Source organism: Acomys minous, assembly GCF_964271855.1.
Source record: "Acomys minous genome assembly, chromosome: 3".
NCBI classification, from domain to species: Eukaryota; Metazoa; Chordata; class Mammalia; order Rodentia; family Muridae; genus Acomys; species Acomys minous.
The window spans coordinates 121,769,441-121,913,619 of NC_140485.1; the positions used below are offsets into that span (position 1 = coordinate 121,769,441).

At 38.6% G+C, this 144,179-nt stretch overlaps 1 long non-coding RNA gene across 1 annotated transcript; it reads left to right on the forward strand.

Annotated features, from left to right (window-relative positions):
* Positions 1-9,845: 9,845 nt before the first annotated feature.
* LOC311595241 lies at positions 9,846-106,517 on the forward strand. Its single transcript, XR_014778372.1, has 4 exons — positions 9,846-9,945; positions 12,407-12,706; positions 20,698-20,859; positions 103,693-106,517. It is a non-coding gene; the product is annotated as an uncharacterized lncRNA (long non-coding RNA).
* Positions 106,518-144,179: the final 37,662 nt, after the last annotated feature.

The window sequence follows — 144,179 nt, forward strand, 5'->3', positions numbered from 1 at the left end:
TCCTTCTTCCTTCACCTCTCTCTCTTTCTCTCTCTCAGAGATAGGGTCCTATGTACTCTAGGTTGGTCTTGAACTCACCTGTAACTGAGGGTGACCTTGAATTTGACTTTCCTGATTTTTCTGCCTTTACTTCTGAATTTTGGGATAATAGGCATGCATTATCAGGCCTGGTTTATGCCGTACTGTGGACTAAGTCCAGGGCTTGTGCGTGCTGGGCAAACGTTCCACTGACTGAACTACATCTTATCCTGTAACTCATCCATCTTCCCTTCTCTGTTGTCCTTGCTTTATTACCTCCCTCCCTCTCTTCCCCTCCCTCCAACTTTTTCTTTAAAGAACTGAAAAGAAGATTAGATAAAATTTACCAAAAACTCTGAAAAAGAAAAAAAAAACACACGCTGATTCATAAAAGGGATTTAAATAAAAGGTTGATAATTTTTTAAAAAACTCATACTTGCCGAAAACTAAGTTTGAGGCTTCCTGGAACTCCACTTGGAAGTAGCAGGTCCTAGAACAATTACATCCCACAGTGTTTCAGTGGCTGGACCACCTTACTCCCAGGAGAACTAGTTTAATTCCCAGCCCAAAGTCCAGGTAGAAATATATCTACTGTGCATATTCAAGTTACAGTTGTGCATGAGCTTAAACAAAGACAACATGTGGGACAGGATGTTTACATTAGACCTGCTGCTCAGTATGGATGATCTTCCTGTTAGCACCTGCTAACAGAATGTCACCTTATCATTTAAGTTAGGAAATAGCACAGACTGAGCTGTCAGTTCACTTAGGCTACTTTGTGCCGTGACAAGAAGCACCAGAAAACACAATAACTTAAAACTATAATGTTTACCTTCTATTCACGCTAAAGGCTCATCATGAGTCAATAAAAGGTTCTGCTCTCCAGGCACTGGGGAACCTGGGTGAACAGAAGCCTTCATGTTGAGGATCACAGGGACTCGGGAAGAGAGCATAGCCGACATGTACTAGCGTGTAGAACCGTTGTGTCACACACTGGTCACATCTGCCAAGATTTCGTGCTGAAACAATCCAGTCACCAGGCCAGGATAGTCTTCCGTGGAGTGAGAATGTGCATTCCTCCCATAGGGAAGCACACAGACTATCAAAAGCCATCACACAGCGTACTACAACCACACACCCTTAGCAAAAAACCCTTAAAGGAGGATTTTCTTAGCTGACATCTCTCAAGGTATTGGATGACAGAAACCTTTAAGCCGCATTAGTTAGAACTGACTCCACGAAGTTCAAAGGTTCTCTGCTGGTGATGAAACTTAGCATTATCTGCTTTCAAGGGCAGAAAGGGCAACTGGTGGAAGGGTGAGACTCATCCACGAAAGAACAGCAGCATGCTGAGGTCCTAGGCTGGAATATGCACCATCCCTAAAACTTTTTTTTGTTGTTGAGAACTTATATAGTAATCTTTCCCCCCTTGTACTCACAAACTTATACTTGTATAATAGTGTTCTATTTTGTGGTTCATCTTGCTAATTCTTGGGTGATTCTTCCCCTCAAAAATGTTCCATGACCTTCCTCAAATTTTTGAAGCCTTGACTAGGTCATTTTTATAATACCCACATTTCTGCTACCCAGTGAAATTATTTTCATGTAGTAATTGGTGATCAACAGGCTTTAAGTCTTTTGTTTTAAGAAAATACAAAGAGAATGAGGTTCATCCTGATGATTAGTGAGGCTATCATATTTATGTGTGACTAATATTTAGTGCACATTTATGTGTGAACTAAAATTGTCACTTATCAAATAAAAATAGTGTAGCCATATTTTGTATTTAAACAAAAATTGAAAATTCCTCATGGCCCTGGAGTTTGTTTCTTGGGTTTAATCACAGCTGTGTCTGCTTCAGGTAGGGACAAAAGAGTCCCTGTTTGCTCTTAAAAGATTAAAGCTGAATCTGGGGTACCTACAAGAAGAACATTATCACAGGCAGATCTGGGCCCAGGGGTTCTGCTCAAAACATGGCACCAACAAAGGACAATACGTGCAGTGAGCATCAAACCCCTACCCAGATCTAGCCAAGGAACAGGACATTCTCCACAGTTAAGTGGAGAGTAGGGACTGACTTTCATGCGAACTCTGGTGGCCCATGTTTGACCGTGTCCCCTTAATGAGGAGGCCTGGTGGCACTCAGAGGAAGGATAGCAGACTACCAAGAAGAGACTTGATACCCTGGGATCATATGACTCAGTCGCAGTCATGGGGGGGGGGGAGGGAGGGAGAAATGGGAGGATACATGGATGGGATAACAGTTGAGATGAAATATGAATGAATTAATAAAAAATTATAATGGAAAAAACCAAAAAGAACAAAAAAGCTGAATTTGGGGGAGTTGAGGCCAACTATGAAACTGGGGGTTCCCTGAATAAATTTACTCAACAGTCTTTGCTATGGGATAATGGTCAGTAAAGGAATCCTGAAAAAACCCAATAAATGCACTAGTTCAAGACACCCATGATGGAAATGCTGCACTAATGACAACAAGTTTTTAAAAGGAAGAACAACCAATGGTTTTGAAGAGTTACGTTGATTTTTATTTTGTTTTGGTTTTTGTTTTTTAGTTAGTTAGTTTTAAAAATAAATTTATTCTTCAGAATTGCAGACAGGAGGCAGTGATCAGACTCTGAACCTCTGGCTGCTGTAGCTTTATATCTTTTACCCAGAGCTGACCAATGCTCTCAGACTTAGATAGACACTTGGGATTATGCAGTATTTACACAGTTGAGTGCACAGTGGTCCCCCTCCATGAAGTTTCTCATAACAAGCCTTCTCCCTCCTTTCAGCCTCCTCCTCTACTCATTAGCTAGGTTAGTAAAGATGTTTTTCTCATATGAGCCTTCTTCCCTTTTGAAAATTGTGTGTGTGTGTGTGTGTGTGTGTGTGTGTGTGTGTGTGTGTTCATATTTAATTCTGTGAAATGTCAATATAAAGAGCACAGGCTTTGGGGACAATACTTTACTAGTTTGTGTTTCCTCTCTGTGGCTTATATTACTGTTTCCTTATGCAAACTATTGAACCTGGCTGTGCTTGTCATCTATGGAGTCAATGTTCCTAACAGGTATTACTGCATTTGGGTTTGTTGAAGGCATCACAATATTCTGAGATACTGCCTCTCCCCTTGTAAAATTTTAATTGCTCTTCCATATTAAATTTCCCATATGCAACACTTAGATGGATTTGTTTAAAATCATTCCTCCTGGAACTGGAGCAACTGAGTTGTATCTGTTGTTCTCAATTGGTATCCAAGGTCACATGGGATGGGCTCAGTCTCCAAGTGTTCCTAACCATTACCTCAGCTCTGAGTATGAGTACTGTCATGAAAAGAAAATGTAGAGGTTCTTATTTTCCTTCAGTTCCTCTTCTTCAGCTGTCCAGACTTCTCTAGCCGAGAACAAACACAGTGACAAAAACAAGCCGGCAGCAGCAGCACCGGTGGCACAGGAATCTGGGTGAGGTGTCCGTTTCACCTCCAGTCCTGTCTTAGCATTATGAGCAGCTCAGAGGTCAGGAATGCTGTTGTCATCATGGCTAGAGCTGTGTCCTGGAGAAATAGCAAGTTAAGGGGAAGATGACTCAGAGCTGCCTAAACCTCATACTCTTTAGATATTTTAAGCAACAGAAAGTCGTAAGCAGCTGTTAGATATCTTTGCCTCTTTGTTCAGGCAGAGCTTACTTAGCCTGCTCCCTTCGGAAAGAAAACACTCATAATTTCCAGGCCATGCTAAACTCCTTTCTTAGAATTGTTAACTGCACACATAAGCTGGCCCATGAAATTTAGTTCTATGTAGGTTCATCTCCTTTCCTAATTATTTACTGTTTTCTCAATGGATGTTAAATTAATTATGGGATGGGAATGTGTCTTGTATTTCTCATATTTTCTCCCAACTCAGAGTGTAGTCTTGGACACATGATAGTTGGTACATACAAGCCCTAATTTCATTTGCATAGGACTTTAGAACAAGCAAATTACTTCTATGCCCGTTTTTTTTTTTTTTTCATTTGAATCTCATTACAGCCCCATAAAGGGAGTTATTTTATCTTTACTTTATAGGCCAAGAAACCAAGGAGCAGAGAGATTAAGTATACTGGCAATTAGCAGAACCTGGGTTTATTTACATACATATATATTCTGAAAGCTTAATGGAAAGGCTTTAAAAACATATATTCAATTTCTTTCCAGTCACTGGATTGCTGTCCTCTATCTCTTTCCTCTGGATCTGAAAGTATATAGAAAACAATTGTGGAACTGGCAAAAGTGTAGATCTACAATGTAATTACTTTTTACTTGAATACAGAAGAGCTCATGTGCATATATAAAGAGAAATGGCACAGAAATCTCCCTAATTAATAAGAAATCATATGTTTGTATGTTATTCAATGTGCTGGCAGCAGGTTTTTCAGAGAATTCTGGATACTGCAAAAAAAAAAAAAAAATAGTTGTTTACCAGAGAAAGAAGAGCATGCAAGAGACCGATTAAGTGGAACATAAGGTATATGTCATTTAAATTGATAAGAGTTACTGGATTCCACCAATTATGGAACAACCACAGTTTTTTTTTTTAACATGATAGGAGAGTAGTTTTAAATATAAGTGAGCATTTGAGGGGGTTCCAGCCACTGTGGTATTTACTCAAGACAACCCAGCTTTTAAACTAAAATATTTGAGAGCTGCCACCTTCTTCTTGTGGGTCTCAAGCTGCCAAATGAAATGCAGGTCCGAGACCCTGAAACTTGCCTTAATTATTTGTTAGGATCCACGGGCTCCTGCTGTAGACTGCTGGTCAGTATCTGGGCTTCCTCTGCCAGTTATTGCTAGGCTAGCACAAAAACAAACAACCTATTTATATCACCAGAGTAAGAACTTAATCAAATTAAATATTAAGACCTATTAACATGGGGAAAAAAAAAGAAGTTTCAGTTCAAATGAATGCAAGCACGACGGTTGCATTTTTATGTGAGAGATTGTAAACATGATGCGCAAACATTTTATAGTGCAATTAGGATCTTTGGTAATTTCACTTGTGAAAAATTAACTCTACATTGATAGTTGAGGAAGTTAGCTTAATGGATCTACAAAGCAGAGGAAGAGCAGTTCAGGCAGGGGTGGGGAGGAGAGGGCCCAGGAAATCATTGTTGTTGATGTGGAGAAATCTCTATTTCTATCTCCCAATTTAATCCCTCTGTCCCACTTAACATGCATTAACCTGGAATAGTTCACTGCACTTCACTGTTAAAAATAATGCACGGCCATTTAGATTGATGAGTACTGCTGCCTCCGAGGTTCTGTAAATAATGATAACATTACTGTCTGTTGCATTATATAAGACCACCTAAATTATAAGTAGAAGGTGTATCATGTCATGGTCAAGTCTAATATATATAATTTACAGGCTTAATTCTCACTGTCATAACTGTCTGTTGAAGAGGGCAAAAATAATGACCCTTAGCTGGAAAAATATATGAAGCCCAAGTTTTTTTTTCTTATAAATTTGGAATTTAAAAAATTGTGAATATAAAGAAATAATTTCTAGTAAGAGTTCCCCTCCCATACAAGATTACATTAAGCACCTTAAATTATATATTTTTTTAAATTTATGATGAACATTGTGGCAGTAGTGCTGACATGGGTAAGTAGGGTAGACTTCTCTTTTACTTTCTCAGTTAAACACTGTGTCACTGATGAAAGTGCCACAGTCCACTGACCTCCTCATATGTTTAGGAAATATCCTGAAGAATTGAGGATATTCTATCTTTTATTCTATTCTCAAAATCTAATGCTTTGATATTTTTATGTTGTTATTCTTTGAATCCTATTTAGGTAAATGTACTCTTTTTTTGTAGCTGTGCCTATCCATCTTTAAATATTTTTATATTTTTCTATCATCTAAGACAACTTTTTCCATCTCTTATCTCATTTGCCTTTATTATTATTATTATTTTTCTGACTTTTTTTTTTTTAGCATAACAACTTTCGGCTGCCATGGTAATTTTACCATCTGTTAGGATTTTGTACAAACCTTCAATCAGCATCATAGATGGGTACAGGAAACTGAGCTCTTTTCAGTTCACAATTCACTGTATGTCCAGAAAATACACACACACACACACACACACACACACACACACACACACACACAATTTTTCTTTGAAAATTTCATGTATGTGTACAACATGTCTTGATCATACCTACTCCTCCTTCATCTCTATATTCTCACTAGGACCCTTGCCCATCACGTCTCTCTCTTAATGCTATACCCTCCTTTTACAATTATTTACTTTTAACTCACTGAATGCAATTAGTGCTGGCCACGCACAAAGGAGTAGGTCATCCATTGGGACACGGGGGATCAACAAGTGGCCCCAAGCCAAAGAGAAGTACCTCCCCCTTTCCTTCCTTCGTTACCATCAACTGCCAATAGCTCCTAAGGTAGGAGTGCAGCTTTGAGAGTCCTTCCTCACTCCATTCTGGAATTGTTAACAGGCTTGACCTTATATAGGTGTTTTAATCCATGTATTTGCAACTATTCTCCTTTTGTGCATAAATATGAATCCGTTAGTGTATTAGGCTGAGCTGTATGAAACAGAAACTGATTTAGGTCACAAAGTTGAATGTTAGCAATTTCATCTGATCAAACTACTACAACTTTCCAATTCTCATTTGTTGTTAATTACATTTATATAACTGTGAATTGCCCAGGGTTTTATGTGTGCATAGATGTCCTTTCTTGATTAAATTAGGCATTTTGACTATATTAAGAACCAAGCCCATATGAACAAAAGATTTCTTTGTGCTTTATTCCCTCTTCCACTGACCTTCACTGACAAGAGACACAATGATCTTGCTTCTGGACTCAAGTTTGGTTTGGGTATTCATAAGTTTTCGTAGTATTTTTTCAGTGTGTTTAAACTAATGTTTAACAGTGGATTGATCTTATTCCTTTGGTTTTAATCACCTTCCTATATTTTTGCCTAGTTTCTTTGCTCTGTTGTTTCTTAGATATTTCTCAGTAGCATACTTCAGATCTCCTATTACATTTTATATTAACTATTATAATTTTAACATCCAACACTTTTGCCATGCGCTTATAGAAGCCTCTTGGTTCTGTTTCCTATTGTTCAGGAATCCTGGCCATTGTCTTTTATTATTCCTTTCTCTTCCTTTGCTTAACCTGGCCCTATTTTGTGGATGCTCTGCTTAATCACTTAACTGTTTCTAAAATCCTTCTTTTATTTGGCTAAATATATTTTAAAACATTTTAAGTTTACTATTTATACTACTTTGCTTCCAGAATCAGATCTGTAGGCTTCATAACTATTTAACTACTAATAGCCAATGTTTTGTTTTGTATTGTATTTCTCCTGTCTTTTCCTTTGACGATAATAACAAAACATGTCCACAAGTTTCAATACTTTCAAGTATATATAACATGAAATATTTAAAGATACTTCTTTCGATCTGGTCCTGATATTGTTGCTTTGTGATTACTTCAGAAGGTGAGTGCAATACTTATTCTTTGCGGCTAAAGGAAGCCATCCCTTGGTATACTGCATGCTAGGTTTGGGGGTGGGGGAGTGCTGTAGTCTGTGCTTGAAAAAAAAAAAGTGTCCTTGCTTGTCAAGTAAAAATATTTCTAGTTAAGTGTAAACCAAGTTCCATGATTCTCAAATCATTTTTACTTTTGGTTTTTCTTTATAATTATTTTTTTCCATCTTCAGGTTTCCCCTATCAATAATAAAATCTAAAAAGACTTTATTTCTTTTTTTTTGGCATTTGCAGAATTGGCCCAAAGAGCCAACAGTTGACTCATACAGTTCTTCATTCTGCATGCTTGTCTGACCCTTCTTTCTTTTTATGAATATAAGAATGTTTATATTTTTCCATTTGGCTTCTTCTTCAAGAGGCAAAGGCACACTACAGAACCCCACATTAAAGACTTCTATTTAACCCATAGAAAGCACAAGGGCTGCAGAAGCGAATTAACTTTCTAAATTTCCAAGCCAGTTAATGTAGTTTCTTTTATTAATGTGCTCCATCAACACTTCTTTCCATTTAACACTGGGGATAAAACTGTCTTCACAGACCGTATGATAATATATGGTAATATTTGTGAAAGTGCCTTTTCAACAATGAAGTGGTTTATAAATGTCCTCCTTATTAGAGTTCATTACAATTTTCACAATAGCAGAATTCCTCTGAATGCCTGATGCATCAATTAACTATTACTGCTATTAACACGTATCAGACACTGTTAGCATTTTCTACTTCAGAAAGGATTAAATATCCTAGCTCTCTCAGAAGAGGAGGCGTATATGTAAATGAGAAATCTCTGAGAGTGAGATCAGTATAGAAGGAAGCTACAGTTAGAGGCTTTGTTGAGGAGGAAGGATCCACTTTGCAAGGTCAAGAAAGGATGTGTATGACAGACCACAGGTGTGACATTTCAGTAACATAGGGCATCCTCTGTAACTACCTCTTCCTTGTTCTCTGGGGACCAGCACAGATCCTCTGGTTGTGAAAGATGCTCTAGTGCTTGGCTTTTTGGAAAGCCTGTGAATCACTAACACCTGTCTTGTAGACAATTGTAATCCATTAAATTTTATATACGTGAATATTTCTGTGCATATAGTGTGGTGACATAGTCTATTGAGAGACCATTAAAACATACCAGCACAGACTGCATATGCTTGTTTGATCTTGGATATTTATGCTTCTTCTCACTGTTGTTTGGTTTAGGGCTTCTTTACATCCATGACTGTACTTTATCTAGGTACTGTTGCTTTTTCTTTAACTAGGAAGATGTAGATTTCAAGAATCTACTTAAGAAAGAAGTGAGGAGGTGTACAGAGAGAGATCAGGGGCCAAGTATGTCCTCCAGACTCTTGACCTTTCATCTTCCAGAAAAAAAAATCTATTCTTTCTAAGCCCCTTCACATCCTTCTTTCCTCTCTTGGTGTCTTTCTTTATCACTTTGTGCTTTTTATGTTTCCTCTCTTCTCCATTCTTTCTCTCCTTCCTTTAATACAGAACAAGATTGAGTATTTTTGTTTCTCTTTGGCTGACTTTTCTACATCTACCCTGTGGCCATTGAGAAGGACTCATTGGGAAGTCAGGAGCAATGCCGGACACATCCCATGCTAGGAGAGTTAAGGCTCCAAGTTCTTGCCTCAGAATTTATTGTTTGTCAGTAGCCTATAACTAATTTATTCAATAGAAAGAAACAATAAGGTCATTTTCAACCCTCAATTTATTTTTCTCAATTCACTGAACTAAAATTCATAAGCACTACATTCTTGAAAAGCCAAAGACTTTTCACAGTGCTTCCTAATTGTGTTTGTTGTATTGTCATTACATGAACTAAGGATAGATCTGATTTTATTTTATTTTTCCATGTGTTTCTATGGCTATATACAATGGTAGTGGTGACTTGGTTATTGTTCTAAGTTTATATGGCATTTAGTATTGTATTTTTGCTTTGTTTTGTATTGTTCCAAGTTTGTATTGCAGTTATTTATTTTTAATTTTATCCAGTCTCTTTTTCTTGATTTAATCATATTGCATTATTACATCAAAAGAGTAGAAAATTTTATCCTTCAGCAAAATGTGAAAATATAATATGCTACAATTAAAAATAGTGAATAAATGTATTTGATTAGTTTTAATTTGTTTACTTTAATAATTTAAAAGCTATTACTCTCTTTTATTTTTAATTTCAGAAATTCCATCTCTTTCTCCTTCTTCCTGTATTAGATATTTGTTCACCCAGATTTGAATGGTAGAACTGGAACACCAATGATTACTCTTTCGTGAAAGTAAAGTGCTAAATCAGTTGCCTTACATTCTGAAGGATCAGTAAGATAATTTCAGACTGTGAAGTTAGTCTGCTAAGAGAATTGCAAAGGCATGCATCAGAGCAGGTTGGTAGCATTAAATTTTTTTGGTAATTATAAGCTGAATATTTCTGGTTGCTTGGGCATCAAAATATAAACCATGGAATTAAAAATAACATGAATTTCAACCTAAAATGCAAAAAAAATATGTTGTACTTGGTTAAGTACTTTTTGGTTAATAATAAAGGTGCTGATTTTCTCAAGCCCATTTTTCTTCTGAATAAATAATAAATGTCTTAGTCCAGGCCCCAGAGGAAAGCAGGATATGGCTTGTGATGGGGTAACTCAGGAAGCATAATGAGACTACAAAATAGTTTTCCTAATATTGCCCTTGAAGTAATCCTCTCAATTACTTAAAATGCTCTTCTAGCTCTTATATCTCAAAGGCACCACTAATTTTCAGCAACACCACCCTGGGGACCAGATCTTCCATCGTCAGACACAGTGACAATAAGATGAGTTTTATTTAGATCAGAAAGAGGTGAGATGGAAAGTGACAATGCACTTACTGCCTTTCCTTGTCTTTAAATATGGTGGAGCATGACTTTCCAGTAAGTAGATGCATGCTTTGTGCTTGAGAAAACGAAATACTCTCAACCATCCCCTGAGTTCCATTTCAGATATTTAATCAAGTCCTTGCAGAGATCATTAGTAGAATATTTTGATTCAGTCATCTCTGCATTTTACAGAGCGTATTCTGATGAATAACACGGTCAGCGTGTATGATCATTACAGTCAGGTCATAAAGCACAAAGGGAAAACAACATGTAACTTAGACATGCCAAGAAGGATTCATTTTGCAGGTGACAAAATTGAGTCCTCCACATGATAAATCACTTGTTGAAAGTCCCTTTAAGTGAGTGATAAAACATGAGTTGAGAGGGATTGACTTCAGTAAATATTCTTAGACTATTGCAGTCATGCTTTTTCTGTAAGGATCTTTCTAGAATGGAAGACCATGCTATTATTGTATGTCCAATAAAAGTCTGGCATCAAGAAATTTTTATGGACCTTTATATTGAAAGTCCATGTATCATTTCATGGCCCTTCTCATGTGACATAGTAAAACTCCATTTGATTCTCAGATAGAGTTCGAGTTATGAAAAAAAAAAAGAATACTAAGGATCAGAAAGGCATTCAGGAAGCAAAAGTGTGGCATCTTTTGGAGCCTGAGACCCATTCGGAGAGGGTAAACAGTCAGGGAGGGGCAGCCACGGGCCCTGACTCAGCTTGTCAAGCTGAGACAGAACGGAGAACATCTTCAGAGTGAAGGGAAGGATTTCGAAGTGCCATTCCATGGGTAAATGTGCAGATCAATGTGCATTTTGAGGCAAAGAGTCACCAGATGGGAACAATATTTAGGAGGATTAGTCTGAAAGTGGGTTGTGTAACAAGGATTGCATGGCAGGGGACAAAGCTATAGAACAGAGAAAGGAGGTGTCATAAAGGCAAGATGGAAGGGCTTCTGGAGTGTGATTGATGGCAAGAGGTCCCCTGGGTGTGACAATTGATCTTATGAAAATTCCTTCCCCTTGGCTTTTCTGTAAATCTTACCAACTTCATGGTAGACCCATGAGGAGAGCTAAGATGAGATGCCTGAGAAGGAGATTTTGGGAGTCAAGTAGAGAACTCTCTTTTTTTTTTCCTGTACATGTATCAGCATCAACCACTGGGTAAATAAAAGACTTAACATTTGACTTTTGTTTATCCTGAGACCTATGTGTATTTTTCATGCAGCTATAGCGTACCGTGTGCATCAAAATAATGCGGCCCATCTTGCCGCAGAAACAATGTTATAAATTTTGGAGTTTGAAAGTAACAGTGACGGTAACATTAGCAGCAGCCACAATCCTACTAACCACCCGCAGCTGGACCTTTCTGTGGCCCACCCGTGCCTGGAATTCCACTTTTCCCACTCTGATTCCATTCCAGACTTGAGCCTGGGGAGGGTCAGCGCTGGGTGGCTGGGAGTGTGCCGCCTGCCTGCCTACAACGCTGTGTGCTTGCTCTGCACTGCCCTAGGATCAAAGCATTCCTTCTCCATCCTCCTTTACCTCTTAGCCCTACTGCTTGGCTGCTTTCTCCTGCAGGGGGTCAGATGGGCCACAGTTGTACTCTCAGTGCCCAGCCCTTCTATACAAAGTTTTCTTTGTTAATTAGCAGAAGTAAATGCAAATCTGCAAGATGGACAATGAGCTTCTTTGAGAAGAACCTGCGGTGGGAGACTGATACAATGACTCTGAATTTCCAGATGAGGAGGATCAAAATAGCTTGTTTTTGTTGTCTAGAGATTAGCATTTAAGACTCTCTCTCTCTCTCTCTCCCCCTCCCTCCCCCATCTCTGTCTCTCTGTCTCTGTCCCTCTTTATGTCTCTCTCCCTCTCTCCTTTCTCTCCCTCCCCCTTCATTTCTTCTTTTCTTCCCTTCCTCTGTCCCTCCCTCTTTTCTCTTTTCTTCTTTCCCTCACTTCCTCTTGCTGTGTGTTCAGATTCTCCTGGAAGCCAATGTCACCATGCAATGGAGTTCTGCAGAGCCGTTTCCACATTCAGATCTGAATGATTCCCTATGTTTTGGCATTGACACACAAGGTTTGGTTGGTGTCAAAAGAGCAGGGCATATAATCTGTGAGCTTTTGCCTGGAAAAGGAGCTTTAACATCTAACCTTCAAGGTTACTGCCACAGTCTCTGCAAGGCCCTGGCTCGGAACATTCCTGGTGTTCGGAACATTCCTGGTGCTCCCAGTGAAGCTGGAGGGAACTACGAGCCCTCCCCTCCGTCATGTTTCTCGGTAAGATATTAATAACGCCTCAGTGGCATTCATTTACTCTCCTAAGTTCCCTCGTTGTAGCCTCTTGCACCAATCAAGCAAACAGTTGGTAGGCTCACACTCAAGGGAGATGTGCATTCAGAAGTGGTCTTTTGAAAACCTAAGCAGTCTTTGGATATGTTACACTTAAGAACCTTTTTGTGTGACTTAATAGACAGTTCCTGAATATTAAAGTGCTGGTGGTGGGAGACAGAAGACCAGAGATCTGCATTGTTTCCCTTAATTTTTCCTTCTTTTGTTATCACAGTGGTATCCAGAAGACTGTGGCTTTATTTGACCTCTTCCCCATGGGAGTAGTAACTATAATGGGTTTAATTAACTATGTGGTATTGACGTAATTAGTTATCATGGTGATTATACTTCTTTAATAAAAGCACTTCATTTGGGATGCATCAGGGTTCGGCAGCGGCCAAACCCTTCACCTATATTTCATAACTGTCTAGACACTGGAACCATGCGCATATTTTACTAGCAGCCCTTGAGAGAGGTTATCTTGCATGGCTTAAGGTAATTGGGAAGTAATGATTTTGCCCCCTGCTTTCAGACTGGCTTGCGGCAAAGAGCAGAGAGGCTGTGGGGGAGGGGCCACCCCTCATTTTGTGTAAACTCAAAGGTGGGGGGGGTGCGCTGTGTTTTGGAAACCAAAGCTCTCAGGAACTGTTTCTTTTTAAGCTGGCCATCAGAGAGACAGTAACACCAGAGGGAATTTGTGTGTGTGTTGGGAGGGGAGAGATTGTTTAATCTATGGGGTGGATTGCATAAATCTATTTAAATAAATGTACACGCTGTATAGAGATATATACTTGTATTAAAAGGAATCCTGGCTATCCAGTCTAAGAACAAACACAGCCCATTTTGGTCTGAACAGTAGATTGCTGCTTAAATTTGGTCAGCAGGTGACTGGCAGTGTCCCTTTCACACGGCTCAGTGGACAATGAAGTCAGATGCTATGAAAAAAAAAATAGGGCAGCTATAAAAGAAGACACAGAGAATTCAAATGATTACCATATGAAAATGTCAATAATAATATCATGAGACCCCCCAAAGAGGAAGAGAACAAAAGCCAAAAAGATTATCGAGCTGTGCAGAGAAGGGACTGCAGGGAACATGGTGCCTGAAGCCCCTTCCCTACTTTTTTTTTTTTTTTTTTGATTTTACTGTTCAAACTTGGGTAATGGACTGGGGGGGAGGGGGAAGGGCTGGTGAAGGGTGGGGAGCAGGGGAGCGGGGTAGAAACTGAGCCGAAATAGACATCGATGCCGCTGAGAAGTAATAGGTGTGCAGACAGTCTCTTGCAGGGAGAAGCGCTATTTCTTTTTCTGTCTCCCCTCTCTGACTCTCCTTCTTTATTCAAACTGTGCTTTCTCCTGTCACCTCCCCCTGCCGCGCTGAGCAGCGTCCCTTCTGCGCCTCTCCCTGCCTGGAGATACATACTGAAATCACTGCAGGCATTTGACTGTTTCATGTAGCCCCGGAAGTTTTACTGTGGGTCATCTCAGAGCCCAAACTCAAATAAACACATCTGAAATAGAACCCAACGAATGTGGGGGGAAAAAAGCATTTCTGCAGAGATACCTGCCAGCAAGACTTGTTTCTTTGCCACAAGGGGTGCTGGACAAAAGCCTCTATCCCTCATTAAATCAATAAAACCAAGTGTCCTTTATTTTAATCTTCTGCGCTATAATCCAGTATCGAGGAGAGGGGCCCAGGCTGTTTTTTAATCTCATTGTTTCAGAACAGATCATTTGGATGGAACTGACAAAGGGCTCATTCCTTACCTTTGTGGAAATGTCAGTAAAAAAAAGGCAGGTGCTAGGCATTTGGACTCTTGCTCTGTAGAAGAAGAAAAAGAAAGAGAGAGAGAGAAAAAAATAAAAAGAAGTGGGAGCCGGGAGCACTGGGGTGGGGGAGGGGTTTGTGACAGGCTAACTACATGTGCTGGAGCTTTTAAGACATTTTGTTTAGCTTGGTACTGTGTGGCAGTGCGGAGAGGTGGGATCTATTGTGTGCCAGCTGCATGAATCACCGGATTGAAGGCTAACAGCCTCAGATCTTCTTTTATACAGTATGAGGGGAGATTAAAGCCGGGAGCTCATATGTCACAAAATAGAGGCACAATGCAGTTCTGGCTTGCTCAGTGCACTCAGCCAGCATTTGATCCAAATTTAGCCAAAGGGAAGGAAATGTGTGTTGCTATCAGCTGGGGACGTGACAAATGTTGGGATGTAATACCCAAATTTTCTTTTCTTTTTCCAAAATGTCATCTCTCCTTTCTCAGCCTCATTGTGACGGAGCCCATGTATCACCGACCAACTGGAAACAAACACCCAGACCCTGGCTAAATTATTCTACACCTGCCTCTTCCTCCTCTGTGTAATTGATCCACAGCAGAGGGGAGTTTTGTGGTTGAGTCTTAACAACCTCGTTTGTTTAACAAGTATTTGCTGAGTGCTATAGGACTTAGGGGACTTATGCAGCTAACGGGACATGCAAGGGGCCCAACTCCTCTCTTCAAGCTAGAATTTTATTAAGGAGGTGAAGACAGATAGACACACCCCTACATACATACTGTTGGGAGCCAAAGCAGTGAAAGCAGTGGTGCAATTTGTAAGACAACAAAACGTGAAGCCAAAAAAGTGCTCAGAGAGTCAGGGAAAAACCAACCCAGATATGTTCTTTATTTCAAGATAAACAGGGAGTGCTCACTTGTAAGTGCTTTTAGGCGTGATGCACATTGTGTACTACACTACAGGGCACATGCACAACTTTAGTGTCATCCCTATGCTATAGTTAAAGAGCTCAAAACCCAGAGATAGATGTAACTTTCCCACAGTCACACAGCTAATGAGGCAAAGCAGGAAGTTAAACTTGTAGCTACATCTGTAATTAAGCCGGCAAAGAGATCGACGGAGCCAGCAGCCTGGACCTCTCTTATCCCTTCTTGCTCCATGAATATTTCTGTCCCCAAAGAAGCTTCCTGGCCCTCATCTGTTTCTAATCCCACAGGATGAATAGACCTCTTTTTCTTCTGATTCTTTCCCTCAAACACACTTTATGTTCAAATCAGAAATATCACTATTTCTAGAAGACTTCTCTTGGCAGCTTGTATAAGGCTGAATAAGTCATAAGCTACGGACATGAGTAATTCTCTGTTGTTTGAGGCCCAGTCTACCTCCCAGTGTCTTTCTTGCTAGTACTCTGACCTCCAACCATCAATCATTTTTCTTTTGCCATCACCTCAAGGATGCACGAGTTCCGCAGCTGGACAATCCTCACTGGACTCTGGTGCAGACTTCTCTCCTTCTACTAGACCCCTGTGTCTGCTACACCCTTTTTCAAGGGCACACTTGGCAACCTTCTGCCTACAGTTCTCAATGTCAGATTTCAATGGTAGATTATTCTTTAGAAGATGAACTCCTTTCTTTTCTTTTCTTTCTTTTTTTTTTTGATAGACACTTTTTTATTTTTGGATTTTTTTTCAAAATAGTTTTTTAAAATTAATTTATTCTTGTTACATCTCAATGGTTATCCCATCCTTTGTATCCTCCCATTCTTCCCTCCCTCCCATTTTCCCCTTACTCCCCTCCCCTATGACTGTGCCTGAGGGGGACTTCCTCCCCCTTTATATGCTCATAGGGTATCAGTGGGGTATGACTTTCACACGTACTCTGGTGCCTCACCTTTGACCATGTCCCCTGGAGGGGGAGACCTGGTGGCACTCAGAGGAAGGATAGCAGGCTACCAAGAAGAGACTTGATGAACTGATTTTGAGTAGATAAAACTGAAATAAAACCGATGCTATTTAAATGACTTGTGTATACACACAGTCCTACAGGCACATAGATACACACACACACACACACACACACACACACACACACACACACACACAGAGAGAGAGAGAGAGAGAGAGAGAGAGAGAGAGAGAGAGAGAGAGAGATTGTTGTTTTTGGTCTTTTGAGACAGGGTTCTCTGTGTTAGCCTTGGCTCTTGGCTGTTCTGGACTCACTTTGTAGACCAGGCTGGCCTCGAACTCACAGTGATCCTCCTGCCTCTGCTGGGATTAAAGGCATGCACCACCACGTCCAGCTGGGAGAGAGATATTTTTGAGACACGGTTTCATTTACAGTCCATGATGGTCTTTGTTTTGTCATCTTCCCTCATCTGCCTTTTCAGCATATTTCATGGATTTCAGATGTGTACCATTACACCCAACTCTCAACTTGGATAATTTTTTGAGAACTGTTATTTCAAGTTTTTATCTACTTCCTAATTGTGTTGTCTCAATATTGAATTATCTGAATTGTTTGTATGTACTTGATGTAAGTCATGTATAAGGTATATGTGTACAGGTTTTGAAAATATTTTCACCCAATCTATAACAATTTTTTGGTAGTATACTTGAAGAAATCTATGTTTTTAATATTAAAATTATTCCTATTGCAAGATAGTAAAAATCCTTCCCAGATATAATGTAATTTAAGCTCTTAAATTTGGGCTTATTATCTTTGTGCATAGACTTTTGTGTATGACATATGTTAGGATTAAAAAATAAGATGGCACCCAACAGATATGAATATGGAGAGATTTATTTGGGGAGAAGGGAAATGAAGAGGCATTGGGACCTGAGTGGGCCATGAGGATAGGGAGAAACAGAGACAGAGGGTCAGAGAGCAACAGAAAAGGGGGCTGCCCTTAGAGAACGTACAAGAATAAGAAAGACTTAGTGGTGGGCAGGTGATTGTGTCAGAGGTTGCTAAGAAACCTAGAGGCAGGCCGCTTATATGCCAACATTCCTTCCTTTTCCTATAATAAAAAAAAAAATGAGGACGTTGGACTGCTTTTCATGCAAGGTGTTAAATATGAAATATGTGCCACATAACACATATGGTATAGGGTTTATTGTAGAAGCATGGGGAGAGAAAAAAGTAGGGGAGGGAGGGACACTCCAAGGGAACAAACATAGATGGGGGTGGGGAGGGGAGGGGAGAGAGAGAGAGAGGGAGAAAGAGAGAGAGAGAGAGAGAGAGAGAGAGAGAGAGAGAGAGAGAGAGAGAGAGAGAGAGAGAGAATACCTGTATTCTATGGTAAAGGAGAAGGAAAAGTCCCTGCCCTGGAAAGTTCAGGGTAGAGGACAGGGTATGCCAACCATGTCCTGCAGCAGTTAGGGACTGAGGAGTGCTGGGAGAACCTGGAAGTGTTTGTCCTGGGTCAGAAACACACCATCCCAGCCTTTTGTTGATAATAAATGGATAAGGGTTGAAGAAATCAATCATCTTTAGCTGCTTCCTGCTGACACTGGGGCGGTGACTGGGGGGTCAAAAGGCTGAAATGTTGGCTACGTCCAGGAAGAGCAGGTTGTTGTATTTGCTGTCCAGGCTTTTATATTTACTGTCTAGGAGGGGCATTGTAGGTACAGCTGGCATGATCTTTAAGGTTGGACTGGAGCACCTGTAGGTAGATACTTTGATGCTGTCTTGAATGCAAGAAATCTGGCAGGACGCTAGAACATATATATGAGCAGAAGACAAAGATAGTAGGCTAGCGAGAGCATTCCCTTTTGGTGTACATTTGAAACCTTTGGGAGAGTGAGCAGAGTTGGAAGTTTTGGAGCAAAGAAGAGAAATGCGTGAACACGGGAAATTTCCTTCCACTTACTCAGTTGGTGGAAGTAATGCCAGCTGCATGGGTCGATAACTGAGTGTGTGTCCATGTGTCTGTGAGGTATATCTAACTGTTATAATGCCATCTGTTACTGACAGTCTCTTTTTTCCCTATACTGATTTACCTTAGCACTTTTGGGAAAAGCCATTTGACCATATAAATATGGGCCTATTTCTAGACTATCCAGCCTCTCTAACTCATGTGTCTAATACCACAGTGTTCTCTCTTGGCTCTTGCAGCTTTATAATAAAATTTGAAATCAGTAGGTATGAGCTTTTCAAATTTTTCTTTCTACTTAGTATTAGATTTGACTCACCAATCTGTAAAAAAAAAATAGATTACATCGATTCTATAAAGTTAATTTGGAAACCCTGACATCTTAATCTTGGGCTCTGCATGATTTTTGTAAAGTTTTTCTCTCAACAATTTATAAGGCCCAGTATAGAGGTTTTACATGTATTTTTTCTAAGTTTATATTGACACAGTTGGAATGTTGCATGTTGTAGGCCCTTCTGGAATCTTCTGGAGCACATTCTGCATTCCTCCTTGCTGATATTTCTGAGCAGCAAATGCCAGGCTTGCTTAGCCTATTAGACCTACTTGAACTGCAGATTGCAGTGAGGAAGCAATTGTAGGGAGTGCTTCATGTTTTTCCTTTCTTTCAGGGGTTATAGTCTTTAAATACATGCTGTTGTCTTTGTTTTAAGTTAGGACAAATCTGGACTCTGTTAAAGCATCCTGGTCAGAAACAGAATTCTCAGCTGTCATTTATGAAGTCACCTTCCAAAAATGGCCCTAAAACATGTTGCATTGTTCAATCTCCCATTAATTTATTCTTTTCCTGTCAAAGTTGTCATTTTCAATACTTGTTCTTATTTCCAATATTACCCTCTTTCCCTCCTCTTGTGGTCAACCAAAAGCATCACAACATTTTACCAGCTCCTTAAATTTGAAGTTACTCCTGAACTTTTTTGTTTTTTCACTCTTCATGCCTGCTCCCTTAAGTCCTGTGTTAAAAAAAATTACTCTTGTCTTGCTTTCCCTTGTAACCAGTGTGCTCACAATTGTTCTTCTCTCATATGTTTGTTACACAAGTGTTCCTATTGTGAGCCTCCACTCTAGTTTGCCCTTGACCCCATCCAACTCATCTTGCATCAAATGTCATTTACTGCCTGCATAAGTTGACAAAAGAAAGAGCAAAGTATTTAGGTTGGATGGTGTGACATAGTCAAACTTTAGCCAACTTTTCATAGCCTGTTTTCTAAGATTTTCTTCACAGTATCTTTCTGTTTTGACTTTTATCCTCACATTCACCAGTCTTTCTTAGTACTTACTTCCTATTACTGTACATTCTGGCCTCCTTCCCATTTAGTAATAGAAAGATGCTAACATTAACCTTTCTGGAAAACTGGGACTGATTATTAACGTCTAAAATCAGCATTTAATCAGACAATGTCTTCAGTTGTGAGCCTTTGATTTCAGCTGGTCTTTCAGCTGTTGTGACTCATTTTACCGAAGCAATCATATCCAAATACAACATGCAGAGCAGGCAGGAAGCCAAGCTCTAACTTTCAGCATCCAACCATGAGACCATGAGTTAATCTCTCTCTCTCTCTCTCTCTCTCTCTCTCTCTCTCTCTCTCTCTCTCTCTCTCTCTCTTCTCTCTCCCTACCCCATCTGATGGCTTTTTCATTCTTATCCTTTACATTAGTTCCTTCATTTATGGCTGCAGATATATCAGACTGAGAATGAGAGGGCAGAAAGGAGAAAGGAGGAATGAATGCTCAATACCTTGTAATAAAAAAAAATAATGGTATTAAAATGTATGTAACTTTTTAGTTTTGGCTAGAAACATATACTGCCAAGGAGTCTGCTGATACTACTTTTGTTGTAAGAGTTATAAATATACTGACTGAAATCAAAATGTGCTCATGGTCTTGTTTGTGTTCAACTCTTGGCTCTGAGCTTGCAAGATGTGTGATTTAGGCACTTTGTTCATTGGCTTCTTTAAGTATCGTATGGGGATAACATTAATCCCCACTTATCAAGGATGCTGCATGCTTTAAATGAGATAATCCTGATGTCAAGTGGGCTGACAGAAGAAAAATATTATGTCTTGATGATACTTACAACCTGCTCTTATTTGGCAAAAGGGGAAAAAATGAATGAGACAGAAATCTTGTGCTATTGATTAAGATTATCATTCAACTCAGGCCGCCATTTGAGTAAGTGTCACCTAGCTGGGTATGGTGGTACAGACCTATTATTTTGGTCCTTGTGTGCTTAGGTCAAGACAATCACCGAGAAGTCAAGGCCAACCTGAGTTCCATAATAAGTTCTTCTTCAGCCTGGGCCTCAAGACATTACCCCATATCAAAAAGCAAAAAGCAAGAAAGAAACAAAAGCAAGCAACTCTAGAAAAGTTTTGACCCTTGGAAACCCCAACTGGGTAAGTTGCCAAGAATCCAATCTAAGAATTAGTTCACATAACTTAGTTTTGAATCGCTTTGTTCCTGTGTTTCTCATTTCCTACACTCCCCTCTGCCTCCCCTCCCCCCTCCTCCCTCCCCCCTTGGTTTCTATTAAGTTGATCTTATGACTTGGCCAATCGCACAGGCTCTGGCATATTTCACACACCAAATCTGATTCTCACATACATGTGTGTGCATGCAGGCAGACAGACAGAGGGATATAGAGAGAAACCAAGAGAGAACAGAAGGAATTGGTATTGTATTAAATAATATACACAACTTATTTCTTTAAAAGACAAAAAGAAAAAGTCAATCTATTCACACAGCTGATGTGTAAGGCTTGGCTTAATTTTCCTCCATTTGTTTTTCATTGCATCCAGACAAACTTGTTTATGTGGCCATGGCTATTGTATACTTGCAGTGGCTGTGGCATTTCACACTGGCTTTGTCTCACACACCTCATCCACACCTATGGTAGAAATTAGTATTCAGTTAAGTCTGCACCCACTGATCCATTAGCAGCACCTTGGCCACATAATCATAATTCTAAGTAGAAGTTTAGGTAGAGGCTGTTTCAATCAAAAATTCAAAAAATTTAGAGAAGCTTAATACTTACCGGAAAAGACATCTAGGTCAGATTTCATCACCTCTAATTTTCATGTTCCTATTTTTGTTCTCACCTTGCCTTGTTCCATCAAGCCATCACCAAGCAGTGCTGATTAAGTATTCTCCCTGCCTACAGCTGTGTTAGGATTTGATGACATAAATTAATTGGTTATGGTTCCAGTCATTTGAAAAATTTCTGAGAGATATTATGTCTGAGCCTTTTTCTATTTTAATGTTAAGCCATGTTAAATGTTAAAGCGTGCGGTGAAATCCTATTTAATTGTAAACATTTTATTTAGTTCATTTACAGATAAAACATGGGGGATAGTTTGATGATTCTACAACCCCGTGATTAGTCAGTGACATAAAACGTGACCACAGAATGCTCCTCACAGACATGTGGTATAATGTGCAAATTTTAATTTGAAGATGTATTGGAAGTACAAATTTTTGAAGAATGAAGTGCCCAAATGGTTACTGATTCTATTTAAAAAAAAAAAAAACAAGTGAAGTTGAAGTCGAAGGCATATAAAATATTATTTTTTATTTTTGGTGTTTTTCTTTTAAATTTACTCCCTAAATTATGTGTATGTGTCTCTGTGTGCATATGTGCATGTGGATGCAGAGCTCACAGAGATCTGTGGCATTAGATCTGGGAACTAGAGTTTCAGGCAGTTGTAATCTGTGCAATGTACTTCTGTTGTGCACTGAGCACGCACAGATGTGCGCTGAGCCATCTCCCCAGAACTCTATTCTCATGTTTATAAATAAGAAAGAATGGGTGGTATTTTAAGTAGTGTACTTGGAATCAAGACAACAAAAAGTATCTGACGGCCATTATTTTGTATTAACCACTATATTTCAAGTGCATTATTTCACTTATGAAAATTCATGCACTAGCTGTATCAATTTTTTTTTTTAAAAAAATAGGAGATGAAAACTTACAAAAAATGTGAAGCAGATGCAGAGAAAGGATTTAAAACATCTTCTTTACTGGACCTGAGATAGAAGAGTCTGTTGTCTATATAGTGTCACCCAGTTCCCAACGGAACAGCAAAAGATAAGGTCAAGAACAGATGTTGCTCTCTGTGTTAGGGGTAGATAATTCACTGCCGTGAGGTACTTTATAGTGTATATGGAATAGCCACATTTTTATTTCATTCAAAGTCTGATTATTTCTGTGGGTCAATGTCATCATTATCATTCTGATTTTACAATTAAGCTGAGAATGGTGGACGCAAGCAATCATCGAAGTTTGAGAGCCAGCAGCGTGGGCACATTAAAACCCAGGCTTGTGATTCAATGTCCTCTTACTATGTCCTCTGCATTTTATTACTTGTAGTAAAAAAAAAAATTAGCTTTAAAGTCAATGATTTTAAAGGGTATAAATGGAGATTATTGTTATTAATTTCCCCCTTGTAAAGAAAGAAACCGAGAGAGAATCATTGTAGGGTTTGAGACATGTGACACGTGTTATGGTTTACCTCTTAAAACCATAGACTCCTGTGTGAAAACATGGTGCCCAGGCGAGAGGGCTGTTTGGAGATTTTGGAATCTGAAGAGGTGGAAAGAAATCAGGTTTCTGGTGTTGTGCCCTTGAAGTTGATCTTGGGACTTCTACACCTTCCCTGCTGCTCTCTCATTTGCTTCCTGACTATGCTGGAGTGGACAGCTTCTGCCACATGCTCCCTGTCATGCTACAGGCCCAAAGGCAACTGTGTCAAATAGAAGCCTCTAAAACCATGCACCAAAATAAGTTTTATTCCATCCAAGGTGATTTCTACAGGTATTTTGCTATAGGTCAGGAAGCCAAGTAAAATAGTACCAAAGTTCCATGACAAGATCGTCTCTCAATTAGGAAGGGAAGGCATTTAGAGATATTGCCTCATATATAGAGGGCATCATCACATGTTTCTAGGCCCAGCCTGGATGTTCTGTGGAAATCTGAAATCAGGAGAGACAGAGATGAACACTACAGAGAAACTTTAACCTATATTCTATTGAAGAGTTAGGAGGAAAAAAAAAATGGAACTGAAAGAAAGATGGAACCTGTCAGATTTCTCAGGCATGGTATTAAACTGTGAGAATTTCATCCCGGAAGTGAGAGGCAGCTTTCCCTCCTGACATCATTGGTGAGGAATGGGCGGTGTCTTTTCTCTCCAAGATTACCTTTCCCATTTGCAGCGAGTTGTAACTTCCAGCACACTTTGAGTAGGCAGTATCACCATGCAAATCCATGACGGCAGTGACTTCCCCCCACAGGAATCTATGCTTTATTCATCACTATTAAATGGTTATTTTTTTAAAAAAGCAGCATATATGATTAACATAGGGGGAGCCAGAGAAGCTAAAGAGCTACACCATTTTGTTTGAAGGCTAGACTTAATTTTGGTGCTGGGAAACCGTCATCCACGTAGTCATTCAACAAACAGTAAATTTCTACAGAGAGTGAGAGATGCTATCCTAGTGTCAGCCTGTATTATCCACCAATGATATTGAGGCGGGGGGGGGGGGTCACAAATGCTGTCTTCTCTTTTTTCACTGGAGTTTAAAGTGTTGTCTTTGTGGCATGGGAAGCATTTTGATCAAATGCAGTTTACTTGGTTATTTGGGAAGAGGAACAGAGAGCAAAATGAGACCAAAGAGAAGAAATTACTTTAGGGTAGAATTTTTGTTTGGTTTTCTTAACTGTGTTTCTGGGCAAGGCAGAGGAGTAAGGCAATAAATAGGGGTGAACTAGTCTACAAACGTCAGAGGGGCGGGTGTGTAAAACTAGTGTAGATACTGACAATTCAAGGTTGGAGAAAAAAGAGGAAGAGGAGGAGGAGAAAAAGAAGAGAAACACAGATACAAGGGTGGCTGGCTCAGTGGGTAAGAGAGTTTGTTGTGTGTGAGGACCAGCGTTTAAAGCCCCAGGATGCATGGAAAAAGCTAGGTGCATCAATATGTGAATGGGATCTCAGAACTAGTGTGTAGGACAGAGACAATTAGAGTTCTGGGCCTCATTGGCTGCCAATCTAGTTACATGTTCAGGGAGAGACCCTGTTTCCTGTCTCTAGGGAGTATGGTGGACAGTAATAAGGCAGAATTCTCAGCCTCTTTCCTCAGGCACTATGAATGTTTCTTTCTCTCTCTCTCTCTCTCTCTCTCTCTCTCTCTCTCTCTCTCTCTCTCTCTCTCTCTCTCTCTCCCTCTCTCTCTCTCCAACATACATTGCAGTAAAGAAAAAGACTGTGAACATTTTTTTAAAGACAGGATTTCTCTGTGTAACCTTGCTGTCCTGGAACTCACTCTGCAAACCAGGCTGGTTCCAAACTCACAAATGCTGTGACTAAGGCATGCACCACTACTACCAGGCTTAGTGATATCTTTTGTTTTCCAACAACTACAGTGGTGTACAGTAATATTTATGGTGAGGTAAAAAGACACGGGGAGACTGTAAGATACCTAATATTAAATAACAGACCGAAAATCAACTGGTTATCTTCTTTTATAGTTCTTTGTTTCCAAATATTTCATGAAAGGTGGGCCTATCAGGCAATACAGAATGGTATATTGGGAGCCAGTGAGGGACAAAGTCAAGCAATGTAGGAGAATGCCCTTTCCATGGAGGGTGGGGATTCCTTCAGGGTGACTCATGTTCTTGAGATGCTAAGTTATGTTTATCCCAGGCTTGCTTAAATGACAACATATCTTCTCCTATCAAGATTGATTCATCATGAGAATGTCACTCCAGGAAGACATTTCCTCTGCTTTTATGTTGTGGCTAAGGGGAGACATAGATGCCTTCCACTCGGAGACTGAAATGTGCAGAAGTGGATGAAGAATATTGTATAATAAATAAGAGCTCAGAGCAATAGTCTCCAAAGAATTACTTGGGATTCCCGAGGGTCCTTGCTATGGGCTGAGTATTATGTCCTCTTCTAAATTCTTGCCAGAATGAGTTTGGTTGCCATAATGAAGTACAAGTGGGTCTTTAGAGAGCTTGTTGGGCTGTGAAAGCGCTGCCTTTATTAACGCCATCGTACAGGGGTCAGCTTTTATTATCAGAGTGAGTTTATATAAAAAGGAAAGTTTGCCTTCTTTCTATCTTTTCTGTGTCTTGCCTTCGTCCTTGATATACATTCCTCACTGTGATTTTGCTTTCTTTTATTCTAATGTGAGTATTGGACGTTTGTTTACTTGCCTTGGAACAATATCTATTCAAATCTTTTGTTCATTCCAAAAATGTGTTGCTTTTTACTGTAGGATGTACAAGTTCTGTATATGTCTTAAGAAAACATTTAGTTATCATATATATGCTTTAAAGTTGTTTCTCACATCCTGTGTACAGTCTTTTGGCTTCCTTTGAAGCATAAAAGTTTTTAATTTTTATGAAGTCCAATTTATCAAAGTTTCCTTTTCCTGCTCATGCTTTTGATGTCTTATCAAAGAAATTGTATAATCTAAATCACAAAGATTTATGACATTGTCTGTTTTTAACAGTTGTATACTTTTAACTACGTGCTTTAGTTATGCACATTTAAATCTTTGATTTGTTCTGAGGTCATATTTGTATATGGGTATTCAGGAGACCACATACATGGATATCTGTTATTCTTGGGCATGATTTGTTGAAAGGTTAGCTTTTCTTACTTGGAATTATTTCAGCACCCTTGTTCGAGATTAGTTGACCATTAGCATAGAACTTTTTATTTTTTTCTGAGTTTCAGTTCTCTTCTGTTGTATGTCTGTCATACTGTCTTGATTAATGTTATATATTGTGGTAAGTCTTGGACTGAGGAAGTGTGGATCTTGTGATTTTCAGTTTTATTTACCACTGCTGGCTTGGCTAGTTTAGATTTCTTGCATTTCTATGTAAATCTGGGATCAGCTTATTCATGTGTACAAAAAAAAAAGATGATTGAATTTTGATAGTGATTGAATTAAATCCATGTTTTGGCATTGTTGCCAACTCATTAACCATGTGGTTTTGTCCTTTTTATTATTAATATGGCTTATTAAGTAGCTGCATGCTTTGATTATTTTTAATGTTGAAACAGCCTAGTATTCTTGGGATAAATTTCATATGGACATGGGATACAATTCTGACATATGTTTTTGAATGTACTTTGCTGGAATTTTGTTGACTATGGCATTAGCAGGGGTGTGTGCAAATTGGCGTGCTGCTCATAGATCACAGCCTTGCAGAATTTATACAAATTACTAACACAATTATATCTTAAGAACTTATTCAACAAATACGTGTCTACATTTGAATAAAAATTTGCATATTTAGTACAGCAGTTTATAAAAACAAAATAGGAACTTTAATATTTGCTTATGAGACTGAGCAAACTAGAAATCACATGAATGCCACATAATTGTGAATAGAAAAGTAAAAAGAAAGGAAACAATGATGGCAGGAAAGAGGAAAGAGAGGAAGATTATATGGCAGTGTGGGAAGATTGTCAAGAAATATTTAAAATGTAGACTATTGAATGTAGCCTGTATTCACATTGTCATAAAAAGAAAAGGTAATACACATCCATTGCTTGTATATCTAGAAATATATTAAAATCATTTGTACTTGAGAAAGTTTTGAAATCAGTGTTTAAGGTATACATTTTTTGCTGTCTAAAGTAAAAGATATTTATATATTATATATCTTAAAAATAAGTATGAAATTATAAATAGCTGCAGCTATGACTAATATGAAAAATAAAATCACTACAAAGGGAAGCATTTTTGGAAGCAGATAAAAGAATAAGCAGTGACTAGACTGGCCTTGAACTCACAGTGATCCATCTGCTAGTCCAGGACAGGCAAACCTACACAGAGAAACTCTGTCTCAAAGAGAGAGAGAGAGAGAGAGAGAGAGAGAGAGAGAGAGAGAGAGAGAGAGAGAGAGAGAGAGAGAGAAGAAGAAGAAGAAGAAGAAGAAGAAGAAGAAGAAGAAGAAGAAGAAGAAGAAGAAGAAGAAAAAGAATAAGCAGTGAACAAAATAATATTTGTATAAGCTTAAAGAATAGTAAGAACTCGGAAGACCCGTAAGACATCAGCAGCTATAAGACTGATGTGATAGCCAAAGTTTTCACTGATACCTACAAAGGAAATATTCTGGTAATAAAGGAAGATCATCTAATAGTTGACCAAGAGTAAGTCATGTCCCAGGAGGAGTTAACTCTGATGGATTAGCTTGTAAGTAGTTTCTGAGAAACGTTATTGAATATAAACATATCAGAACACTTTTCTGCTCCTCTAGGCAGAGAAAAAAAATACAAAGAACTTTATATTCTAGAAGAAAAAAATAATAAGTTTGGCTTCAGACTTCTCTAGAACTATGTCCAATGCTAGCAACTGTGAAGCAATTTCTACAATGTTCTCACAGAAAAGAACATCATCATATTTCATGTCCAGCTATACCACTGTGCAGTAATAAAAACCAAGGAAAATATTTTTAAACATATAAAAAAATCAAGAAATATTGTTTCCATAACATTCTTATCAAAACTACCAGTGAAAAGACTTCCACCAACTAAAATAGGAATTTATAAGTTGAGACAAATAGATGTGTACTGAGAAGAGAATTAATTTAAATGTTAAGGTAATCTGGCCGTGATGCTTACAGAGTTAAATATGAAAATTACATATCCTGAAATTGTATAAATGCTATAATAGGTTGGATGAGAAAACATAGGGAGTAGCATATGGGATAAGACTGTCTTAGAAGAGGCCATATTTTATAATCATTTTAAAAGTGAACTACATAAATATGGAAAACTGATAGAGGAAGACAAGCCAGAGACAGAACATTTGCATGTTAGGAAAGGGATCTGCTGTCGCTCTTTGGTGCAGTTGTTTTTGTTTTGTTTTTGTTTTTCACATGTGAATCCATAATAGCTTCTGCTCTGTCTCTCCTGCAAAAATCATGTTCACTGTCACTTCCTCCCCCAGAGGAAGCAGAGTGCCGTCTCATCCAAGAAGTTCAGAGCAAGTGTGTTACATTTGAGAAAATTCTTACCTGAAAACAGTAGAAAGCAGAATCCGCTGCAGCTAATTAGAGCAGCTATGTTATGTATAGAATCATTGGCAATCATGGAGTAGCGTGATACAAGGCACGATTCCAGAACAACTCTTTAAACTGCACCCCAATAAGGGCCTAGTACGGAAGTCACTGTCCTCACCACCCGGCTGCTGTGTGAGCCATTCATTTCCGATGCGAGGATATACTTCCGGGTTAGTTTGTGGCTATTGGTTTCTTCAGGATGTTGGTGATTAAGCACCAAAACTCTTGTCAATTCCAGGTGAGATGTTTGTTTTCACATTAGGCACACCAGACGTCCGCTGGAAGCCCAGAAATAAACCAGGTTATGGGTCAGCTGTGTCCCTGACCTCAGGACTTGCTTCTTTTCGTACCCCCGGCAATGATGGCACATAATTTGAGATTAGTATCTCGGAAATCTCACTAATTTCTCACTCTAGTCTGATTCATACTTTAATAATCTTTCCAGCACACATCCTCACCACTCGTATCCCTTCACTACTTTTATATAATGCACAGCCAAGATAGAGGGAGCAGAAGAGCCTTCTGAAAATTTTGGAGATAGTAGATAAGATAATTATAACATGGGAGAAAGGATAGTTTTACTCTCTTAAACCTTTGGATGTAGAGGATTAAAAAAAAAAAACTAAAGCTAATGGTGAGTAAGACTACTTACTGAACCAGAATTTTTTTTTTTTCAAAATGAGATGAGAAGCATTTCTCACATCATAGGGATGTATCTCTGGCCTTGTCCCTCCTCAGTGGCCCCTGCATGGAATTGCTGGTACACATATTTCCCCAGAGATCGCTTACACTCTCCTCAGGTGGTCTTCATTTTCTCACCCACAGGCACAGAACTTTTCTAACTCGGTCATCTTGGTGTTTTGTACCCTACTTTCAGGTCATATTTTTAGATAAGTGTTTTTTTTTTCTTTCTACATAAGAAAGCAGGTTCATTGACTTATTTCTGATAAATTAAAACAAACTCCTGTCACTATGCAAATTATGTCACCTTCTACATAGAAGAGAAAATTTTCACCTCCAGAATATTGTGGAAATGTGACCATTTTTAAATGCCAGATACAGAAATAATGGAGATTATAATAGTGAAGATGGTGAGGAAAAGCTCATACAAAGAAAAGGTAAAATTAATGTTTGCTATTAGTTAAAAGAATGAAACCATGTTGACCTGCATATCTGGCGTTGCCTTTATACTCACTGACAATTACTAATAGGCTTTGGTGTATATTTTATTCCTTGATATCCAAAAATCAAAATGAAATTTCTTCTTTTTGATCTTACTCTTACATAGGCCACCTTTCTTCTTTGATCTTCCTTTGCAACAGCTTCAAATAAAGTCCCTGCTACCATCTGAACACTGAAGAAGTCTCTAGAAGAAAACAGTGCTACTTAGGTACCCACATTTTGCAAGTTCCCCAAGGAGAGCATTAACCGTGGGACCTCTCTCCTGCAGACAGTGAAATGGGGATGTTTTTCCTAAGTAGATATAGTGTCCGTAATGACAAAATTTCAGCCCACCTTCATCAGGGAGCCATTGAGGGGGCAGTTAGCTTCCTTCCCTCTCTCGCCCCTTTAAACTCTGCCTTAGAAGATTTAAAAACATCTGTCAAGTCTCAGTGGATTACGGAGATCAAGTTCATTCTTTGATTCATTATTTATGTGTTTATTCACTAATGTGAGTAAAACTTAGGATTCTTCTGGAGAGTTCAAATCTGCCCACTTTTGGAAACTTGGGGCAAGAGTTGGCTCAACACATTTGAGATTGATTCACTATAGCATAAGATATCCCATCAGAGACACTACAAAGATCATTTTCTAACATGGCTACCTCTTCAGCCAAGCTAGATGCAGTATGGGACAGGAAACCCTTTCTACTACACAGTAAGCAATGTGACACAAAGGCTATTTATAGACTCATATAAGCTGTACCTCATACAGTTTGGAGGATTGTATGCAGTGTACTGTTCTGCTACGGTCCACCCATAAATCTTACACATTCCATGTAGCACTGTTTTTGAGTATGAATGTAGTGAGATTTAGCCCATGTCATAGCTAATCTTAATTGTCAACTTGTCTGAATTGAGAGATACCTAGAGACCTTGTAAAGCACATTTCTATGTGTCTTGGAGGATGTTTCTAGAGCCTATTGGTATGTGAATCAGTAAACTAAGAGAAGACATCCTGTGGTCATGGGCTGCCCCACCCAAAAGCTTGGGATCCAGGAGGGAATAAAAAGGCAGAAAAGAGGACTAGTGAGATGGCTCAGTGGGCAGGAGGACCCAAGTTCAAATCTCACACACCCATGTGAAAAGCTGGGCACTGCCATAAATGCCTGTAACACAAGTTCTGTAGATGGCTGAGATCATGGGGCTTTCTGACTACAAGCTTAACTCTAGGGTGACTGGAAGACACTGTCTTAAGGGGAGTAAAGTCATAGAGTGATAAAGCAAGATCCTCAGTATCTTACTTTGTCTTTGTTTGTGAAAGAACAAAGCTTGGAATGCACATAATAAACAGTAAAGTCAGTGTTTTTTTTCCCCCCGCTGCCAATGCTCATGGACAGCAGATGCCAGATTTTTCAGCTGTCAAACTTAGAATTTCACCAACAACTCTTTATCAGGCTTTATTTTCACACCTTCAGCCTCACGTAGACACTGTATCATCAACTCCACTTGTTCATTGACTTTAAGCTTAGATTGAACATCTACTGGACTCCCAACCTCTCCAGGCTACATACAATCATGTAAATCAATCTAATAAGTCTCATATGATTGCATGTATTCTATTAGTCTTATTCATCTTCAGAAGCTCTTACTCATATATTCTATAATTTTTATTCATATAGACTACCTACTATATTCTAGGCCATTACCAAGCCCCTTGAGATACCCCAGTGAGCAACAAGAATTATGTCCTTGGTAAGAATCTGTTCCAATGATGGTGGTGAAGAATCACATATGGAGATATATTATATGCTATGTTAAGAGGTTACAGAAGGCATGCCATGAGAAGAAAACAGTGGAAGAAGGCAATGTGGATTGGGTTTTGACATCATTAGGAAATAATGATGGACACTGTAGCTTTGTGTGGATAAATTGTAATCAACATATAAATTCCTTAGGATGAAATCAATGCTTTCTCTGACCATGGAACCCTGTAGCACTGAATACACTGCCTAACACTTAGAAGATAACCGAAAACTATTTGTTGACTTAACTCACCAGATGTAATCTGGACAGCTGCTAGTGATGTTTCAGGCCTTACATATAAGCAATAGATCCCCAGTGCTTTTCTTATACCAACACATTCTTTTTATTCTACTTAAAGGCACTTGGCACATACTTATTAAAAAAAAAGCTCATTATAAAATAATGCTCCGTGCTATTGCCTTCAATTTAACTAATGTCTCCATTGAAGATTAGGTCATACTGCTATTTCTAGTGTCTCACAAATTCTGTGTCCAAAATCTGTACTACTCACCGTGCAGTACAGATACAGATGACTGCCACATGCCCAGATATGAAGGACTGAACAAACCATAGGTCTGTAATTCTAAGTGGATATAGTTCTCACAGACAAAAGACTTTCTTTAAAGAAGCAAGGTGATAATCTTCATGTATGTATGTATGTATGTATCTATCTATCTCTCTCTATTATTTCTAATTTCCATATTAAAAATACAGAATGCTCCAACATCCAAAATATTTTGAGCACCACCATAATATCACAAATGGAAAATTCCATGCCTTACTTCTTATGGTCAGTCACTGTTAAAACACAAGCATACTAAAGTTTTTGTAAAATTTTCCTTTAGAGAACTATGTGTACATGATGTACATGAAACATAAGTGAACTTTGTAGTTACATATGAGTACCAACTCTGAGCTATACTGTTATGTATATGCAAATATTCTTGAGCTGAAAAAAAATCCAAAGTATTTTTGGTGATAATCACTTTGGGTAAGAGATATGCAAACTGTAGCGACTCTAAAGACTAAAATCTTTTTAAATTCTGGTTATAAAGACAGAGCTACTAATGGTGCTCTCCATCTTTGACTTTATCTAACCTGATACATTTTCTTTTATGGAGATAGAAATAGGCAAGTGATGAACTTGTAGTTGAAGCCTCTTCTAATTAGGGCAGAAGTTACATTGCTATAACAGAATGATTTAAAACTCTTCGATTCAAAGAAGGGAGAGAGATCCATCCAGGAAGCAGAATGGGAGAAGAGACTAGAATTTTGAAATATTGTGAGGTGGACATCACTGGCCATAATGGTCTGTTCATGGGGAATTTCCTTCTAGTGGTCATATCCGAGGCACAAGAGACCGAGAGACTGAGAGCACCAGTGCAGCCCTGAGCTGATTTTACAGAAGCAGAGAATATATTGTAGTGGGCAATTTGCATTTTCCTGTGTAATCTCTCAATCAATACAGTATAAGAAGGGGTGTTTCGGTGTTTGCTTGTAACATATTCGTGCACTTGGAGAGGTCATTAAAGGATTTAGCCAAGATAAAACTCCATCTCTCATCCTTATTCCCAGTGTCCCCTGAAAGCTCACATAAAGCAAATTAATAATTCCTATGCTTCAGTCGTAAAAATAAGCTGGCTTGGTAAATTCTACTCATTCTCATATTATTTCATATTAAGAACAAGAGAAAGCACTATTCATGGCATTATAGACTCAGGAAAAAAAATCTTCATGTACCAAAAGTGCCTTCTGATTTGAATCTCCCAGTGTCTTTGTAGCAGCTTTTCAGTTCCATGTAAGCCAGTGCTTCTGTGTTGAACAGGTAGCTATTACCATCTGCTTTATCTATGTGTAGTGCTGTATGTGTTGATATTTGCAAGATCCTTTAGGAATGCAAGAAAATCTCAAACAATATTGCTGCAAATCAAATGGCTTACTTCAGCGACTCACTCTGCTGGCAGATAAATTACTTTTTGGTTATAAAAGCAATCCAACTGTCTTTTTACTCTCTAAAGCTGATCTCAACAAGGAAAGTATGTCTTTCATTGGTCCCCAGTGGGGAGTACTTCAGATGACCTGGTTCAATAGTGAAAATCAAAACCGTTAAAGATGAGTTTGCCCACCTGGATATAGATCACCAGGAAACAAGTGGGTCATGAGCCTGAGTAGAAGTTAAGCCTCTACCTCTACTTAAGATGTCTTTTGCTGGAGAACTCTTATGACTTAAATATGAAATCACCAAATGGAATTATCCATTCAGTGTGACCAAACACAGAAAAACATGGGCTGAAAGAAGTGGGCAGTGATAGAGGCGCGGGAGGCTCCTTGGCAAATTCTTAAAGACAGAATTTCTCTCTGCACAAAGATCTTCTTTTAAAGTGTAGCTTTATATCAGACAGACAAAATGTCCTTCAAGGAAGGGAGAAACTGTATTTGTAGACTACAAGAAATACATGATTATACAGGGGCTATAGGCTTTGGTGAGTCACTCGTATTTCTGGAGTCCAGTTTCCTCATAGGTAAAACAGGAGAGAGTTTTGCCTATTTTCACAGATATCACTAAAATTAAAAAGCAATGCTTATGAACATGCCATATAAGTTACAAATGATGCTTCATGTGAAGAAAGTTTGCATTATTTATTATTTTACAAGTATTCAAGTCAAGCAGTTTCTTAATTTGGTCCATGGACTGCTATCAGCCTGCATGTGGCCCCAAATACTGTCTTCGCTTTCCTCATTTCTCATTCCTGTCCATAGTACCCACAAAATCCTCTTTCTTTTCTCTCCCAAAGCTTCTAGTACCACCTCTTTGCCTTCCAGATAAAGACCGCTATCGCTGCTCCCTTGTTAATCTAATGACCTTTAAGCACAGTTGTGTTTCATGAAGGCAACATGTACTTTGAGGCAAACAATTTTTTTTCCCACTGGTTTAATTTTAGCTGCATGAGACAGAAGGGAGTCAGATCACACAAGAGGTCACAGGCACAGTGGGGGAGAGAAAAGTGCTCAAGAACACATTCCTCTGGAGTCGTCTCCTGTTTAATTTTCTACTGCAAAGAGCAATGCTGCGCTGATTTTTAAAGGAAACTCAGGAAGAAGTAAACAATGTAGCTAGCTCTCTTGGGAGGGCACTGCTGGGTGTGAATAGCACAAAATAAAAGTCAGCCTCAATAAATTGGTTTCACAGATGATTTATCAAATTCTCATTTCTCCCAATTTTTAACAGAGTACCTTTGGACACATCAAAAGCTAACTTCACCTCTTCTTTCTGCTTCTGTTATGGAGGGCCAACAGGGATTTTTTTTCTTCTATTCCGAAGAATAAATATAGTACAAGATGTGAAATACTCTGCTGTGAGGTGATTAATAAATAATTATTTGGTTACAAAATTGTAAGGAGTAGGTGTTATTTCTGTATGTATAACTCCATGTGGGTACCGGCCATATGCCTTTACTGAATTACAGAGAGTTCAAAGTCTCAAGTGTAGTCATAAGCTTGGGAGCACAAGAACTCAGAATCCTTGGATAGTGGGATTACCTCTGTGACATCCAAGACTGGTAGAAATTCACCCTTTGGGATAACCCAATAAGGGACATCATGCTCCTAAACCCTTAAAGTAGTTTATTTGTTTTAACAACAGCTTGAGCTCTTAGTACAAGGTAGCTTATGAATCATCAAAGCCTGACTTTCAATAAAGCTTGTCTTCCTACTATGATGTTAAAGATGTAGCCGAATAACCATCACTTCATGAAATTCCTATTAGAAGAATAAATATGATGCCCTGCCAGACAGGAGTCTTCTCTAATTTCTTTAAAATGTTCTTTTGTAAGTTGAGGTTGCTCACTAAGTCTCTGTTAGTTCGTTAGCCTTTTTAAAGGGTCTAGGCATCAGATTTGAATGTAGTGCTTTGAACAGTTTTGATTATGTTTCTTATTTGTGACATTTCCATACATGTAAACATGGCATGCTCATTGTTTACTGTTGGCTCTACTGCATCCCGCCCTCTTCCTCCTCTCCCTCCTCATTTTCCTGCCCTTCAGTCCCTTTCTCTAATAGTCACTTTTTATTTTCAGGTTTTTTTCACCTAGGAGGGAAAATGTGTGATACTTTGGCTAACTTTGTTTACATGATGATTTACAGTTCTCTTTTCCTATGAACAATCCTTCTCCTCCTTTTCCTCTCTCTCTCTCTCTCTCTCCTCTTCCTCTCCTTCCTCCCTCCTTCTCTGTCTGTGTGTACTATGCTTTCTTTACCTATTAATATGGTGATGGCCCCTAAGGTTTTGATTCTATATTAGCTGCTATAAACAGTGCTTTAGTGAGCATGCATTTGCAGATGTATTAATATGACATATGCTATGTGATGATTTCATTTACTTTGGATAAATACTCAAATGTGGTTCAACTGGATTGTATGGTAGTTGCAGCTTTAGTTTTGGGAAGCACTTCCATACTTTTTCTGTGTTGGTTGTATTGAGTTACCTGCCTCCAACAGTGTCTAGAGTTTCTTCTTCTTTTTCTTTTCTTTTCCTTTCTTTCTTTCTTTCTTTCTTTCTTTCTTTCTTTCTTTCTTTCTTTCTTTCTTTCTTTCTTTCTTTCTTTCCCTCTTTACATCTTCACCAACATTTGCCATTTCAGTATTATTTGGGGGTGGGGTAGGGCTGCAGGGTTTCTGTATGTAGCTTTTGCCTTCCTGGATTCACTTTGTAGATCAGGCTGGCCTCAGACTCACAGAGATCCACTAGCCTCTGCCTCTCTGATTTTTGGGATTACAGGCATGCACCTCAATCACTGGTTGTAGTTTTTTAAAAAAGTGATAACCAACCTGATAACTCAGTGTAATTTTGATTTGAATTCACATTATAGCAAAAGGCATTGAACACATTTTCTTTTATGTGTTTACTGGATCTCTGCTCTCTTTTGAGAAGTATTCATAACACATATAAAATCATAATAGCATGCCTCTGTAAAGATGATTGGATTTTACAACTAGTTAAACTTTATTTTTTATCAGGAGTACCATGCAGTTTGTATCCAAACCAGAACAACTGAGGGTTGATGGTGTTTGTCAAGTAAACTTGGGAAATAAATATAAAATGAGATTATTAAAAATAAAGATAATTAGATACCCAACATCAAAAGCTTCTGCTCATTTCTGATATTCCTTGTCTTTCTTTCAAAATTTCACCTATGTGGCCTATTCTCTTGTAGCTGATGAATTTTGTGTGAGTGCATGAGTTTTGATCTATTGTGCTGTACCTCTGTCACTTCTAGGAACTTTCCCTTTGGTAAACATGGCTTATGTTGCTCTATTAAAAAATCTCATCATTCCACAAAGTTTAGTTAGCCTAGTCTGTAAAAATCGCAATCTCTTTATTATTAAAGTTTTCTCTGAACAGAAGGGCAAAAAAAAAAAAAAAAAATCAGAGACTATTAATAATACCCCAGGGTAGTCTCTGTTACTTTACTCATAAGAGTTTTTGTTTTGTCTTCTATTTATTTCTAGATTTATCCATTTATCTGGGTAATGAGGTCTCATTTTAAAATTACAAGTTAATTTGTTTTATATTTACTTGTTTTGTATGTGGGAATGTTTCGCCTGTATGTACATCTGTGTACTAAATGTGACGTGGTGCCAACAGAGGTTGAAAAAAGGCACTAGATGTTATGGAACTAGAGTTTGGATGGTTGTAAACAAGCACATAGGCACTGGGAACTGATCCTGCATCCTCTGCAAGAGCAACAATTACTCTTTTTTTATTTAATTAATTTATTCAGATTACAACTCAATTGTTATCCCATCACTTGTATCCTCCCATTCCTCCCTCTCTCCTGCTTTCACCCTATTCCCCTCCCCTAGGCCAATGACCAAGGGGGGCCTTCCTCTGACACTATATGGTCATAGGCTATCAAGTCTCATCTTGGTAGCCTGCTTATTCTTTATTTGAGGGCTACCAGGCCTCCCCACCAAGGGGAGATGGTCAAATATGGGGCACCAGAGTTCATGTCAGAGTCAGTCCCTGCTCTCCACATAACTGTGGAGAATGTGCTGTCCATTGGCGAGATCAGACTAGGGGTTCGATGTTCACTACTTGTATTGTCCTTGGCTAGTGCAATAGTTTGAGCAGACCCTTCTGGACCCCACTTTACCCTTCACAATGTTCTTCTTGTGGGTTTCTAGGACCCTCTGGATCCTTCTATTTCTCCATCTCCTATATTTCTCTTACCTAGAGTCCCAGTTATGCCCTCACATCTATCCCAATCACCTGGTAAGTAAAAGACTTTCTTGGGACATGCCTTTTGGGCTAGTGCCCAATTATAAGTGAGTATATACCATATGAATCTTTCTGCTTCTGGGTTAACTCACTCAATATGATCCTTTCTAGGTCCATCCATTTGTCCACAAATTTCAGGATTTCCTTGTTTTTAATAGCTGAGTAGTATTCCATAGTGTAAATGTACCACAGTTTCTTTATCCATTCTTCAACTGAGGGACATTTAGGCTGTTTCCATGTTCTGGCTATTATGAATACGGCTGCTATGAACATAGCTGAGCATATGTCCCTGTTGTATACTGGAGCATCTTCTGGGTATATTCTAAGGAGTAGAATAGCTGGGTCTTGAGGAAGCCCTATTCACAGTTTTCTGGCTATTATGAATAAGGCTGCTATGAACATGGTTGAGCATATGTCCCTGTTGTATGCTGGAGCATCTTCTGGGTATATTATAAGGAGTGGAATAGCTGGGTCTTGAGGAAGCCCTATTCACAGTTTTCTGAGATAGCGCCAGATAGATTTCCAAAGTGGCTGCACTAGACTGCGTTCCCACCAGCAATGAAAGAGTGTTCCTCTTTCTCCACATCCTTGGCAGCATGTGGTATTGCTTGACTTATTGATCTTGGCCATTCTGATGGGTGTAAGATGGACTCTCAGAGTTGTTTTGACTTGGATTTCCCTGATGACTAAAGAAGTTGAGCATTTCTTTAAGTGTTTCTCAGCCATTCGATATTCCTCTGTTGAGAATTCTCTGTTTAGTTCTAAAGCCCATTTCTCATTTAGGTTATTTGGTTTGGTGGTGTTTAATTTCTTGAGTTCTTTATATATTTTGGATATTAGACCTTTGCCAGATGTAGGGTTGGTGAAGATCTTTTCCCAGTCTGTACACTGCCGCTTTATTCTCTTGACAGTGTCTCCTACCTTACAGAAGCTTCCCAGCCTCATGAGGTCCCATTTATTAATTGTTGACATTAAGGCCTGGGCTGTTGGTGTTCTGTTTAGGAAGTTGTCTCCTGTGCCAATGTGTTCCAGGCTCTTCCCCACTTTTTCTTCTAACCGATTTAGTGTCTCTGGTTCTATGTTGAGGTATTTTATCCACTTGGATTTGAGTTTTGTGCATGGTGACAAATATAGGTTCAACTGCATTTTTCTACATGTAGACATCCAGTTAGACCAGCACCATTTATTGAATAAGCTATCCTTTTTCCATTGAATAGATTTGGCTTCTTTGTCAAAAATCAAGTGACCATATGTGTGTAGATTCATTTCTGGGTTTTCAATTTGATTCCGTTGATCAACCAGCCTATTGCTGTGCCAGTACCATACTGTTCAATCACTGTTGCTCTATAGTACAGCTTGAGTTCGGGTATGGAGATTCCTCTGGAGGATCTTTTATTATACAAGATTGTTTTAGCTATTCTGCGTTTTTTGTTTTTCATATGAAGTTGAGGATTGATCTTTCAATGTCTTTTTAAAAGTTGTGTAGGTATTTTGATAGGGATTGCATTGAATGTGTAGATTGCTTTTGGTAAGATGGCCATTTTTACTATGTTAATTCTTCTGATTCATGGACAAAGGAGATCCTTCCATCTTCTGATGTCATTTTTAATCTCTTTCTTCAGAGATTTGAAGTTTTTTCAAAGAAGTCCTTCACTTGCTTGGTTATAGTTACTCCTAGATATTTTATATTGCTTGTGGCTATAGTGAAGGGTGTAGTTTTCCTAATTTCTTCCTTGTCATTTGTATATAGGAAGGCTACTGAGTTTTTTGAGTAAATTTTGTATCCAGACAATTTGCTAAAGGTGTTTATCAGCTGTAGGAGTTCTCTGGTGGAATTTTGGGGGTCACTTATGTACAATATCATATCATCTGCAAATAGAGATAATTTGACCCCCTCTTTTCCCATTTGGATCCCCTTAATCTCCTTTTGATGTTGTATTGCTCTGGCTAGAACTTCAAGAACTATAATGAAGAGATATGGAGAAAGTGGGCAGCCTTGTGTGGTCCCCAGTGTCAGAGGAATTTTCTTCAGTATCTCTCCATTTAATTTCATGTTGGCTATTGGCTTGCTATATTTAGCCTTTATTATGTTTAGGTATGTGACCTGTATTCCCGATCTCTCCAAAACTTTAAACATGAAATATTTTGCAAGTATTTTATTGAATATTTTTACGTCAGTGTTCATAAGATAAATTGGTCTGAAATTCTCTTTTTTTGTTGGGTCTTTGTGGGGTTTAGGTATCAACATGACTGTCGCCTCATAGAATGAATTTGGTAATGTTCCATCCATTTCTATCTTTTGGAGTAGCTTGAAGAGTATCGATATTAGCTCTTCTTTGAAGGTCTAGTAGTATTCTGCCCTGAAACCCCTTGGCCCTGGACTTTTTATGGTTGGGAGACTTTTAATGACTGCTTCTATGACCTGGTTTCTACTCCAGGAGACTTTGCTCTACACCTTAAGCTCCTGACTGGGTCAGCAGTGGTAGGCTTCTGCCTGATTCCGTGCACACTAGTGAGGGGGGACAGCAGGACTGTGGTGGTTCTGTCCCACCGAGTTGTGGCCACAGTTCAGACCCCCTTCCAAACCCTCAGGGCAGTCCAGCTTCTCCCACAAGCACGAGAGTTCCTGCCGGGCCCTGGGGACTGTTCGGGCTGTGTTCTATCAGCCCAATTTTGCAAAATCGGTCCGCTGAGCCCGGCTGTCTGGCTCTGGTGTTTACCCGTTCCATATGCGCTGTTGCTGGGCTTCCCCGCTGCCTCTGGGGCTCCTTGTGGACTGGCATGGGGCAGGTGGGAGTGTCCGAGGATAGATTGATCTGTTTTTCTGAGACTTCCCCAGGTCAGCAGCTCCTGTGTTCCACCATTGCACACACTGCGCATGGGCTATAGAGGCCGGTTGCAGTCTGCAGGCGGGTTCTGTTCCAAAGTCTGGGGAGTGGGTTCAGGACCTCTGTGGGCTGTTGCCTGACCTGGGGTCAGACCTGTCTGTGGTCTGCACTGAGCGGGACCCCACTCACTTAGTGTTCTCCAGTTCCTGCAGTCTGTGGCTCCCAGTCTGGTCCCTGGTCTCTGTGTGGAAGATCAGATACAGTGCATAATAGGCACCTCCATCTTGGAAGGGTCCGACCTCAACAAATACTCTTAACTGCTAACTCTTAGGTTAATAATTTTGATCAGGACCATCAAATTTATAAACAGTTTTATCAACAAAGCTCTACTGTTTGCTATTTTATGTCAAAAGCGATATGCTTAAAAATCTAGTAATTCAACACCACCTAAATATCTTAGAAAGTTGTGAGCATACATTTGAAGAAAAATTTTAAACGGTGTGTATATCTCCACGTTCTAAAGCCTTTTCTCCAAGAATCAAAATCAAAGATGCAATTAGTCTTTGCATTGTTCAAATGAGTAATGGTAGTGGTTTCAGGAAGTGTGTTAGTGTACATTATCCTCATGGGATGGTTCCTAAGACTCATGTGGATGTTTGAAAAACTCAAAGTTCTGAACCCCATATGTGGTATGTTCTTTTATATAAACACATACATAAACATATAATAATATATGTATACATACTGATAAAGTTTAATTATACATCTGACACCTTAAGAGATTGATAATGAACAGCAATGCACAACAACAAATAAACAAACCCCCCACAAAACCCATAATCATTTGCTATAATGAACAGAATGTGAGTATGCCTTCTCTGTCTCTCTTATAATATCTTATATGGTACTCACCTTTGGTCTAGGTATGATGTAAGATGCAATGCCAACATGAAAAGGTGTGAGGTATGACACTGGCTTGTGTTATGTAACAGTCTTAAGAATTCAAGCATCAGGACACCACTACAGTCAACCTGGTAACTAAGACAACAAGCAAGTGATGATCAGTTATGTGGACAATGTGGATGTGCTGGGCCAAAAAACTGATTCATATTTTGGGTTGGGCAGGGTGGGACAGCATGCCATTTTATCACACTACAAAGAATGGTGGTGAATTCTTATGAACTCCTTATTTCTGGAATTTTCCATTTAATATTTTTAGACTGTTGTTAAGTATAAGTGACTGAAACTGTGGAAAGTGAAAGCAGTGGTTTGTCAAGTCAACATGTGAACAAATCAGAGTGACTGTTTTGGTTGTTTCCAGTCACTGCTGGATAGGAGGTATATCTCATTTGACTTCGCAGGAACTCTGAACTTGTGATGCTTTCTGCACTTCATCTCGTCAGAAGATTCCTTTTTGCCTTCCTTCAAAAGCTCTTTCAAACCCAGTGTGTCAACTCAATCGAGTAGCTTTCCTCAGAAGTCCAAATATACACTTCTTTCTGTCCTCCTCCTCTCTATTTCTGTCTTCTCTGTAGCAGTTGTTCACATTTCTAATATGAGTGAAAGCCACTCCTTGTTTCTTTGTCTTCCCTCTTGTACATATTCTGTCTCTAATGCAAATTAAGACGTAGCTTCTTCTTTTCCTTTCAACATGTCTATTAGCCTCAATGTGTGTTGTGAGGAAATATAGTGGGGGATACCACAGAGCTTCTCAAAGGAGCCTGTTAATCTGAGTGCTTCACATCCTTTTCTTCCTTTTTGTTCCCAGTCCTTTGCTGCCACTGTTCACTTTGATCACCTCTCAAGGTTGGAATCTCAGAGAGAGGAATACTAAAAAATGAACAGTACATCCCCAGACTTAGAGTTCCCGTTCTACCTTTCTCTCACACTGATTATCCTGTGACTTTAAATGTGCCACTTAATCATCTTAGCATCATATTTTTCACCCACTAAAGTGAGGGGGTTGAACTAGATGTTCCCCAAGACAGCTTTCTATTTTGACATTAACTTGTTGCACCGTGACTAAGATATTTCCTGTGTGATTTTTCAGTAACACACAGTAACACTTTTTGTATATCGGGAGTGGTGAGCTTGATGCCAGGGTGATGGTAACTGGTTTCCAGTGGTTCTGATTTTTTTTGAGAATGATTTGCCTCAGCCAGTCTTCTAACAACTAATTGCTATTGCAGAGCCTTCTTTGTTCTTTCATTGTCATCTCTCACACACTTTTTTTGCAGAACACTAAATACATAGGAAATCACTTAGCATGACTACATGTTTGTAATCATTTATATTTATGGCTCAACAAAATTTTTAACTTCAGAAAGTTTGTGGTCTTTAATATTCTGAGTCCATAATTTTAAATAGTTGTGTAAATGAATATATTTGTTCATGATGGAGCCTGATCACCTTTAGGACAAGAACTATGAAGCATTCAAAGTGAAAGTCTCTATCTAATTTTAGATGGTTTCTGTCTCCTATTTATCACAAATCCATTTTTTTTCCACCTCCAAAATGCCCAGTATTTCCTAGGACCCAATATTTCACAAGCTTTGTGGCATTGCTTTAAGATGTGTAACAAACCAATTTCTATTTTATAGATACTAAAATGGAGACACAGAGAAAGTATGTGATCTGCTGCAGCCCTACAGCAGCTCAACAACGAATGGCAGAATAAAGATCAAGGAAAGAAATAACCCAGTTCCTCTGTGATTCTCCTGTGCTGAGGATCAGAGCACCACAGCCCTGAAAGATTCTGAGAAGCAGCCCACAGTGATCCTTTTAGGGAAGTTCGTATTTGAGCTTCTCCAGTAGAGATGTCAAGCTCCCAACCAATGTGTACTTCTTTCCAGTGTTCTTCATTGCTAAAGCATTCCTTCTTGTTCTTCACTGTGAGCCACAAATAGATTGGAGCACTTACCATGCCCTGCTTAATCCCAGCTGCAGCCATCTGTCCAGTTGTTAACATGTTCCAGTAATTAACTTTCCAGCCTCCAATTCATCCTAAGGCCTGTACCCAGTTATCTTTCAGAGGCAATGCTTCTTTATGTGATTTTTATTGTACCTGTTTATCAACCTCCTAACTCTGCCATCCTCTGCTTAGATTTTTAAGGTGTTCCATGTTTGGACATCGCTCCATCATTTCCTTACGGTATACCCAGCCCACACGGACAGGACTCTTTGGACTATATTTAGGATGCTACATTTACTGTTTTTGCTTTCTATCAGAGTTTGGTTTTTTTACATGATTTTTAAAATTTAACCTAAGTGGTCCTAGAATTCCCTTGAAAGCTCAGGCTAGCTCAAACTTCTGGATGCTGAGCTTTTATAAGCATGTTTTATCAGCCTTGCTTTCCTCTTCTGTATCCATATTCCTGTAACCCTCATTCCTCTCTTTGAAGCCTTCATTGATTTCAATAGCTGTACCAACATCTTTACGGCTAACACTAATTTTCTTTGGAATTAGTATTGCCTAGAACCACTCTCCCATTGTATTTGTGTGTCACTGCCACCCACTTAAACCATTAACCTTTTGGAAGGGCAAAGATTACTAACAGGACAGAAGATGCTAAAGACCATATACAAAACACAATGAAGGTCTAACCAAGGAGTCATTAGTTCTTCATAATTCAGTAGATTAGCTTTGTCAATTGTATGTGGTGTCCGAAAACATGGATACTTTGAGTGAAATTTTTGTTTTGTGGGAAAGGGTGGCCCCAGTTTTTATTAAAACGCTCTCAAAAGTCTGCCTTGGGCTCCAGCTTGCCTCTGTTGACATGTGGAAATTTTAAGAGTGGGCTAGTGGGAAGTTCTGTGTCACGGGAAGCATGCCCTTTCTTTCCTTTCTCATCCTGTCATGAGGTGAGTTATTTGCTCTGTCACTGTCATGTGCTCCCTGCCATTACTAATTGGTGTCCCCAGCAAGAGGCCTAATGGTAATGGGTTTGCTTGAACATGGACCACAAAACTCTTAAAGCTATAAGCCAAAACTCACCTTTTATCCTTATAAGTTGATTTCTTTAAGGAATTTCTTATAGAGTTTATGTCTGGTAAAAGAGTCATGGACTTAGAAAGGGCCATACACAGTATTGTTGCTGTTTGCTTTTCTACAGGGCAGGTTATCCTCAACTGTCGCCTGAATTTTAAGTACCTCCTAGAACACTGCATCCTTTAACCAGAAGCTGATTTGTTGCATATGAAAGCAGTATCTGGGGCTTGTGAGATGGCTGTATGGGTTAAAAAAAAAAAGAGAGAGAGAAAGTCATAACAGTTATCCTCTCAAATGAGTTTAGGCAGGTGCCAAGAAAGCATCCTGCCTGATACATCACTGTGTTGCATGAACAACTGTCACTAACCCAGACTTAAAATGGCCTCTGTACGAGTGAGAGCCTGGTGACCTGAGTTTCATCCCTGAAACCGATGTGAAATGGGAGAGTCCTGACTTCAGAAAATTGTCCTCTGACCTGCACATGGGCATCGTGGCACATACCCTTTCCCCAGAATAATAACATTTTAAAAGCAATATCTTCCCTGTCAAGGTAGTGTAGCATTTAATTTTCTTTCTGATTGCTTTCTCTGCTCTGCACATGCTAAACCCTTGTTTTTTCATTCCCTATAAATACTTCACAGCCAAATCTTTAACTTGGTTAGTGCATGAGCCACCAGGCATACAACCAAGTCTTACTCTTCACAAGAGACTAGAATTTATTTGAGAATGTGGGTAAAATAACAGAAATCCTTTTCTCCGAGGTAGATAGAGTGTGGACAGGTCTTACCACATTGGAAATTTTTAAATAAGCAGTCTTCATTTTGTAAATATTATTTTGATCTAGAAGTCATGCAATATTTAAAGTGTCCCAACTTTTAAATATGACTATTTCTCCCAACTTTACAAGGTTGTGTTTAGAAACTGTTAAAAAAAAGTTATATAAAAATTCATAAAAACACATACATAAGCCCTTTGAGTGTGGGTTAGTGATGCCTGTTCATCTGACACAGTGGTTTATGCAGCAGGAATTCCTTCCTGGCATCTGTCTAAACTTATTTGAGAGGATTACTGTTGCAAGCGTCCATTTTCTAAATGTTTTTACATATTAAATTGTAACTTACCAGGCCATAGTTTCTAGTATTGCTGTGCAATCCAGATAGCCCACCTATATAGCAGAATGCTTTCCACATGATCAAATGACCCATAATCTCTAAGGTCCAGTCAGCTAGCTCCTTGGCACATGCAACTCAGAGGACTAGTAGCAACAAACAATTATAACTTTTATTTAAGTTTAAATGTAAAAATCACATTTAACTACTGCCTAGTCTACCATCCAATACAACTTTAATATTTTGCAAAGTATGGAATTAACCATTTTTCACATGATGGCTATCAGAATAATTTTAAAGCACATGCTTATATTTTCTGAGACATCTTTTAAATTTCCTCAGTAGTGGGTTTGCACATTAGGATTTGTTTTCTTATTCCTGCTGTTGTTACTATTATTCTCTTCATTGATGGTGTGTTTCTTCTTCTATAAATTTTCTATAGGTTGTATACTTTTTCCTAGGTGTTCCACAGAGTCATTTCACAATTATAGAATATGTGTTCCAACATGTAAATTGAAGACTTTGGAGACATAAAACTTGAGAATTTAATATGGGCAGATATATCTTCAAAATTTTATTAGTATGATTTCATTGTAGAGAGTAAAGTTTTTCATAATGGAATTTTTGTTTAAGAATATCCACATCTACTCATTGCCCTCTTGTTGTGGTTCATTTACCAATATGGCTTACTAATAACATTATTAGGCCTATAATTATTATGACGGCAGTATTTTTTTAACCCGCTAGCAATCAATCAATACACAGACACCTATTTTATTTTAAAACAGACTTAATTAACCTGGGGCAGGGCAGATATTAATCCCCTAAACTACTTCCCATAGTGGAGCAGGTATCTGCTTCTTATAATTTCTATCAAGCTACCCGTCCCATTCATAATCCCAAATACTTGTTAATTATCATCACCTGGGCCAAGTCTCCATTCACACTGGTCATGTGCTTCTCCTCCAGCTAAGCCATGGTATAGCCTTCTTCTTCCTCTCTTCTCGTCCAGTCTCTCCTCCTCCCAAGATTCTCCCTCTCTCCCCAAGCCCTGGAACCTTAGCCATACATCCCTACCCCATTTGCCCTGCCCAGGTGTGATGGCCTTTTATTGGCCTAACAGGTTAGGCTCTTAGGCAAAGTACAGGTGGGGCAGAGATAGCAAGCAGTAATCAACCAACCTCCAACACGCTCTCCTGTCTCTTTTTCACTGTCCACTAGTCCGTTTCATCTTTCCAAAAAGTTGACCTTATTTCTTTATTTTCATGGCGTGCGTGCGTGCGTGCGTGTGTGCGTGCGTGCGTGCGTGCGTGCGTGCGTGTGTGTGTGTGTGTGTGTGTGTGTGTGTCCCTAGATATTTAGCAGCATTTGTGTTTTTGTTGTTTTGTTTTAGCGTGAGATGGGGTTATAGGAGCTTATGTAGCTCAGGCTGGCCTTGAACTTCTAATCCTTTTATATTTACCTTTCAATGGCTGAGGTTACAGGTGTCCACCATTACACATGGTTATAAGGTCCACACGAATGAACACAGGGCTTTAATGCTAGGTAAGCTATCTATTAACTGAGGTACATCGCCAGCTCTGGCTGTTTGCTTTTCAGTGATAACAAACCTGACAAAGATGGGATCTCAGTTTAGTTTTTATTTTCATGTCTCTGATGGCTAAGGAAGCTGAGCCCATTTCCTTGTATCTAATGGCCATCTAATCCTCATCTTTGGATAAACATTTATTTGTTTCTTATGTTTCCACTGTTGTCCTGCTATTCCTTTAATTTTCATTCTTTTATACAAAACAATTTTTATTGTTCATCACATGTGATGTTGAGGTTACCTATTTAAAATATTTTTTTTCTTCAATTAATTTATTTACTTTATATCTTGATCAGAACTTCTTCTCTGTCCTCTCCTCCCAGTCCCACCTCTTACCTCCTCTCTGCCCCCCCCCCCTTGCTCCTTCCTTCTTCTCAGAGATGGGGACCTCCCATAGATATAATCCACATTGACATATCAAGTTGGGCACATCTTCTGTTGAAGCTAAACAAGGTCATACAGTTAGGGGAAATGGATCCAAAGGCAGGCAAGAGAGTAAGAGACAGCCCCTGCTCCTGATGTTAGAGGTCCCACATGAGGACCAATCTGTACATCTGTTACATATGTATAAGGAGCCTAGGTCCATCCCTACGGGCCTAGCTTAGTTGACTTTGTAGGCTTTCTTATGGTGTCCTTGACCTATCTGACTCTTTTTCACCTTCTACCATAAGCTTCTATGAGCTCTGCCTAATGTTTGGCTATGGGCCTCTACATCTGGAATGTTACTTGTATCTTCCCGCTCCCACCCTCCCTCCCTCTTCCTTCCTATTCCCCTCCCCTAGATCTCTGACAGAAGAGGACTTTCTTCCCCATCATATGACTATAGCCTATCAAGTCTCATCTAGATAGCCTGCTTCCTGTTCCCCTGTGTGATGCTGGGCCTCCCCACCAAAAGGAAGTGATCATTTGGGAGGACCAGAGTTGATGTCAGAGGCAGTCTCTGCTCTCTCCAACATCCTTGGAGAATGAGCTGTCAATTGGCTAGATCTGAACATGGAGCCTAAGTTTACTGCTTGCACTGTCCTTATTCGGTGCAACAGTTTGTGCAGGATCCTGGGTCTAGATCTGTCAGCCTTGATGATCTTCTTGTGGAGCTCCTGAACCCTCTGGGTCCTTCTATTGCCCCATTCTTCCATACCATTCTCAGCACTCCACTAAGAGTCCAGCAGTGAGTCCTAGCATCTTTCTGATCCTCTGCTGCGTGGAGTCTCTCAGAGGACACCTATGTTGGGCTAGTATCTACTTTGAAGTAATTGTTTTTAATAGCTCAGTAATATTCCATTGTGTAAATGTATCACATTTTATTTATCTGTTGTTCAGTTAAGGGACATCTTAGGTTATTTTCTGTTTCTGGCTATTACAAATACAGCTGCTATGAATATAGTTAAGCTAGTGTTCTTGAGGTATTATGGAGCAGATTTTGGGTACATGTCCAGGAGTAGTATAGCTGGGTTTTGAGGTAAAATCATTCTTAATTTTCTGAGAAACCACCAAATTGATTTTCAAAGTGGTTGTACAAGTTTGCATTACCACCAGCAAAGGAGGAGTGTTGCCCTTTCTCCACATCCATGCCAGCATTTTCTGTCACTTGAGGTTTTGGTCTTAGCCATTCTGACTGGTGTAAGATAGAATCTCAAAGTCATTTTGATTTACTTTTCCCTGATGACTAAAGATGTTGAACATTTATTAAGTGCTCCTCAGGCACTAAATATTCTTCTGTCGAGAATTTACTGTTTTGCTCTGTACCCCATTTTTAAAAATTGGGTTGTTTGGCTTGTTTCTAATTTTATAAGTTCTTCTATATTTTGAATATAAGCCCTCTGTTGGATATAAGGTTAGTGAAGATCTTTTCTCATTCTATATGCTGCCATTTTGCCCATTTGAAGATGTCCTTTGCCTTACAGAAGCTTTTCAATTTCTTGAGGTCACATTTATTAATTGTTGATCTTAGAGCCTGAACTATTGGTGTTCTGTTCGGGAAATTTTCTCCTGTGTCAATGCATTCTAGGCTATTCCCTGTTTTTTCTTCTATCAGATTTAGTGTATCTAGTTTTATGTTGAGGTCTTTGATTCACTTGGACTTAAGTTTTCTGCAGGGTGATGGAGATGGGTCTATTTGGTTTCTTCCACATGCAGACATCCAGTTAGACCAGCACTATTTGTTGAAGATGTTTATTTGTTCTAGTTTATAGTTTTGGCTTCTTTGTCAAAAATCTAGTATCCATAGGTGTGTGGGTTTACTTCTGGGTCTTCAATTTGGTTGCACTGATCAGCCATCTGTTTTTATGCCAATACTATGAAGTTTTTATTTTTATTGCTCAGTTTGAAATCAGGGGTGGTAATACTTCCAGAACTTTTTTTTTTATTATAAATGATTGCTTTTAGCTACCCTGGGTTTTTAATTTTTCCACATGTAGTTGAGAATTGTTCTTTCAAGGTATATAAAGAATGTTTTTGGAATTTTGTTGGGAATTGCATTGAATCTGTAGATTGCTTTTGTTAAAAGATTGCTATTTTTGGTATATTAATCTTACTTATCTAAAAGCATGGGAGATCTCTTTCCGTCTTCTGATATCTTCTTCTATTTCTTTCTTCAAAGACTTGAGGTTCTTTTCATACAGGTCTTTACTTGCTTGGTTAGAGTTACACCAAAATATTTTATATTATTTGTGGCTATAATGAAGCGTGTTGTTCCCGTTCTCAGACCCTTTGCTGTTTGTATACAAGAGTGCTACTGATTTTTTTTCTTTTTTTGAGTTAATTTTCTATACAGCCACTTTGCTGAGAATGTTTATTAGCTATAAAGGTCCCTGGTAAAATTTTGGGCATTCCTTATGTATACTATTATACCATCTGCAAATAATGATTCTTTGACTTCTTCCTTTCTAATTTGTATCGCTTTGATCTCCTTCACTTGTCTTATTGCTCTAACTAAAATTTCAAGTTTATTGAATTGATATGAAGAGAGTAGACAGCCTTGTCTTGTTTCTGAATTTAGTAAAATTATTTAAGTTTCTCTCCATCCAATTTGATGTTGTCTATTGGCTTGCTCAATATTGCCTTTATTGTGTTTAGGTATGTATCCTTGATTACTCCAAGACTTTTATCATAAAAGAGTGATGGATTTTGTCGAAGGCTTTTTCAGCATTCAATGAAATGACCATGCGGTGTTTTTTCTTTCAGTTTGTTTATAAAGTGTATTACACTGATGGATACATTGTGTTTTGAACCATGCCTGTATCCCTGAGATGAAGCCTAGTTGATCATTGTAGATGATGTTTTTGCTGTGTTCATAATTTAGTTTGTGAACTTTATTGAGTATTTTTTGCATCAACACTCATGATGGAAATTGGTGGAAATTCTTTTTTTGTTGCTGTTGGATCTTTGTGTGGTTTAGGTATCGAAGTGACTATGGTCTCATAGAATGAGTTCAGTAATGTTCCTTCTGTTTCTATTTTGTGAAATAGTTTGAGAATTATTGGTATTGTCTCTTCTCTGAAGGTCTGGTAGAATTCTGTGCTAAAACCATCTGTCCCAGGGCTTTTTTTGTTGTTGTTGGGAGACTTTTAATGACTGTTTCTTTTTAAATTGTTCACCTGATCTTGATTTAATTTGCTAGGTAATACCTATCAAGAAAATAGTCTGTTTTGTTCTCATTTTCCAATTTTGTGGAGTACAGCATTTTGAAGCAAGATCTAATGATTCTTTGGATTTCCTTAATGTCTGTTGTAATGTCTTCCTTTTCATTTCTGATTTTGATAACTTGGATATTGTCTCTGTGACTTTTGTTTAGTTTGTCTAAGGGTTTTTCCCTCAAAGAACTAGCTCTTAGTTTCATTGATTCTTTGTATTGTTCTCTTTGCTTTGATTTGTTGGTTTCCACTCTGAGTTTAATTGCCTCTTGCAATCTACTCCTCTTGGGTGTATTTGCTTCTTTTTGTTCTAGAGCTTTCTGTGTGTTGTTAAGTTGCTAGCATGGATTCTCTTCAAGTTCATTATAAAGGCACTTAGTCCTATGTACTTTCTTCTTATCACTGTTTTCATTATGTCCCTTTAGTTTGGGTACATTGTGCTTTCATTTTCATTGACCTCTACAAAGTCTTTAATTTATTTATTTATTTCTTCCTTGACCAATTGCTCATCAAGTACAAAGTTGCTCAGTTTCTATGAGTTTGTATATTTTCTGTTGTTTCGGTCACTGTTGAAGTCCTGCTTTTATCCACAGTGATCTGATAAGATAATGGGCATTATTCCAGTTTTCTTGTATCTGTTATCTGTTGAGTCTGTTTGTGTCTTATTACCTGATCAAGTTTGGAGAAGATTCTGTGAGGTGCTAAGGAGAAGATCTATTCTTTCGTATTAGGGTGAAATGTTGTGTAAATATCTGTTAGCTCCATTTGAAGGAGAGATAAACATGTTTTTTTGTTTAGATCACAAGTAGGGGATGGGATAAAGACTTGTGAGAGAGCAGGTGATGTTTATCCCCTTAGACGTCGAACCGCCATGTTGGGGAGATCTATTATTAAGCAGCTGAAACACATCCTTGAACAAATGGTGAGAAGAGGTATAAATGTGAGCCAAAAACAAGAGGTGGGGCCTCTGGAGACTTGGGATAGTTTAGGCTGTTCACCGCTCTACTTTGAGAACCATTTGAGGGTAGGCTTCAGAGCTCAGGGTTTCAGCTGATGTTCTAGGTTCTGGTTTCTCCAGATTCCAGCAGAAGAAATCTAGCTGACTATGCCAGGAGAATTGTTCCTCAGAACTGATATCCTGATGGTTTCATTATTGTATTCTTTAATCTTCTTTTTCTATTGTTTAGGTTAGTTGGGTTATAAGTGAGGTACTCTCAGTTAATAAGTTCGTAATAAAATATATTTGTTAAGAAAATTGAACCTACATCCACTTGATTAAAAATGTCTTTTAGTTTCATTAATTCTCTGTTTAGTTTCTATCTGAATGACCTGTCCGTTGGTGAGAGTGGGGTTTTAAAGTTTCCTACTATTAACATGTGTGCTTTGATATATGATTTAAGATTTATAGATATTTCTTTTATGAATGTGGGTGACCTCACATTTGGAACATAGATGTTCAGAATTGAGAGGTCATCTTGGTGGATTTTTCCCCTTTGGTGAGTAGGAAGTATCCTTCCCCATCTGTTTTAATTAGTTTTGGTTGAAAGTCTATTTTGTTATATATCAGAATGGTTACTCCAGCTTGCTTCTTGGATCCATTTGCTTGGAAAATCGTTTTTAGTCCTTTACTCTGAGGTAATGTCTATTGTTGTTGCTGAGGTGTGTTTCTTGTTTACAGCAGAATAATGGATCCTGTTTTCACATCCATTCTGTTATCCTGTGCCTTTTTATTGAAGAGTTGAATCTATGGATGTTGAGAGATATTAATGACCTATTATTGTTTGTTCCTGTTATTTTGATTGTGTGCGTGTTTCCTGTTTTTGATTTTGCTGATGTGGGATTATTTTATTTCTTATGTTTTCTTGGGTGTAGATAACTTCTTCATATTGGAGTTTTCCTTCTAGTATCCTCTGTAAGGCTAGTTTTGTGTAACAATATTGTTTAAGTTAGGTTTTGTCATAGAACATCTTGTTTTCTTCCTCCACGGTGATTGAAAGTATTTTTAGTTATAGTAGTGTGAGCTGACATCTGTAGTCTCTTAGGTACTACAAGGTATCTACCCATGGCCCCTCCTGGCCTTTAAAGTCTCTGTTGAGAAATCCGGTGTAATTCTAATAGGTCTGCCTTTATATGTTATTTGGCCTTTTTTTTCCATTGTGGTTTTTAATATCCTTTCTTTGTTCTGTACATTTAATGTTTTGGTTATTATGTGACAGGAAGATTTTCTTCTTTGGTAATCTATTTGGTGTTCTATAAGCTTTTTGTACATTTGTAGGCATTACTTTGGGTTATGGAAATTTTCTTCTATGACTTAGTTGAAAATATTTTCTGGGCCTTTGATCTGGGACTCTTTTCCTTTTTCTATTCCTATTATTCTTAGAGCCCATTTGTTTGTCCTTTTGCCCAATTACTGATGGGTGATGTGGGGGGGGCACGTATAATATATTTAGTTCTTTATTCTTTTCATTATATCCCAAATTTCCTGGATGTCTTGTATTAGAAACTTTTTAAATTTAACATTTTTCTTTGACCAACTTATCAATTTCTTCTATCGTATCTTCTATGTCCGACATTCTCCCGTCCATCTCTTATATTCTATTGGTGATGTTTGTGCCTATAGTCCCTGTTCTCTTCCCTAGTTTTTCCATCTCCAGGATTCCCTCTGTTTGTGTTTGTTTTATTGCTTTTATTTCCATTTTCAGGTCTTGAATAATTTTATTCATTTCCTTTGCCTGTTTGACTGTATTCTCCTGTATTTATTTAAAGGATTCATTAACTTCCCCCATTAAAGGCTTCTATCATATTTATAAGATTTGATTTAAGTTTTTTTCGTTTTTTAGTTTTTTTTTGTTTGTTTGTTTGTTTTTTGCTTCAGATGTGTTAGGATATCCAGGGCTTGTTGTAGTAAGAGAGCTGAGTTCTGGTTGTGCCATTTTTGCCCTGGCTCTTCTTCATTGTGTTCTTATGCTGGCCTTTAGCCATCTGGTTTTGTCTAGTGTTGGCAGGCCTCCAGTTATACAGGCAGAGTTGTAGGCCAGAAAATGGAGTGGAGGGTAACAGATGAGATTTACTGCTGTTGGGAGTGCTTTAGGGGAACTGATAGACAAGGGATTGGGAGGATGGGTCTCACTTGGTGGTCCCTGATGGCAGCAGGCCTCCATGTATGCAGGCAGAGCTGAGAGCCCATTTATTTGTCTCTTTTGCCCATTTACTGGTGGATGATTTTGGGGGGTGTGTTTAATACTTTTAGTTCTTTATCTATTCTAGATATTAATATCTTGTCAGATGTATAGCTGGTAAAAGATTTCTCTCCTTTTCTTTCTGGCTGTGTCTTCATACTGGTAACTCTTTCCTCTATACATAAGTGTTAAGATGCATAGTCCACGTGTTCTATGCATCCCCACTTTTCAGTTCTTGCAGTTACCCCTGAGCTAATGGAATCCTTTTCACAAAGTCCTTGCCTTTGTCTACCTGACTACTTAGTGTTTTACTATAGCCTTTTCTGAGTTTCTGTTCTTACATTAAGTTTTTTTTATTTTATCTATTTTTAATTGATTTTGGTATGGAGTGATAACTACAGATGTGATTTCATTCTTCTATAGGTAGAGAAGTGGGTTTCTCTATGCTGAATAGGCTACCTTTTCCTCAAAATGTATGTTTTTGATCATTTGTCAAAATTTATGTTGCTGGGATGTTTATGGTGACTCATGTCTATAGTCACAGCATTCTGGAAGGCTGAGGCAGGAGGATTGCCATGAGGTTAAGGTTAGTCCAGGCTACATAGAGAGTTGTTGACTCATAGGTGTTTGGATTTGTTTCTGGGTTTTTTATTTAGTTCCATTTATCAATACAAGACATGAAAATTTAATGATGGCTTGTCAATTGTGATATTGCTTACCAGGGACATTTGACAATGTCTAGAGATGCATTTCAACCCTCATGACTGAGGGGCAGTGAGCTTCCATATCCAGTGGAGTGAGGGTAAAGAAGCTACTGGACATTCTGCAGTGCACAAGATTGAACCACACCACAAAAACTGAACATTCTAGAATGTCAATGCTGCTAAGGCTGCCAAGGCCTGGTTTACGCAAACAAAAGAAATACCATGTCCTTCAGCATATAACGACTTCGTTCTCTTGACAAGAAGGGAAATGAACGAGATGGAATGGCTGAACTAAATCCACAAAGCATTATGAGCTGACTGTGTGACTGGAGAGCTTTTCACGTACTCCAATGCATCAGTGCACGAAGCAGCAAGCCTAGAGTTGTGCGGCATCTTCCTAACGTCTTTATTCCTACCTTCTTCTCATTTAAAGGCCATGATTGTAGGTCTTGTTATTAGATCATGATTGTTTTAGTATCTCTTTGAACATCTTCTTTTTTAAAAAAAAAAAATCCCCCTTCCTATTCTTTTGTATTTTTGAGATAGTATTTAACTACATAACCCAAACTGGTCTGGAATTTGCTATGTAGTCCAGGCTGTCCTTGAACTCATAACCTTCCTGCTTCAGTCTCCCAAATGCTAGGGTTACAGGAAAGCCTCACATTTATACTCACATTATACTCCTATTCTGTAATATTTATAAGAAAGACATTAGTCAAATCAAGAATCCAGATGAAACTTATATGTTTAGAAGATGACTTCTTCACCTCTGTGTTTCCTTAAAAAATGTTTTATTTGGTAGTGTGTGAGGCCAGATAATCTGTCCCCTCATCTCGAAGCAGGAAATAATTATTACAACCTAGGGAAAGAGCCTGGTGTGCTCGCCAGAAGGAAATCTGACACTTAGTGAAATGTACCTGCTTCCGGTTCAGGCCTAGCATGAAAATTCCTGAGGTTCATAGGAAGGTTTGTCAAATCTTGGCAAGTCTCTTAGTAGTGTCAGATTCCAAAAGAAATATGCAAGTTGTACCTGGCTTCAAATTTCAAGTGTAAAGAGTTGTAGCAGGCAAAGTAAGGAGAGTCCTTGCAAGACTGAGAGAAATTCCTGCCTGTTTCACTTTAGATAATTTATTGGAAGAAGCAAACGACAGAATCAAACCTACTGGGAGATACATTTCACAGTGAACCATGAAACCATTCACCACACATGAGCATTTTTAATGGTTCTGGCTGCCATCATCGCACCAACAATTTCACATTGTTCATTATCACATAGTAGCCAAAGATTCCCATGTTCAAAGCCAAGCTAGTGGGGAAAATATTCTCCCTGGGGGGTCGCAAAGTTCACACAAGAGAGAAGAATGCACGGGACATTTCCTATCACATTCCAGAGATTGGAAAAGAAAGTATCAGAATTAAAAATCAAGAGGGGGAAAAATCCTTAAAATACTGTTCATGAGATGAATTATGGCAAACTGTGTAGCCAAGAGAAAGCTATGTTTTCAGGTTCTACCAGCAGTGCTAGACTTTGAGAAAAAAAAAAGAAGGTAGGAAACTTTGTCATGATCTGAGCAGATTCAAGGTCTGATAAACTGCATAGAGTTTTAAAAACTCTTTGCAAACCTCTGTCCATGCACTTAGTGCCAAAGGCTTGCTTTGCCCAGATCCCAGGGGCCCTGGTTGATGGCAGCCTTGCTAATTCAGCAAAGGAGGCCACATTCTAGTGCCTTGTTCCTTTTAAAGGAACCACGTTCTGCCAGAGCCTTGGAATCATTAGCGCTTCATGATAAAATTTCTGGCAATTTAATTAACACAAAGACATTTGAATAGTTTCTAGTGTTTTGTAATCTTCTGTCTGAGTACCGTATAATCAAGGACATTCAACTGGAACAGAATTAGCCTGCTTTAAAGGACACCCCAAACAAATTCATACATGCTGAAGTTATTTAAGCATCGGCACTGAGAAATGGATATGGCTAAAAAGATGAATAGAATTTCTCCACAGTGTCTTTGATTGAAGGGAATGCTCCTACAGTGTTATTGATCTCTGGGATAAATAAAAAACACTGGGGTTTAAAATTACATTGATTATTACTAGCTACTCCTTTTTCATTGAGAGCAATACAAGGTCCATCAACCAGGATCTATAGCCACAAATCAAAGGCCATTTTTCAGTGTTCAAAACATGGAAAAACATATTGTTACGGAATTTATCTTTTTCAAGCACCCCATCACATAGGTAGCAATGGCTGTCAGAGCTGACACATGCTAACATGAAGAGTGATGGTAAGTTATTCTTTCTTGGTAACTAAGCATGCTGAAAATGTGATTGACGGTTAGCTCCAAGTGATTTCCCCGCCCCCCCCCCAAAGGTCAGGGTTTTAAAGGATTTTCCTAAGTTTGATTTAAAATAGCCAAGTGGAAAAACATTATAAATGTACCCTAATTATTGATGCTAAAAGCCAACTTTCAAAATATTCCCAGGGAAGTACTATCTTTGAGCTAAAATTACTGGGAAATTGTTCTAATTGTTTCAATAAGAAATTTGTTCTTAAAAATAACTCCAGTGCTCTCTTTGAGTTAGTATGAATGAAGATTAATACCTGGGAAATTCAAAATGTATTTTACAACATACCAGCCTCACTATTTCTCTTTGGACTAAAAGCAAACTGTAAGTCAAGGGCCTAAACTGGTGTGTAACACGTATACCCTGATAGGCTTCCCGCAAGCGGAGACTGTTGACCAGACCACTGCTCCTTGCAGATAAGTGGTGCCCTCCATTGGGGGAACAGGTTCTTTGACTCAGGTGTGGAGGAATGCCTTGAGTGGATGTAGTAGTTGTCAATAAAGCTCTGTTTAGCCAATCAGCTGGGCAGAAGAACAGGAAGTGGATGGTGGGCCTTTCAGGAGAGGAGGTGGGGGGAGATTTGAAGTTGAGAGTGGACAGTTGGCGGAGAGAAGCTGCCCTAGTGCTTGGGATATATTATTGGCTTCCCAGTCCTTAAAGATAGAATCACAGCAACAAAAAGGTACCCAACGAATTTAATGTATCCACATCCTTAAAAAAATCATGCTTTGTTATAGTTTGGAAGGGGAATAACTCCCAAAGAGATAACCCAAATAATAAAATAGAGGTTGCTTTGCTCCCTCTCCAAGAAGCTATGGCAGAAGGGTCCTAGATCCTTTTTTGGCTTTGTTTTGGCTTTGTTTTGGCTTTTGTTGTTCAGGGAGAAAGGCAGAAAGCTGAGAGATGTGAGTCTAATTAAGAACAATGGGAAGGGAAGAAGGAACCGAACTCTTTTCCATAGAGTTGATAGCGGATGGAATTCAGAACTCATTAGCTGCAAGGTGTTTGTCAGCTCTTTCTGGAAAGGTCCACCTATATGAGCTAGCAATAGCTAAATTCCAAAGAATGGTGGACAGGGCTCTACTTACTGAAGCCTAAATTAGCAAAACTAACCTAAGACTTAGATTTTTTTTGTTGTTGTTAACTCTTGAATTTTACTTGAGATTTCTATAGATTTTGACTGGAATTGAGATGAAATATTTGTGCAGGGTGGTTGGTGGTGACACACACTCTTAATCTTAACACAATAGAGAAAAAGACAAGTGGATCTCTGTGAATTCTAGACCAGCCTGGTCTCCACAGGGCATGACTCCCTGATGATAAGATGAGTTACTTGCAGAGATAGCCTAGGATTTCAACTGACAAATTTCCTTAACAATTGATTATATGTTTTTACTGATATAAAGAATGGATGTGCATCATCTTACATTTATGTAAGGTAAAATGATGGCACTGCTCTAAAAATTGCCAGCCAATCTCCTTAAAAGCGGAGCTTCCATTAGGAGAACTGGTGCCAGAGGGTAATTTGCCTAAAAGATATGTTCTGTTGGTCAATGTAAGGACCAATGTTGGGTGGGAAGACAGACATGCAAGCTGCATGCCTCCCCCATTGAACAGCCTTTGTATGATGAGGTGAGGTGTCACTGCTCTGGCAGCCAGCTTATCCAGCTAAATGACACCTACTTTCACGGGGGACAAGTGGCAGATGCAAAGAGACACAGAGGACTTACAGGTGTCAAAGTACACATCAGCCTAGTTAGGTCCCCAAAATTCAAAGGCTACGATTCATATATGCTTAAAAGGTGGAAGCATCCATCACTGTGGAGATAGGGGGTGAGACAAAAACACTCACAACAAAAATAAAAACCCAGGTACGTACAAGGTGACTAGGGTAAGCTTAATGCCTTTTCTTTTGCTCAGGGCAACCGGCTTGTCTCTAAAACAAGATACATTTTCTCAGGAAACAGGTAGCGGCCTGGCCTGTACATCAGATGCCATAGAGCCTAGAGAGGGACATTTAGAACTCTATACAATCTTGTTTTGATTTCAATTACATAATGATTGTATGTTCTTTGGTAATGGTAACATTATACTTCCTCTTTAAAAGAGGTCAAAATGAAGCAGACCTGGATGAAAGGGAGACTGCTACCTTAAGTCAGTCTATATGTGCAAGAATTCAAATTATAGAACCAGCCTGGATTGTTCTGTGCATCCTGCACACCTCATGTATTTATAGTTTTAGAACTGTATAATACTTGTGAGAAATTATATAGTTTCAGAATAAAAGAACCGGACACTGATGCGGGATCAGACCCAATAGGATGCATCCTCCAGCATGCTGAGATGCTGACATCCTGTATTCTGCATGTTCCAGTCACAAGTGCTTCAGTTGCTGTTTGTCATCAGAACAGAACAGCTCCAAAGAAAGCTCCTGATTCCAATTGGTCCAGCATTTCAGACTGTCCCACACAGGACTTTTATTAAGCCTGGAATTTCTCAACATTTAGAGACTGGGCCACAAATGCTATCTCTAGCTTGTTTAACCATTTTCCCAATTTTATTTGGACCCCTACATCGGTATTATTCATCCCAAATCAGCTGGAAGAAGCCTTAAAAAGAGAATGATAGAGCCCATATCCCTGAAGGGGGATTGGAAAGGTTTTTGGCTGTGGATGTTTATTTTCATTGGGAGTTGGTTATGTTATTGTTGGTTTTATTCAGAGAGAGAATGAGATTGGACTCAGGGATTTCTCTCTGAGAATATAGAGATATATAGGGATGATAGAACAAAAGGTAGATTATTGAATTTACTCTTCAACCTAAGGACTTATTTGTTACTCACAAGGTTATTTTTAATTCATTGGTATAGAATTTTGCATATTGATGTCAAATAAGTTTGTTTTAAATTCCTTATTATAGAATTCTAAAAGATTATTATTATACATATTATATATATATTTCTACCCTAATATGAGGTATTGTTCTCTTACAACTCGATTATGATACAAGGTTTATTTTCAGTACTTTGAAAATACTATTGTAGGCTGTTTAGGATAATTAGTAATACAAGTTAATTTTTGGTTGATCAACTCATGGTCATGTCAAATACTACTCAATTTTATCACAAGAATATACATCCTAGGTTCAATGGATAGATAAGGTAAAATTTTTAGATAAGGTCTTCAAAAACCTCAGAGACCTACAGAATATGGCATTTCAAGATTTTTCTTTATTTTTATTTTTTTATTTTTGTGGAATTTTTTGAAAATGAGACAAGTTGATTCCTGGCAACACCCAGCCTGCCTCAATGAAGATAATGAGCATGGCTTCAGATGTGGCAAACAAGCCACTGGACAAAAATGTCCTTGTTTTCTGCCACAGACAGAATTCTGCCTGAAATGGGCAAGATTGGATGCAGGTGAAGTTGACGGCCAAACTCTGCCAAGACAGGATTGGAAAGTCCTCAATAGTCCCTGCTTCACAAATATGTCTGTCAGATATACTGGACCAGAAGGCTGAAGATGATGCTCCAACATGTTAGAGAGTTTAGAGTGACTGTTCAGGTAGCAAAGTGTCCCTGTCATTTTTTTTTTTCACTTTGGAGGCTGTTAACCTGCACTTCCTGTTTACTCAGGTAATTAATTTTATCCCTTCTCAAGTCTCTGAGGGGGTTGAAGACAGCAAAACACTATGAGTATAACACGAATATAATGATTGTTTTGTGGTCCTTCTTGCTGTATATAGATTATTGTATATATATATACATATGTGTGTGTGTGGTGTATGTGTGTGTATTGTATATTGGTGTAATAATATAAATGTATAAGTAAAAGTTTTATTTATTAGACTAAAAAAGGAAATTGTGAGGAATGCCTTGAGTGGATGAAGCAGTTGTCAATAAAGCGCCGTTTTGCCAATCAGCTGGGCAGAAGGACAGGAAGTGGAAGGCAGGGTTTCCAGGAGAGGAAGAGGGTGGGTGACAGTTGAGAGTGCACAGTTGGTGAAGAAAAGCTGTCCTAGGAGGATGAGATTGGCAACTGCTTGGGATAGAGTAGGTTGTGAGGATTAGAGAGGTTTATTTTAGTTTACTAGAAGATTAGTAGCAGTTTAGATTCTGCCCAGTGATGTGCTTGCAGCTTTGAATTACATTTCAACTTTATTGTGTCAGTTATTGGCTTCCTAGGCCTTACAGACAGACACAATAACCGCAACACTAAGGGCAAGAAAGTGGTGCAAGGGCTCCAGGAAAAGCTAAGAGACGCCAGTGCACGGATGACCCATCAGACCAAGCTGGTAACACAAAGGGCTCTTTTCTAATTCCATCTCTCTAGAGATGAGGCTGCAGCTCTTTCCATAAAAGTAGCAGGAAAACCTAGTCTTTGCTGAGAGCTGATGGTTTTGTGATCTGCTGGGCTGACAGTAAAATGAAGTGTCCTCCTTTGATAGCTTTAAAAAAATAACACAAAAGAAAATATGAAGTTGAGTGATGCTGAGGATAGATGAGGAGGTGGGAAATATGATCAAAATACATAGTAGGCAATTCTCAAGGAGTTAATGAAATATTATTTTTTAAAATGAACTCACCCCTTCCTTTTGTGAACCACCTCTTAGAAGAGAAATAAAAACTTGCTTAAGGAAATTCCCTGTAGGCCTAGGCATTGAGGGAGGGGGTTGCAGATAGGGCAGACAAGTGGAGGGAAATTTCTGCAAGGAGGTAGGAGTCAATCTAAAGAAAGTTCTTGAGTCAAGCAGCAAAGCTGGGTTTTAAGACTGGGTAATTTTATGATCAATAACAATGTTTGTAAGCCAGCACACTGAAAATAGAGAAATCAAATCTCATGTTTTGAAGACCGAGTGAGTAACTGCAGGTGTCCAGAAGGAAAGTTTCCACTACATCCATCATCATAAACCAGCCCACAAATTACCTGCTCTTCCTGCCTTTATGGGAAGCACGAGGAATTGGTCACTGCAAACGGCTTGAGACTAAGTTAAATGTCTGACATGGAGATCTTTTGTGCTCCTTTTCCATTAGCTAAAGCATGGAAGTATGAGGAATGTGCCTGGTTGAGTGGAGATCCAATGGAGAAGGCAGGATGCTATAAAGGATCAGATTTCTAGTATTTATATAATTTGTAGCTGACAACTGTATTTTCATTAACCATTGGTAAAATAGTGAGAAAATAACGTGGAATGCCAAATAATGATGTCAGCTAAGTGCCCGAGCTTTAATGAAGGGACAGAGAGCCCAGGGGCTAATTCTATTTCTAATACATATTTGTATGAGCACACAGCCCAGTAAAACCTTCATAGTCTCAGTATGTAATGCCAGTGGAATTATGAAGTTTACTTTAAAAATTGCTATAAAAATGTTGGACGAAATTTAAGGTGGAAATGGTTCAACATTACCAACAACTACAGTAAGAGGAATGAAACCATTGAAACCTTCAGAAGAACCAGGCATCACTGGAGCCCCAAGACTTGACTGAGGAGGAGCTGAAAGAGCCTTATGATAAATGAACTCCAATCAGCATGGCCCATCATATTAGCCACTGAAGATAACACAATACCAAGGCTGAATGCCTGTCAGTGATCACTTCCCAATTCTTACTGTGTAGGGATGGGCTGTCTAATCTACAGAATAGTTTTTAGATATTTAATTGAACTACTTTTTTGAAGGCTGATGTTACAATTGCTTTAATCAATGGCTTCTTCATCCTTCAAATGGCAAAGTTATAGGCAAATGCTTGCTAAATTTCAGCCGATGATTTCCTATCTATTAACAGTCTCTTACTATTTGAATCATTTGACTACCAACTAGTCAATTAAGTAGCAATATGTCAGCCATTTAAAATTCATCAATAACCTATATAATTACAAATGAAGCCTACTCATTCCTTTATTAATTGTTGAGGTTACCAGGGTAAAAAAAAGATCTTCAAAAAATGAAAATAATAAAAATAATAGCCCTCTTTAGTTATCCTCTGCAGACAAGCCATAGCTAAATAAAATATAAAATCTCTATTAGGTTTTTTGATACATTAATGTCTGTTGATCCTCATTAATATCCTGAGATGCTTTGGTAATAACAGACTAACCCACTGTTCCCAGCAGGGTTAGCATGAGCTACATATGTTCGGAGAAGCAACAGTGAGGTAGGGCTTGTGTCTTCTAAGAACTGTAGTGTTGCTCACATTGCAGGTGAGCTGTGTGTAAATGCAAAATATTGCCTTAATGTCTCCCACCTGGAAACAGAAATATTCAGTAGTCATTTCCATCCATCTCAGGTGGAGCTTTACATTAATAAGGTAATGCCTTTAAGTTCTCTGAGGTTTTCGGGAGAGAGGCACACTGGGGAAAGAGTTGTTATTATTTCTGAGACCTCCTGTCTCAAGCCAGCTTAAAGGCAGAGGCTCCCAAGGTGGTACTGTAACAGCAGCACTAATAATGTGCACTTACAGCGCATCTCATGTGAGGCCCTCGGAAGGCATTATGCATGTTCATTCATTAAACCTGAACACACCCCAGAGATAGGTTAACTGCTATGATACCCTTTTATGCCAAACTAAATGAAAACAAAGGGGGAAGCAAGTTAGTGAAGACTGTATGACGAACCTGTGATGGAACAGGAGCAAAGACCTAATGTTCTCCAGTGAGCCGCTGAAATAGCTTTCACATTCATATGAGCATACAGCTAGCCGTATGTGTGTTCAATTTTGTGCCATCTTAAAGATCACTTATGATATATACAATATAACTAGAACACATGCCCTGAAAAATAAGTGATGGGAGGGATAATGCAAGGAAAATAAAGAAAAATTAGATAGTGTTTGCTATGAAATGCACATTGTTTTATGTGAATGATGTCTGGCAGATACCCTCAATAAAAATACATTTTTGTATGAAAGGAAACATGTCCCCTCTTTTCACTCTGTTTGTGTGCCTTACATGGAAAAGAATCTGTACCCTGGAAAAGAAAGGGCTATAGAAAGCACTATTTAATTGTTTGAAAAAGTAGACTTCAAGCCAAATTGTTGAATAGGAAGGGAAGACTGATTTCTTCATCTAGATACCTCCTCTCTAGTCTGGAGAGGTGACATTCTATCTGGAGAGGTGACATAAGAAACAATGAAACAGACTAAGAAGGGCCCTGGGCAGTGACAACAGAGAAAATACTCTGTTCCCTGTAGAGAGGTTAGAGGTTATGGGTAAATTTACTCAAATGGGGTGATGACCCAATCCATGGTGTGGGCAGTTTGTAGGCATACCAGAGTGTTGTGACATCTCCTGGGCGGCAGCTCATGGGCCAATAAGGTCAGCCACAGAGTGCTGCCACGTGTATAGATAGCACCAGCATAGGTGCCCAAAGCGTTCACTGAGACAAGACTGCCTGCCCCTTTCTAGTAGTGTTCTATTCTCCCTCCAACATGATACCTACTCTGTGGATGCTCCCTTCAGCTCCTCAGGCCCAGTATCTTCGGTTCTAAGGCTTTAATGAAATGAAATAGATTTAATGGACTAACATGGCTTTGATACAGTGGTTTCTTGAGGCAATCAACATTCAAGTCTTTGCAGTGCTACCCTGACCTCATTAAGGACTGTATCTGAGGTGTGGATGTGTGCAGGTATTTTTAAAGAAATTCTTATTCCTTTCACTACTCATCTCATCCTATAAACACAGTGTTACATGTGGTGGGGCCATCCATGGATATAACCTAGATATAAACCAGGAGCTTCAGGGACCTTAATATTTGGATATCAGCCTAAAGCCCTAATTGTATAGCTCCTGAGATCTAAAACTATCCTTTCTTTTTTCCTCCCTCCCTCCTTTCCCCCTTTTCTTTTTTACAAAATAGGGTCATGCTTCCGGTATTCTAAAATGTATTTTTTAAAAAAAGTTTTTATTGATTCTTTTCAAGTTTCACATCATGCACCCAAAACAATCTTATCTTCATAAACGCCCTCTGCCCTGCAGCCTCCTCCAAGTGAAAACAAAGAACAAAAATAAAATGAACGAAACAAGACATAAAAACTCTAGTCATGGAAGCTGTAGTACATCAATGTGTGTCCCACAGGACATCCTTTTGTCCGCACATCTTCACTTTCAAATGTTTATTGCAATGCGTCATTGGTCTGGTTTGAGGCCTCTGGCTCCTGACATGCCATCAATACTTGATTCTCACCAAGACTCCTCCAGTTATCCTGTTGTTTTCCTGGTGTCATGGAGGTCTTGCAGTTTTGGATCTGCAGGGCAGGCTCTTCCACGTGGTCCAGCAGTTCATAGATGAGGGAGATGTTGGCATGGGCTAACTTAAAAGCCTGGATTTGGGCCTGGGTGCCAACTGAGTTGGCTAGCCCACCCTCTCTCCCTCAGCCCCACCACCAGGGCAAGCTATCCAGCACTTCCCCAGCTCTCACTCAATGCTTCAGCTGTCAAGGGACAGGGCAAGCTCTCCTGCTTTCATGCCTTCTGAGCCAGCTCACCTGCGCCATCCACGCCTACCACAGCAAGCTCTACCATGCTGCCCACTCTGGATGTGAGGCTGCTCTCCCAAGTCCTGAAGCAGGTGAGGGGTAGGGCCAGCTCTCTGGAGTGCCATAGCCAGTTAGGGGCAGGGTCAGCTCCGCACAGCACTTGGACATCTATGGCAGTGCCCGCCCACCCACAGATGTCTGTGTGGTCTTTAATGGTAACATGAGCCATGGACATCAGCACAAACCCCAGCTTCTGCATGGCCATGGACCCAGACATGGCCCTCAGTAGCAGTACATGCTGGGATGTCACCATGTCCACAGGTGTTGAGGCTGGCCACTCACAACAAGCTATCACTCTCCACCCTACCATCCCCAGTTCTGCTTCTCTTCTTGATGGTCAAAGGGTTCTGTTTCTCTTTCTCTCCCATCTGTCTACCACATACTTGCTTATGGTGGTTCCTGCTGAGGGAGAGCTAGGTGATAGACCCCTGGGCATCCTTTACCTCACTGAGCCATGTGGTGTGGCAGCAGGTATACCTCTGGGTGCCATTCACCTGTCCTCGCTGCATGGAGTGGCTCCTGTCTTCATTTCTCATGTATATCCACTGAGGCTTTATTTCCTGTGGTCACTGAAAAATGTGGATTCCTGTCTTGATGGAGTTAGTTCAGCTCAGGGACCAACAATACTGCTTTCCTACTTTTCATCTGTCCCAAAGTACTCAACCTCATTTCCTTAAAAAAAATCTCCTCACTCATAATTGTTGGCATGTAAGTGGCCTGCCTCTAGGTTGCTTAGCAACCTCTGACATCATCATCTGTCTGTCACCAGTTTGCTCCAGGGGCACAGGATAAAAAGGACCAACTGGCCACACCTCGCTCTCTTGCACTTTCTTACTTTGTCTCTCTTACTCTTACTCTGATGTTCTGTCACCCTCTGTCCTCCTGGGGTGTCCTTTCCTCTTCTTTCTCTCTCCACACGTCTATAATAAATCTTTCCTTATCAGATCTGTTGCATGTCATTCTATTTATTTTATAGTCTAACAATAATACAATCTTGTAAATAGCAAATGCTTTTTGAGGTCAAGATAGATTTGTGATCTAACAACAAGCCATTTTAAGATGAACACTAACACAACCTTACTCATTCCCTCTACCTTTCTTCCTTTTCTGTTCTTTTTCAAGAAAGAATCTCAGTATATAGCCTAGGCTGGAATAGAAATCATGGTGTAAGGTGAGCAAAACTAACAAATAATTCTCACTTTACAAAGGTAAATTTTAATAGGTCTTTGAATGAATCCACTAGGGTCCTCAGTGAATTTTCCTTGGTAATTCCCTCTATTACAGGTGCCAACCACACCACTGACTTGGACTTCTTTCTGCCTTCACCTTTTAGAGAGTAGTTGACCTAGAATATGGGGTCTTGAGCCTTAGATTACTAAGATGTACATTAAACTCTTTTCTTACTCTAAGATACTCACTTCCATATGAGTGGGGAGGATAAAACTGTTACCTTCCCTTAAATGGGTGTTTACTGTTTAAAGTATCAGGCATTCAATAGGAGGAGAAGAAACTACATAGCATGGTGAAATACAGTTCAAAGCATTTTTTTTGGTATTTAAAATATTTTTATTATTTTAAAGATCATATTTTTTATTCTTAATTTTTAAAATATATTTTATTAATCTATTCATATTACATCTCAATGGTTATCCCATCCCTTGTATCCTCCCTTTCCTTCCTTCCTCTCATTTTCCCCTACTCCCCTCCCCTATGACTGTGACTGTGGGGACCTCCTCCCCCTTTATATGCTCATAGGGTATCAAGTCTCTTCTTGGTAGCCTGCTATCCTTCCTCTGAGTGCCACCAGGCCTCTTATAAAGAAGCTATCATTTAAAGTTTTAGGTTTTGGCTTTATTTTACAGAAGGCAGCAGACATACTTTATAAAAGCTTAGGGGTCCACTGTGACTTGTGCAGCTTGGATCCTGGAACTCTTGACTTGGGTACTGAGGGAATGAAGAAAGGACAGACATACATACAGAAAAGCTGAGAACAGGTGTAGATGACCCTGAGGGTCATGAGGAGAAGGATAACTTTTTACTATGATCAAAAGCAATGACCACCAGCATGTGGAGACTTACAGTCATATTTGTGTTCCTCTTCCACGGTTGTCAATGCTTACTAAATATTTCCTGATGTTATACCCTATGTTGTTACAATATTAGTACTCTGTTTATAAATAATTGTACTAATTTTTAAATATATGTCCATAGAGATGCCTGGATGCTGAAATATTCTTTGTTAAAAAGATTAGTGAATGACATTTGAATTCTGCTTCATTCAAAATTTCAGGGCATGAGATGTAATACAAATGGCTTCTAGTGCAGATATTGATAGGGCTACTGTTCCTTCCTGGAGCTTCATGAAGACAGTTTTACTGTTCACATTTACATAGGCGTTATGGTTTTCTAGACTCCCACCAGAAAGACCCAGTAGGCTCTATTGGTAGCATTCTAGGGATGTGTTAGCTCTTGTCTCCAAACTCTTCTACCTCCCTTGTGCAAACCAGGTCCAAAGACCCCAATTCAAGGTGCAATATTTATATTAGCTCCCAGTTATAGAGGGACTTCAAGTCTGGTCCTGTGGGAGAGGAATGGTTGAGTTCATTACTATGAAAGCAAGCAGCAATTTTACTGCATTGCAGCTAACCAGAGAGCAGAGATAGCAGCTTGGAAATCAGCAGCTCATTAGCTTACTGAGATCCACACCTTGTTACCTGTGTCTGACATATAAGGCCTCCTTCCCTCCCAAGTGCTCCCCAGCCTTAAAATAAAGTGCAAACTGGTGGCTGCACATTCAAAGCATGGGTTTGTGGGGGGACATTTCAGATTCAGACCATAAGAATGGTCATTAAGTTGTTCTTCAGGCTTAGTAACTAAAAATATTGTAGGAAATCATCTTTAGTCTATATGTGAATGGTGTTTTGTGGGTCATGATTTTCGTATTTAAAAGTAGTCACCAATCCAAGATATCTCATTGTGTCTATTCAAAAATCTCAGAGCAAGCTGGTCATTTTCATATGTGACTTTAATCCTAGCACTTGGGAGGTAGAGACAGGTGGAGCTTTGTAAGTTCAGGTCCAGGCTGATCTATATAGTGAGTTTCTGGCTACATTGTACAGAGTTACAGGGCTACATTGGAAGACATTTTCTCAAAACAAACAAACTAGTTAACAAACAAATTGATAAGCAAACACAATGCAATGAGATTTAAAATGTAAAGTTCTTGTGGTAATAAGCATTGAGGAAAAAGATACTCTATATTATCAGTTTTATTATCATCCTCACCACTATCTCCACTACCACTATCAACATTGCTTTCATGGTGAGGATTTTTGTTTTGTTTTGTTTTGTTTTTTCAAGACAGGGTCTCTCTGGGTTAGCCTTGGCTGTCCTGAACTCACAGTATAGTCCAGGCTGGCCTCGAACTCACAGCGATCCACCTGCCTCTGCCTCCCGAGTGCTGGGATTAAAGGTGTGTGCCACCACACCTGGCATGGTGAGGATCTTTATAAGAACATATTTTAAGAAAGAAAACAATCCAGAAAACAAGAAAGTTAAAGCCACAGAGCTCTAGAGGAAACATTTTAAACAAACCTTGAAAAATTGCAGAGACTAAAGTAAAAGTGTATATGAAAGAATTAAGATTTCAATAGAATAAAATGTTGGGTTTGAAAATAAGATTAAACAAATGAGTTATAAAATAAAAGATAAAAATGTGGATCATTAAAGTTGTAAAACTATAGGTGATTAAAGAATAAGATAAAATGCTTAAGCTCATAAGATAAAAAGTTTAAGTATAAAAATAGATAAAAAACTAAGGATTAGTAGGAATTAATCACTAAGTAGGTAAAATTAAGGCATTGAAACTAAAAATAAAGAAGATTAGACGGAAATATGTTAAGGAGAAATTAAAGAGCCCCTGATGAAAATAAAGAGAGAAAAAACATATCTCCAAGCATTTAAGAAATGAGTCTTGTTTAAAATGCTCCTGCATTGGGACAACGTCATCTATGAATGGAGACCTGAGGGAAGAGGGCACTATGGGAATGAGACCCACCCTGGCCAGAAGCACAAAATCTCCAGATAGTCTCCTATGTTGTGTCTGAATTATCAAAGAGCAAGTCTTCAAACAATGGTGAGTTTAGATGCTCTGGATTTCTCTGATCCTAATGATGACAAGTCATGCCATTTGGGGGTTTTGTTCATTATTGAGGTCAAGACATTTCATGTAGCTGAGGCTGGACTTGAACTCCTAATACTTCTTACAGCATGGCTCCAGTGTTGATATGCATAACCATATCCGTCAATTTCTATGTGAGGCAGTGATTCTCAACCTTCCTAATGCTGTGGTGGCCTCCAGTCATAAAATAATAGTTGTTGCTGCTTTATAGATGTAACTTTCATACTGTTATGAATCCTAATGGAAATACCTGATATGCAGGATGGCCTTAGGTGACCCCTGTTAGAAGGTCAGTTGAGCTTCAAAGGGGTCATGACCCACAGGTTGAGAACCACTGATTTAAGACACAGTACTTCATTCATTAACAGAACTTATAGGCGTGTTACTATTACAAGTTGGTGGACATCAGGCAGTCTGAGTAATGAGCAGCAACTCTACTGACAGGACTAGGAGAGGGAGGGAGAGAGGATAAGGGAGGGACAGGGGGGATCAAGAGGTGATGAGGGAGGGGGCTACAATTGGGATGTGAAGAGTTCAAACTGCAGAACAAGAAGGTAACTTATATTGCTAATTCCTACATGGGACTAGCTTGGAGACTGGCTGAGACACGAGTGTCTATGCATAGACAGTGCTTCTTGTTGGTTACAGAAGCTCTGAGACTTATTATTAGATGTCCCCTCCTCTAGGCCTGTGACAGCAGGAGCCATATGAATGTGCCGTATACAGAATGGGGTCTCTTATTCTATCTTTCCTAGCGGGGCCTTATTTTGCTAAACATGTGTTCTAGATGGGAATTTTACTACCTGGTCAGCAACGATACCAGATGTAGTGTCTGCGTTCTCTGTGAGATTAATCACAGACTGTGACCTCATCTTCTGCAGATTGGTCCAGAATATGAGAAGGCTACCTACATCAGCCAATCAGAGACTTCTCTGAGATTTTTCAGATTTTATACATCAACAGAGCAGAGAAGTATTTGAAAGCCTATAAGTCACTGCAGACTTTGAGTAGAGACATTTAAGAAACAATATGCGATAAATTAGGAGGCAGACCTGCCCATGAGGGGGACTGCCAACATCTGAGACCATGATGTTCTCCTGATGTCAGGATGAGCAGAAACTGTCCCACCTTCTGTTTTAATCACAATAATATCAAATATAAAGTGCTTGAGTCCTAATCTAATGAGATTTGTCTTTAAGTTTTCCTAGTTATCCTTTGGTCCTAGTAAAGTAGCCTGAGTTGCTATAGGTCAAGTTGGCACATAGATCTTATCACTTGTATACACCTTAAAATTCCAAGACTGTTGCAGTTTCTTAATCTAGAATTATTTATTCATAAAAATATAATCTCTTGCTCAGGAACCCCACTATCACCAGCAACCAGTAGAATATTAGAGAGATTTGCTCAGTACATATTTGATTTAGTTTGAGGATTTTTTTTAAATGACTACAAGGACTAGTCTCTGTGTACCTGCATACAACACTTATTTCAAGTGGTGTTAACTTGCTAGTCCCCTTCATCCAAGTAAGTCCAGTTTTGCGTCTGTCAGTGAGTCAGAAAAACACACTTCAGTTTTCTATTGCTTTCAACAGTACTGAATGTCTTTTATCTGCTAGCAAATAGTTCCAACACATAAATTTCTAATAATTTGTGGGTAGTTTATATACAATGTACTTACTGGATATCATCATTATTTCACTAAAACTGACATAATGGCTCAGAAAAAAAATTGTTATCTCATTTCGCCTCTTGGCAACTTGATGGAACAGTTCTATACAACAGAGGAAGGAAACGAGGTTCCCTAAAGTTGAGTAATTTGTCAGTCACTGAGTTCATCAAGAATAAGGCCAGGATTCAAAGTCTTTACATCTTTGGTAGCAAAGCACAATTTCCCCATTCTACCATACAAGGATATGTATATGGACATTTGAATAAGGATTTAAAGAGTTGAAAAAAATGAAATACTCTATATGCTTTGCTGATGCCTAGAAAGATTAATTTGATAATATTATTAATGTGCTAACATTGGCTCATAAATGATGAGTAATAAATTGAATAAGCCTCGTCTTATGTTTTGTCATATGGACAAATGATCTAGTACTGTCTTTTGGGAAAAAAAGCAAAGGCACTAGTGTAATGACTATCCCACACTCTATTGACTGACAGCCCTGTCAATGACCATATATGCCGTTATCATAATTATGCTGATGGTGACTTTTAGGTGTCAACTTGATGAGACCATGGGGTTCTAAGATATTTGACTGAATATTATTTTTGAGTGTGTCTGTGAGAGCTCACAATGTGAACTCAGTGGAACACATTGCCCTCTCTGTTGTAGGTAGACATGAGGCGATTTGCTGAGGGATTGGAGAGAGCAAAGAGGAAGAGGGAATCTTTAATCCCCTTGCCTGACTCTCTGAGCTGGACCTTGGTGTTTGGCCTAAGGGGCAAGGGACTGGCAATGCTAGTTCTCAGGCTTGAAGACTGAGACTGAACTACTCCCCTTTGTTTTCCTGTATCTCCAGCCTGCAAATGGGTTCTCTGTGGTCCCTTACTCTTAATCATATATTCATAAATGGTACACTACATGTTATTATTTTATTCTCTCTGGGGAAGAATACTGAAACCACTCATAAAAAATTGCTGTCAATCAAAGCATAATAAGAACTGGCAACTTTGTTATGCTCATGGCTAGATATTCTAGGGTCAATAAAGTCTTTTACCAAGCCTGAATTTTGCAGTGACACCCAAAATTTATAGAGAAGAGCATGGCTGTATCTGGCAAAACTTTGCTTATAGTCACTAAAAGGTAAATTACATTTTCTTGTCATATATTACAAAACATACCTCTTATTTTGTATTTTAACCTTTAAATATATATAATTATATATATATATATATATATTTATAAGTCATATAAATATATATAACAAATTAAGTCTAGAGTGGTACAGAAGCAAGGAGGTAGTGGACCAGATTTGATTCTACCAGGCACCATGCCCTCTTATGACATTATTTACAAGGTGCACCCAGAGTCTCAGAGATGTTAGCTGTGTGTCTGTGCAAGATAGAAATGTGGTATTTCAGTAGTAGAGACATGAAGTCTGGTGGTTTTCCATGAATTGTCACACTGATGGCACATCTACCATGCTTTATCAGTTAGTCTTTGGCTGGTAACTAAAGTAACTATTGAGTTCAGAGTCTTCCTTTTGGGTGGCAGTGAGCACCCAGCAGGAGTCTGAGAAGGTAAAGGGTGCCTTTAATCTCAGCACTTGAGAGGCAGAGGCAGGCAGATTGCTGTGAGTTCGAGGCCAGCCTGGTCTACAAAGCGAGTCCAGGATAGCCAAGGCTAACCCAGAGAGACCCTGTCTCAAAAAGTCGAAGGAAAAAAAAAAAGAAAAAAAGGATCCATTCAGTAGGAGTTCTTGGGTGTGGGTTCTTAGGGGAGTCAGGGTCTATGCCATTTGTTTATACTTTATGTTCACAAAGTATGAATATACAGTTTTATTGAAATTTTACATCAATCTGTGTGACACTCAGAGTAGAATTAGCTCCTGATCAGAGAAACACACACCTAAGTGATTTAGTTATATAAGTGGCAGGAGAGAGCAGCAATTGTTTTCCCATAGGCGGGCAGCTAATATTGAGTGAGTGTTGCTAAAGGTGAAAACTAAACAGGCATATTTCAAACCACTCAGGGAAAGAGCTTGGAAAATGAAGTAAGATCCAGGGGCTTTTAATAATCTTCACCACTTAGGCAAGTCACTGGAGTCTTTTCTCACCAAGGAGTGGGTTCAGGCTCCAGCCTTTCTCTATCACTTTCCTTGCAGAATTGAATGCAGCAGACCCCCATTACCTCTTGCCCAATGTTACAATAAAGCTATTTGCAGGTCACTATATGGGGAATGTCTGCTATATGCTGGTTCACTAATTTTAAACCTTTTGATAGTTATCTCTGATTTCACTTCCTTGTTCTGTTTAGCTTCCCTTACTCACATAAGCCAGGTAACATGATATGCTGAAAACAACATAGACTATAGACTTGGGGATTTGAATCCCAGATGTGCTATTTACTCGTTTGTAGCTTGGAAAATTACTTAACCCTTTGGAAGTACAAACCCTTCATCTTTGTACGCTATAAAGAAACTAATAGTATGAACACAGTAGAAAATTTCCCATGGATTAATATGAAACACCAGCATAACAGGCCTAGTTCATAGTGATATACATTTCCTATAACTGCAAGCACTAAATAACAGCCATGTATCCCAGAAGTGTACTTGGCAATGATATATGATCCTTTTCCTACTGTGACAGTAAGGTTTTCTCTATGTTGACTCTCCAGTTACATCGTTTTCTCCATCTGAAGACACAACTTTATCTTCTTTGCCAACACATAAAATGTGAACAAATATCATAGTACTGGTCACTTTAGCTGTTACCTGTTGAGTTTCTTTGCCCTCATCTTTTTGTGTTTATACTAAGGCATGTAGTAATAAATTATCCAGGTCACATTTATTTTCTATATAACTAGGCAGAAAAAAACTATTAGTTATCTACTGACTTTCTTCAATAACCAGTCTTTTCCTATTTTCTTCTTTTCCTGTCTGCTTCACTAGTCTCTCTCCTACAGGTTAAATATGTGGTGAATTGTCAGCCTACGCACATTTCCACTTCTATAAACTCAGTGACTCTTTCTTTTTTAATTTTTTATTTTTTATTAAATATTTTACATATGCATTTATATTATTATACATATATACAATAAACCACCTACTACAGCAAGAAGAATCACAAGACAATCAGGAATTATATATGTTACATTCATAGTGTTTTGGCTATTTGTCTTTGACAGCCTTAAAGAAAACATCTTTCCTATCTTGATGAGTCTGAAATTCTGAATGTAAATCAATATCTATCATATCTCATCATTATCAACTATCTAGACCTAAAAATATCTTAGCCCCTAAACAACTAAGCTTAATTGCAAAACTAAATTATCTGGTCTTCAACCCCACCAGAGACTTGTGAAAGAATAAAATTGATTACCTGAGTATACAGGGTGTTCAAGTTATCTGCTTCCCAAATGAGAAGATAACAGAGACAGTTTGCTGCCTGAACAGTCACCCAAAACTCCCCATAACATTGGAGCATCATCTTCAGCCTTCTGGCCCAATATATCTGACAGACATATTGGTGAGGCAGGAATAATTGAGGACTTGCTTACCCTGTCTTGGTAGACTTTGGCTGTCGACTCTGCCTGAGCCCAAGCTTGTGGCAGAATTCTGTTTGTGGTAGAAATGAGGACATTTTGCCCTAATGAGCATCAAAGAACCTCCTTATTGAGCTGTTTTCAGTGACTACTTGCCTTTGATTCTCAGTAGAGTCTCTGTGGACAGCTTCTTTCACATACCCACTTCTTTATCTTCCATCACATTTCTGCCATACTCCTCTCTTCATACTACCCTTCCAGCCCTTTCATCTGTGAGTTCCATGCAAGCTCCTTCTTCCCTATCAAGCTTTGGAATATTCCAGAACCTCATTCCTTCTTAAGCCACTTTTTTTTTCTGCTTTAGAAATCTTTTTTTTATTTCTTTTTTTTTCCAAGATATATATTATTTTATTAATTTGTTCTGGCACTCAGAGGAAGGACAGCAGGTTACCAAGAAATCTTTTTTTTTTTAAGTAAGGTACTTGAACAAATGGATTAAAAGGAAAAAGTGAAGGAAAGCGAGGAATCGAAGGATGGGAGAGTGTAGAAGGAAAAAAATCAATAGAAAACAGAAAGAAAAGAGAAGCACAAAAACATATTAAATTACATCACGAAAATCAAGCAGACAAGTCAAAATGCATATATACATTCTGTTTTAATGTTCTGTGTACCAATTCATGTTACTGATATCCTTCCTTAGTAATCAGACCAAAAATAAAAAATAAAGTTCATATGTAAACGCAAAAAAATCCCTTTTTTTTTGAGGAGAAGGTGATGTAAATTTTTACTTTAATATTTCTGTTACTGTCTTCTCTATCTTCACTAATTTAAGCTGAAAATGTCGACCCAGTCTGTCTCCTTCTTTTTCCTTGTTCTGGCCCTTTGTTAGTGAGTCCCTACTGCAAAAGCTTTGGACTAGGCAAGTGGTATCACTTCTCACAGAGATTGAATTCCATGCTTAGGAAAGCTACATGGTTTAGTTTCCACCAGTGTTTTCTTCTCCCATAAATGCTATATTACAAAGACTGTGCTATACTTATTGCTAGGAGAATGTAGTATCTCTTCTTCCCTTAAGTGAAGACATAGTTAACAGTATTTGGTGAGATTTTTAAATGATCATTACTAGAAGAGTATATTTTGTGTCCCTAAGAAAAGTAACCATTAATGATGAAGTAGTTCCTTTTCTCCTTGAGGTAGTCTAGTCCAGGTAGGAACAAATATGAAAAAGAAACAACCACCATCACAATGAACACATGGTGGACAGCCTCTTTATCATATAACTATTGCTGCATTAATGACCCACAAGTCCCATGGACAGAGAGCATGGGTGAGTTTCCCAAGACATTTTGTAGTGGTGTCAGGAGGAGACAGAGGCAAGCCTTCTTTATTGGAAGCTCTTTTATCTCTCGCTTTATTGAAATCTGCAGGCAAGCTGTTTTTTAAGTTGGGAAACTACTTGGGAGTGGTTCTTTCCTGTGTGTTGGCCTCTGGTTGGATGTGTTCACCCTGTGGCCCAAGTTGGATGGTAAGTGGCTTCTCAAGGAAAGCTTTCTTTGTGACCATGGCACCCACATCAGGAAACTAGCAGAAGTAGATCAAAGTGTTTATGATCTGATCTTGACAAGGGCTTACTGTTGCTGCTACTCAAATTCTGCAGGCTGAAGCAAGCCAGGTAGAGGAGTCCAAAGCCAAAGGTTAGGTGAGCTCTTATTTTCTGTCTGTGGGGAGAATTGCAAGATAACTTGACAGTAAGCAAGCATGCAACAAAGGGCGAAAAACTGGGGCTGCTAATCTGATCTCCTAAACTCCTCCACCATGAAGGGATTGTAAAACTCACTGCTCATTAAAAGAAGTGCCATCCTCCTTGTGCTGCTCTCGCTCTCCTCTCAGTCACCTCTCCTTATTTTTCTGCAAGACATGGGTTTGGTGAAACAGGAAGTGTCGAGAATCAAATGGAACTGCCTTTGGCATACATTCTGGCAAACACAACTCAGCTAGACCCTGAAGCAGGAACGTCTGCTCCTTAGTAACTGCCTGCTGCAGGCCTGGGATGGGCTTGCACGAGAGATGAAGCACAAAGTGAAGAAAGAAACTGAGAAGTGTATGGGATTTCTCCAGTGGGCGGGGATGAAGCTTCTTGGAAAGTGGGTGAGTTTTGGAGAGGCATTAGGAGGAGACAGAGGCTGGCTTCCACGATTGGGAGCTCGACTGAAAGGCTCCCTTCATCCCCAAAGCGTATCTCGTACTTCATGTGTCCTCGTCCGGCAGTATTCAGGAAAGTACGAATCAGAATCATTCAGCTATCTGAATTATCGGAGTTTTTATGAGGACTAATGCAATTTACTGATCGTAAATTATAAGAATGAAACATCCAATATTCATAATAGTTTTTGGAGATCAAATTTTTTGGGGGGGAGGGAGAAATGTCAATTTAGTGGGAAAAATGCCAATTTAGTAGTAAGACTTTCTGACATTGGCAGAAAGAGGCCTTGTGAATAATTCATAAATCATTTTAAATTCTAGTTTTCATCATTTTCATTTTTAGAAGACGATTTTGATAAAAACTAGTTTGGAGGAGAAAGAAAATTTGGCTGGGATTCAGCACTCTTTTTCTTTTGAGACCTGTTCTTCGCTTGTTATGTGACCTTAAGCAGATTATTTGACCTCTCTGAAGATCAATATTTCTATCTGTAAGGTTAGTTTGTTTTAGGTTATTAATGTTTACTATTAATCCTTAGATTATTATGGTGGTTATTATGTAACCCTCTATCATATTAATAAAAGACAGAGACACCTGTTAGATTTTTAATATGCCTGCACACTGTAACTGTGCAGAAATTAGGCCCCTAAGCTGTCTTGTTACATCCCAGCCCCACATCCCATGCCATTTGCTTTAATTATTCCTATCTGGACTACTTCCCAGCCATAATTCCCACAAATACTTGCACACTGTTTTCATCTGGGCTTCTTCTCTTCATCCTTGATCTTTAGAGTAAATTCCTTCCCGGCCACGTGGATCTTCTTTACACTAAGCAATGGTGGTCTCTCCTTCCTCTGTCTTCCTCTTCTGTCTTCTCCTTCCTCTCTCTTTCCCCTCCTCTGGTCCTCTGTCCTCCAAGGCCATGCACCTCAGCCCTGCCCACCTCACTTCTGCCCTGCCCATGTGTGTAGGCAAATTTATCTAACCAATGAGGCATAGTTTGGAGGCAGGGTTACACAGCATCTTTTTGGTATACATGAGAGTTTACTCGTAGAACAGTAAGAATTCGAGGGGGCAAGCAATTAATTAAATACGAAGCAGCTGACTATGCTGTAACATTAGTTCTTTGAACATGAATGTGTTCTAGCGTTTAGAATCTCAGTAGATTTCACAGGTAGGTATTAGAAGATGAGTCCCTTCTGCCTTTTTCCCACTCATCAGATAGGAAGAAGAGGAAGACGTATCTTCAGGGAAATAATATATACTTGTCAACTTTATCTTGTAGGCTTTTGGCTCTTACTGAGACAGGCACTATGAGGGCTTACAAAAAAAGAACCGGTCCAATTGGGTTAGTTTTCTCTGTAGGTGACTTATTCCTCCAAGGAAAACATATCATTATTTAAGTGTCTTGAGAAAGTTGGCTAAAGACATGAGTTCTCTCAGGCATGATGTTCCAGGCACTGAGAGAGCCTTCCTTTTCCAGTATCGTTCCTTTCTTTCCATCCTTGCTGCCTGTGGCAAATAAAACACATTCATGTCCCTTGCACCATGGAAACAGAATACAGAAAATAAACAGTGACTGATTAAGGGAAGTGGTTTATTATGAAGTTAAAAAATAGTATCATCAATAACAGTAATAATGGAGAAACATAATAATGAATAATTAAACATAATAATAGAGTCATGATAATAAAAACCAATGAATAATGCAATTTTATTTGCGATGATAGGACTGTTAATTCTGATGATATGTCTTTGGTTCTGAACATTTCTAGGAGAGGTGTAAGCACAGAGTGGGTTTATATTTATTTTTCCTCAGACTGCATCCGTGAGAGCTGGGTGTCTGTTCTCTTCTCTTTTTCCTCTCAGGTATGTCTTTGCCCACCTTACCTTTTTAATTATATAAAATACTCACTCACTTTGGGTTTCCTGTGATATCTCTAGCCTGGGGATCACAGGCAACCACACAACTGAATCCTGAGGGACGTTCCTATGGTGACTGAAGAAGGTCTTAGCAGGCAGGTGGTGTCCTGCTCGAAGGAACCCCTTGATTTTTCAGAAATCCATTTGCTCCCTTTCTGTGGACACTCCCTGAAGCAGTAAACTGAATACCATACAGTACACAAGAATAATTAAGAGAGAGGATCTCAAATAGAGAGTGCTTGGCAAGTTTCGGGAATCACAATCGTTGAAACTGCTTTTTTTTTTTAAAGCAGGCTGATCCCCTCAGGACTTCTGTGAAATAGTGTATACTTTCAAAGCCTGAACAGTCTAGCATTAGAAATCAGTGCCAAGAAGCTGCAGCCTCTTTGGAGGGTCCAGATTGTTTCGCTGGTTAGAAAGTGTAAGTAGGTTATCTTATTCTCCAAAAGGCACAAAGGTGGCAGGGTAAATGATATCTTCTCCCCAGGCTAACAATGAAGCATAGATAATGGAGCTGCCCACAGAGTCCCTCCCTCTTCTCCTCTCAGACAATGCATGTCACACTGAAACAGAAATAATAAAAACCTCAAGACATCTGAAATATCAAAGATAAGACCATTGTGTTTTGTTTCCGACCGGTTTTGTGCACTTGACTGTTATTAACCTGATCTGCAAATGCACATGATCATTACTGCAAGCCTCGTGTCGGTATTGTAACTCAGAGGGTGGGAGAGAGCGTCTATTCCAAGGGTCATTGTGTAGTCAAGCTGATGAAAAGCATGAAGCAGGCTCTATGAGAATAATTTAGACAGTCCCTCCTCATTTTCAGGAGAACAGCCTTTGGTTTGGACCAAAAGAGCTATTTTAGGAGGGCACAAGGGGATAGATGACATGGCTTGGTCCACTGCATATTCTCTGCCTTTGTCACTATAAGTTTTCATGATGTGTCTAGTATGAAGAGGTCTTTATTTCATGAGTTGGGTAGGGGTGTTGGTGGGATCTTTGAGTGTGAAAACTCATGTCCTTTAGCTCTGTAAAATATCTCTGAAGTATTTTTTGTGTATTTTCTACGGGAAGAAGCCCTATTCTTCAGATGTGGCCCTCTTTGATACTCTAGTTTTATTATCTTGCATTTCCTGTCTTCTGTTTTTTTTTTCATTTCATCCACTGAATTTCATCTTGCTTTTTTTTGAAATCTGTTAAATTTTGTCTTGTAACACTTAACAGTGGCTTTTGGTTTAGCTTAATATATTCTTAAAATCTTAATACCTCTTTCTCTTCTGTCCAGCATAATTTTCCCATCTTCTGCCTGACAGAGGTCATCTGTGTAGCCATCTTTTCTAGACATTTGTTTTCTGAAACACTTTTGGAGTCCTTAGACTCACTGTGTAGCGCAGGATTCCTTGAGCTCTTGATTACTATGGTTCACCCGGCAAGTCTTTGGACTGCAGGCAGGTGATGGTCTTCTTCTTCTTCTTCTTCTTCCTCTTCTTCTTCTTCTTCCTCCTCCTCTGCCTCCTCTTCCTCCTCCTCCTTCTCCTCCACCTTCTCCTCCTCCTTCTCCTCCTCCTCCTCCTCCTTCTTCTTCTTCTTCTTCTCCTTCTCCTTTACCTCCTTCTTCTCTTCTTCCTCTTCCTCCTCCTCCTCCTTCTTCTTCGTTTTCCATAGAAATTTGTCCAGCGCATCAGCTACTTTCCCAGCCACGACAGGATACCTGGTGGAAGCAATTCAAAGGATGAAGGATTTATTCTGGGTCCTGATGCCAGAGGATCACAGACCATTGTGGTGGGGAAATATGGCAGCACAAGCTAGCTATCGTAGGCTGTAGATAGCAAACAGATCTTAGCTAGAACTGGGCTCCCAGCCCCAGCTCTCACTGTTTGACCCTTAGCAAACACTTCTTGCAGTTTGACTTTAACCTTTAAAGGTTCCACAAGTTCTCTCAAACAGCCAGCAGGAAATCTAGTGTTCAAAAGAAAGAGACTGAGGGGCAGCAAGGAGGCTGAGGTAATGCACAGATGCTCAGAACACAGGCTTCCAATTAATCTTCCTCTTTTGAGAAATAAATCATGTGTGGGTGGGGTGTAGAGCATTTTGCTTAACAGGCAGAGGTTCTGGGGTCCCTGGAGGGCCAATTCCAAGACCACCACCAAGAAAGAAGTAAGAGAGGCAATGGAGGAGGAGCAGCAGAGGAAGGAGGACCACCACGAGGAGAATCATTGCCCTCCCTGGGGCCTAACTTTCCTGCAATCTGTCTTTCTGTTATTCTCATAAGTGTCCCAAAGAAGTGGACTTCCACTATTTATATGGTGGCAGGAATGGGCTGTGTCTGGATAACATGGATAACAGAACATGAGGGCCTCTGTTTGTTTCCTATTTGGCATGGTAACTACTACCCATAGAAATGTAAAACTATGTAACCTACTTTCACAGCTACTTGAAGCTTCTGTGCTTCCAGACTGTCTAGGAGTGTGACTCTCCTCGCCGCCCCCCACCTTTCTCTCCATCTTTCAATGGTGTCCTGAATAGCGATCTTTTTCTTCTTCTGAAAATCTTTCCTGGCTATTATGAATAAAGCTGCTATGAACATAGTTGCGTAAATTTCTTTGTTGTATGTTGGAGCATCTTTTGGCTATATGCCCAGAAGCGGTATAGCTGGGTCTTGAGGTAGAACTATTCCCAGTTTTCTGAGAAAGTGCCAGATTGATTTCCAACGTGGTTGTACAAGTTTGCACTCCTGCCAGCAATGGAGGAGTGTTTTCCTTTCTCCACATCTTCACCAGCATGTGCTGTCACTTGAGTTTATGATCTTAGCTATTCTGACAGATATAAGATGGAATCTCATAGCTGTTTTGATTTGAATTTCCCTGATGGGAATGCAATAACATATAACATTTATTTCTGTGCTTCTCGGCCATTTGAGGTTCCTCTGTTGAGAATTCTCTGTTTAGCTCTATACCTCATTTTTTTTTTTTATTATTAATTTATTCTTGTTACATCTCAATGGTTATCCCGTCCCTTGTATCCTCCCATTCTTCCCTCCCTCCCATTTTCCCCTTATTTCCCTCCCCTATGACAGTTCCTGAGGGGGATTACCTCCCCCTCTATATGATCATAGGGTATCAAGTCTCTTCTTGGTAACCTGCTGTCCTTCCTCTGAGTGCCATCAGGTCTCCCCATCCAGGGGACATGGTCAGAGGTGTGGCACCAGAGTGTGTGAGAACGTAATATCCCACTCTCCACTTTACTGTGGAGAGTGTTCTGTCCATTGTCTAGATCTGGGTAGGGGTTTAAGGTTTACCGCCTGTATTGTCCTTGTCTGGTGCCTAGTTTGAGTGGGACCCCTGTGCCCAAATCTGCCTATCATAATGTTCTACTTGTAGGCTCCTAGGACCCTCTGGGTCCTTCTACTTTGCCTTTCTCTCATGAATCTCACATCTAGAGTCCCACTAGAATGTCCTCTCCTCTGTCTCTGTTTCCTGGTAAGTGAAGGCTTTCGTGGGACATGCCCGTTGGGCTAATATGCAGATATAAGTGAGTATCTATACCTCATTTTTAATTGGATTGTTTGGTTTGTTAGTGTTTAATTTCTTCAGTTCTTTATATGTTTTGGTTAGTAGCTCTCTGTCAGATGTAGTGTTGGTGAAGATCTTTTCCTAATCTGTAGGCTACTGTTTTGTTCTGTTGACAATGTATTTTGGTGTACAGAAGCTTTGGAATACTACTCAGCTATGAAAAATAATAAAATCATGAAATTTGCAGGCAAATGGATGGAACTAGAAAGGGTCAACCTGAGCGAGGTAACCTAGACCCAGAAAGACACACATGGGATGTACTCAATTATAAGTGGATATTAGCCATATGTTACTGGATGACTATATTACACATAATGGACCCAAAGAGGCTAAGTAACAAGGAGGGCCCAAGGGAGGCCCTCCTTGAATCTCACTCAGATGAGGAAATAGAATAGACAGTGGAAGAGGAAGTAGAGAGGGAACTGGATAGAAGAAGGTGTGGGGAGAGAAACAAAGGTGGTGGGGATCAGATGTGGCAAGAATGGGGAGGGAAGGTTTGAGGGCCTGGAGGGAAAAGGGAAACTGAAGGCTGGGGCATCACTTACACAAGCTGGAGACCTGAGACAGGGTAGGTTAAAGGTAGGCTATGGGGATGCCTCTAGCAGCAGGGAACACGAGACTGAGGAGGCCACCTTCTAGACAGGCAGACCTGTAGTGATGGGAAGGAAACACCAATCCCGCTACAAAACCTTGGAGCCAAAATTTACTCTAGCTACAAGATGTGCAGAGATAAAGATAGAGTAGAGACTAAGAGGCTGTCCAACCAATGCCCGAGACCTGAGACCTGAGACCCACACCCTGGGAAATAGCCAACCTCTGACACCATTAAGGACACTGTGCTCTGTTTACAGATAGGAGCATAACTTAACCATTTTCTGGGAGGCTCCCCTAGCACCTGATCGAATCAGATACTGTGACTCACAGTCAAGCATTAGGTGGAGCTCAGTGAGTCCTGTGGAAGACTAGGAAAGAAGGATAGAAGACCTCGAAGGAGATAAGAACACTGCAAGAAGACCAACAGAGTCTACTAACCTAGACCAATGGGGGCTTGCAGAGATGGAAACACCAGCCAAAGAGAATGCATAGATTGGGCCTAGGCCCTTACACATATGTAATCCATGGGCACTTTGATCTCCAGGTAGGTCCCCTAGTAAATGGAGCAGGAGCTGTCTATGACATGGAGTCTGTTGCCTGCTTTCAATCACGTCGCTGGAACTGGGCTGCCTTGCCTGGCCTTAGTGGATGAGAAGGAGTTCAGTTCTGATGTGGCTTGATGTGCTGGGGTATGTTGGGGCATGCTCCCCTTTTCTGGGCACAAAGGGAGAAGGGAGTGGGAGGGAGGGACCAGGAAGCAAGTAGGGGGGGTGTTACAATCAGTATGTAAAGTGAATGTATAAATAAAAAATAAATTTTAAAAAAAGTTTAAAAAAAGAAAGAAAGAAAGAAAAGAAAAGAAAGAAAGAAATGAAAAGAAAGAAAACCTTTCCAGACAATTTTGGAGGGATTATGTCATGAACGAAATATGCATGCGTCTCTGTGTATCCAGAATTCCTTTTTTTGACCTATTTTGATTCAGTCTTTATCCATGACGTGCATTGGGACCAGACCTAAATATAAAATCATTCTTATCAGCCTTGGCCAATAACTGTTTCTCTACTTTCTTGACTTAAAAAAAAATGTTATAATTTACAACCTACATAATGATTTTGGTTTCTATTACTGGATAAGGAAAAATGGTGACAGGCCCAACATCTATCTTTACAGTTACACAGAGAGAAACCTGCTTTTTGGTAGTAGCTGTGCTTTTGCCGTCTCTTCTCCTTTCTTGCCTGAAGGAACGAAATAGTAACACCCAAGAATCCACATTCCTATGCCTTTACAACCCTTTCGCCAGGGAAGACCAGGCCTCTAAGAAGAGGCAGCCTGCCAGCAGACTCCTTTTTTTTTTTTTTATGATGGGTTTGAGAAGGGCTTTCTTTCACATCCTGGTTGTACTCATTTTTCAGGGCCTCTTAGTCTTAACTATTTCATGATTTGGGGAGACATGTTGCTGATTTTATTGTTCAAAGCCTTTCTTCTCTTCTTTTTTTCTTGTGGCATGAATGATGTTCTATAAGGAAGATTAAGATATATAATAACAAAACAGAAACTCTCACGTTTAGCTGCAGCTAGATTTATGGTGAAGTTTATGGAGATTTCTTGAGGCTGGAAACACATGTCCAAGGGCGTCTCTGCAGTTACAACTGTGCATGGAGTTTGATGCTATTACTAAGCATGGGCATAAACACCTCGGAGGCCCTGTGTCACTTCCTGCAGACCCTTGAGTCTTTCTGATTTAAGCAGAAAGGTGTCTGTCAGTAATGCAAACAAAACCCATTTTAACCTCTGAGTCCCAACATCTGGAATACTTACCCCCGTGACAATTGCACAGTCTGATGAATGCTCACTTTCCCAATGGTCCACTGAAAGAACTATTTGGGCTTGAAAAAAAGACTGCCCTGGGGGAACAACTCATCTCAAAGTAGGTCCCATTGGGAGTAGTAGTGTGTTGATTTGTGATGGCATCATCCCCCTGCCTCTGCAGCTGGCTGAATGGCTTACACTACAGAGCCATTCCTGTTTTTCTTTCTTTTTTTTCTTATTTTTTATTATTAATTTATTCTTGTTACATCTCAATAGTTATCCCATCCATGTTTTTCTAATGCTGTGAGAAAGCACACACAAAGATCTGTCTTCTGGGCTCTGTTACAAACATAACACTTTTTTTGTTTGCTTTAAACTCTTTAATCCATATACTTAGTCTTACATTTTTATTCCCCTGTATGTCCCAGAAAGGAATTCAAATAACTCAGTGCCAACAGCCCTTTGCAATGGCTGAGTGATTGGAACAAACACTTTTCCCTGTTCATATTAACCATCTTTGCACTTTATATTCTTCAGTTAGATACACACAAAAAAAGTTTCTAGACTAAACAGACCATGTAGCAATGGCCAAAAGCACTCTGGATTTGTCCCCCCAGAACTTCTGGGGACATTTTATTTCTGAAAATACAGAATGCAAAGTGGAAGAGCAGCCAGCCTAAGACTAGGGTTAGGATTATGTGGAGTAGTTCATGATGGTGTCATGGGCTGTGGTCAGGGCATAGCAGAGTTAACTATAAGCCATAACAATATACAAGATCTGACCCGAATGAAGCACGTGTTCTGTTAGTTATTGAGATGAAAGTATGCAGTTTGCCTGCAGTTCCTGGTAACCATGTCAAGCCTGATTGACTTGGTATGTGTGGGTATAGGTAATTGCTTTTCTCCACTTGAGGATAAAGTGACAAGGAATAGACACTGTACAGCCTCTGGACATTTATTCCATCTCACCATTGGCAACTTTAGATTTATTAGTTGAAGCCCTTGGGCAAGACTCAAAATCTTACCTCATGAAATGTTATTAATATGTTCCTGAAACTAGTGTCTGAACTCAGCTCTCGCTGGCCTAAAATTTCTTTTATGTGTACCTCTGTCAGAACTGAACATTCTAGAAAATTATTTTCTCCAAAGTCTTCATTCATAATACTAATAGCCACCAGTGGTATAGCACAGAATAGCTTACAAACCCTGTCGCATGCCAGAATTCATTGGTTCTGTTCTGGGAGACTGGAGTAATTATTGCTGTTTTGCAAGTGATAAAAGCCATGCTGAGGAAATTGATTTGGCCAAGGTCGCTCGGTTAATGAGTAGTGGAGGTGCATTCAAAATCCAAGACTTCAGACGCCAAGGCACTTCAGTTGTTCTTGAAGCAGAGTTAAGACCTTTTACAATCCTCCTCATCAGAGAATATAAGGCTGAGGCAAAAATAGCTTACTTATAATTGCAGTAGCAGAGAACTAAAAGAATTAATTACTGACTATTTACTGATACTTGCATTATGTCCATCACTGTGTGGCTTGGCAGAGACTTTTTCTTATCCTTGCTTATAAAGGATTTTTCAACAGTACTTTAACAAAAAGAGATAACCGAAGACTGTATTTGCGCAGTAACTCCCCTCCGTCTACGTCTTTACTGTGACTTCGCGCGTTCATTCTTGCCTCCTGTTAGCTTTTTCCTTCCACGATGACTAGCGAACACTGTAGCCTTTTATGTTGTTTATTGGCTGTTGCTCCCAATAAAAAGGTGGTTCCCACTAGAGCAGAGCTGTCTGTTAAGCTTCCTGCTGTGCACCAAGAAGCTGGAGATATGTCTGGCACATACTAGGCACTCCCTAATGTGTGGAATAAATAGATGGATGACAAGGCTAGCACACAAAACAAAACCACTCAAGATTTTTTTTAACATTTTATATTTAGTTTCAAAAATATTCAGAGAAGGGTGATCATTGCAAGGTAGTCCAAAGATTACTGAAGGTCAAGTGAGGTGCTACTTGTTCAGGTTTATGAAATCTGAGTTGGGCTTAGGCTGATAAAACAGGAAAGGAAGTTTGGGTTTTTTTTTTTTAATTTAAAATTTTTAGGAATTTAAAATCTTTTTTCAGAATTTCACAAATGAAAACTGTAATTACCACCATTTCTTCTTCCCTTCAAATTCCTTTAGTCTTCCTTTCCAACTCCCTCTCAAATTATTGACTTTTTCTTCTTTACTATTTAATAGTAACAATAGTTACTATTGTTACAGATATATAACATATAAATGTGTATATATATATGCATGTTTATACACACATACATATATATATATACATAATCTACTGAGTTCATTTATTGTTGCTGATATATATATATTTAGAGATGACCACTTGGGATTGGTTAAATTATCAGGGAGCTAGTCCCACAGGACTTATTCTCCTTCTCTCAGCAGTGGCTAACTGCCCACAGCTCTTAGCATTACAAAGGGAGCTCTTGCAATATTTCCCCCATACACACTGTCATGCCAACTAGTGTCATTATGAAGGGTTTTTTAAAGGGGGATCTCATGGATGAGATATCATAAATGCATATTCTCTGTTATACCTAGGGAACATTATTTAGCATCAGGTATTTTTGGCCTCTGCCTCTTACAACCTTCTTGTTCTTTCTTCTCTAAAGTTCCTTGAGCCTTGGGTATAGGGCTTGTGTTTTAGATGTATTAGTTGGTCTTGTGTTATTTTTGACCAGTTGTGGTAACACCTAAGCATTTGGAGCTAGTATATTCAAATAAGAACATACAGCTTTTTGTCTTCTCTAGTTCCATCCATTTACCTGGAAATTTCAAGATTTAATTTTTTTTAGAGATGAATATAATTTCTCTTTATTTTTTATTACTTTTTTGTAGGACGTATTTTAATTATATTCTTTCTGTTCTCCTAACAACTCCTAGATCCCCCCTGCCTCCCTATACACCTAGCTTCGTGTTCTCTCTCTCAAAAGTAAAAACAAACTTAAAGAATTAATAATAACAACAACAACAATAATACTGACAAAAAGTGCCAAACAAAATGAAAAGCACACAAAAACCATGAAGGGTTTTTTTTTCTTTTTTTTTTTTTTTTTGTGCTTGATAAGTACTCTTGGATGTGGGGCATGTCATGGAGTGTGGATGCCATACCTAGTGATGATCCATTGAAGAAAACTGACTTTCCCTTTATCAGATTTGTGTACCAAATGTCAGGCTTCATGGTGGCATTTCCATACATATTTTCTTTTGGTTGGCCTCCTTTGTCACTCCTTTCACCCATCTTCCCACAACATGGACACTTTGGCTCCCAGCATGATTTCGTCCCCTCTCACGTTTCGTATATTCAATCACATTTTCCACTCCTCTCTAATAAAACTTTTTCCCAGACCAAAGAGATAGCTGAGTAGGCAAAAGAGCTTTCCCCTGCAAGCCGCCCGACTAGACTTAGATCCTTAGAACTCACGGTAGAAGGAGATCGCCTATCACTGAAACTGTCTTCTGACTTCCATATGAGTTCTACACATATGACTGTGTATGTGCATACACACAATAGTAGTAATAATAATGATTATAAATAATGATGATGATAATAAATGACAACAGACAAAATCGAAAACCTGATTTTCCCCCCTTCTTTCCTAGTCCCCTTCTAGTTTTATGACATATATATATATATATATATATATATATATATATATATATATATATATATATATATACTCATTCTCACGTACATACACATCATTAAATATAGACACTAGGCCCTCAGTCTTGGAGAGAACTTGAGGTCTTTCTCTTCCTGTGTCTGGGAAAGGAAGGGGAGATAGTAAAGCTGACATCAAGAATCAATAGCATAACCTCACAAGGTAATCTACACATTGAGAAGTGACTGACCTCTGGCGTTCCATATCTCTAAAAAGTAGGGTTATTCAATCTTACAAGTCATCACTTAATGGTGTGAGAGTCTATTTGCAGTAACTTGAATGGTGTGTAATTTGGAGTAACTTCATGTACACTCTCATCCTTAAGAGTGCACACTCTAATGCAAACATGAAGGAAGTTTGTCATCTACCCATTAATGCAACTTGCTGGGTCAGAGTATTATATGATTGAGGTGAATTCTATTCTTGTGGCCTTAAAGAATAGTAATGAAGAGGTTTTTATGAAAAAAGGAATGACTTGAGAGGCAAGGGTATCCTTGCACACTCTCTAGTGTTTGAATATCCAATTTTAAACTAATTTTACTCTTATTTCCCCACTCTCCTTTCACCTCGTTTCCACTTTTACTTAATTTTTGGAAACAAATTAAGAAAAGGTATAAGAATCTGAGCATTGCATTGAGCAAAGGGGAAAGAGAGGTGTGAATAAGGGGTGGCAGTGAACATCGCAGAGGAGAGATGGGCTTCTCACGAAAGCTTTGCATTTACGTGCTTTCATAACTGTATTTAGGATTTCAGTCGCTTCTGAAGTCATACCATCCAAAGTATTTAAAAGATTATGTCAAAATGTCTTCATACATTCTTTTTTTTTGCGTTTTCCTTAAATGAAAACAGCAGTCTTACTAACGAGATTTTGTCAATTCCATAGACTAAATGTCTCATAGGTTAGTGTCCTCCACCTCTGCTGTGTTGCTCGTTACCTCTTCTCCAAGCGCATTTTATTTTTGCACCTGTAATTTGTGTCCTTGCAATAAACTCCAACTGGTTAAAAAGAATCAACAGCAAATAGATACAAGGGACGGCCACGAGGATCCATGGGCTTCCCATCAGGCCGGATGACACCTACTTTTTAATTGCCTCTCCAGGTGTTCGTCTAACACGTCACTTATATTTATAATGACACTTGGGCTAGTGCACGTGGTTTCACATTTTGAAACATTTATTTGGGAGTGCTTTCCTCTTGTTCTGATTGTAGTAGTCAAAACCGAAAGCAGATATAAGAAAAGCACATCTTATAAAGAGAAAAAAAAGGTGTCAGGGGCAGACAGGGCTGGAATGGAATGGCAGGCGTCACTGTGTTCTGCTGTGCTGCCTGACAAAAGAACAAACCCCTCTCCAAAACCAATAGCCCTTAACTGTAGCTGAAAGGCAAATGTCAATGTATGCCTGGGATGGGCGCCTCTTCTCATCACTTCCTGTTGGGAAATATGACGCTTTGGAGTTTTGTGTCTTCCCCTGGAGACCAACGTCAGTCATTTCTGCAGACTTTAGGCAGGCGACTGTCCTGTTTCCAGCTTCCCATGGACTTCACTGGAGCAATAGATTCTATTGTTTACATTCATTAATTTAAAGATCGTGACCTAATTTTGGCAAGTCGTGTGATCGCTTCTGTTGCATAGCATGCCCGAGGAGGGCAGATAATATCCTGGTGTGATTTCCCCCTTCATTTCTTGGAATGATGATAACATCTTTGAGATTATTACTAGAATGCCAGTTTTTGTTCTAAGGCATTTTGATCATTACTTATTTTTAGGTTTTATATGGCATCTTTCCTCCTAGAAGCTCAAGGCAAATTTTTGCAAATGTGAACAATCTTCTTTTGTTAGTGTGTTTTGGTTTGGGGAAGGGGAAGAAAGAAATACTAATTTCCTGCCTCTCTAAGTTCCACCAGATAGCAAACCAGGCTGTGTAACCACCATTCCTTGTCTCCTGCTTATGGAGTTTTCCTTTATATAGATGGCTATAAGGAAAAGCTTGGACTTTGTGTCTCCGGTGGGAGGGCTAAACCATTAAATCAGGGTACATGAGGAGAGCCTGCAGAATGTGTGAGGCACGAGGTAGATTGTCAAAATTGCTGTAGGTGGTTGCAAAGAATTCCCTGTGAGAACCCTTTAGTCAACACAAGGGGGTCACTTCATGTTAGTTACAGCTGCCTCATTACAGGAGATGTGGCCCGGTCTATGAGATGTTTATTTTGTAACCATCCCCTTAGGCTCTGGAAGGGTCTGTTTCGTACGCCTTCTTGTTCTCGAGTGGTTTTATTTCCCCCACTCTCTTTCTCTTAATTAAAAAAAAATCGTTGTTGAACTTCAGAAACTTCTCCAGGGAAAACATAAAATAGAAATAAAATAGGAAGAAGGAAAGGAGGAAATAAAGTAAACGAAAGAAACAGAAATTGGGAGAAGGAAGAAAGGAAGGAGGAGTAGGAGAGAGAGAGAGAGGGTTATTCATTTGTTCCTAAGGATTATTTTCAGTAGATTTCTTGGGAGGTTCAACATTTTCCTTAGAAGTCTATGTAACTGTAGGTGTAACTGTGTGTGTTTGTGTGTGTGTGTGTGTGTGTGTGTGTGTGTGTGTGTGTGTACGTATATGTGGTCCTGAGTAAGAATCAAGACTGCACACTAAAGCATCGCTGTATAGGTCCAGCCAATATAACACACCAGCTAGCATTCTTGACCTATCTCCCTGGGGAGCCAGACTCTGGAAATAGGCGTGTCAAGGAAAGGGTACAAAAAGTTTTGCTAAACCCTGCTATGCAGAGCGGAATGAAAGATGGGCCACGACACAAATCAAATCAAATCACTCAGAAGCTACTAGGAAAACCTAAACTCTGAAATTGGTTCAGTTTTAATTTTGGTGTGCAAAGTCTTTCGCCAACGATACTACTTGACCTTGGTATTTGTCTTTTTCAGTTTGGCAAGCAAAAAATCATCCCAAAGGACATAAACCTTGAAAAGGATAGAATTAAAAGCATTGCTCTGTGTTCTGTGATATATATACCAGACACATTTAACAATATGAACTTGTATTTCCGTCTATTCTAGAGCCATGGGCTTTAAAAATAATTGAAAGTAGGTGGCTGGGAAAACACACTGCCAAGTTTATAGGGAACTTCTGATGGTGGGTTTGCCTTAGAAAACACCCAGTTACAAGATTTCTGCAGTAGATACATGAGAGAGGCAGCTATGACCTTTGATTCAGTCACCTTATTCCTGCCGAGTTCTTAAATGAGTTGTCTTCTAGGTAGAAGTGTCTTAGGAGTACTTAAGGTAGGGCATACTTTGTCCTCACTGCTGAGCGGCTTAAAGATTTGCCTAGAGATCGTCGCCTTAGTTCTGATGTATGGGAAACAGGTTCAGCTGCCCTTGATCAGGGCTGTCTTGCTTTGCTGAGAAGGCTGGATGAAGCAGAAAATCTAGAGTTACCACTCCCACAGACAACACACTGGGGCTAATTCCTCATGTGTATCTTTTGTTGACTACAGCAAGGAAAAATACATCTCTGCCATAAAATAAGACTTCCTTCTTAATACAATCTGAATAACTCAAAAGATCATGTTACACCAAACATTTAACGTCATGAACCAAGAAATCTAGTGGTTATCTGTAAATATAGGCAGAATTGGGGCTGGGGAAACAACTCAGTTGAATTTGCAAGCACTAGGACTAGAGTTTGAATCTTATGTGAATTAAGCCGAGTGAAGTGATAGGTGTTTATGATCTCTCCTAGGGAAGCTGCTATAGATAATTTCTGAGGCTCAGTGGCCAGTCTGCCTGCCTTACTTGGTGAGCTCAAAGCCAAAGCCAAGACCTCGTTTCACAAACAACAACAGAGAAAGAAGATGCTTCTGAGAAATAGCCCCTGTGGTTGTCCTCTGGACTACACTTGCACATTCAAATAAATGCATAAATGTGAAGAAGAACATGGGTTTTCCTTTTTCCTCTTTCATCATATATCTTAAATGACAACAATAATACTGTGACAGATTTGTTTGTACATTAACCACTTTGAAATGCCAATAATATGGTCCTGGGGACTTACTTTATCTCTTTGAAGAATGCTATATTTCTAACTGGTGTTTCTTTTACTTTTTTAGAGCTCTCTCTCTCTCTCTCTCTCTCTCTCTCTCTCTCTCTCTCTCTCTCTCTCTCTCTCTCTCTGTGTGTGTGTGTGTGTGTGTGTGTGTGTTCCATGTATTTGTATCTACAGAGGTCGAAAGGGCTTTAGATTCTCTGGAACTAGTTACAGATGGTTGTGAGCTATTATGTGATTGCTGAGAATCAAAGCCAGGAAGATAAGTGCCTGTAACAATTGAGTCACTTCTCTAGACTCTTGGATTCCTTTTTTAATGAAGCAAATATTTTACTGCTCTGTTGTGACTCTTAGAAAAAAAATCATGAGAAGAAATGTGAGAGCATTGATACTACTTGTGATGATTAAGAAAAATACAGCTTATGAATATAACTGATTTATTCAAAGCCATCAGTACGTATGGTAGAGTGACATGGAGAACCTCATTCTTTGCATTATTATGTCTAACATTTGCATACTAATTATTTAAAAGGCCATATGATACAAATATTTCTTGTGTTCTTGTTCATCCTTTTTGTATCTATTCACAACACTACAAATACACCTCATCAATAATTAGAGAAAAGGAAAATATAGCTTGGAAAAATATTGAAAAAATAAAAATATGTATTGGAAAATTAATGAGCTAGCTCTCAGTTACTGCAGATTTATTTTTCTTATGTAGTCACTGATTCCTTGGAGTCCTGTGTATAAATTGTCAGTGGAAGTGAGTAAAGTAGTAAATCTTCTCTGGTCCCACCAATGACTAATAGTAAAGGAAAATTGAATTGTTGGTAACTTATTTGTTACCAGGTTGTTTTAATTATTGGGTGTAGAAAGGTTTTGCAACTTCTGGAGATCTTAGAATGTTTTGTCTCCTCTCGATAATTGAAGTGTAGCAACGTGGATTGAATCATTTCTCATCTTTTTGTCTCTACTGACTTCAGTCAGTTAAAATTGCATGTGCTGTTAATAAGAAATCTTTAGGATTAGTCAGAGTGAATGCTGTTTGCCAGTGTCAGAACCAGTTAGTCAGGCTCTGCAGGACTGACCTACATTGCTTCTTAATGCATCTCTTTGTATAAAGGCAATTCTAACATTACCATTGACCTACCTATTACCTAAGCTCATTTGTTGGATAGCTCTCATGTACAGGACATTTCACTGGATAAAAACCAGGAGAAACAATGTTGTAGAGTGAAAGGGGGAAAGGATCTATTTTATATGAACATTGAACCTTATATTACTGAAATAACCTAATAACATATTGCTTAGTGTTTATCATTTGTTCTCAGAGCCAACGTAACTTTATTAAATAAATAAGTTTAGTCTAGGTTACAATGAAAAAAAAATGCTAGGTTACAGTGAAAAACTGAAAATGAATAACTACTGGAAACCCATATAAATATAAGTAAAAATAACAAATTTTATGAATATAGTTGCATAGTTGGTATATATCTGGATCTTACATTATCCATACTAATACTCAAGATTTTAACCAATGCATTGCATCTTTGAATTCTACAGGTCAGTGTTAAAAATCATTGTACAAAACTATTATCTGTCACAGAATAAAGGGGTGAAAAATTGACTGTATGTGAGAGTAGTATACTTTTTATTATACAAAGAGAGCAGTACACTTTTTATTATACAAACTCACTGACTTAGTGGGTTACTTTTATTTTTGTTTCATTTGTGAGTGTCTTCTGGTTGGAACCTGCATGAATGAAGGCTGGTTCTCAGATATTAGAAACATCAGTGTTGAAGCTGAAGTGAAGTGCCCATTCTGAATACAATTTCTGCTTCAATCTGAACCATTCAGCTCTTGGTGTTTGCTGCAATCCTCCTAGGACTGGAATTTCCTGGGAGATACCCAGTACTTGGGGGCTGTAAACAGTAAAACAAACAGGCTTTTTTTTTGTAGTATTATCTCTAGGGTTAACTGAATTCAAGAGGGAATTTTTAATTTTTATCTTTTAATCACATAAATTTGCTTCGGTTTAAGTATTAAATTTTTCTCAGGAGTGTGTATTTTGGGGGGATAATTTCTTTGCTATAGAAGGTAAGTATAATAGATACTAACTACCTAGACTATAGAATATTATCTCATACAATAAACTACAGCAATAAATTTTATGATGTAGATATTTTGGTTATGCAAATTTAGTATGCTTTACATTATTTATTATATATCATATTGTTATATATGTATTATATGTGTACATATTGTGTGTTATATATCCATAATATGTTATATAACTTATATGTATGCATAAATAGTGTATGTTTAATTTAATCTCCAACATCAGTCCACACTTTCTGATATTATGCCATTGCATAGGACCAGGAAACATAAGGCAAATAGAAATAAACTACTTGTTAAATACTTTGATAGATAAATATGCTTGATACCAAATTTGGGTATAAAATTAGTTGAATGCTCCTATTAGAACTATGTATGTATGAGAAATATGTATTGATATTGATTTTTAAAAACATAATCCTGAGTTTTCAGGTTGACATAAATCACACAGCGCAAAAAGAGAAATTTCCCGTTCTCCTTTGACCGTGAAAGTAGTAACAACACAATTGTGCCCTGGAAAGTTCACTAAGAATTATGTGTACTACTTTTGAAACATCTTTTAAATACAATGGTCTTTTTCTTACCCCACTCCTTTTATTATTATTTGGAATTGGCACTTCACAGAAACAGAGTTGTCACATCTGTTGCTCCCTGACCCTCTTTTTTGGATGCCCTGTGCATCCAACAGAAGCTATATGATATAGGTCTCAATATTAATGGGATTTTTTTCTTGATGACTACAAATAAAACACAAAACCTGACATTAGTAAAAGGAATAGCAGAGAAAAAAGATGCCATAATAGAAAACAAGCAATTATTTGGTTACAAAACCTTTGTTTAAGTTGCTGCTTAGCTACATCTTGGAGACCATATATGATACCAGGAGATATAGTCATTGGGGAAATGCTAGAAAATGGAAATATTAACGTTGTTAAGAAGTTTTGCTCACAAAATAAGCAAGCCATGAGGAGCAAGGGCGTAAGCAGTGTTTCTCTATCTACATGAAATCTTGTCTCCAGGTTTCTGCCTCGAGTTCTTGCTGTGACGTCCCTTAGTGATGGGCCGGAAAGGTATAAGCGGACATACTTTTTTTGTTCAATACAAAGGATTATGGTTGTAACCATACGGTTGTTGTTATCCTCAGTAGGTGGAGTTGCCAACCATCAGGCCCCATACTTGACTCTTAGTCTCTGCACTTATAACCAGTGTGACTATGGCTACATCACAGTATTCTCTTTCTTAAAAAGAAGGTTGAGATTAGTGCTATGTTCTAAGGTCTTATGGTCAATAACGCAATAATTTGTGTACAGCGCTTCCCAGAGAATTTGGCAAAATAGATGTAAGGCATCACCCACTTCAATTATCACTTTGGAAGTTCTTACTCAGTTTAACCTTTGATAAATTAGTGGAGCTTGTGCATAGGTGCAGAGGGACTTTCAAATGAGACTGCTGGAAAAAATATGCTGAACCAATAGGTGTTCTCATTTTCTTCTTCTTTCTTTTCTTTTCTTTCTTTTTTTTCCCCCTTTGTCCCAGTTTCCTGATCTCTCTCCTCTTCTTCCTCCCCATTTTAATCCGTCTCCACTCATAATTGAAAATTATAGACAACGTTTAGTGATTATGACATAACAACCCTAGAGACTGTAAAGTACTATATTTTCTGTAATTGTTCATCCCTCCCTCCCTTCCTTTCTCCCTTCTTGTTTTCCATGTCTGTCTGTCTGTCTGTCTGTCTCTCTATCTGCTTCTCTTTCACTCAATCTCTTGATTCCTTTGTTCTCTGACTTCTGTTGATTCCTCCCCCTTTTCTTATGCCAAAGGGAGCATAGTTCTTCTCTCAAATTTCCTGTAGACTCCAGCTCGTCTCATCCATATCTTATATCTATCTTCTGAAGGAAAGGACTCAGCCATATGCATCGAGATAGAAGTTGTGTGCCATTTAAAAGTACATTGGGCATGCACACAAACACATACACACAACTTCTTAAAACTTTGGCCTAAATAATTTTTTTTCTGGTAACTTCAAGTCCTCTCATCCACGGAAAGTGTAGCTTCATTTTCTAATACCCATAAGTGATTAATCTCTCTCACTGTTTTATCTTTACTGTTCTTGTTCACAGACTTTCAAAGCTTACTGCCATTCTTTTCCATCTGTTTGTCCTTTAGGTTTTAACTGAAACTCACTTTTTAAAAAGATCTGTGAAAACTTCATTATAAGCATTAGGCAGTCCGTGGACTTCTACTCGAAATATGGCAATGCGTGTGAAGTTTTTATCCTCCAGAATTTTCTTTATTAGTTTTCCAGAGATTGTTCTTATTTAAAGGGCACTGTCTTCTTTCACATAAAGGATTTATATCTGTTTTGTGATTCACTAATGTCACAAAATACATGGGCGTCCTGAAGTCTTCTGTGCTTCGTAGTGTCAACATGAATCCACTTTAATGTTAAGGAGAAATGGCTGCCAGGGTGGTTTGTAAAAGTATTTAAAATTAAATAAGTAATTCCCGAGAAATTTTTTTCTTATCACAATACACTTAAAAATCACTCTAACATCTAACTCTGAAGTAAGCTCTTTTTTTATAATCATTCTGAAGTAGTTTTGAAGGGAAATTTCTTTCCCACCTGTCAAGTCAGGTTAATCAAAATCCTATGTAGGTTATACAATATTAAAATTATTGCATTCACTTAGAATGATAAAGGTTTAATGGGGCTGCATTTAAATGAGGTTTAAACCTTGAAGCTATCTCCTCACTTTTATTGTTAGTAAAAATCTCACTCGCATGTATCCAGGTGGGGTTTGTTTTGCAATTTTCTGATAAGCTGTGATTTTGCTCTGATTTGCATCCTGCTTACTACCTCATCTCCAGATAGCTCCACAATTTAAACACTGTTTTCCAGGTGTGATTCATTTGTAGCAAAAATGCCATTCTCCATCTCAGTGGCAGCACATTCCTGGAATAAATGTCTCTCCTTAGGGAAATGGCAGGAGGGAGTAAGTTCTTAAGGTTTTTAATGAGACAGAAAAAAACAGACACAATAACCAGTATTGGGTTTCATGTTGCCTCTCATTTAATCCACTTTTAATCATGCAGAGATTTTCCTTATATTCATCATGAAATTATTGTTTTCAACTGTGTGAACAGAGAATTATCCTGTTATAGAGAGCTATTTGTGGCTCCAAACTCTACATACTCAATAATATGCCATTGTAATTATATAAATATATGTATATGTGTAAATATATGTATATATGTATATATAATATAGCTTTTGATAGTGGTCATTTTAGAATAGAACAAGGATAAGTCTATCCAAAGCTCTGGGCTTATCCTTGGCCCCACAGAAAGGATTTTTAAAAGATAGTGACATCTGTTTCCTTAGTGCAGTAGACAATAATCAGTCTGATAAAAGATGGCAGCATAAATACTTAAGAAAAATGTTTGCATGTGCTCTCTTTAATTTCTCTGTGGCTCTAAGTACTTATTGATATATTGTGGCCCTTTTCTCCAAGTGTTCCTGTTACCTCTACTTTGAGACTTTCATTTCTGACTTTCTCCGCTGTCACTATTTGTAGAAAGCAGCCACAGGGAAGGCACTTGTATTCCTTGTGAGATTGGAACAAATAAAAATCAGTTACCTTTTAGACAAAGGAAAGGGTACCTTCTCCTCCCCCCCCCTTTTTTTTATTTCTCTCTTTATTCTGATGATTTGATAAGTCTGCTAATTCCTCTGTAGATTTCTCCCTGCCCTAATGCTAAAATAATTTCTCTTTAACCAGACCATCAGCACAAAATTCACATCACTCCAACATTGGGCAGAGTTGGGGGTATGAGGTGAGGTGAGAGGGGATCCAGCTTAAAAGAACCGGAAAGCAAAGCCTTTACCCTCCAGAAGCTAAAACATCAGGGCAACAAGTCACAGAGGAAGTAATGGGAGAAAGGAGCCACGTGTCTTCAGGTGTAAATTGACACAGGACAGATTGAGAAATGATATGTCAACCTGTAGGTGACTTTGTTGATACTTAACAAAGAGCGACTTCCACTGAAGGGAGGATGAGCTCACCCAGAAGGTGACTCCTCATGAAATCGCTTACCTTATTAGAGGTGTTGCGAGAAATTATGGAAAGGTTTATTTTGCAAGTGCAGAGAGAGAGAACAGCATGAGAAAAGTCAAGTGAGCAACGTGACACATGGCCTTGTAGTCCTTAACCCTTCATGTCATTCAGCCAATTACTTCTTCCTGACAGCCTAGGAGGCAAATGTTCTAATCTAGGATGGGTCAGGCTGAGAACCAGACTGAGCCATCTGAGCAGCCATCACTCTAGGAGTACATGGTGGCACAAGAACTTGGTTTTGTTTTCTGTGTGGGCTGACTTCTAAATGCATGCTTCGAGTGTTTATGTAAGAATATCTCCTGAGTACAGTTTCTTCATCAATAGCTATACATTCCTTTTTTATTTATATTTAAAGGATAAAGCTTCTCACCCTGTCTTAGAGGAAAATACTAATATCAACATGATTGAAAATCATCTTCAAAGTAAAACCATTATGTCCAGATTGTATAAATTCGTATGCTTTAATTTGTATGCTATTTTTCTAAAGAATATAAGAATATTGGTCAGTTACAAACATGTAAAAGGGCACCCGTGGGTGTGCACATTCTAATACTGTCCAGAGAAATGGGTATCTGGAGTAGTTTCCAGTCTAGGCATGATGGCAGATTCATCTTGACAAAGAGACCTCCTGTTAGATTTCCTCTTTATCCCTTAAAGTCAGCTTTCTTTCTGACCCATTTCTACAGATGTAATTAGCTGGTTTGTTAAGCTGTAGTGTTATTCATTGTGACTTCATACACTGGTATCAGACATGGACTCTATCCTTTGAGATTATGCCTGGTATGCTTTCCCTTGTCACAAGAAGAAACACTTTTTGGCATGTGGAAGGTGGAAGGTCAAATTTAGAGACTGCACTTGAGAGTGGGAAATTTGCTCTCAGTGGTACTTTCCCACACATCTCAAGGGAGTGTTGCATTGATAGTGACCTTTTCCCTCTTGGAACAATTTTATAATCATCTCAACATTCAGGATATATAAGTACTCGGATTCCTGAGTTACAATAAAAGATACATTGTGATATTTTAATGAGAAGGGGTTAAATAATCATTGCTTATGATAAATAGAATAAAACAACTCTGTATTAGGCTGAAATATAATGTAAATGCGGTTTATGTGTCATAAATTAGACTCTGATAAGCTTACTAAATTCCTTCCTTAGACGTTTTCCCTGTATCTGCCTAAACACAAAATAATTGCAGATATTAACATGCATCTAACTAGCATAAAATTTTCTTTTAAAAATCATAGTATATTTAGAAATGTTCATGTTGATTGACTGTGATCCTATCAAGCCATACCATTCTTTTAAAAAAGATTATTTTTGAAGAATATACTTCTTTGTACAATGGAGACAGTCAAGGGACAGTTTAGATTGTCGAAATGTAATAGGCTGGAGAGATTGCTCAGCAGTTGAGGGCATGTACTGGTCTTCCAGTAGACCCAAGCTTGATTCCCAGGAACCATTTTGGGTAAATCACAACCACCTATAACTCTACATCCAGAGAATTTGATGCTCTTTTCTAACGTCCAAGTGTGCCTGAACATATGATGTGTGTGTGTGTGTGTGTGTGTGTGTGTGTGTATGCTTGTGCATGTGTACATGCATGCATGTGCACTCACACATACATGTAAAGACAAAAATATTTTATTTAAAAATGTAGAAACATGAGAAAAATCTCAGAGTTTATAAGAAATTCACGAGGATCCTTTTGGGAGGTGAAATGATAGAGGGTAGATAGGTACATAGATAATAAGAGATAAGAAACTCTGCTTCCTGTTAACTCTAATGCATGATAGACATCTTCTATAGTTGAGTGGTTAGTAAAACCAATGGTTAATTCACCTATTTGTGATCCATTCATTGTCCTTTTCTTCCCTGTTTTTCTTACTTGCTAAAGCATGGAATGTCCTTGCATCTGGGTAGTACAGATGCTGCATCACAAGATGGACTTGCTCCCTCCTTACAGGGTCATGTTGCCATCAGTATCCTTTAGAACACACATTAGAACATGATTCTTTTTTTTAAAAAAAAGCATGTGTGTCTAAGTATTCTCTTGTTTCTAACATTCTTATGTACATTTGTATTATTTATATCACTAATTTCTGCAGAATTGAGCTTTCAAAATTCCTGCAGGAATCCCATAGCTATGACCATCATTCTATCTATTTGAACTATGAATAATTCTTGTCCAAGAGAGCATCTTTCTACTGGAGGCTGGGAATTATACTCTCAGGTGAATAGTCTGTTTTCATGGATAATGATTATGGTTTTCAGAAGCAGAGGAAAAAACTACCTTTGTTGAGTCTCACAACCTACGAAATTAGAAACAGTACTGTTACCAAATGTTGTTGAACAATTTGTGACCTGAGGTTATATATGGAAATGCATATATCTCTCCAAAAAGTATTACTAATGAGAGACAATAATGAGTCTAGTAATTGTCTTAAAGTGGTAAGATACACATCATTTTGAGAAATAAAAACAGAACAGAAGAAAATTTATGCCACGGAGATGCTTATGGGTTTGCTAATATTATTTTGGTATTACATTCACTGTGGGATAAAATACTAAATTCCTATCAATGGCTCATGAAAATAACAGCTTTTCTCCCTTAAGTTTATTGATGCATATGGACCACTCAGACCACTGTGAATAATTTAGCTCAACTGTAGACTTCAGCTACTAAAACCATCAGAATATTTTATATAAGAAATATCGCCATGAAATTAATAAATTAGCTTCCAAGCAAGAATAAGTACTTATCCATTTAAAATTCAATTTTTAAAACTGAGATTTGAGAGATCATGAAGATTGCTCAGCTGTGAAGGCAACTGCGTCAAAACATGATGGCCTGATTTGGTCCCAGGAATCCTCACGGTGGAGGGAAAGAACTGTCTTCTCTACAAATTGTCCCTTAGCCTCCACATGCAGACCTTTATGTGTGCATCACACACAAATATTTTAAAAACTGAAATGCATAAAATTAAGATTTATATAGTATTATTATAAAATAGTTCTGAAACATTGTCTCTGTGTTTTTAACCAAATTATTTACTTAAAATAGAATGAAGGCCATGGAATAAATCTCTGACAACACTAGAAACTTTTCTGGATGATAAAATCGTATGTGATATATTCAGAGCAGCTGTGAGCAGACATCACTGTACAGTCAGTCAAAGCTGCCATGAGGTTATACCAAACACATTTGAAATTACACTAAACTATGCTGGATACAGCTTACAAATATATTTATTTATTTTTTTCAGCTTACAAATTTATAATCCAGCAATCCAGTTAAAAATAAATATGCTGAAAGCTAACTTATTTTTGTTCTTCCTTTGTGCCTTATACAGGCACCTCTTGTTTGACATTTTATTTTACAAATTTTACAACTTTCAGAATCTATCATGTTCTTTTATTCGAAAATCTAGGGCAAAGTTTTCCTTGAGTTCAGATATAATTTTCTTTAGATATTTTAATTCATTTACAACAACAGCATTTACACATCGGGTCTCACAAGCTAGTCTCCCCCTGCCTCCCCCAGCCCCTCTCTCTTACACGTCTATTTAGTGTAGAATTTTGCCAGCTACTGTGCTGAGGCAGGTAAACAAGGCACGGCCCTCATTTGGGTCAAAGAGCTCCCATCTGCACCCTGCAAAGGCGTTGGCCTTGGACTTTAGATGTTAGCAGCTGGTTAGGGGACCTTGGAGGGTCAGAAGTTAAATGCTTCTTGGGATGCCTCTTGCTTCGTGTTGTCTTTCTCTCAATCCTTCTAGCATCTTTCCCAGAGTACTGCCAAGCTGTGTTTAGGCTGTTTTTGATCACCTGTTTGCAATAAGCCATGCCTTTCAGTGAGTGTATCCTTACCCTTAATGATTTTGCATCTTTACAAAGCTTAGGTAAGTCAGGAAACATTGACTCTTCTGCTTTCCAAACCAAACTTTCCCTCATTCATCCTCTATTTTGAATAGTATTCATTTTGTGTGTAAGTGACTTTTTTAATTTTCTGTGTACTCAAGCTTTTGTTAGTTTTTAAACTGTTCTTATGATTGCCAATTTTATAGTTGATATACTAAGAATTTTGTAATGAAAGCAGTGTAAGTCAGTGAAATAATAAATCACAATAAAATATCAAATTTGACTTATATGTAAATATAGTGATTACTAATGAAAAATTAGGGTATATTTTTAATCAACACATAGTGGCTTTACATATTAATGGGGTACAGTATGTATTTTAATATGCACATGCTGTGTGTAATAACTAGATTAAGATAATGATATGTCTTTCAACTAAGGCACATATCATTTCTTTACATCGGAAATATTCAAAATTCAAGAAGCTATTTTAAAATATTTGATTAAATATTGTCAACCATGGTTATCCCATCATGCTATAGAAATTAGCAGCTATTACCCCTATCCAATTACCACACGGTACCCAAGGTTCATTCTCTCCATTTTTTTGTTTTTGTTTTTGTGTTTTTTTTCTCCATGTCATCACCAGACTCTGCTAATGCACTTGCCAAGTTCATCTCAACACACCAAACTATCTGCAAGATGTAGGTAAAAGAGAGAGGCTTCGGTTCTTGGATCTGAGACCCAGAGGCCTGGTGCCTACGTCAGTGCTACACAAGCTAGGATGGGAAATATGGATAAGCACAAACTGTTCCATCTCCTCATGAGGCACAACCCAAAGAGCCAAGGATATCACCCAAGGCTACACACCCCTCCCAACTGTGCCACTCTGGAGACCTAGGCTGGAATATATGGGCCATTGGGAGCATTGGCATCTAAACTACAGCAAGATGCTATGATTCATCATGTCTACTGCCTCCAGACAAACTACTGCTTGAATATATAAGTGAGCCCATATAATACTTGCCATTCTCTACCTGACTATTTCAGTAAACATAAAATCCCCCAGTTCTTTTGCCCAGTATTTTCTAGCTACTTGTATTCTGTGCATGTATATGTGATTCCTTTGAAATTTCAATAGTGATTTTTCTATTTCTGTGAAGAATTTCATTGACATTTTTATGGGAATTACAATTGATATGTCTGCTACTTCACGAATCCTCTAACAATTTGAATTCGTTCAACTGAGTATAAGACGTCTTTGATTCTTTTTTGCAATGTCTTCCATCACTTGTACATGTGTTATATAATTTTCACCTTAGAGACTGTTCATTTTCTTGGTTAAATTTATTTCTAAATATTTTGAAGCTGGGGTCAAATGTTTGCGCATAACAAATTTCATTCTCATTTGTGTTATGTCATAGTGTATAGATATATACACACACCACATTTCCCTTATCCGTTTATCAGCTGATGATACTTAGGTCGATTCTCTAACTTGGCTGCTGTGAATAAAGATACCACAAACATGCACGTGTGGCCATTTCAACCTGCTGATTTGAGTTTCTTTAGATTTACACCTAGCGCCACAATGGGAAGCCTAGCAATGTTCCAGGTTTAGTTCCTGAGGGGCCTCCATACTGTTCTCCATAGTGGCTGTTCTAACTTACCTTGCCCCTATCACTACAGGACACAGCCACCTTCTCTACTCTTGGGAAGCATATTTTGTTTTGTTTTGCTTCTGTGTTGTTGATGTTGTTTGCTTCGTCTTTTTAATAGCTGCTGTTCTGGGGAGGGGTGATACGATGCGGTGCTATAGCTTTGATATGCATTTTCATGACAGCAAATGATGATACGCACTTTTAAAATAATCTTCTTTCAGCTCATTTGTACATTCTCTTTTGAGAAATGTCTGTTCAGATCATTTGCCCACTGTAAAAATTGGATTACTTAAGCTTCTGCTGTTGAATTTTTGTTATGTATGTATTTTGCAAATCAATCCTTTCTAAGGGGAATAGTTTGAAACTATTTCCCTAGTCTCTAGGTGATTTCTTTCTTCAGCCAATTCTTTCCGTTGCTGAATGAAGTTTTGAGTTTGATAGTACCACATTTAGCAGATTTCACATTTATGTTCTTTGTGTTTGAGGTCACATCCAAAACAAAATCCTTGCCAAGTATAGTACACTGAAATAATTCTGCCCCCTGTATTTTCTTCTAATAAGCATCATAGTTTCCGGTTTTGTATTTAGGTCTTTGATCTATTTTCAGCCAGTTTTTGATATTTAATTCCTTTCTTCTAAATGTTGAGTTTTTGGAAAATGTATTAAGGAGTCTTTATTTTCTCCAATAAATGTTCTTGATGCCTTTGTTGAAAATCAGTAAGCACATTCATTTCCTAGTCCTCTATTTGTTTATTTTTCTGTCTGTTTTTGTTATAAATGCCATGCTGTTTTTGTAGTTATTGCTTTAAAGTTAGTTTTGATATTAGGTATTGTAATGCTTCCAACTGTTTTTTTCATCAGGGTTTTTTTGCTTTGTTTTTGTTTTTGCTGTTTGTAGTTTCTTTGTGATTCCTTGCAAAGTTCAGCAGTGTTTTCTCTATTTCTGTGAAAAGTTTCGTTGGTCTTGTGATAGGAATTATACTGCCTCTGCATATTACATTGTAAACATTTCTATAATGTCATTTTTTTCAACCAGTGAACAGAAGGAATCTCTCCATGCCTTTTTTTTTGTTTGCTTCTTTGTTGTTTGTTTGTTTGTTTGCTTTTTTAATAGCTTCAGCCTTTGTTGTCAGTGTTTTATGATTTCCATGGTGGAGACCATTCACTCCTTTGGTGACATTTATTTCTAGGTGTGCTTTGACATGAATTATATGATACTGATTCATTCATTTTTCCAGCAACTTTGTTACTGCTACATGGAAAAGTTAGTGATTTTGTGTTACCACTTGTATTAGTCAAATGTACTGAATTCATTTATCTATTCTAATAGTTGATTTTAGTGGAGTCAGTTTTTCTAATACAAAATCATGGCATCTGAAAGAAGGAATAATTTGGCATCTCTTATTTAGACATCATTTATTCTTTCTCTTATCTATTAAAAAGATTTTTAATGAATACATGAAATTTTATGACAACTATATAGTAAACAAATGCGATTATTAATTTTATCTTTGCAAGGCTCTTTTGTTGTGACAGTCTACTCCCTCAAGCAGTATCTTAATATTATTTACTCTTCCTATTTGATTTATTATACATTTATAAACATTGGTTTCCTGAATATCTAAAATTTGTCATATATTTAGTGTGGGAATATTTTTTAATTTAATTTTTTAATGGTAAATCCAGTTTCTTCCTGAAAAAAGCTATTAAACTATAACAATAACATGATAAGAGAAAGATGAAATTTCATTATATGACAAATGTAAGGAAATGTACTTTTTGTGATTTGAGTTAGAGATGTGTCTATATTTGCCTGAGGTATTTTAGATTGTCTGGATCTTTAAAAAGAAAACACTACATTTTGTAAATAAGCAAAATAAAGAAGTGTTTTTGTCTTTTTTCAAGCATGCTGATTATTTCTTCTATGTAAGTTAATGTACCCTGGAGCTTAAGAAATTTTCTTTGATAAATGCAACCTTTTTTATTTTTCTAAATTTTGGGGGTTATAGACAGTTGATGCTTGTGCAAGTTCATGTGTTCATGGGTGTTTTCAGCTGTGTGTGTATGTGCATGTGGAGGCCAGGTGTTGAGTTCAGGATGTCTACCATAATCTATTCTGTACTGATTGATTACTTGGTTGATTGATTGATTGATTGATTATGAGTCAGGGTCTTTCACGAAGCCTAGAGCTCACTGACTGCCTAGCCTGATGGGGCAGGGAGCCTTTAGACTTCCCACTGTTGATAGTATAAGAATGTATCATACTTACCATTGCTGTGGCCACTGGGGATCCAAACTTGGGTCCTCAGTCTTGTACATCCAATCCAGTACTTGGCACTTGACTCATAGAGCCATCTCCTGAACTCTGCCAATTTCCCAAGGGAGACCACATGAAAGGCAACATCTCAGGAAAAGACAAGCTTTATTCATCAAAGAGAGCACTGTTAACTCAGGTATCATAACGAGATGTTCCGGTTTGAGCATGAACTATCTCCCATGTGGTAATATATAGGGGCTTGATTGCTAACTTTGATGGGCCTTTAAAACGTAGTTGGGTCATGGCTACTTTTATCTCATTAGTCGACTCATTCATTGATAGGTTTAAATTTTGAGTAGACCTTTTGGGAATGTAGAATCTCACTGTTGGAGGTGAGTGAGTCAGTCACGTCTCTCAAGGGTGTACTTTAGCACTGGCCTTTTCCTGTTACCGCCCTCAGCTTCCTGTGTGCCAGGAGGAATTTACTTCCCTGTGCTCTTCCATCTCATTAGACTGAAACCTCTAAATCCCTCACCATAAATCAATTCCTCCTCCTGTAAGTTGACTTTCTTAAGTATATGATCACAATGAATGGCTGACGACAACACCCAAGAGGTGTTGTTGCTGTGATTAAATTGGAGCATGAAGTTCTTATGTCTTTGGAACTTTGGAGGGTAGAAGAAATTTGGAAATGGTTAGAAGAGGTATAATGCTCTAAGAGGGAGCTTAGTTGGTGCTCACAGTTAAGAATTTTGTTTGTGTCTCAGATACTTTGGACTTGGACTTCTGAGCGGTGCATGAGCTATTAACACTGTGGAAACTCTAATAGATGGACTTAATGAATTTATTACTTTAAGGTAGACTTTACGGCTTCAAAACTAAATTTCCTCAGACATTTATGTATTGGGAGCTTGGTTGTCAGCTGGTAGGCTTTTGGTTGGACCATGAGGGTTCCTCATAAATATAATAATCCACTGATAATTCAAGTTTTGACTGGATTTTGGGGAGTTGGTAGAAGTTTTCAATAGATGTCAGTGACAAAGATGTGTCGTTGTATTGCTTCTGTCTTCCTCCTATGTGCTGTCAAGTGAATATTCTCTTTTTCCTTCTGTGTTCACTGTCATGGCATTCAGCCTCATGTTAGGCCTAAGGTAATAACAGAGGAAGCCTACACCATAGGAAGCCCTCTGAAACCTTGAATATGAATGGAATTTATTCCCTTTACATTCTATCAGCTATTTGAGTTATAGCTATAAAAAACTAAGTAGTATACCTGATAGTCTAGTGTTTGTGTGTGTATTATATTTAATTGCAAATATGTACCGAAAAAAATCACTTGCAAACTTTGAATGTGGGTTTTTTTTTTAATGTCTTCTTCTCGTTTGTTATGAGCAATCCCTAGTTAATTGTGTGGGCAGAACAATTAAAACCTAGATACAGTACATTAAATGTCTCCCAATGTACTTGCGTTGTTTGTGTAGCATGAACACCCTAGAGGCAATTTTCAACAACTGTCTCAAATGTTCCCTTATTGTGTCCACAAGGCGAAATGAAGTGTTACAGTTTTACTGGACCAATTTAAAGATGCCGGATTTGACTTTTGATATTTTGTTCCTTTCTGTTTAAATGAGTGGGACCCTTTTAGACACAGGAGCTGGGGTACCTATGTCATCATTGACTTAACTTTCTGCAGTTATTGAATAAATGTCTTATTAACTTTTGGGATATTCTTTACATTTTTCTCAAAATAATTTCACGGCAAGTTGTTTGCCTCTGTAGTTGAAAAGATATTTTGCCATCTTTATTAGCTTCAATGTGCATAAACTATTTTCTCACAATATTGCTGGTTGACAATTTTGGTCATCTCTATAGCAGGATTTGAGAGGGCTCCGAAGAAACGTCTCTGTGCCTTTTTTTACAGTCAATGACAAATATTCTAAATGTCATCATTAGTTTAATCCTTCTGCAAATTCCTACGGGAAGGAATTTCTTAAGTTACAGAGTACATAGTAATAATTGAATTTTTTTCAACAAGATTTTTATTTTCTGAAGCAGAGGGGTTGAATCAGAAATCAAAAGTCTTGGTTACTTGGGAAGTTAAGCTGCTCTGGGGGGACAACTAATGAAAATGCAAAGATGGGGAAGAAAGGCAGTTTTAAAATGTGTAAATTACTGTCAGATGGCTTACTGATTCCTATATGCCCATGTTATTCATCTTGAAAGGGGAGTAGCCTGTGGTGGAGACTCCATGCATAGAGAGGAGCTCCAGGATTAAGAGAAATGGCTAGTTTTACAAGTTATGTGAATACGCTATGTAAGAAGAACATGTTTTATTTAAAGAAAAAAAAATCTAGATTACATGCCTGTGGTTGTCATCAGACCTAAATGATGCAGGTGGGGCCTTGGAGGAGGAAGCTGGGACAAGCTAAGTCACAGTCCTATTTCTTTGTAAGTCTACACGAGGCCTCCTTTAGTTCTTTTCTATATAAAGTCCAAGTAAAGTTCATTTAGTCTCTGCGCTGCCACTCTGTCATTAAGTCTTTCCTTTGGGTAGCATTTTTTTTTCTCTCAGATTTACAGCCACTGCTTCTCTTGACCTCCATGAGGTGGAAATTATCCACATACTGCTGAGGTTTCAGAATCCTTGCTGCCCACAGCAGGTCTCAAGGAAGGTTCGAACTACTTTGAACTAGGAAAAAAAAAAAAAAAAAAAAAAAAAAAAAAAAGAGAGAAAGAGCAACCTGAGATATCAGGTTCTCCCGAGACACTTGTGGAATGCAGTTCTGATTTTAAAGCCTGATCTTCTAAGGAAAAGACCCCTTTAAGGAGACAATGACCCTCAGGCTACTTGGAATAGTATCCCCAGCAAATTCACAGGTTTTAGTTCTTACACTCTGATGATGAACGATTCTAATTAAAATCCACAAGGTTCTTTCCAGTAGCTTGTAATTGACATGGGAGGTGTGTGTGTGTGTGTGTGTGTGTGTGTGTGTGTGTGTGTGTGTGTGTGTGGTGGGGGGCTTGTCTCTAAAAATGATATAAAGGCTATTTTTTGTCTTTTGTTTTTCAATATCTGGAAGGTACACTTGAGAGCTGGTCATGTTACTTTGATTGTCTACTGCTATGAGAGTAATAATGCTTAGGAGCCACACTGGGCCTCAGATATTATGGCTCCAGGCACTAGGTACAGAAATAAAGGGGTAGTATTCTGTCTCATTGGTTGGATCAAGCCTAGTAGCTAATTTAAAGAATGGGGCTTTGTTGTTAGCATCTTTCCAGGACTTATCTAGTGGGGCTTGCTATGTAGACCTGGTTGCCTTGTCTGTACTGCCTGATTGCATACAAGGGTGTGATAGTCCTTTGGTTTGGTCTGCTTATGATAATTCTGAGTTATTTGGATTTGGTCTGGATATTCAGGATTGTTCTTTTGCAGGCTAGAATGGTCACTCTTGAAAGGAACAAAGACCCATTGAGCTGACTTGAAAGGGCAACCCTGAAGTGGCTGGGTTAATGTCCAGAGCACAGGGCACTCACTCTGAAAGCTTACTGGATGCCTGTTCTGTGCTATTTTTTCCCATTTCCTTCCTAGGAAAATGCAAAAAGTGCTTTTCTTCACACCATTGGATAAATTACCTCAGGATAAATTGAATCCTGTTTACAGTCCGGTGGTTTTATGTAATCAATTTTTTTTTTAACTCAAGTTTCAAACTGGAACACTTCAATAGCATCAAGAATCTAAGTAGCTGTAAGAGTCCTTCCTTTCCCAACTATAGGGACAAAAATTATGATTTTAAAGTCCAGGCTCCGACTCTCCCTTCTGTTCCACAGTAGCCTTCAGCAAAACACCCGCTTTCTCCTCAGGTCAATTCCTTCATTGAGTGTAATAACATTTCCTTTCGTTCCTTCCCTTTTTTTGGTGGCAGTCAAATCGCATAATGTAAAAATGTATTTTGTCGGGTTAAATTTTTAATAAACGGTGACTTATGATTTTTGATGATTCTTGTTCTTGTCTCTATGAAGTGGCCAACTGTCTCATCAGTGAGCCTTCGTCCGTGCAAGCTTTGTTACATCATTAAGAGCTGAATGATGGTAAAAAGGAGGGCAAAGGGGGGTATCAAATGAGACGAAAGGAACAGTGAGGACATAGGGGAAAGGCTGGCATATGGTGTCAGGGGAGGGGCTCCTAGAAGACATGGGTCAGCGGAAGAAATGTGCACACACGCGCACACACACACACACACACACACACACACACACACACACGACATCTACAGCAGTAACTCTTGCACATAAAAAGGAACTCGCAAGGCAAATATCTCTGTGATCTTTCTTACCAATATAAAACCAATTCTGAAGTTCAAAGGGAAAGCTGCAGCTATGATCCTTCAAACAATTGTGATTACTCTCTCATTTGTGGGGAGTTAAAAATAAAGTGTTTAAATAAAATATCATAGGCTTGTTTGTAGTCCTTAACTTGAATTATCTGCTAGCTAGGCAGCCGCCACATTCATCAAACGTAAAGGTGAAGGTGGTGTTTTGGCAGGCTGGGTGTGTAAACAGCTCGGAGAGCATCTTCCAGGGTGCTGTCAATGAATTTCTCAGCTTTCATGTGAGGTCATAACGCTTCTGAATTCTGTTTAACATACAGATGTACCTGTAGACCATTTTGAGTTTGTCAGTCTGGTCCTGGCTGGCTTGCCTGTGCATCTGTGGTCTGAATGACTTTTTTTTTTTTTAAATCTGAATGGCTTTTAAACAATTGGAATAGCCATAAAAATATGATGATCTGTGATCTAGTCAATGCATGAGCCAACACCAGAGTCCTGGGACCAGGTAAGCCTTTGGTGCAGTAGCTCCTGGTTGGTTAGAATGTCCCAGGATCCTGAGCAGTTGGCTCCTAGCCATTTCCTTGGGGTAAAGACAGGAGGTCTGTGGCTCTTCATCTTTTTCCAGTCTCCAAATATCAGCTTGGAGATGCTCCTTGGGCACTTTCCTTTCATTTCCTTACATTTTAAAGCTCTTGAATGGCTTTTCCCCCCCCAGATTTCAGCACTTTGGGTTGCATCTGTGGGTCACAGAACACACCAGCCATTTTTATTTGCCATTTTCGGTGTGGTCTAAGACTGTGGAGTACACGCTTCAGCTAAGGAATGTCTCCTGAGGAACTGGGAGGGATGCCTAAGAGAAACAAAACTTGATATTTAGGGCAGGGGCTACTGTCATGCATCAATCTACATCAAAAGGCTGTAGGCTTCCGGCTGGCCCTCCCCCCTGCTCTCTGAAGCCCTCACAGACCTTAGATCCAAGGCAGCTAAAAAGAAATGTGAGGAAGTGTCCTTTCACAGGAATTAACCCTTGCAGCTTAACAGGCACACAGCATTGCCTCAGAGGTTGTACCTCATAAATGGCCATGTTATTTATTTGTTGGTCTACACTGGGGTTATGTTTTGTGTTTGTTTTGCATATTCAAGGAATATTTTCCAGGTAGGAAATTAAATAAACAAGGGTGTGTGCTGGGGGTCGGGTGGGGTGGGGAGCTCACTTACTGCTTGCTTTACTTAAAAAAAAAAAAAAAACGGAAAAAAAATCTATGCAGCAAGAAAGAATGTGACCGTGTTTTTATTTCTGGTCAATAAGCCCAGATGAATATGTGGTAAACGTTGCTGAGACTGTTGCAAAGCAAATCACCATGTCACAAGAAATATTATTAAATTCTATAATTTCTTTTTCTGAAACTAGTTTCTCTGGATGGAGTTGGAGAAAGAAAATTACATTCAATATTCACCTTAACTGAAAGGCAGCTGAGTGTGGTGGCTGATATCCTATAAATAGCAGATCTGTGACCTCATTGCTGTTCTCTCTCTCTGCCTAGCAGCTTCCAGTTTCCAGCTGAATAGAAAATTGTCAATCATCTGGGAAATCTGGGCATATAGGCCCCTTATTTGGCTAGCTCTGGTCTGGTCCCTTTCCTTCTTTAGTGACTGGGCACTGTACTCCAGGGTGAGAGCAGCCTGCTGTCGGTGGTCTGTTGTCTCTGCCTCCTGTTGCCCAGAGAATTGCAGTTGTGTGGGACTGGCCTAAGGTGACCTTGAAAACTGTTTGCACCTTTCACAGCCTCAGGTTATCCATCTGTAAAGTGAGTGTTGTAGCTGCCTCGGTCTCATTTCAATGGAATGCTTTGAGAATTGATTAGATAGTGTGCATAAAGCAAGCTGACCTCTCCTAGAAGGAATACAATGTATGATTTTATTTGCTGGCCTCAAAGCTCCCTGAACAGGCGTCTTCAGTACAACACGGTCATTCTCCCGGCTTTTCGGGCTGCTTGGAGAGGAAACTCACACCATTCAGGGCAAAACAATCCACTCTAGTTTCTAAATGGAGGATTGTCTATCTACGCAGCACAAATTCAACAGATGGTTGCCAACCTTCCACTTGATTTTGCACTTCTTTAAGCTGTGTTCATTAAAACGTCAACTTGCAGATATTGAGTGTATGGATGACAGGGAAGTCAAGGATGCAGCCCAGAGAGCCTGGGGAATCTGATGCCTGATGCTTAGAAGCGCTCATTAAGTTCACGTGTAAGAGACCAAGCAGGGTTCCTGTGTCCGATGGGCAGTTAAGGCTCTGAAGTCGTTTCCCACGGGTTCGTTCTGCTCCTATGGAGGTCAGTGTTTTAGCACCTCACTAATCAGCTTCTTTTTCCGGATCTGAGCACTTCGCCTCCATGTTTACTTTCAAGTTCCTATCTGTGAGAAGAAAGAACATGAACCTGGAGCAAGGGCTTTATGGGGGGAGGGAGTGGGGGAAGGGATCAAATCTGTTTCTGTTTTCACTTTACAGTCCTCGCAGAAATGCACCACAGCACAGGCATTTCTACACCAAAGGCTGCTGTTGCTGAATGCTTTTCCGGCTTCTTGGTGGCCGTGTGTGAGTACCTGTGTTCATTAGTCAGCTTGTGAAATTTTCATTTATCTGGCAAATGTCTTGCTTTACTGAACATTTTGGCTGTTTCCACGGATCGGTTTTTTTTTTTTTTTGTCACAGGAAGTAAATGTAGTTCTTCAAATGATTTCTTTCATTTTCTGTCAACTTGGGAACCAAAATAAAATTGACATTCCCAGAAAACAAAAGGTGCTGTGGAACTCAGAGGCATTTACTCTGAAATAAAAATGTGTGTTTACTCAGAGCTCAGTTTCTGTTGGAAAACAAACATGAGAGACCCTTAGCAAAGGAAGAGAAGCCCCCCCACTGACACATTCTCTCCTTGATTGATGATCTTGTCTTGGCAAAGCAGCTTCAGAAATGGGAATCGGGGAACAAATGGGTCGGTGTTATTCAATAAAATACCTTTTAAAAGAGAAAAGAAATCACAACATTCAAAGGATTGCATTTGGAACCGGTGGATTCTCGCTGTCTCATTTTTCCCCCCTTTGGGAAATAAAAGAAATCCGATGGCGCTTCGTCCCCACAGCTGTGACGCCAATGTGATCTGAAGTACTTGAAGCTATACCCACATGTGGCTTACAGAAGGAGGTACACACAAGACGGCGCATGAGCTTCTTGTCTCCCGTATCATCTACTTCCTACATCCCACAGGCTGGAACTGGGAGCTATTATTATCACTGGAAGATGGCGGAGATGGGTACCAGTTTAAGCACAGTTCAGTTTTCTGAATTGTTCTTTTAGGGCCTAGTACAGTGTATGGCACAGGTTAGCTCAGTTTATCTGCGGACTGGCCATTCATGATAGTCTTTACTATCCATTAAGTTCTTGGCCAAAGACCCACGCTGGCAGGGAAGAGCAGAGACAGGGTTTGAACTTAGGTAGAACAACTTCAGAGCTCATCTTTTTTAAGTGTTGGACTTGTACTGTCTCCTTGTATAAACTATAAAAACAAAGAAACCCTAAGACACTGAGACCCTTTGACACACAGTCTCTTCATTGGCCTACTCTGCTTTCAGTCGTTTTTAATGATTCACATTCCATTTTCTATGCAACTGTTTGTTATTTAAATATCTTTGAACTCACAGTAAGCATAAGATAGTTTATAAGCATTTTTTTTTTTTTTTGCTGCTGTTGGAGTCAATTAAATTTCCTATCAAATAGTACAAATCTATCAGGTGTGTAACTATACAATTTTGTTTCTTCCCTGAATAAACATATATGCCTTAAATCCTACTTCCAAGGTAAAATTTGGGCATTTGAGATGGCAGAGTGGGTAAATAACTTGCCACAAAGACTTATGACCTGAATTGAGAATTTAATTTTCACTCTCATGTGGCTGAAGGAAAGAATTTACTCTTGCGAGTTGTTTTCTGACCTCCACTTGTATGCTATAGAAAGCATGTGCCTTCTTCCATCCCCCACAAAGCAAAACAAAAAACCCAACTACTATACATGTAATAAATAAACTTAAATAAATAAAAGTATACTTTTAATATTAATAATCATATCCAAGTTATCTGTCCTCTCCAATCTACCATTTTCCATGATTTCGGAGCAGAGGTAAGAGCAAGATTTTGTTCATCTTTTTCACTGTGGATACGTCTTCTTTACTAACACCCTAATTTGAGGGGATTTTGTTCATTTTTTACTTACCTATTCACACAATTACACAATGGTGATAACATAAAAAGTATCCTAACAATTTCCTAGTCATATTTTCTAGAAACCAGAATTAGGACATTGAGCCTTGTGCATGGAAATTTTTTTTTTAAGATTGTGAGGAAACTTCTTTTTAAGGCCTGGGATGGTAAGCCCTCTTGATTTGATGGGATCTGGAATCAAAAGACACAGCTCTAGACATGTCACATGTCAGAGCAAGCATCTCCAGGAAGGGTTCACTGAGAGGAGAGTTTGCTCCGGGTGGACAAAGCCTTCTGGTAGGAGGTCAGTCACAAAGGGGTGCAAAGAGCAGGCAGGGTTGCTCTTCTGTCTGCCTTTACTCCTGCTGTGCATCCTTGGTGTTGCGGCTGTTGCTATCCTTTGCTCTTGCGGGCAACCACCACTCTTGATGTTCTGGTGCGGACAGAAGACCAACGTCTCTCGAGGAAAACTTCCCTTTCAACACCAGAATGGGGCTGCTGAGGCGTCTGGCCTTGTGAGTTGAGCAGCTGTCTGCTTCCTCAGTGTGCACAGATCATTGTTGTATTTCCCAACCAGTATTATGTAAGTCTAATAAATCCTCCTTCATGCTAGGGATTCATTCTACTAGTTTGGATTCTTCGGAGAACTCTGGCTAATACGAGTTCTGACAGAAATTTATGTGAACATCAATGATCTCTAACTCTATTCTCCAAGAGAAAAAGTCAGTGAATTTGGTGCTATTCTCAAATATTTCCAACTCAGTGTCAAAAGCAATTAAGGACTGGGCACGGATAGTCTTTTGGAGTACAAGCGACAAAACATAATCAACAGTTAAGTTGGAAGCTTTTATTTCTTTGCTACAAGTCCTGTTTCCTCTCTGTATGAGTGAGCATGGGCGCCTATAACAAAAACCAGCACGCTGGGTGGTTTAAACAACAGCTATTTCTTTCTCACATTTATGAGGCTAGAGGTTCAAGCTTAACATACCCAACAGTGTGGGCTTTCTTCCTGACTTCCAGAATGTTGATGCCTTCCTGTGTTATCAGCTGTGTGATGCTTCCACAATGAGGGTCTCACCATCTGATCTAACGATAGGGCATTTCTGTCTGTGTTGGAAGATACAACTCGGCCTCATGCTGTTCAGATAGAAGCTTTTCTCACATTCTGCTCTTCTAACTAGGAACCTGATTTATCCTCGCATGACACATGATATCAGCTTAATAAGCCTCAATCATTTGATAGTAATGGTCCATTAGAATAAAAAGAAAATAAAGAATGTACATGTATAAGATACTAAGATTGACTTTCCCAGAGTCCCTTCATTTGAAACTCAACAAGTTCTTCTGCCCCGTGTAGAATTTGTGATAGATGAAGAATGTCTGCTTGCATCCTGAGCAGCTGTGTTCTGGACTACATCTCTTTTTCCTAGAGCAAAATCTTTTCTTTTAGGACAAAAGGTACAAAGTAATTGAAGATTGAATTTATCTTTGTAACTCTAATAAAGACTGAGAAGGCAGAAGCTTTCATAAAATGAGTCATACAATGAACCAAAGTGACTGGACAGTAAGTACTCAAAAGCCTTTTCTCAAAAGAGTACAGAACACTTTAAAAACCATCATTAACAAGAGATGGTGCTACTGGAACTTGTTAAGGAGCCAGAATAAAATAAGAAAACATGATAACTTTCTTAGTGAAGACTTTGGGAATTTTCCATTTTATTGTAGATGTGTTTTTAGACTTTCTACTCTAAATCTGTTTGCCTCTATAAGTAAAATATTGGTACTGCATGATAAAATTATTTCAAAATGTGTGTGTGTGTGTGTGTGTGTGTGTGTGTGTGTGTGTGTGTGTGTGTGTGTGGTTTTCATCTCTGGCCTTCCTTCTTGGAACCACATGCATAATTAAGACTTTCGGTTGTTTTGGTGACTTCTGCTTTCAGACAACATGTAGACACACTTCTAAGAAGATGCTTAGGAGAAAGAGGAAAATGGCGAATGGTTTAAATAGACAGGGAAAGGCTGACTCCAAGCAAGGTTTAAATTCAAACTGTTTCCTCACTTCCCCTATACTAATTCACAGATTACTACTTGTAACCGAGTGTAACTGACTGCGGTTTTTGCTGTTTTGGTGGGGTGGGAGTAGTTCAGAAAGTGGAACCCACAGCCACACACATGGCAGGCAAGAGATCTTACCACTATATTCTCAGGCCAGTAGCCTAACACTTGTCAAGCATTGTATGAGACCCATGGTGTGTGTGTGTGTGTGTGTGTGTGTGTGTGTGTGTGTGTGTGTGTGTGTGTGTGTGTGTACATTTGCCTCCTTGCACAGATGATTTGAAATAAGGATGAAAACTCCTTTTAAGCTATTCTTTAAGGAACCCAAGTCCACCAGATGGTAGAATCAGCTATCAAAAACTGGAATGCAATACGGATAAGAGCTCAGGCAAAGGTTTGCTGCAACTGCTGCAGTGCCATAGTGGTTATAGTAATTACTCCAACAATCCACTGGTTTTGAGTTACTTCTTTAAAAATTTGAAATTTATAGAACTCAATCATATTACCCGAGAGATTCTCAAGTTTCTGGACTGAACAGAAAGTATAGATCAGCCACAGCACATCAGCGAGGTGGGCAAGGAGTCTGGATACAGCTTTACAAATTGAAGGGCCCTTTCACATTGGTGTGGATCCCTACAAGGCAAAAGCAAAGATATTCTAGAATCAGGCTCTAATGAGGTTTAAGTTTATGCATGACAAGTGAGCATGAGCAGAAATCCTGAGAGTATAAGCAGTGTCTCTTGGCTCAAGATCCTGATTTCATTGTCAGGGGAATGCTCTTCTCTCTGGAACTTTGCTGTTCTGCTGGTGAAATCTATGTATCTTTCTTGTACAGAAACAAAGAAATGGTAGGGGCTGGGAGAGAGGAATTTAAATGAATGAAAATGCCAATTCATGCAAGTATTCTGCCTGTACGGAACTTTATTTTCCCTTGTTTGGATTCATTATATCTAGTTACACGTGGCTAAGACCAGAAGGTGAGGCTAAATAGAAACACAGGTAATTGCCTGATTCTCTTTCATGCTTTGTCCTTGGCAAATGCATGCACATTTGGTTGAAGTTGATTGTGAACTACTTAGCACAAATGGAAGAAGTCAAGTTTTGTACTCTCAAGCAATCATATTTTGTATTGTGCTAGTAATTTTAAAATTATAATTAAGACCCTGTGTAATAGAGCTTCCTTTAGAAGTAAGTCCAGCCTGACGTCTAGGCGCATTCGGTCTCTTGTTTTTTTCATTCCTGCTTTTGTAAATGGTAAAAAAAAAAAATTGTCAAATAGAAAATGTAGAGTTTTCATGTTGCCTTCTTAAAGTTGTGTTTGCTGTCAAGGGATTCACGAGCAAATCCACGTATTTATTAGAATAATAAATAGGTCAGTCTCTCTGACTGTCTGCTCTGACGACTAATACAAAGTGCTAATCACAAGTATTTTCTGGATGAAGTGATGACAGATGTTACCAAAATGTTCCTTTTTTCCTATAAATGAGCTCCTCTCAGCATGCACATACACACAGATGTGAAAGACAGCAGAAACACACCTCTTGTTTGGGAAGGAGCTGAAGGAAGCAGAGTTTCAGAAAGTAGCCAAGTGCCTGCAAAGAATCAAGCAGCATTTTTCGAATTCCAGAAGGAATCACTAAATGTTGGGGGACTCAACAGGCCTGGACAGTGGGAATTGTATCTTGGGGGAGGGGAAGAGATTGGGCAGCCCTTTATATCCTTCTTTTCTAGGGGAAAAAAAAAAAGAGCAGCCAGCAGAAAGGAGCCAGGGATCAACGTGGGGTGAGCTTGGAGGGGCCGGCAACTGCTGAGCCAGTCAATAGACAGACTGTTCATCACACTGTTGCCAGAAGATTAGTTGAGCAAATGCACAGACAATGCTGATTAGTGACTTGAAATGCATCAGTCCTTACTGGGGAGAACAAAGCCTGTCTAGATGACTACCCTACAGCCCAATCGCACTAATGGCTCCCAGCTATGTTTAGAGCTGAGAAATGTGGGCACCCTGTCTATCTGTAGTCACTAACAGATACTCTCTCATCTCCCGAATGGCCTCAAGAGATACAGATCTTATTTCTCCAGGGACAGTGCTCTTATAATCACAGCCCTCCATGTGTCAGCCCTTTCCTTTGTCAGCTGTGTGTTTCTTTCTTTTTAATCGGGGGAAGGCAGATATTATTGCATTGTTACAACTTGGCCTCCTTTTCACATTGACCTTGCAAATGCAAGGAAATCACATGGGAGAAAAATTTAAATGCTCCTCCAAGAGCATTAAAAAGAACTTGCAGTCCCCAACAGTTATAAATATATTTGAATATTTTAAAGTCATGAAGTAAAAAAAAATGATTGCCTTTTATCCTTTTTCCAAATATTTTTCAGACAAAGCCTCTGTATTTGTTTTATCTGGACTTCCTTTTTTTCTTAAGAGTCCTCTATTGATTTCATTCCACCACCCTCCATTGAAGGATCGGTTTGGGCATCAAGAAAAAAATTATGACCTTGGGTTGACACTAATTCTGGGATGTCCTAAATTTTCAAAGAAACTCTTTATGCAATATTACCATATCCATTAAATGTCACCTTTTCGTTTAATTGATATTATAATTACATTTTACATATGTAAAAATAATCTTGATAGTTTTTATAGATTTGTATTATTCTTTATCAGAAGCCTTTTCTCTTCCTGAGATAAAAGAGCTTGGCTTTCCTCATAGGCTCTTAATAGGATTCACCCACAGAGAAGCACCCGGCTCCCATGTCTTCCTAAAGCATCAGTGACATTGTACACCTTAGTGGGCTAGCAGTTTTGTTTTCCTTTGTTCATTCTCTCTGTTTTCTAAGTGCACAGCCATTTCTATATTATTATTATTATTGTTGTTGTTGTTGTTGTTGTTGTTGTTACTATTACTAGTTCCAACTTCTCTAAATGAGCCAAACAACTTTAAAATCACTCAGAGCATTTTGTAGAAGCAAAGCTTTTTCTTCCTTCCTTCCTTTCTTTCTTTTTATTTTCGTTTTCTTTGTAGTTGACTTGCCTGTGGTTTAAATACAAAAGAGGTTTGAGAGAATTAGTTACATCTCATTTCAAAGACAACATATTGTTAATTATATTCTTTAAGAGAGTCACAAACAAATATTTTAGAAAACTTTACCCTCTCTCCCAGTCTAGTGACAAAAGCGAACAAGGATATAAACAGCTGAGATGTGAAATGCAGAAACCAATGAGGATAGGGAAATGTTCATACTCACTGGAAAATTAGATCAGATGGAGATTCTAAATGGATTCTTATAAATTTGGCCAAAAGATGGATAATATCTACTGTTGACAACGATGTAGAGAAGAGTAAGAGTGTAATTTAGTACTGTCCTATTTTTAGTCAACTTGCAATAATCTGTCAATGATACAAAAATGTATATTCCTTTATCTATTGATGCCATTTCCAAAATATTACGTACTAGAACTGTGGATATATATGAGTATAACATCTTCCTCCCCTCTTTTAGAATGCTTATACAGAAAAATGTAAACAATGTAACTAATATTACATTTATAGACTGGGATACAATGTGAGAGGTTGAGAAGTAAGGAGGACATCTCACTATTGTGGAAATAGCTACACACTACATTGAAACTCAGGATGAAGAAGATTAATCCCAGAAATAAGTATAGAATGAATTCATAGGTGTAAAAAGGAAGGAAACTCCTACAATAATATGTGTATAAAACTATCACAAGTATCTGGAAAGATAATAGGTCATGGCCATACAGTCACCTAGGATAAACAAAGGCTTATAACCAGGAAAGACAAGGAAGGTTTAATAAATGATTCCGGGTCTTCAAAATTAGACTTTTTTTCAGCAACACAAACCAATAAAAAGTATGGAGATTAATTGGAATTAAGGCAAAGGAGATGGTAATTAATAATGGTCTGTAGGAAATAAGCTTGAATATTGAATGAAAAAAATTAAGGACATTGGCTTATTTCTGATTAGTGCAGTGTAGTGAATGTAAACATGTTTCTGTTTTGATCCCAAGTGTGGGATATGAGAGGGAGAATGATGCTTGTGAACTAGAAAGGGAACTGCCTAGTCTGGGACATGGTCTTTGCCACTTGAAAAACATCCTGTACAGACTATGGAAGGGTAAAAAATAGCCCCAAAAGCAAAGAGAGATCGGTTTTGCCTCACTTTGCATTGCTTCTGATTTTGGTGGGTTATGGATGTTTGTTATTGTCTACAGGGGGTTGGTTATAAGTTAGTAAAGGTTAGATTCAGGAATCTCTTTCTTCCTTCTATCCTTTTTCTCTTACTTTTCTATCCTATATAGTGTTAGTGGAAAGGAAGGGAAAAGAGAATGATAAAATGCATGGGAGTATAGAATTATAGCATAAAATGTAGATTATTGAATCTATTTTCCTTCGCATCACTTAGCTTTGAGATGCTCCTAGAGAGAAATGCTCCAGAAAATGCTCCAGTCACTGTCACTTTTGCTGGGTTTCTGGTATACTGTTTAATGGGTCTCCTGGAATCCTGAGGAAGAGTGGAATTGCCCCCAAGGAACTGAGTCTAAAAAGTTTATCTCTCCTGTCCCTATTAACCATTTCTTTTCTCTTATCAAGGGTAAGTAGGTTGGAAGGAAGGTAGAGGCATTAAAGAACCCCAAATAAAATAGGTTTTAAAATGAACTAAGTCTACAGTTCATCACATAAAATTAGTTCTTCTGTAACATTTGCCTTGACAATGTGGTGTCCCCTCTCACCTTAAAAAGAGTGATGTATTAGGGAATAAGTAAAAGTTAATACAAATGTTGTATCATGTATGACTTCATAATCAAGAAAAAAGAAAATGCAAAAAACTATATCCACAAGAAGTAACACAAAATATACATTACACAGGAAAACCACAAATTGTGTATTACACACATCTCAATCTTCTACTGTAGCAATATGGTTCACCTCCATATAGATAGGTTGCTACAACTTTGCATTTGATTAATTGGCATTCATTTGTCTAAAAAAGTTCCTTCACAATAAAGTGCCATGGTGATTGTAGAATTGCATATTAGTTGACTATCTAATATAGATGATGCATTACTTCTCTCCATATTATGTTCCTATTTATTTTAATGGACAGTTAACCAGATCCTTGAGTATTGTGTGCTGGCACCATCTTTCTTGTATGCTGTGGATTTTTTGCTGTGTTTGTTGTTGTTGTTTGGTTGGTTCATTTTATTGTTTTTTTTCCCCCCCACAGGGAATTGAGACATCAATTGTGTTGTAGTCTTATAGAACTAATTTTTACCGGTCTAGTATATTATTTATCAAATGTTTGGTTCATAACCTCATGACATGCTATGTGTTCAGATGACCTACGACCTTTCTGGTATCACCCTGTTGGGTTGAGACTGGAGCAGTGGTGCAGAAATGATGCCTCCTTGCTTCCTGTTATTCTTGTTTCTGACTTGTGAGTTGGGTACCTTAGACCAGCAGGGTGACTTGCAAACAGGCTGAAGAAGGAGGCTCTTTACATATCTTAAACAGCACCTTGTGGGACACCTTGTGTGATGGGTACTATCATAAACTTGCTGCTCAATATACTTCAAGATCTTATTGAAAAGATAACAATGATCAAATACTATCTTCATTTTCATTTTTTTAAAATAAAAAAATTGCTTAGTGTATACGCCTAGGTAAGGGGAGCTCACATTTGTTGATGTTGCACATGAATGTGCAAAGACAACTTTTGGGACTCGGTTCTCGCCCTCCACTTTGCTTTTCTTGTCTTTGTTTTTGCATTGCTCGCTTCAGCGTAGCTGGCCAGCAATTCTCCAGCCCACTCTCCTGTCCGCAACTCCAGTCTTGCTGCCACAGGAATTCTGGGATGAACATTGTGCAATAATCATCTGGCTTTTTTCCGGAGCTCTAGGCTTGAACTCAGGTAGTCAGGCTTGTATAGCGATTGCTTTATCAGCTGAACCACCAACCGCCCTTGTCTCTTTCAATGTGAAAGATGATGTTGCTAACACACTGTATGAACAAGGTGTTCTGAATCTGGAATTAAATATTTTTGATATAATTAGTTGTCTTTTTAATTCTTAGAACATTCATTGATACATAAATAATTCTATAGCTTGATATATTTAATCATATAAAATATCTATGTTAGTCTCTATTCTATCTGAAGTACAACAATAAACAAAGAAATGAGTAAGAACTGTCAGTGTTTTCAAAGTGCACGCAGTCATGTGGGGACAAAACAGAAGGAAGCCTACTCCAGACAAAGCTGAAAGTTAACCACAATGGTGGGAACCACTGAAGGCTCAGGAGTATCTGATGGAAGGAGAGGCAAAGAGGAAGTTGGGTTTCCTGAGAAAGGAAGCATGAGAAGAACGGGGAAATGGGAAAGCTAATGGGGAGTGCACGAGTAGCTGAGGAAGAGGTACTCATTTATAGAGTGCCACGACTAAGGATCATTGATCTTAAGGCAGGCATTTATAAAACTGGAGCTCCCTGTGGTGTATTAAATGACCAATAGTATTTTACAATCTGGCATGTTGCAATGGCTCTAAGTCATGTGGCAGCTATTCCACAGCTGTGCAAACTGCTTTATTTTTATACGACAAGTCTGTGAAGATTGAGAGAGGTACAGATAGAATTGATTTTGAATCCATGTGGTTGCAGGTAAGAACTAAGGAGATGGCTCGATGTTGCTTGCTACACAGGTTTGAAGATCTGAGTTCAGCGCGGCAGCACCCACATAAAATGGTGGACATGGTGCCATGTGGCTATATTCCAAGCACTGGGATGTTGAGAATACTTCAGGGACGACCAGTCTAGCCAGTCCAGAGTCAGAGAGACTGTCTTAGCAGACAGATCTGAGTGATGATGTGGAATGCTATTTTGAAAGACACCCAAAGTTGAAGTCAGGCCTCCACATAGACACTTTTAGGTGCACACCCCCCACACACTGGGGGTACGGGGAAAGAAACATAAAACCTAGAGAATGAACTTTAAAATTTGCATAATAATATTCTGGATAGTGCTATTTAGACAACCATATTTAACCACACCTAAGTAATCCTTTTTGCTAGCTTTGTGTTTACAGTTTAATCTATTTACCATTTTCAGTTCAGTTCAATTCCCAGCAACCACATGGTGGCTCACAACTATCTATAATGTGATCTGATGCCCTCTTCTGGCCTGAAGGTGTACATGCAGGCAGAGCATTGTATACCTAATAATAAATAAATACATCTTAAAGAAAATTCCTGAGTTGAGATCTGCTCATTTAATGGACAAGAAAAGATAAGTTGAAAAATTGTTTTGTAAATAATGAAAAGTGATGGCATTGGTGACTAAAATTTGGTTGTAGATCACTTTTCAACTTAAAGTGTTGAGAGAAGATCTTATGTTTTATAGGGACTCATAGCTTGTCAATAAGGCCTATAGGATAGGTAGACTAGAAAGTGGGGCATGTGGCAGGCAGAATCATTCTGGGATAGTGCCAGGTGCATGAGATTCACCAAGGAAGACATGAAAGGGACAGGTAACCAGCCACATGGCAAAATGTAGATGAGTATAAAAGGTATATTTTAAGTTACAAGCTTAAAGTAACTCATCTATACTAATGCTTAGTCAGAACAGAGCCTAGCTATATGGCCTGGCTGTTTTTAAATATATTTTGAGTCTCATGAGTCATTACTCCCTGAGCAAAACATCCTTGACATTAAAATCCAGTTCTTGCCTGGTCACAGAATTCTGTTCATTATGAAGTTCTTCTGCATGTCTTTGGTAAACCACACTAATTGCTGGTATGCTTTTTAGCCTGTTTTTGCAGTGGTCTCAAATGTAGTGAAAAGAAAGTAACATTTGAATCTAATATTCATCATTGATTCTGATCCATTAAAACAGTTAAAAGTGTTCATGTGTGTTTGCAAGTGTGTGTGTGTGTGTGTGTGTGTGTGTGTGTGTGTGTGTGTGTATTTCTGTTCTGGGTAGTGAACTCAGGTCTTGTACATACTAGGCATATACTTTATAATTGAGATACATCTTTGGACAAATACCTATTATGTTTGTTTTTATATTTACTACATTTGTTGCACATTTACTTGAAGTTCTTACAACACTGATTCGGAGACACAGAGTGACCTAGTCATGTAGATAATCTGGAGCAAATTTAGCAACCAGAATCAATTTCTAAAAGCTTTAGTTAATATTGCTAACTTATTTTAACATCTAGACTAAGTGGTTTCACTTTTTTTTCCAAACCCAGACAGGTTGCACAGAGTCTCAGAGTAAGGTGCAAAAAATGGAGTCAAGATATCGGATTAGAATGTTTCAAAGGGCTGAAGATATGAAAATATGACAGTGACTTAGAAGGCTTCAAGTGGACAACCGTTTAGAATTTAATGTATTAAATTATTATTTGAGGATTAGATCTCTTCACTTCAGCTCATAAATATTGTTCTCCTAGCAAATTTGGAGCTTTTTTTTCTACTCAAATAATAAATCTTTGGGTTTCCCAACCTTGTATAAAAATGCTATCTTGTCCAGGCAGCTTCTGTAACTTGTCTCTGAATTCAATTTGATTTACTCTGTTGGATCATGAGCTAATGAGAAGGACTTGCTCAAGTGGTTATAGTCAGATATGGACCAGTTCACCTTGGCCTCAAACTATGTGGTATCTCTTTTTTAAGTCTGAAAATTATATGCTAGGTTAAGATACTCATTTAAAGCTTATTTAAACTAGACATAGCTTACATTAAAAATTAAATTCTGGGTTATCTTTGTAATAATCATCACTGTTAGAACTATTCATGATGAACCCTTGACATGTGAGGGAAAAGACTCAAGCTGACAGCTGGCTGACTCATAATAACAGGCCCATGGAGTCTCGTAAAAACTGGTAAAGTGGGAAGTATACCTGATATTTCTAGTCCACTAATTGTGATGTAATTGTGAGAACTAAAACATTGGAAGCATTTTAGTAAAATGAAGATCTTCTTGAGGAGTCATTTGTGTTTGTCGTTTATATTTTAGAATTCATAAAGAAGAGTCAGGCTATTCATAACCATGGTCTCAGTTCTTGCACCTGGTAAAAAGGACATCAAGTTTTAATTATTATATGCACATTTCACTGTATAAAAGGAGATAATGTGTGCTTTGATATAGGTTGGATAATTAAATGAATACCACCCCCCCAGAATCCTTTGGGGGACCTAATTTCAGTTTCCTGTAGAACACTGATATGTTCGGTCTGCACAGATCCCAATGACTCCTCACAAGGACTTCATAGCTGAACTCATGAAGGAAGTTCTCAAGAAGAGGACAACAACAGTTGCTCCTTCAACCTCAAATAGTTCCCACAAGGAAAGGAACTTTCTGTGGGATAATAGTTTTCTGAGTTGGCCCTCGTCAGTTCCCAAGTCCCCAAATGATCACTAGATAAACCCATTTTACAAGTGGAACTCTATTCCTTAGATTTATAACTGACCTTGACAGACCCTTACAGCAGTGTCTATGAAGAATAAATCAAAGGACAATATCTGTAGTCTTTAGATCGTGGACTGGAGACATTTAAGGTAGGCCTTTCAGTCAAGGTTGGAGAAAGAACCATTTACAGCATAATAACCTTGGCTCAGCAGGTGCCTACAGGGAAGGATCTTCATGTGTTAACTGGTGAGAAGAATGTTATCTGTGGTAAGTCACTGAATGGTTTCAGTTTTCAGTTCTACCCTTTAAGAAAAAGATGCTCTCTTAGCTTACTCTAAACACAGATATAGGAAGGTAGGCCCAGCAATTCAGACGGTCTTTAACTTGGGGGCAAAGTGTGTTCAGCTCTCAAGCCCCATGCTAGCTGTTCTCCTTACTCCTGGACATACAATTATCCCCTGGGGGAGCTTATCAACCCAGATCTGTCCAAATGCTTAGTATAGCTTTAAATATTCCCACACCAGTCTCTATTTGCCAACTGCCTTATTCTTTTTGAATATTGTATCTTGGATGATTAATCAGATACTGCCTATATAATAGTATTGAAGGTTTTGGGGGTCACACATTTACAACAGTTCAATAGTTCATAACTCACTGTCATGTTTTCATGTCTTCACACATTTAAGACCATTCTAATCCAATGTCTTGATCTACCTTCCAATTTAAATTGTGAGACCCTGTGCAACCACTCTGGGTGTGGAAAAAGAAGTGAGACAACTGAGTCTAGACATTAAAAATTAGTTAGTAATATTAAGTAAAGCTTTTAGAAATCTGGTATTATAGCAAGTCAGATGGATGAACATGGTTTACAGCACTTTGTAAGCCAAACTGAAACAAAATATTAGACTCCATTCCTAACCTGAAGGAGCTGTAGAAGCTTGTGAAAAATATTTCCCAATGTTTCTTATTGCCTAAATTCTTTGTTTCCAATATTTATTACTGAATCAACTGAAAATTTTCCTGATCTGAAAATGGAACACTCTTTGTTGAAGACAACATAGGGTGCTCCTCCTGGTGGTGCATATTTGCAATCCCCCCTATTTGGCAGGCTGAGGCAGGAGGATCACAAGCTCATGGCCCACTAAGGCTACAGAGTGAAATTAAGAACAGCCTAGGCAACTTATCTCAAATTTAAGCATTAAAAAGAAACATCAAAAAGGAGTGGGGATTCAGTTCAGTAGGAAAGTGCTTCCTAGCATGTGAGATGCTCTGGAATCAATCCCAAGTCCCAACAACAAGACAAAATAAAATGAAAGAAGAAAGAGGAGGAGGAGGAGAAGCAGCAGCAGCAGCAACACACACACACACACACACACACACACACACACACACACACACACACACACACACGAGCATGCTCCTGCCAACTAGTAATGTCCTACGTTGAGAGCCCAGTGGTTAGAGTGGCTTTATTTGGCTATTTTGATTCTTAAAACTAGTAGACTTTTTTAGTCAATAGAATAATTTTTTCTTCCTATTCCCTGGACCATATGCAGTGATACATGGCAATGAGAAATTAAGGCTATAGCTGGAATTAAGGTTGCATTTGGCTGAGGTGAGATTTTCTTGGATTATCTTGGAGGAGTCATTGTAACCACAAGTTTTTCTATGTGAATCAGGGCAGAAGGTTGCTCAGAGCCAGGGAAGAAGTTCTGATATAAAAGAAGGGGTCAGGGTGATGAGATCTTGGCTTTGAAGATGAAAGGAGACCAACAACAAATGAATACAGGCATCTTTTATGGCTGCAAAAAGGAAGGAAATTCATTGTCCTCTAGAGTTTCCAAAAGGCTCACAGCCCTCTGATTCACTGATAATAGCCCAGGAAAATATGATTGTAATGATAAGAATTGTAAGAGAATAAATTCATGTCACTATGGTAGTTTATTACATAAGCAACAGAAATGGAGGCCACTTTAGTGACATAGTCTAGTGCAACAATTAATCTCAGAGTCATAGCATATATCATTTCCTCTTGTTTTTGAAAATCATGAATTAAGAAATACTTGGGGCAGCACAAATTTTCTTTTGAAGCTTAGACTTTTAAAACTTAATTCAAGCCTAATATTTGTTATTGAGTTAGAATGGAAAACTGAGAGGCAAAATGAGATATTTGGTAATATCAGAGATGACACTGAGGATAATTATCACATATGAAGATAAGTGCTTGTCTCAATCCCCAGGGAATAGGCAAGAAACATGTGTCTTACAGCTTCAGCATCAGAAAAGTCACACAATGTTGTATTTCTAGTTAAAATATGGCTATATGTATTTAAAATAGGATAGTTGTGGGCAACCTAATTAAGCATGGTCTAGTAAGAAGTGACAGGTTGGTGCCGTCCAGATACTATGTTGAACTGTGCCTTTTTGTGGTTAATTTACCAATATGGCCAAATAATGTTTATTATTAGGCATATAATTATTATTATGGCCGTGTTTTCTAACCTGCTAACAATCGTTCAAAAAGACACCTGTTATGTTTTAAAATAGCCTTAGTTAACCTGGGGCAGGGCAGATATTAATCCCTTAAACTACTTCCCATAGTGGAGCAGGTATGGGGTACCTGCCCCAATCCATAACATCTGCTTCTAATAATTTATCTCATGCTACTTCCCATCCATAATCCCAAATACTTGCTAGTTATCATCACCTGGGGCAAGTCTCTATCCACACCGGCCATGCGCTTCTCCTCCACCTAACCCATGGCCCAGCCTTCCACCTCTCTCCTCTCCCCCAGTTCCTCCTCCTCCCAAGATTCTCCCTCTCTCCCCAACCTCTGGAACCTTAGCCATGCCTATCCCATTTACCCTTCCCAGGTGTGATGGCCTTTTATTGGTCAAACAAGTTTAGCTCTTAGGCAAGGTACAGGTGGGGCACAGAGACAGCAAGCAGTAATTAGCATCAAAATCCATCAGACCAACCTCCAACAGTATCTAAAGAGCTTGGGACAAATTCCAAGTGGCCTGTCTGCTTTATAAGAGGGATGGAAATGGTTGAGCCTCCATGTTTACACAGGTTGATCCTCAGCTCTGTGTCAGTCTTGCTCCTGTGAAAATGCTTTGAGTGTTCTCTGGAGGTTTCTGGCTTTATGGTTAACGTGATGATGGATAATGGATTTCTGTCTGCCTGCTCTGGAGCATTGTCTTACATTTAAAACCTGGTATATTCTATTAGCCTAATTACTAGGGCAACTGATAGATTTATTGGTGACTGTTATAAAGGAAGCCAGGTGACAAGCGGGAAAGTGAACACAAACCCAACAATCATTTTGATTGAAGTTTTTGCCAAATCATAAGTCAACCATAGCAGAGCATTGAATTTACTGTAAGGAGTGGCTAAGAGTTTCAAAAGCAAAATCCAAGACAAGAACCTTATAAATGCCAACATCAGAGAAAGGAAGTATATGTTAAGAATCAGCTGAGAGAAAAGAAAATCACAGAGGAAATAAGAAATAACACAAGGAGTCTACAGTTTTACAGTTCCTGTGTCTTATGCATGGCTCTTAGATGGAAGCTGTTTGTAATCATCTTTACTCAGAAGTTCTGAGGGGCTTTCTTGTTGTTATTAGTTTTAATCCTGGAGGCAATCTTCATTTGAAAGATGTGGATGAGTGTTTGTGGTTGGAACATGACCCAGTGGTGATATGCAAATGTTAAAGAGAAGGCTGAATCTAAGAACCAATACTTTATAGCATTTTTACTATTGTGTTGAGTAACAGTCTCCAATATGCCCTTATCAGTAACTATGTAAGTCTACTGACTGTGATAAATTTCTACCTGCTGTACATTAAGTTCACTTTATTTATTTTGCTCTAAACCTTTTACCTAGCCTCACTGGCTTTAGTGTGGATAACATAATGTGAAATTCTATAACTATGTTGATCTGTGCTTCTTGTACCTGCGAGAATATAAAGATGTGAGGTATTTTGGTTCACGGTTTTAGAGATTTCAGCTGATTTGTTTTACCTGACTTCATTTTTTACCCTGGGGTGGAATCATACAACAGCAGAAGCATGATGAAACAGAGTCTATAACTTCATGGTTGTTGAGAAGTAGAGAGGAGAAAGAGGGGGAAGAGAGGGAGAGGCAGTAGGAAAAGAGGATGAAGAGCGAGGAGGAGAATGATGACAACACATAAAATACACATCAAAGAGATTTTCCCTAGTTACCCTCTTCCTACATCCTTTTGCTAGGTCCCACTTCTTAGTTTCTGAAATAGGACCGCAAGCTGGGCACATCAACATGTGAACCTGGCGGGGTACATTTCAAACTCAAATGATAGCAATAACATTTAAATATGTCGTGTTTATATGTAAGCATATATGTTTATATAAGCAACATATCATAGATATGTTTTATAGATGTATTTATATACATGTAGACATTAAAATATAATATTAAAGCTTTTAATCTTATCCTTTGAATGTAGTAATTACCTGTGAACAATCAGAATGTGTGTCTTATTGTGACACTACTACTTCAATAAACTAAAATAATTGCCTTAAAAAACCCCAGGCAACTCACTCTGACTATTCTCTAACAAATTTCCTGTTTCTCTGTAACTATTTAGTTTAATTACCATCTATCTATAACTACAGAATTTTGTTTTTCTACTGCAAAAAAAATGCTAGAAGATAGCACATCAATAATTATCAAGTTTTATTTTCCAAGAGCAGTTATACTCCTCAGTTTTAACATATTTTTAAAATGAAAAAGTAAACATGCACAGTGTAGTATAAAGGGAATTTCACATCCTATTGTGAATATCTGTTTCATATAGAAAAGTATAAGGAAAAGCAAGGCCTAGTATCACAGACTTGTAAATGAGTTTCTTTGGGTGGAGGCTGGGGGCTCAGGAAGGAAGATCACAAGTTCAAAGCATTTTTAGAGATCTAATGGACTCATAAAACTGTAAGAAAATTTAGTCTAAGATATAAGAAATTAAAAAATCATGTGTTCATGAAAACTTTAGTATTTTAAATTTCTAGTAATAAACATTACTAATATGCTATAATTTAAGACAAGATAATTCATTAATTTGTCTTAATTTTTAAATAGTAGATAATACAATTTAAAAATATAAATTAGCTAAGTTTATATGTTAGAAAACATATATATTAGGTATATTCATAGCAAGGACTCTGTCTCCAATTTTCTTTTTATCTACCATTAAGACTTATCTCTTGTCATAGGTACAACATTTCTTCTGATTTACTGTCTTGAAAAGGAAAAGATCATACAATATTAGAGTAGCTTGTTCTTGCTTTGGAAATTTTTGATTATTTATTTTGGCTAGCAATACCTAAAATGTTTATATCGTGACAAAACAATTTTTGGATGAATTTTTCTCTAATGTTGCCCAAGAGACAGATAAAAAGGAAAGGAAGTGAGAGGCAGCATGTTTCAGAGAGTTATTAAATTACCACTGCAGATGGCAGACTATCGTGTCCTTTATAACAAGAAGAGAAATAATAAGAGAAGAAAACTTGGATACAGGAAAACCATTTCAACACAGACACACACAAATACAAGAGGAGAGAAAAGAGATTGAAACTTATTACAGTGTATTTGAATGGTAACTAGGGCTTTTTATGATTCCAACCCGGCTTCTAATTGTACAGCAACTTTTGAAGTACAATTGAGAGAAATAAAAAAACTGCCTGTGTCCAAGACAGCTGACCTGGCTATCAATATCTCTATGATTTTTTTCCATGCTTCTTTCAAAGCATCCTTACCAATGTCGAGTTTTCCCAAACGGCCCTTGAAAAGTCAGATAATACTAAGTAGAATGATTTTAGGAAGAGATGCTCACGAGTTTATCAGAGATCATATACACAGATGATACCAGTCAGAGGGGGTTGTTCCATTCTTTGCTTCTACAAATTTCTCAAACACATTATCAACCATTGGGGGCTTAATTATCCATCTAGCTCAAGGCAGACAAAAATGAAGCATGTTTTAAGGCTACCAAGACAAGTCTGAGGAAAGTGTTTAAATGTATATTTTAGATTAGCTTTATTAAAGTATAATTTATGATCATACATTATATCTAATAGAACACAGACATAAGACATTTTAAAACTAACCCAATACAAATTGGGTCCAAAGGATGTCAGTCTTACATAATCACTTAAATCTTACATAATCACTTAGTTTTGGGACTGGACTTATTTGGACTATGCACTTTCACTTCCTATGGACTTTTTTTTTTTTTTTCAGTTTCATCAAGGACAGACAAAGAGAAGTTCCAAAGTGATACTAGGAAAAAGTAACAACAGCAAAAAACAGGAAAGGGGTCAGTTTCAATTTTCCTTTAGTCTTCAACTAATAAAAGGGACTTACATTTATAACTTACTAGGAAAAAGTTGAACGGAGGTCTAATTTAGTTGAGACTTCACTCTTGTGAGAAAACTCCTCCCCAACCCCAGCTTAAGTCCAAGCAACCACAGGGGACTACCACCTCCTTACCACGTACAGGTCAGTGCAATGTGGCAGCGGAGCTTTAGGATGTGAGTTGTTGACTACTTAGACATCCAGCAAAAATAATCACTAAGCAAGAACAAAGTTTATTAAATGAGAGTGTTACTCTGAGGAAATTTCATCCTCCTTCCCAAGGCAGAAGTCAAAGTAGAACAACATGTAGGATTTTTGGGTTTTAGAGTCTAGACTAAGAGTTTAATGTCAAATCCTACAAGAGAGGGTATTGGGCAGAGTTTATTTTATTGTAGCTACGTGTTCATGGACTCTAAGGTGCCCAGGTCCTTAGAGCATTGCTGTTGAAAGAGCTATTATTCATGGTATATAAGGTTTTTAGTTGGCTTGCACTCTTAGCCTCAAGGAACAAGTACTTTCTGGAACAAGCAGTTATATTTGCTGTGCTCTCAGTGTTATTTCACACAGGGACAGAAAATTATGCTGGTGTCAGTTTTCATTCCCCTTTCCTGCCCATCCTCCCCAGAAACTGGTTTCACGTTTCTCAGAGCAGGACCGCTAGATTAGTCTAATAAAAATGTTGTGAAACCAGGGCTGACATGAGGACTTAGGCCTCAAAGCTCTCCTATTTGGGAGGCTGATAGTAGGTCTGATTCTAGTGATTTCCAATTACATTAGTAAGGTTTTTTTTTTTTAGTGTTTATATATATATATATATCTCACTCAATAAAAATATACACATATAAACATATATATATATATATATATATACACGTAATTATGGTAAAGATTTTTTCTAGGGTAATTACACACACACACACACACACACACATATAACATGCACACACACATAGATATATAGTCCTTTATTAACATTATTTATATGATTAAATTGCAAGTGACCACAAATTAACTCTAAAGTTATCCCTTGCCTCAGGTGTGCTGTCTGGGATCATCATGGTAGGTCAAGAAAAAGGGGAGGACCTAAACTTAGATGGTAACTATGCCAACGAGCATAGCTTCAAAGACAAAGTGAGGACCATTAAATTCAGACCCTGCATCTTACATCCACTCTATCACAAGCAGTAGTAAGACAGTGAGTACATCAGGGAAGGTCACAAACATGTCACCAGATACAAGAATATCTGGAAGGCTCCACTACAATCTACAACTTCAGCGTAGCTGAGACACTCATGGCAGTAAGTTCCAAGAAATAAAAATTAAAAACTATCAAGATTTTTTTTTGCCCTGATGTCATTATACTAAGAGGACTGAAAAACACAGAGCATAGATATAAACCAGGAGATCCAGGAATCATCCACCTTTTTTTTTTCCTCAGAGCATAGCAACTATCCCCATAGTTTTTGACTGCAAGTTTGCCAGAGAGACAAGGCTTGCATTTACAGGGTAAAGAGGAATTTCATTGTTATAGCATGAAGGAGCAGTAGGATGGAATATAATTACAATACATTAAAAATAGACTCACACGATCCATGAAACCGGTAAAATGACAGTATCTGAAGGTTATTTTTGAGCGGCACTTGAGCTCTGGAAGCAAGCCAAACCTTAGAAAGAAAACAGCAGTTCTGTAGACACTTACAAATTGACTGATCCGATTCTTACCTGGAGATATTGAAAATAATTCTGCCCTACAAAATCAACAAGGTCATGTCTACGACTTTTCATATGCCCCTGTGTTTCCTAAGAGCTATTAGTAGCCCTGGAAGTTTCACCAAGTGAGGGGTGTTGGTGGGGAATGAGACAGAAGGCAGGTGGCTTTATGGTTTTAGGAGAGCTATACCTATGGAAATATGAATGGCACATCAACATGGGCGAAGGACACTTGTGTCCTCACCCCCAGGTGACTCCTGTCTCCCAAGTCTTGCTCCTTGTCTTATCTCTCCCTCTGAAGGCATGGAATCTTTAGGAATCCTCTCCTCTCATTTTTTTTTTTTGGACTGTGGTTTTTGTTTTTTATTTTTTATGAGAAACTCTGTGGCATTCCTTGCAGATTTCTTAGGCATGGGGGTGGGGGGAGGGGAACAGCCTTTGAGTATCATTCTTGAATCTGTTAGTTTATTCACTGGAGCTTTAGTGGAGTCTAGGAAAAAAAAAAAACATGAGCCTGTAGCCATTCAGCCTGGGGCTGTAAAGTTGTCAAATCTCCTAAGCTCGGCAACGTGTTTGGGTCTGGACGGGACTTGGATAGGAGAATGCAAAAGGAAAAAAAAAAAAAAAACAGAAAGAAAGAAAGGGGGAAAAAGAGTTTGTGGAACACACATCTGCTGCACACCAGATGGCAGTTGTAATTTTGTCTTCAGTGGAGCTTTCCCCATAACTCTTGTTGCATTTCCTCTATTGTAGTATTTAGGGGTTTTTAGTGGGGAGAGGGAAGCAAACTATTTTTTTGGGAGAAAAAGGAGGTGAATGTAATGTTAAGAGCCAGGCTTTAATTTCTTCCACAACTCAGGATTTACAGAGTTAAGTTTCCCACAGCCGTCCTCCAGCTCTGCGGGGTGTGTTACAATAGGAACCGTCATTACATAATCGCCAAAGCCCGGGTAGTGTTACACAGCGTTCAGCAGATAAAGGGCACACAATAATGGAAAGGAACTGCACTCTTTCTCTAATCTTAGATGGACGCAGCATATTATGTTACTGCATAAATATTACATGATCATGTAACAAAATATACTAATGAAATACACAGATGCGAAGCAAGAGTGCAAGGGTTGAGATTGCATTGGGAGCACTTAAATTGATTTTCCTATTCTTTGCTAATTCACATTCAAACTTAATTTAGCATTTGTGTCATTTTATGAGAATATAATATGTCACGGGAGACTTGACAGTTTTTAATGGGTTTATAAAATGGTACTTAGAGTCAACTTCTGAAACAGTAATATAGACATACAACACTATTGCTGTCTTCCTCAGCTTGTGCTTCTGTCTACATCTTATTATGCATATGATTGTTGACCTACAGGCTAATTTTGGCATAATGGCTTCTTCCATTGTACAAGTACAGCATGTTTGTTCCCAGTGTTAAGGGCACAGATGTTATCCATTGGGTTTGGGGGCTTTTTACTTAAACGCATTGTTTGCTTAATATTTGTGTGCAAATTAGCCAGACTATTCATTTAAACAGCCTCTGTCAGTGGATTAAAAACCACATTGACACAGCACCTACTGTATAACGAGTTCTGTTGTAGAGACCGACGTGATGGAAAGAAACCGTCAGGGTCTTGCCTCTTCAGAAATGAACACCTTCAGTGAGGATGACGGTCCTGGTTCTCTTCTCTCAGAGCCAGGCTGCATTGCGCATCCCAAACAGCTTAGTCAGCCCACATCTTGTTACGTTTTCTTCTTTTGTTTTTTTGCAGAGTTCTATTTTATGCAAACATCTCCTGTTATCCTGCTTATGTTATGTGATCTTCACAGGAGTGGTCATGTTTATGGTGTTTTGATTGAGGTTATTCACAGTCTTGTTATTGGCATAGCACTGTTATCTAATATTCCAGCAAGCAGAAATGGAAACAAAGTTTAAAACAACAACAAAAAAATGAGTCCTTTTGAAGATTGGGAAATTGAGGTTCAGAAACTTCAGAGGATCAGTTGTATACTGGTGGAGAAGTGATCTCGGTTAGCTTCTTCTTTATTGTGACACATTTTCTTGGGACACAGCATTGGCAATTGTGTAATTGTTGGCTATATGCTCATGTCACAAAGTTGCTTTCAATGATATTTTGTTCTTAACATGGAAAAACAAAACAAGAAAAATAAAGCAGGAGGCTTAAGTGACATCAACATGCAAAAATGTAGACACAAATGCCCGTCAGAAAGATCACTAAAAATAGAAAAATATTTTCAAGAAATTTAGACAATGCATCCAGTGAATATTCTATTTACTAATTAACACTATAATTAGATCATATTTTTTTAGTTGTTATTATTATAAAATTATCCTTTAGGTTTAGATTTAGGCCATTGTGAAATTATACCTTATTATATATAATTGCTGTTTTTTATTCTATATCCCATGAGATTAATTTTGTAATTCAATTATCAAATAGTATACAGTTACTTATAAGTATTTTTCTAATTAATTTACTATTATAGGAATGTGTGCTGTACTGAGAATATTAATACAGAATTTACTTTGCTTTTACTATATATATATGTATATATATATAATTACCAGTTTTCATATCAGATTTGCTGACTTTTTTATATTATTTTTTATTTTTCTTTTTTACATGTACATTAATTATTCCACATATATACAATAAACTACATACAACAAGAAGAACCATGAAGCTATCAGGAATTATATAAATGTTACATTCATAGTGTTTTGGTTATTTGTATTTGGCAATTCTGAAGAAAACATTTTTCCTTTCTTAGTGTGTCAAAAATACTGAATATAAATCAATTATCTATGATATCTCACCTCTATCAATGTAAAACATCTAGCCAGACCTAAAAACATCTTAACCCCTAAACAACTAAGCTTAATTGTAAAACTAAACTATCTGGTCTTCAACCCCATCAGAGACTTGAGAAGAAATAAAATTAATTACCTGAGAGACAATAAGTGCAGGTTAGCAGCTTCCAAAATGCGAAAATGACAGGGACAGTTTGCTGCCTGATCAGTCATCCAAAACTCTCTATAATGTTGTAAAAGCAAAGTAAAATTTGTATTTTCATTAGACCCCTGAGATGTCCTACCGTGAACTTCCATAAGTCACTCCAGATTTGCCGGAGTCTCAACACCCACCTGGTACCCAGGAATAAAAGCATGGTTTGTGTTCATCCATGACCTTAATACCAGGTGTGGCTCTCAGGGCAGAACACAGATGATAGTATAAAAATAGACAGTAATGTTTTATTAAAGCAAAAAAAAAAAAAAACCCACAAAACAAAAAGGAAATATTAATATACAATATTTATATACTCAAATAGTTTTTTAAAAGAATGGAAATAGCTTTAAAATACAAGTTTTTGTTAATGTGGCAAAATATTGAACAATGGGAAACCACTGAGTCATGGTTTCAGAGCTCTCAGGCCATGGTCTCTTGGCTATATTGTTTCTCATGCCACGTTTGATAAGGAGAATCATCATGCTAGGGAACATGTAGTAGAGTGGCTCATCTTATGGCAGACAAGAAGCAAATAGAGGAAGCATCTGGGTGAATAAGGACCCAGGGGGCCCTGCACAAACTGCTTTGGTACCAACCAAAGACAATGCATACAGTAAACCTAGACCCCCGGTTCAAGTATAGGCAATGGACAGCTCATTCTCCACAGTTACGTTGAGAGCGGAGACTGCCTCTGGACATGAACTCTGGTGCTTCCCCACTTCCCCTTGGTGGGGAGGCCAAGTGGGCACACAGAGGAAGGGGAAGCAGGCTATTGGATGAGACCTGATAGGATATGGCCATATGGTGGGGGAGGAGGTCTAGGGGAGAGGAATAGAGCGAAAGAGGGATGTGGGGAGGGAGCAGGCGAGAAGTACAAGTGAGGGAACAACAATCAGGATGTAATATGAATAAATTATAAAAGAATAGATCTTGAATCTAGAAAAAAAAAAGACAGTCTTCAGAGACATGTTCTCAGTGATCTACTCCCTCCCACTAACCTCTACCTCCTAATTGCCCATCCAGCTATTCACCAATGAACTCAGCGATGGGTCAGTCTACTCATGACGTCAGTGCCTTAGTGATCCAGTCATAGTAATGGCACCATCTGGGATCCAGGTCTTCAGTATATGAGCCTGTTTAGGGGATGCTTCATGTCCACGCCACAACATTCTTTCCTGGACCCTAAAGATTCATGTCCATCTCATGCCACATAATCTATTTAGTCTATCCCTAAGAGTCTTTCCAGAGTCTTAACACCTCTAGAACTTATCAAAAACCCAAGTCTGAAATTACCCTTGAGACGAACTCAAGGCAAACATCTAGCTGTAAAGTATAAAATCAAAAGGTGAGTTGCATACTCTCAAGATACAATGGCATAGGTGACATTTCCATTTCAAAGAAAACAATCAGTACATTAAAAAAAAAAAAAAGGACTTGACTAAAGCAGGATTGAAAGTCATCAGGGCAACTATTAAATATTATAGTTAAAATTTAAGAGCATGTGGTGGTAGAACATGGGCCCAAAAAGGTTTAAGAAGTCTATTTCTACAGCCTTGCTGTCTGCACCCCATATGGCCACTCCCCTGTGTTGGCTCTGTTTACTGCCAGTACCTTTTCTTGAAGTCATTTCATATTCCTGCAGTTCCAGGATTTTGTCATTTACGTTACAGTTTCAGTTCTGTTCCCACAGCCTTGCGTATGACCCTCTCAAAGACTGTCTACCACACGTTGCTCACCATCCTAGATGTGTCTTTGAAATCTGAGTAGAAGCCTCCAAGACATTAAGGCTCTTATAGTTTACATGCCCACACCACCAGTACTATGTAGATAACACCAAGAATTGCTGCCTGTTTGAGGAAGATGTAGGAGGCCGACTTAGACAATGGGGAAATGTCTTCTAAGTTCCTTGAAGACAGAGAAACAGTTCTCTAAATGGCCTTATGGTAGCAGAATGCCCCAGAGCTCTCTTCTTTAAGCTGTTTTATACCTCTACCCACTTAAATTTGTAATGGTAGGGTCTGACCAATTTCCAAAATGGTTCAAGACATCTTTTTTCTTGTCCAGATGCTGTGTACTGTATCAACTTTCTTATTCCCTACATCAAGAGGGGCTTCCTTTTTGGCCAACTTGTAAACTTTTCAAATCTGAGAATCTGCTTATTATTCCTGATTTGTACTGTGTTATCTGGACAAAATCAGGCCCTAATAACCAGCTCACAGCTTGAATGCTGCATTGCATTGAGATTTCCACTGCAGAATCAGTCAGTGTGTCATCCTGAAGTCCAGCCTCCTGCAAAGTTTGAAAGTATGTGCAAAATATATATGAGATATTTGCTTTAACATAGCACCAAATGGCCTCGAATCTAATTCACAATGTGCTAGCTTCCTTCTAAAACCTCATAAGAATTTTCCTTCTTATTGATGAGAACAGAAGAAAGCCAATTTCTAAGACATCAGTTTTGCTTCTCTTGAGAACCACCTCTGTCCTGTGCAGAAACCAGCTATGTCTTTGTTTCTAGCAACATTTTTTTCCCCTGGCTAGAGGTCATATATACCAAAATGTTTATGGATACTGATTCAGATTCTGGTTTTACTTTTATTTTTATTATAAATATTTATATATTTTTGGAGACAATGTCTTATGATATAGCCCTGGCTACAGTGGAGCTCTAGACCAGGCTAACCCTAAACTCACAGAAATTCCCCTGCCTCTGCCTCTTGAGTGCTAGGATGAAGGGTATGTGCCATCATGACTGTTTTTCCTTTCTTCCTTTCTTCCTACCTCCCTTACTTCCTTTCTTCTTTCTTCCTTTCTTTTTTTCTTTCTGATATAAATGTTCCCTTTATTGTATGAAATAGTAGCTATTATCAATAAATGTCTATTGGACACTTACATATGGTTACTATGAAATAATTAAAAATTTATTTCATTTTATTTTTCAACATAGTAATTTTATTGGTTCTTTGGGAATTTCACATCATGTACCCCAATAATATTCATTTCCTAGTCCTTTCATGTTGATCTCCTCTTTTTGTGACCTCCTCTCACCAAAAGTAAAAGTAATAATGAAAAATAGAAAAAACAAGTCCAATGTGTGTTATTTATATACTCACTGGAGCATGGTCACACTCTCAGTGGCCTGCCCCTGAAATAGAGATGAGTCCTTCCCCTTAAATTGTGTTATCAGTTGTGGAAAGCTGTGGAAAGCATTGTTAAAGAGTTCTGTTTGATGGCTTCCTGTTTAGGCTGTTACTTTTTGGGGAGTGATTGAAGGGGAGGTATTGATAAAATAGCCCTCCATGTCCTTTTCTCAACTATGCATCTGTAGTCATTGATATTACTTCAAAACCAGTCCTTTTTTTTTTTTGCCATTTACAGTCACTGGGAGTGTGGATCATGGCCTCCCACATGCTTTCTGGCCAAAGCACAGACTAAAAGTACAGCTCCTGGATGCAGTAGGATCATGGACCCAGACATGACCCTCAGTGGCAGAACGGACTCAGATATTAACATGGCTCCCAGTGGCAGCACAGCTCAAGAAAAGCAACATGGCTTCTGGCTATGGCACAGAGCATAGCCCTCAGTGGTAACATGGATACAGATATCCACACAGCCTCTGACCACATGAAGACTACAGACTCAGATTGTGAACATCAACGTGGCTCCAGGTGGCTGCTCTGGCCATTCATATTAGTCTGACCCTCAGCAGCAACAGGGCTCACAGATATCAGCATGGCTTTAGGCCTACACCTTAAACCACAGAATCTGCATGAGCTTAGTTGGTAACACACATGAGCTACAGACATCAACATAGCATTAGGTAGCTGTCTAGGACATTCATATTGATATGGCCCCTGACCTGCAATGTGGGAAGGTAAAGGCACCTACCACAGACATTCCTATGGCTTTGGGTGGTAGCACTGGCCACAGATATCCACCTGCCCATATCAGAACCACCAACCAATTCATGGACCTCAGCAGCAGGAAGAACGACAAGCCTCAACATGACTTCAGGTGGCTACACAGCCCACTTATATCAGTATGGCCCCCAGAGGCAGCAAAGCCAGAGGACATCACCAAGGCTTCAGTTAGTACCACAGACTGCACAAGCCTACATGGATCTCATGTTTCATCACAACCTGTGGTATCAACATGGACCACAGATATCAACATGGCCTTGGAGGCATCATAGACCATGACAGTCCTTTGAGGAGGTCCAATCCAGAAAAAGAACTGTTTCTCATCTGTACCTTCATCATCGTGCAGAGCCAAGGAGATCCAGAAGCCAGGTGGTGTGTTCTGGGATTGAGTTTGCATCTGCATAAGCTAGGCAATGACATGTTTCACTGTCAACCTCAGCCACCTCTCATACCTGTCACCACCATCAAGTATGCAGCTCTGCCTCTCTCCACAGCACATACATTTCTTCATTTTCTACCTTTACCATCTCCCCATCACATATTTGTTCATCATAGTGGTCCAGTTCTTTTTCTTTTATGTAACAATTCAAAAAGGCATAGCTTCCAGAAAACCATGTTTGAGGGTGTGTGTGTGAAACTCCAAGACACTGGGATGGAGAGGCGTATGAACACTTCATGGTTGGACCAAGCTAATTCCCTCCCTTCCCTCACGCCTCAACATAGTTAAGCCTTGTTAAGGCTTGTTAATATTTTGGCTCATGGTTTCAGTCCAGGATCACCAGGCACCATTGTGTCTAATGTGGGCCCTGATGAGGCAGAATGTGGCAAAGAGGCTTAACTCTTGGCAACAAAGGAGAAAGAAATAAGTATAGAGATAGTTAGCCAGCTATATAGTTAGAAAGGTACAGGTGTCACTCAAGTTAGCTGGAGGAAGGTACAGTCTTCATAGCCACACCCACAATGCCCTCTCTCCTTTCCACTTGCTCTTACCTGTTAATACAGAAATCAGCTATGAATCCATCACGTGGTTTATCCACTGATGAAACTAATGTCCTCATGGTCTTTCCATCTCTTATTAGCTCTACCAAATAAGGAAAAAGACTCCAATGTATAAATCTTTGGGGTCATTTTAAACTATGATGCAAAATGAGAGATTATTTTACTGAAGTAAGTGGATATCACAAACTCCTTACTGCCTATTAGGAGTTGTTGATTAAATATTTCTAATTATGAATGTATGAGCTTCTTTGGTTATGAGATACCATATCTGTAGCAAAGAAACAATGAATGAGATAGAGTAACTGAATATTTAAAAAAAATGCTCAATGGCACTTATTGACTGTTTTCAATAGAATATAGGAGACCCCCCCAAAGTCTTAATATTTATATCATAAAGCAAATGTGTAAGTAATCTATAATATGTAGTAATCTATAATATAATTGATAGTAGTGAAGTATTTTCTATTTAAATGTTTTTTATAAACATTCAAGTTAGTATTATCAGAGACAATTGGAAAACTGAGGATCAAAAAGAGAAAGATGTATATTTTAAAGAAATCATATTTTTATTACATGTTCTTGTACTGATTTCCTACTAATAATTATGATGTCCAATTTGGTTTGTATTCTATCACTTAAAACCAATATAAACCTCTGACCTTTCTGAGAAAATTTTATTCAATGACCTAGAATAAAAAACACTTTAAGTTTGATAATGTATACATTATTTTAAAAACAAAATCAGAGAAACTGTCTTTTTATCACTTTACTTTCTGTATCATGGTTAATGAAATATAGCACAAATGTTGATAGTTTTACGTGTAGTGTCTAGTTGTTAACACATTTACACTGGTTTTTTCTTCTAAGTTGGACCCAACCACAACTTATTTTTATAGCCATAATTACTATGTCTACAAAATTGGGTTCTAACTTGTGTCTGGTTTGACTGGTTTCTGCCTTAAATTAAACTCCATCTTTACTGAGCTCTTGAACAGCCAAGTGAGTCTATGATCATGGACTTCTTTCAAACTACCAGCTTTTGATTTCAAAGACATGAACAATACCGTCTATGACTTCATCATAGTGTGCTACAGAGGGCT